Genomic DNA, 144,179 nt, shown 5'->3' with positions numbered 1-144,179 from the left:
ACTTGCATGTTTTGATCTTGTATTAGGATGCTTATTACAACAGACAAAAAACACTTAGCTTTTCATGAATGTGCTCAAAGCTCATTTGGAGTCATTATCTGTAATTAATTTGGGGAACAGTTTACATTGTCCAGAAATCACACTCAAATACCTCCCACTGCTTATTCAGAACCAAGGTGGGCCATTTTCTCTTTAAATGGAAAACAATGAATCCTCCCATGTGTTGTATTTTGGGGACCAAGGAAACAGTCCCTCCAAGATCTCTTCCAGGTGGAGTCTGAGCTGACACTGGCTTCTCTCTTTTCAGGAACACGGAATCTTAACATGTCCAGGTAACCCAGTTAATTCCACTCCTCAACTGGTCTTCAGCTCAGGGCCTCTCTACTGTAAGCTATTCCACATCTGTCCGCTGGAGAAGTATGCTCCTTACGTTGCACTGAGCTCCTCTTCTGTGAGTCCCATAACTGAATTCTACTGCATTACTTTCAATTTATCTGAAATATCAAATGGCTGGTTTGAGAGGACTGAACACTATCCCACAGTAGTGCCATGTCCGTGAGCTCATGTCTTCATGTTCACAAGCTCATTCCCATTGGTCAGTGTTTCTCAAAGAGTAGTCCACATATCAGAATCTCCTGGTGAGTTCATTAAAAATGCAGACCCGGGGCCTCCCTGGTGGCGCAAGTGGTTGAGAGTCCCCCTGCCGATGCAGGGGATACGGGTTCGTGCCCCGGTCTGGGAGGATCCCATATGCCGCGGAGCGGCTGGGCCCGTGAGCCATGGCTGCTGAGCCTGCGCGTCCGGAGCCTGCGCGTCCGGAGCCTGTGCTCCGCAACGGGGGAGGCCACAGCAGTGAGAGGCCCGCATACCGCAAAAAAAAAAAAAAAAAAAAAATGCAGACCCGGCTTCCCTGGTGGCGCAGTGGTTGAGAGGCCACCTGCCGATGCAAGGGACATGGGTTCGTGTCCCGGTCCGGGAAGATCCCACATGCAGCGGAGCGGCTGGGCCCGTGAGCCATGGCCGCTGAGCCTGCGCGTCCGGAGCCTGTGCTCCACAACGGGAGAGGCCACAACAGTGAGAGGCCCGTGTACCGCAAAAAAAAAAAATAAATGCAGACCTCCAGGCCCCACTTCTTAAAATCTTTCACTAGTAGGAATAAATCTAGGTGTGTATTTTGTTTTGTTTTGTTTTAATTTCCTAGGATGAATCCCAGTTTATCCGTTTACAGTGTGTCTTCAGGAAAGTTACCTAAACCCTCTCAGTCTCCCTGAGCCTTAGTCTTTTCAACTGCAAAATGGGAAGACTAAAAACTATCATTCAGGCCTATTTGGTGTAACCTTAGTAGGCAGTTCATGTTCAGTTCAATAAATGATAGATTTTTGCTTTTGTTTTTGTTTTTTTTGCTGGATTGCTATTGGGTTTGGGGGTTTCAGAGGGCTTCCTGGTGACTATGGGCAGTTCGTACTCAGCAGCCTTTGCTGCCTGGGAACGGAAATTAAAAGAATAAGGCCAACAGTTGTTCTAAATCCCTCTATGCACAATAAATTGTTTTAATTAAATTTAACTTATTTGGGGGCTTCCCTGGTGGCGCAGTGGTTGAGAATCTGCCTGCCAATGCAGGGGACATGGGTTCAAGCCCTGGTCTGGGAGGATCCCGCGTGCCGCGGAGCAACTGGCCCCGTGAGCCAAAATTACTGAGCCTGCGCGTCTGGAGCCTGTGCTCTGCAACAAGAGAGGCCGCGATAGTGAGAGGCCCACGCACCGCGATGAGGAGGGGCCCCCACTTGCCGCAACTGGAGAAAGCCCTCGCACAGAAACGAAGACCCAACACAGCCATAAATAAATAAATAAAAATTAAAAATAAATTTAACTTATTTGTTTTTTACTTATTTTTTTAAAAACCAAGAAGCACAGGGCTTCCCTGGTGGCACAGTGGTTAAGAATCCACCTGCCTCAATGGTGAAAAACTGAAACCATTTCCACTAAGATCAGGAACAAGACAAGGTTGCCCACTCTCACCACTCTTATTCAACATAGTTTTGGAAGTTTTAGCCACAGCAATCAGAGAAGAAAAGGAAATAAAAGGAATCCAAATTGGAAAAGAAGAAGTAAAGCTGTCACTCTTTGCAGATGACATGATACTTACATAGAGAATCCTAAAGATGCTACCAGAAAACTAATAGAGCTAATCAATGAATTTGGTAAAGTAGCAGGATACAAAATTAATGCACAGAAATCTCTGGCATTCCTATATACTAATGATGAAAAATCTGAAAGTGAAATCAAGAAAACACTCCCATTTACCATTGCAACAAAAAGAATAAAATATCTAGGAATAAACCTACCTAAGGAGACAAAAGACCTGTATGCAGAAAATTATAAGACACTGATGAAAGAAATTAAAGATGATACAAATAGATGGAGAGATGTACCATGTTCTTGGATTGGAGGAATCAACATTGTGAAAATGACTCTACTACCCAAAGCAATCTACAGATTCAATGCAATCCCTATCAAACTACCACTGGCATTTTTCACAGAACTAGAGCAAAAAATTTCACAATTTGTATGGAAACACAAAAGACCCCGAATAGCCAAAGCAATCTTGAGAACGAAAAACGGAGCTGGAGGAATCAGGCTCCCTGACTTCAGACTATACTACAAAGCTACAGTAATCAAGACAGTATGGTACTGGCACAAAAACAGAAAGATAGATCAATGGAACAGGATAGAAAGCCCAGAGATAAACCCACGGACATATGGTCACCTTATCTTTGATAAAGGAGGCAGGAATGTACAGTGGAGAAAGGACAGTCTCTTCAATAAGTGGTGCTGGGAAAACTGGACAGGGACATGTAAAAGTATGAGATTAGATCACTCCCTAACACCATACACAAAAATAAGCTCAAAATGGATTAAAGACCTAAATGTAAGGCCAGACACTATCAAACTCTTAGAGGAAAACATAGGCAGAACACTCTATGACATAAATCACAGCAAGATCCTTTTGGACCCACCTCCTAGAGAAATGGAAATAAAGACAAAAATAAACACATGGGACCTAATGAAACTTAAAAGCTTTTGCACAGCAAAGGAAACCATAAACAAGACCAAAAGACAACCCTCAGAATGGGAGAAAATATTTGTAAATGAAGCAACTGACAAAGGATTAATCTCCAAAATTTATAAGCAGCTCATGCAGCTCAATAACAAAAAAACAAACAACCCAATCCAAAGATGGGCAGAAGACCTAAATAGACATTTCTCCACAGAAGATATACAGACTGCCAACAAACACATGAAAGGATGCTCAACATCTTTGCTCATTAGAGAAATGCAAATCAAAACTACAATGAGATATCATCTCACACCAGTCAGAATGGCCATCATCAAAAAATCTAGAAACAATAAATTCTGGAGAGGGTGTGGAAAAAAAGGAACACTCTTGCACTGCTGGTGGGAATGTGAATTGGTACAGCCACTATGGAGAACGGTATGGAGGTTCCTTAAAAAACTACAAATAGAACTACCATATGACCCAGCAATCCCACTACTGGGCATATACCCTGAGAAAACCATAATTCAAAAAGAGACATGTACCAAAATGTTCATAGCAGCCCTATTTATAATAGCCCGGAGACGGAAACAACCTAAGTGTCCATCATCGGATGAATGGGTAAAGAAGATGTGGCACATATATACAATGGAATATTACTCAGCCATAAAAAGAAATGAAATTGAGCTATTTGTAATGAGGTGGATGGACCTAGAGTCTGTCATACAGAGTGAAGTAAGTCAGAAAGAGAAAGACAAATACTGTATGCTGACACATATATATGGAATTTGAGAAAAAAAATGTCATGAAGAACATAGGGGTAAGACAGGAATAAAGACACAGACCTACTAGAGAATGGACTTGAGGATATGGGGAGGGGGAAGGGTAAGCTGTGACAAAGTGAAAGAGCGGCATGGACATATATACACTACCAAACGTAAGGTAGATAGCTAGTGGGAAGTAGCCGCATAGCACAGGGATATCAGCTTGGTGCTTTGTGACCGCCTGGAGGGGTGGGAGAGGGAAGGTGGGAGGGAGATGCAAAAGGGAGGGGATATGGGAACATATGTATATGTATAACTGATTAAATTTGTTATAAAGAAAAAAAAACATGTTATAGGTAAAAAGCTCTGAAGGACCAGCTATGTATATGATAATTATGTTTCAGGCCTTCTAGGGTATTATATATAATAACTTGTCTTCTGGTCGTGGTCTTAAAGTCTTTATGGATTCAGCCTCAGTAGTAGAGAACTGCACTGCTACTTGGTTTGGAGTACAAATTAGACTTTAACCCTCCTGGAGGTTGAGTTTTTGGTATTGAAAACCATAGGAATGAAATTATTGTATTTCAACAAAGGATCGAGGGCTTGAGGCTTAAACAAGCCAACATATGTGTGGGAAGCAGTCAGCCTTGAGAGCAGGCTACGGACATGCCAGGCATGCTGCCGCTGCTCAAAGGGACTGTCCCTACTTGTTCCCCTCCTTGTTCCATTCCACAGGAGATAAATCACCAGGGCCCAGAAATCAGAAAGTATGTAAAATGAGACAAGCAAAGCTGTCTCCCCCCTGCACGTGCAGGTTATTTTGGATGATTCTGGGTTTATGGGTTTTCTCCCAGGGAAGTTAACCTTGAGTGGAGACAGTCATTAGATAATGTAAACCACCGTCTGGCAACCTTCCCTTTTCTAGTCTATATAATCTGCAACTGTAGCATAATAAAACTTGCCTTGCAACCATCAAAAAAAAAAAAAAAAAAAAGAATCCACCTGCCAATGCAGGGAACACGGGCTTGAGCCCTGGTCCGGAAAGATCCCACATGCCGCAGAGCAACTAAGCCTGTGCACCACAACTACTGAGCCTGCGCTGTAGAGCCCCTGAGCCACAACTACTGAGCCTGGGAGCCACAACCACTGAAGCTCGTGTGCCTAGAGCCTGTGCTCCGCCACAAGAGAAGCCACAGCAATGAGAAGCCCACGCACTTCAATGAAGAGTAGCCCCCACTTGCTGCAACTAGAGAAAGACTGCGTGCAGCAATGAAGACCCAACGCAGCCATAAATAAATGAATAAATAAATCTAAAAAAAAAAAAAACCAAGAAGCACAGCGGGTTGCTGATTTAAACTCCAAAATGAGCTAAATAAGAGTCACCAGTAAACAGCAAGTACTGGCCTACACAAAGGGGGTTGATTAAGATATTAGCTTTTAACTTTATGCATCAACTTAACTGGGCCACAGGGTGCCCAGATATTTGGTCAAACATTATTCTGGCTGTCTTGGGATGAGATTAACATTCAAATCAATGCACTTTGAGTAGACGCCCTCCACAACGTGAGTGGTCTCCTCCAACCATCAGAATACGACAAAAAGACCAGCGTCCTCTGAGCAAGAGAGAATTCTCCAGCACACTGCCTTCAGACTTCATCAGCAACGACAGCTCTTCCTACAGCATTCTACAGCAGAATGTGTTCAGATTCAAACTGGAACATCTGCTCTCCTGGGTCTCCAGACTGCCAGTCTTCCCACTGGAATTGCAGCAATGGCAGCCTGCTGGCCCACCCTGCAGGTTTTAGACTTGCCAGCTTCCATTAATATGTAAGCCAATTCCATGGAATAAATCATATATATATATATATATATATATATATATATATATATATATAATATATACAGTCATAATCATATACACACACATATCCTATTGGTTCTGTTTCTCTGGAAAATACTGACAAATACAGAGGCCTTAAATAACAGGCCAGGTCACAGAGCCTTTCTTCTGTAGGTGACAGGACGATTTCAAAGACTTCTGAGTCCAGGAGTGGCATGACCAGGGCCGAGCTAGACTGCAGGAGTCTGAGAGTGGAAAACGGGATCCTTTAGAAAGGAGAAACCAGAAGCAGGACGGTCAGTTAGGAAGTTACTATGAGAGTTTAGTGTGCTGGCATTAAGGAAAGAGGGAGATCGATGGAAATTTTTAGAAACAACAGAACTTGGTGACTAATTAGAGGTGACATCTGAGCAAGAGTGAGGGCACAGGTGTGAGGACAGGCATCCTGAGAAACGGTGATGTCCTTAACCTGAACAGAAGTGCCAAGAAAAAGAGTTGGTTTGTTGGGAAGCGTTTATGAGTTCAGGTTGGAAATATCGAATTTGATTTGCCAGTGAGACATCTAGGACATCTGGAAAATTGAGAGTAGTATTAAAAGAGAAACAATAGTAAACATTTATTAATGAATTGCTGTATGCTAGGCACAGGCACAACACTTTACAAGCCTAATCCATTGTAATCTTCCCAAGCAACGTGAGACGAAAAATCTCTACTGTACAAATATCTCCTTTGTACAATGGAAACAGAAGGAGCTTCAGGAGGTTAAGCTGCGTAGGAGACAGTCAGAGGAGCAGCAAGGCGGCCAGTGAAGCTGGAGAGCTGAGAGCAAGAGGTGACAGGGGTAGAAAACGAGACTGAAGACGTGCCGGGAGCCAGGTCAGGGAGGGCCTCTGCAAGGTATCTGCCTTGATTCTAAAGGAGACGAGAAGTCGCTGGAGGAGCAAAGGACTTAGGCTCTTTTATTTTATTTTTTTTGAATTTGGTTAACTTAAAATTTATTAACCAAATCATGTTACTTAAATTGTAAGGACTTAGGTTCTTAATGTAATTTAATGTTTCAGAAGAATCACTCTGGCTGCTGTGTGGGAACAGACTGTAGACAGCAAGAGAGGCAAAACGCCAAGGAAGAAGGCTCTTGGGGGAACCCAGGCCAGAGAAGAGGATGCTCTGGACCAGAGAGTAGGGGAGATAGGGTTGGGGTGGGGATACATTTTGAAATTAGAGCCCCCAGGCTTTATTCAGGAACTCAGAGTGGGGTAATAGAGAAAGAAAGAAATCAGGGATGATTCCAGGATCTCTTGACTCAGCAAGCTGGTGCCTGGCAGTACCATTTACCAATGGGGGGGGGGCAATAGGGAGGGGAAACCATGAGTTCTGTTTTAGACATGTGGAAGTTGTCAGTATAATTTAGTAAAAATAACAATATCCTACATTGTTACAGGGGCTGAGCATAGGCTGACAGGGTAGAATTTGAAATACTGAAAGGTGCTCTAGACGAATACTCTCTATTGTTACCCCTGAATGGTCATCACTTTGGGGGCTGAATCACTTTTATGTGTGTATCATAAACCTAACCTGACCCTCACTATCCCACAAACTGTAAACCAAACAGAACTGCCTAATATGTTATATTCAAGCCCTAAACAAAATCTTGGAGGCATGCAAATGATGGATGAGAGGCTAATCTTTCCCTCCTGGAGAGGGAGAAGCCAATGGAGGCTCTAGAATAACAGCATGGACCAATATTTAATGGGGACTTACTGTGCTAAATCTTTACCTGAAAGTTTCATTTAACCATACGGTAGTATTCTGGTCCTCACTCTGTGGCGAATTCAACCAAGCAACATACTGCAAAGATTTATTTGGTTGCAGTATGCTAAACAGAGTAAGGAAAGAAAGTTGAAACCAGGTAACCAGTTAGAAGTCTAGCTACAATAGCTCACATTTATTAATGAGGGATGGCAGTGATAGTGAAGAAAATGGAAACAGCATGGGAGAGATACTGATTAGAATGTAAGCCCCAGGAGGGCAGGAACCTCATCTGTCTTGATCACATCCGTCTTGTTGCACTCTGAGTGGGAACAATGACTGGAATACAGTAAACACCCAATAAATATGTGAGAAAGAATGAAAGGAAGACAGAGAAGAAGAAAGGGAGGGAAGGAAAGAAGGAGAAAGGTAAGGGGATAAAACTGTTCTTTTAATGTGTGTATTTCGGAAGAAATTACACACTGGGAATTTTTTTTTTTTTTTTTTTTTTGCTGTACGCGGGCCTCTCACTGCTGTGGCCTCTCCCGTTGCGGAGCACAGGCTCCGGACACACAGGCTCCGCGGCCATGGCTCGTGGGCCCAGCCGCTCCGCGGCATGTGGGATCTTCCGGGATCGGGGCACGAACCCGTGTCCCCTGCATCGGCAGGCGGACTCTCAACCACTGCGCCACCATGGAAGCCCCACACTGGGAATTTTTACTGCCCGATTTCTCAAATTTTCTGAACATCTGTCTCATTCTCCTTATGTAAGCTCCAGTTTCTCCATTTAAACTTGCCACCTAGTATCATGTTTATTTTTTCAGTATTACAATCAAATAGGTGTTGGCAATTCAATATAATTACCATTAGAAGTTCCCCAATTTCTTCCTCCTTCCTCAGAAGCGCCCTAAATGTCTGAAGGCTTAATGCAGAGGTAAAACACCCAAACCAATTTTCCCCACAATTGTAAAATTTTTATTGTTGCTCATATAATAGCTTTACTACAGCTCTCCATAGTTTTTCAAAAAGATTTATAATTATATACATGTTTGATAATAAATAGGAATTATGAATGAATAGAATCCTCTGCCTGGAGACCTAATATTTTTTATTCAACATGTTTACCATACAAATAATTTATTTTTTAAGGACATAGGTAACTACTTTTGCCCTAAGGACAAGTATCTGGATATGCAAATACATAACTTAAAATTAAAGGAGGTACTAATAGAAAAAATTCTCTGGGAATTCAAATATCTCAGTCAAAACTGTTCACAATATGCATTGAATTCAAGTGAGTTGTGTTAAAATAAATCTGACATATGTTGTTTTTCTACTCTGTCTTTTCAAGATCTCATTCTGTTGTTTCCATTTTTTTCTTTGTTTAAATTTTTCTCTTCTAACTGTCACTTATATGTGAGTTTAGGACTCACGATCTCAGTATCATCACTCTAGAGAATCCTTAGCACAGAGGAAAGTACTAATCTTCCTGGGATATTGTCTTCACTGATGGCGCCAACAATGGACAAACAGGTTGTCATAGATATTCTCACTTTAAATGAAAGAAAACAATGTTTCCAAAAAAATTGCCTTTGAGAACTTTGGGTATTCTACACTCTACAGAATATAAATTTCATTGTTAGCAAAAGTTAAGATCAGAGATGATGCGGTGTTTCGGCAGCAACATGGAATACTGGTTAATGCATAGAATACTGGCCCTGGAATTAGGCTGCCCAGGTTCATGTTCAGGCTCAACTACCTGTAATTCCTCTGTGCCTCAGTTTCCTCTCTATAAAGCAGGGGTACTGGTGGTAATGGTGGTGCCTAACTCCTAAGACTGTTGTGAGGATTAAACGGGCTAATTTATGTAAAGCATGGGGACACCTGAACTTACTATCATTTCTTCCAGAATTACACACTGCTGGCAGGCAAGCCACTTTCAAGAAATCAAAAAGGTAAGAATCTTTACTGATCTGGGATTTAACAGGCATGGAGATTCTCACCCAGAGAAGCTTTCTGCATTTTCTGACTAGGATGAGAATTGTTTGCTGCTATGATATATAAAGTTCCAGGAAAAAAATTAAAAATTTTAAAAATGAAAGATCATCTGGGTTTGTTTTGGCAAATTTTAGAAGGCTTAGCAAATAAGTTAGCCTTTATTTACTTTAATGTCATACTTTTTAAATAATATGCCCCAGCTATTTTCTTGTCCTGCCCCAATAAAACTTTTTTTAAAGTTTTCCTTTGCTAAGTGTCCTCTGATTGTTTCCTGTCCTCAACTGAACGAAAAGTTCACTGAGACCTGAAGTCGTCTTAGGCTCCTCTCATCTCTCCTCAAGAGCCAAGCAACATATTTCAGGCTCTCAAAAATCTATGTTGATTGACTGCTAACAAGGCCTTAAATTTGTATAGTGCTTCATAATTTACAAAGTACTCCAGCATACAGCATTTCATTTCATCCTCACACACGAAAAAAATAAGGATCATTTTCCAGTTTAGGAAACTGGGGTTGAGAAAAATTAAATAATTTGCCCAAAGTCATAAAAGCTAGTAAGTATGAAAAGCCGAACTTTGAGTTTTGGTCCTCAGAGCAAGTCCAGCGCTCTTCACTCTATGCATTTCCCCACAGCTGACTCCCCATCCTCAATCCCAGCAAGTGGGAACTCCCATGTACACCAAGACCCTCGGTTTCACATATTTCGGGGTAAAATGGCTCGCCCCAGACCAAGGTTTGGAATTCAGGGTCCTGACTCCCAGTCCAGTGCTCTTTCCAGAGATGAGAAAGTGCATTCGCTGGATATGGAAGGGAAAGGACAACCAATCGGGAAGTAAGTCAATGACGCCCTCCCCATTCACACCTAAAACTTGCCCAAAATGATTGCAAACCCCTAGAATTTAAAAGTATGTACATTCTGTATAAGAAACTCTGACTAGGGTTTTGGAACCCTGAGTTTTTATAGAAAAACAAACCCTATATATTTACTTACGCTTTTTCCTTCTCTTCTCCCTTAATACATGAAATTAATACAATTCCTGCTTTGGTCGGGGCTTACTCAAACATTTGCCTCTGGTGTGACAGATCAATGTTTTCCCCTCAAATCAATTAGCCATGAATTAATTCTAGTGTAGCAGATATGAATCTCAGTCCACAAGCTCAGGTGTTCAAGAAAGATTGCTGTTTTATTGCCTTTTAATCAACTTAATATGGCACCAAGCCTGCATTTCATCCCAGTCATGAAGAGCACCCCTTCCATTCCCAGGCTGCACCAGATCAATGGGGTCACTTGGAATACAGAGAAGGCAGGAAGAGCTTTGGGTGAACGTCCTCCAAGCCCGGAGTGGTCCTGCAAGGGCAGGAGCCTTGGCCTCCGTGCCATACGTGGGCACTGGGGATCTTTACCTGGACTGGCAACCCTCATGCTTATTGTCTCTTCTCCCTGAGGTGCCGTTTTTCTGGGTCTTCCCAACTCAGCTACTACCCCCTACTAAGCAATGCATTTATTCCCCCATGAGACCTCAAACCTCTTACTTACGAGTTTGGGGAGACTCTTCTGCCTTGATTTCTCCAAGCCCTTAAAGGCCTTATATATTTCCCTTTTCCTCATAGGACATTACCATTAGCTCTTTTTTCATTGAAATATAGTTGATTTACAATATTATATTAGTTTCAGGTGTACAACATAGTGATTCAATATTTTTATAGATTATATTCTATTTATCGTTATTACAAAATAATGGTTATATTTCCGTTCTGGCCATTAGCTAAGGAAGAAAGGAAGGAGGAAAGAAGGAAGGAAGGAAACATTGCTTCTCCCTTCTATCCAACAAAAATCTCTGAGCCAAAAAACAAAAACAACAACAACAAAAAACTAGACCAGGCTATATTCCTCAAATAGAGAAGAGGGGAAATAACAGGAGAAAATAATCAGCTAATATTTCAGTAAATTATCCCGTCACACTTTTTTGCTCCTAGGTCTTTGACGTAAGTAAGGCATTGATGCTAAACTATTTCACATGAAACAAGATTTAACAAGACTGGTTCCTCAAAACTATAACAGTGAGCATTGTTGAAAGCACTCATTAAGAAGCATTATGGAAATACAAACTTCCAACACGCCCTGCGGACGTGGTGCAAAGCTGTCAGAAAAACATGACCTCTTTTGGGAGGGACACAGGCCAGAGGCAATGTTGGCTGAGACCTTGCTTAACAAGAGTGCAAACCCCTGACACACCGACTGCCGCCTTCTCCCAGATCCTCTCACACCTTCAAGGATCCTCCCAGATCCTTTCACACCTTCAAATATACCCATCTTTTCTAGGGCTGTCCAAAAGGGAAACAGAAATAAACTTTGGAGAATAACACGTATCTTTCATTTTTCCAAAAATATTTTCTTTAGCTAAAGGAAGAGTTGGTGAATAACCATAAAATAATACTCTGGTTGGGGGGCGTGGTGTTGGATGGGGAGAGTAGGGGACGGAGAGAAAGAGGAGGAATGACACCGCCAAAGTCTACTCTGACACCAGAAAAACACAACTACTCCAGCCTCATTTTTCTAAGTGAAAGGAAAAAATAAAGACTCTAAAGGATCAGCCAAAACACTGTATTAAAGGATTGCGAACTTAAAAATCACTTAAACGTGAAAAAACTTCAAGTTTTTCAAAGTAGAAAGTTATTGGCGTTGTTTTTATAGTTTTTTGTTTGTTTGTTTGTTTGCGGTACGCGGGCCTCACTGCTGTGGCCCCTCCCGTTGCGGAGCACAGGCTCCGGACGCGCAGGCTCAGCGGCCATGGCTCACGGGCCCAGCTGCTCCGTGACATGTGGGATCTTCCCGGACCGGGGCACGAACTCGTGTCCCCTGCATCGGCAGGCGGACTCTCAACCACTGCGCCACCAGGGAAGCCCTACCTGTCCCATTTTTAAAAGCTCCCCTTAAAACCCCTGGATTGCAGAGATGAACTGAATCAACAGGGCAGAGCTGTAAATAGTGATTTTGGAAATTTTACAATTCCAAGTCAAATCTTAATCCCCCTGCTCTGAGTAGGAATTGTCCACAGTCCCCTGGCAGAGAAGCTTGTAGAGAAGAGGGGATGGGAGAGGGAGGGTGTGTTCAACCTTCATTTTCTCAGCCCCTCAGTGCACACTGGACCAGCCAAGCAGCTCTGAAAGAGGGATGCTTGGCAGAGGGGAATTCTAGTTCTACTCTCGCACTTGGGATTCCTGCTTTCCTGTGCACTTTCCCAAAGCCCACAGGCAATCTAAATCCTCCTGGTTAGAATCTCACCTCAGAAGACTGGAGTAGCAGGGCCTACCCCTTCCCCACTTCCCTCCTACATCTGCCTCATTACGATGTGTTCTCACTCTGATCTTGCCTGGTTCAGTCACCTTGTCTCCCACCCATCGTGCACCTATGTGTCACTTCACTTTGGATCCAGAGGATTTGGAATCTCAACTTTATCTCTAAGTCTACCCAGTTCTCAATGCTGCTCACTAATTGTTCTCCCTACCAGCCAAGTATAAGTGCTTTTAGAACCATTTAATATATATATATATGTATGTATGTATATGTATGATTGCACGGGGTCTTGTTTGCAGCTCGGGCTCCTTAGCTGGGGCATGCGAACTCTCAGTTGTGGCAGGCACAAGGGATCCAGTTCCCCAACCAGGGATGAAACCCCAGCCCACTGCATTGGGAGCATGGAGTCCCATCCCCTGCACCACCAGGGAAGTCCCAGAACCATTTTAAAATAAGTCACTAACTCAGAATTGAATCCTTCAGGAAATATCCCTATGAAAAGACAGAGAACAGATTTCCAACAGCAGCTGTGCACTAAAATCACCTATTAAATCCTGAGGCCCAGGCCGTGATCAGGACCAATTAACTTAGAAGCCCTGGGAGAGACACTCAGGCACCGACATTTCTAAATATTCCCTCAGTGGTCCCAGTCGATGGCCACCTTTGAGAACCACTGTGTGGAGACTCAGAACCTGCTGGTAGAAGCTAAGCAAGGTAGACATTCATTTCTACTTTGTTTCTGGAAAAAAAAAAAACCACCAATGAGGTGAAGCAAAAAGCCATTTTGGCTGCATTTGTAACACTCTTCTATAACATCTGGGGTTTTCCGCTCATGTCCCTTATGGGTAACTCTAGATAAAAAAAATCCCAGAATTTGGCAAAGGCATGGCTGCAGGTTGTCGTGTCTAAGGATAGTGCTGGAGAAGAGATCCAAGGGTGAGAACTACTTCTGTGGAAGGAGGAGTACCCAGAGTCCTTTAAAAGAATGAAGGTGTACTTAGGACCTCCCTCTCTCTCTCTCTTTCTTTCTCTATCTCTCTCTCTGAAAGAAGTCACACCTGAGAGCAAAGATTGTACCCAGACAATGTCTATTAGAGGACTGCATCCCTCCCAAATCCAAAGATTTTAATAGTTTGGTCTTTTCACAGTTTTCTTTTGTAATCATTCCCTCTGTGGCAGAGATTGCTAACTATTCCTCAATATTCATTCTCCTCTTTTCATAGTAATAGAACCTTTGAGTTTCAGCTGGCTATCTGGCCACCCAGAATACAGACAGCATTCCCCAGCCTCCCTTGAAGCTAGGCAGGACCACGTGACTAAGTTCTGGCCAACAGGATGGTTGTGAAAGTGATGTGTGCAACTTCCAGGCCATTCCTTAAAAAGACTATTAGGATATAGACATGATGATGCACCACACTGGACCTTACATGCAGCTGCCTTACGATGGCACGGCAACAAGGTAGAAGTCTGGGCCCCTGTCCCTGTCATGAAGGAGAGCAACCCTAACAGTTCAGACTTTCATACGGTAGAGAAACTCCCGCCATACTTAAGCCATTACTAATGGTGGGTCTCTGTTTCTATGATTAAACCTACATCCAAACTAAGAAAACCTCCAGTTTATTCCTTCAGTGATGTTTCGTGTTGGTGATATAGTAAAGAATTAAGTAACAGAGCAGGAAAAGATACTGTGTCCTTCTCCACACCACCATTCAGCTGAAGCCAGCACAATGGCAGCAGCGTCATATCATGAGGGCAATGGTTGTAGTGTCCAAACAGTGACCACCCCTGAAATAAGCAGAACCTCAGGGCCAAGATGAAAGAAGTGAGCAGGAACGTGTGCTACGGAGAAATAACTCAGGGGAAACATGAGATAAAACCACCTATCCCTATATATACTAAAGGAAGAGAAGTCTTCGAGAGAAATGGACACTTAGGTTATATTTCGTTTTGAACAAATTGGGATGGAAGCAGATGGGTTAGTGCACAGACTTTTGTGAGGGAGAGACTTGAGATCTGTTGCTGACAAGCTGTATGACTTGGGGCAAGTGACTTGACCTCCCTTACCTGAGTGTCCTCTCTGGATTTAGTAATAGCTATTTCATAGGGCAATAAGATGGATTAAGTTAAATGATGCACCTTAATACTTGACACAATGCCTGGCATGTAGTAAGTGCTCAATGAATAACCCTAAAAAAGAAAAAAAAAAAAACTCCAGCCAGGAAAAAATCATTACATTACCTCAAAAACAGATATTATTAATTCCTGCTTTGGGTCACAACACACCTCCACTTCTAAAGGAAACTCTTCTTCCCCTCCCTGCAATTCAAGTCCAAACAGAATCCTACCTTCCTCATCAGGCCTTAGCTGACCATCCTCTCCCTTCTCTGAAATATATGTAGATGTATCATCTTGTCTGTATCACTCACTGCCACTTAATCCCACACTGGTTTTCATTATAACTTAAGACTTTCATGTTCGGCAGGTCTGTCTTCCATTAGAGTCTAAATATCAGAGTCCTTTTCCTTTAGTTCACACGTTCTATTTAGCCCAACATGGTGTGCTCCTAAAATACTCATTAAAGGGATAAATGACACCCTTCAAACAAATGTGCATGTGCAGCTTACAGAGAGCCAAGTAGAATAAATGTCATTCTATTCATATACTGAGTAAACAAATGGCAGAATACCTTAAACTTTAAAACTCAAATTAATGGAATTTTGACATTTGCAATCATCCATGAAGCCAATACCATGTACTTTAAATTTTTCCTTGACAGGAATAGATGTTTTCCTTGACTTACCTCCCTAACAGCAGGTAAGTTCTAGCTGAAAACTCAGCTCCCCACACAGCTGTTTCCCCTGCCATTTCAAAGCCCATCATGATCCTATACTTTACTGGGCTCTAATGAAATAATATTCATTAATTTATTTCTCAAACATTTGTATGCCAAATAATAACTTGGGATATCAAAAACAAATAATCCTAGGAATTTCCAATCTAGTATAGTTTGCTACTCCCTTCTCGGTGAATTTTAATATTTGTGCCTTATATCCCAAGAGCAAACCCAGGAGAGGACAAGAGACACCTGCATCTATTGTTGGTCTAACTTCATGAGACGGTATAAAGTGTTACTCAGCACAGGAATTGACTGGAATTAATGTTTTGAGTGCCTAAGTCAATCTGTGTAAATCACTTTAAAAAATCCCTGGCAACATAGTAAGTACTTGACAAGTGTTAGCTACTATTAGTAGTAGTATTCATATTATTAGTGTTATTTACATTTAAAATCACAATATTCAATGTAATGTCAAAAATAATTCAATCCCAGCTATAAGTATTGACAATATTTGAAACCTAGAAAAATGTGGAGGTAAAAAGCAAGAGTGTGATGAGCCTGATGCAGTTGTCCATAACTGGGAACTTATCAATTCAACTTGCAGGATCCAAAATTCATTAGGAACACAAAAATTAAAGTGTAATGAATTTATTATGTAAAAATATTCCTTATATGTGTTTTCACTTCTATCAAAAAACAGCAAAAAGGAAACAAGAATGTTCCAGTAGGATATATTTAATGATTGATACATGGAGCTCTATACATTTATGAAACATCAGAAATATAAAAAGAAATAAATGTATTCAGATTATTTAGCTCAAAACCTTGGAGATTTTAAAAGGATAGACAAATGGTTAAGATGGTAAGTTGTATGCTATGCGTATTTTATGAGAAAAAAATTTTAAGTGTACGTAAAACAATGCAATGTTCTCAAAAAAAGGCAACAACCATGCTGATACCTATACATTTTTGTAACTTCTATATAAATAAAGTTTATGCAAAAGTGTTAGGAGTCCACCACAAGAGGAACTGATTTTTAAGCAAAATAGGATTAGGAAAATTGACCTGCTGACAAGCCTAAAAGGAGAGAAATGTACAGGTACACAATCAAGATTTCCTCGGCTTTAAAAGGAAGACCTACCCTAGATGTATAGTTAACTAGACTCTTCTGTTCAAGAAAAAGGGTACTGAGTGGAATTTGAAGAGATATGAAATATGATGTCATAATATGAAAATACCAGCTATTCCAAAGCAATGTCTGTTCACTAGTGAGACGAGTGGTGTGTACCTTAAGCACCACAGGAGTGTGGCCGGAGGGAGATGGCGCTGGAGGTCAGGGAGGCTTTTTGAAGAGGCAGGCTATGAGCCGTGTCTTTCGGGACCACAGAAGGCAGGAATAAGAGATGACACTGTACTTCAGGGAAAGGAGACGGAAGATGCAAGATTTTGAGGGACACTGAGCGCGCAGAGAATGAAGCGATTAAGGTCTCACAATGGAGCAGCTGAATTTATCCATCCCCTTTCCCTTCAATTTCCCTTTCCATTTCTGGTGGTTTTAGTCACGTCCATGCGGTCCTGGGAGAGATACCAGTGTCTCAAGATTTCCACCCTGGCTCAACCCCTCAACCGACCCAGAGAACAAGAGAGGCTGAGAGACAAAAGCAAGAGCACAAAGTGACTCTACACATGGGATACCTGCCAAGTCTTACAAACCCAAACGGCGCTCATTGCTTCAATCAGTACTTGATTTATATTACTATTAAAAGAATTAAAAATTGCATTACCGAAGTAACCACAGTAGAGTGATACACCTTAACAGCAAAGTGAGTCACTGAGGAAGACAAGAGGTGCTTTTTCGTATTTTGATTGCTGGTGACTAAGCTATGGCTCCAGAGTTACTGTCTCATGCCTGGTGATGGCTCCCAGCTCCTCCAGGCAGCCAGCTCCAGGAGTCCTCTCTGTTTCCCCTTCCATCACAGCCCTGCTGGACTCTAGGTACAAATCTCTTTACATTTCTGTCCCCCCAACTAGGCTAGGAGCTTAGGGCAGGGACCCTGGGAAGGCCCGGGTTCTGGAGCCAGAACGCCTAAGTTTGAATCCTGTCACTGCTATTCTCTAGCAGTGTAACTTCAGGTTAAATCACCTAATCTCTCTGGACCTCCCTTTCTAATTTATCAGGGGAGGCTGTGAGTCTATGAGTTAACTCATAGAAAACACTTTAAACAGTCAGTGTCTGTCCACAGTGAGCATTCAAAACGTTAGCTGTTTGATTCATCCAGAGCCTAGCACGGTATCTGGCATATAGTGTGTGCTCAGGAAATACTTGTGGAAGGAAGGAGGGAGGGAGAAAAAAATTTATTTACTGGGTGGAAAGACACTTGTATTCTTCTTTGCACCTCTCCCAGAACCTAGCAGTGATTCGTAGATCTGTATTCAAAGAAAGACTGCAGGCAAAGATTCTACCTAAAATGAGGAAACAAAGCCATTGGGTGGCATTCCAGATGCCCACAAGATTTTTTTTTTTTTTTTTTTTTTTTTGATCAGAGATCTTACCTTCAAGACGCTCTATTCAGGCTTTTTTTTTTTTTTTTTTTGGCTGCGTTGGGTCTTCATTGCTGCACACGGGCTTTCTCTAGTTGCAGCGGGCAGGGTTTACCCTTTGTTGCAGTGCATGGGCTTCTCATTGCGGTGGCTTCCCTTGTTGAGGAGCATGGGCTCTAGGTGCGTGGGTTTCAGTAGTTGTGGCACATGGGCTCAGTAGTTGTGGCTCACAGGCTCTAGAGCACAGGCTCACAGGCTTAGTTGCTCCGTGGCATGTGGGATCTTCCCGGGCCTGAGCTCGAACCCGTGTCCCCTGCATTGGCAGGCAGATTATTAACCACTGCGCCACCAGGGAAGCCTCACTGTTATTTTTTTAAAACCAAAACACTAGTTTTTTTTTTCCTTCACAGTAAATATTTGTAATTACATATGATTTGTTTACTTGTTTATTATTTATTTCTGCCACTAAACATGCATTCCATGAGGTCAGGGATTTTGTTCTTGTTGTCATATACTCAGCAGTACCTAGTAAAGTGCCTGGAGTATATTACATGCTCAATAAATATTTGTTTCATAAAAGAATGAATGGAAAACCAGTCATGTCATAAAGAACCAGCCTAAGTGAAGAGAAACTAATGAGATGGCTTAGAAGTAATGAGACTAAAAATGAATTAGTGAAGATTTTAGACTCAAATTCTTGGTTAGTGTTAGTCTGTATTTGTTGTTTATTCAGAGGTATAAGAAAGCAAACGTTTCACCATATATCCATTATTTTGTTCAATTCTTATAAAAACAACTTTTCCAAGTACATATTATCCTCATTTTACAGATACGTAAACTGAGGCTCAGGGAAGACACTGGCTCAGATGGTGAGTGACACAGGCTGTTGCGCTGTGTTGTGTTGTGTTTTGCCTTAACCACTTCCTCCCTGTAGGCTGATCATGAAGATTCCAGGAATAGTGGAGGAGAGAAAGAGGGAGGAGAGAGATCAAGGCACCAGAGTTCTTGCAGAGTAAGGAGATAAGAGCTGACAAAACACAGTAAAAATTCACCTCCCCAAAGATCCGAAAGCACTGAGGCAGGATCCTCATCGTCCCCTACATGATGAAACGCAGGCTTGCTCAGGCAAGTGATTTGTCCAAAGTACTTGCACTCTGGGTTTCTCTATAGGTCAGCAGTGATTCTCGAGTCCAGACAATACCCTCTCTCTCTAGCTCTCTTTCTCTGCTTTTTGTCTGGTCTTTTCGTTCTCGGTAAGAAAGCTGTTTAAAAGGCACAAAGACCAAGCAAGAAGAGACAGTGTCGCTGCACTGACAGAAACAGGATTTGGCCTTCAATACAGCCTGAGCTGGGTGCTTTACAATCAGGTTTTCGTGTGTATGTATTAAACCGCCCCCCCCCCCCCCCCCCCCCCCCCCCCCCCCCGCTTTGGAGAACTGACCTCTGGCCCAGAAGACTTCAGGAAGTCAATTTGTTGCAATTTTTTGCGGAAATCCACAGCCCTCCCCTTTGGTAAAACAGAAACTTCAGACTGAGGCAGTTTGCAAAAACTTCTCTAATGGTGTGCGAGCGCCATCTGACGCCCAGAGGCAGGGGTGGCTTCAATCTCTAGTTTCAGGCTTGACATCCTAATCACAAAATGTGGTTATCAAAATAAGCAGCCACGCACTCAGATTCCATGGATTTTCTTGTCAATAATGCATAGCCAGTAATAGCCATTATAACCACTAAAAACCTCAGCTGTAAATTTGGTATTCATATTTTTCTTTATATGAATTTCATTCTATATTTGTGACCTGAGTCTTATCAAGGCATAGCTCATATACTTCTATGTATATTATGTCACCTCCAATTTCACTGATTCAACTAATATTTGTTAAGCACCGACTGTGTGTGACACCCCATTCTTGGTACTTCAAAGGAAACAAAAATGAGTAGGGAGAAAAAAGTCTTGCCCCTAGGAATTTCCACTCCTGCAGTAGAGATAAAACATCTGTACAACTTAGGGGGGAGAAGTCAACATTACAAGTTGACTATAAGAGGGAATTGAAGGAAGCTGGGGGAATATTCAGATAACGATCCACTCTCTTATAGCTGAAAAGGCTAAGAGGATCTGGGAGGTCTTATGAAATGTGGATATGGGCTCGCTTGGGGCAACTGCTGCCCTGGGGTGGGGGACAGGGTGGGTGGGATGCCTCTCCTGAGACTGGTGAGCTCAGCAAGGGCAAGACTGGTGCAGGTACAGATCAGACTGCTATGCTGAAATCTGGGGGCTGGGGAAGGTAGGGGCACCTGATAACAGAGAGGAGGGTAAAGCAGAAGAATGCAACTCGGACACAATAAGAATTTCTTTCTTTTGTAACAGGATAAAACCCCAGGTGCTGATGATGGGCCCCCTCCCTCCCGACCCAAACATCTGTGGCTTCCAGCTCTGGGTTCCTCACCCAGCAAATCCATCCCCCCAAGTGGGGGCTGAACTGGGCTTTGAATTTAGGAGCACCTCCCGAGAAAGAATAAAGCCCCCAAGCCTCTGCACTGACCATGAGCTTAATCAGAAGTGGCTCCTTTCCATTACTCTCTGGCTAGTTCAGCAGTAGTGTTTTAACTGGGTACAAGTGTGTTAGGACATAGGAAGGTTTTCGCGGGACACGTGGGCATGGACATGATATCCTCAGTGTCCATGTCTTTTCCTAAAAGTGACTGCCCCACACAGGCTCTGATGGGGGGCAGGGTCACCTGCCACCTCCCCTTTCACAAGAAGTCTCCCTCCTCACAAAGGAAAGACTCAGCCTTCCCCCAGTCTGACTTTGGAGCATTGCCCCAGGTCGGAAAAACCTCCAGGTCACTAAACCCATGGACAGTTTGAGAAAGCATCTCCCTTGAGGGCAAAGCAGAGCAAGTAAGGTAGGAAATACTGGAGAAGGTAACGCTCATTTCACCTCGGTGACACACTGATGGCAGTCTCTAAGCCTCTGCCTTCTACTGCTGGGTGCAATGCTGGGTGCAATATTGCTCCCTCCCCTTTAGGACAAGAATTCAGAAGAGGAATGGCTGTCAAAGGAATGTATCTGAATGGAACTGAAAAAGATGAAGAACACCACTTTTTTTCAGAAAGATTTGGCTGTTCGGGTTGACAATGAGGAATCGTTTTGTGGATTAATTACACGGTGGGCATATTTCATGACTAGGTAACTCAAATCTACAGCTTCAAAAATATATTTGAAGCACACATGCAATCATCTGGTAACTGCACATTTATAACTACTTAAGCTTACGCTTAAAAATGTTTAAATATCAAGTATACATGTGAGAGGGGAGATAGAGGTTTTCAAATGATTTGGAAACAATTCAAGCAGAAAGAGAGAGTGAGAGAGAGAGAGAGAGAGAGAGAAGGGCTCTGGAGGGTGGGAGCAATTCAGAATCTCTCTCACCTCACCCCCATTTGGTCTTTATCGTTGATTTATAAACAACAATGGTGTGCATTGTTTCTTTCTTTGTCTTTGTTTCAACTTGTTGAATGTCCTTTAGTCAGAGACCAAACAGCCATACCTCACCCTGCCAGCTTTCCTCCTACTTCTTTTCCTTTGATGTTGCAGTATCCCAAACACGAAAGGTGTTCCTCCAGAAAGGATGCATGGCATAAATTTGGGGAATGCTGAATACTCTACCCTTCCTCCTAGAGATTCACAGTCTATGTTAGCATTGTCTCCCCTTCTAGACCACCAGGACCATGCCTGTGGTGTTCACTGTACCTAGTTCACCTGATACCTAGTAGGTGCTCAAGGAATATAACTTGAATGGATCAGGATACCAGAGACCCTGAATAAAAGAGTCTATATACGAAAACCTGTTCAATGTTCTTTAACTCACTTTCCCAGATTATTTCACCCTAGAACTCGTGTGTGTGCATGTCCTGCTAAAACACTTTCCATGCAGAGACAATCCCAGAGACAGTAGCAGATGGTTGACCTGCTAGGGCTCCTGTGGCCTATTTAGGAACAATTTCTTCACCTGGTAACCATGTTGCCTCAGGTACAGCCTAGCTCATAGGGGCACCAGGGATCACAGGAATACTCATCACCCACATTTTGCTGGCTCTTACACTTAACTACCACACAATACCCTAAACCCCTCAAGGCCCCCTTGTGTATTTTTGAGAATCCCCATGCCCTGTCTTATATGTACTCACAGGAAAGCCTAGTCAGGTATCAGGTGGAGCCCCCCAAGCCCCCATCTCCTCTGGTGACATAAGATACCACCACAGGGCTTCCCTGGTGGCTCAGTGGTTGAGAGTCCGCCTGCCGATGCAGGGGACACGGGTTCGTGACCCGGTCCAGGAAGATCCCACATGCCGCGGAGCGGCTGGGCCCGTGAGCCATGGCCGCTGAGCCTGCGCGTCCTGCGCGTCTGGAGCCTGTGCTCTGCAACGGGAGAGGCCACAGCAGTGAGAGGCCCGCGTACCGCAAAAAAAAAAAAAAAAAAAAAAAAGATACCACCACACGTTTGGAACCTGCCTGCTCTGGGAAGCACCTATGTCATCTCCTCCAGGTACCACTGCATCCTCCAGCCACTGCTGCTGTCACTGAACAGCATGGCCATGCCTGGAACCTGCTTCTTCTGCCAGGTACTGTCCCATTTGCCAAGCACTGCAGCCTGAGAAACACCTTGTCCACTGTACTAATGTTCTGGAACCACTGAGAAGCCAAAGGTACTCTGCATTCTCTGGAATGCTCGGTGTGTCAAAGCCACCTTGCATTCCATCTCCAAGTGGGGAGATCCTCGTTGGGGGTACACTCTGTTGACTGCCTGCCAAGGGAGTATCTCAGCCCTCAATAGAAATAGGCTTAGATGTGGTCACCCACAGAAGAGTTTCCCAGAGATATATGTGAACCCCAGCCATGGATATTGTGTGGCTTTGAGCTATGAACCACCCACCAAGCCAACAGATAGCACGGCGCTCATCTCTATCCTCCCTGCAGAGCTGCTTTCTCCTTTCTCACCTCCCACTTGCACTGCAGTCAGCCCTCCTCTCCCACCCTCCAGTGGTGGAGCTGCTCCTGAGAGGACACCAGAGACCTTCTAATAGCTAACATCAGTGCACTTTTCCATCCCCAGCTCACTGGACCACTCTGTGGCACCTGCCTCTCCTGATAACTCTCATCCTTGAGCTGTCTCCATTCTGGTGGCTTTCCATTTTCAGTTTAGCTTCATATGTATTTCCCCTCTCCTGCCACCCACTCACCCCACAAAAAATCCTCTTTATAGCGACCAGAGTGATTTTTCTGGGCCTTGAAACATTAAGGACCTAAGTAACATATTCATAAATCTCAATCTCTCCAAATTCCAGATCTGTATAATCAACTGCCCAACATACAACTCCATTTAGAGTTCCACAGACACTTTCAACTCAGCATGTCCAAATCTGAGCCTGTGTTCTCCCCCATCTACCATAGCTCTTCTTCCTGTATTTCCTGATTCTGTTCATTTACTCAGAAATTCTTCTAAATGCTCTTATACATGTATTGTCCAATCTTCCCAAGAAACTTGTAAGAGGGTTACGATTAATTTCCAGATTTTCAAGGGGATAAAACTGAAATTTAGAAAGGTGACATAAATTTTTCAAAGTCCCACAACAGGTAGGACACAAAGCCAAGGTTTGCCCCTGGTTCTCTCCAACTACAAAGTCCGTACAATATGAATGGACTTAAAAGTCCCTAAAGCTGGGGAACCTTATCTTAATCTTTGTACACCCAGTTCCTTCTCCAACTTCCAACACAAAGAAGATCTACAATAAGTGTTTGTCCCTTAAATTACTAAATATTTGCTTATTGCCAAATATAAGCAAGGCACTGTGCTAGGAATCAAGGGAGAAAGAATAAAAGAACAAGACATGGAGCCTGCTCTCAAGGAGTTATTATCTTGTTTAAAGGAAACAATACAGGCAAGATTCAGAAACGGATGACCTCATCACCACTATTCTTTAACATTATTCTGAAAGTGCTAACCAAAGCAATAAGATGCAATGACAAAATAAAGGGCAAAAACATAGGAAAGGAGAAAAAGTCATCATTTGCAATGCTATGATTTGCATAGCTAAAAAACCCAATTTTAAACATTTTTGTAGAAATAGAGAGTTTGGTAAGGGGGTCAGTTACAAAATTAATATATCAAGGTCGAGAGTTTTCCTAAAAATTTAAAATAATCAGCTATAAAATATAATGAAAAAATCCTACTTTTAATATAAAATACCCAAGCATCAATTTAATAAGAAATATGAGAAAGCTACATAAGGAAAACTATAAAATTCTTCTGAAATATATAAAATATGACAATAAATTATTCAAAAAATTGTATTTCTAGATAGCTCAATATTTTTAAAATGTCAATACTTTTCAAATTTTATGTTAATAACACCCACACAAAAGCCCAACATATATATTTTTGTGATATGAAAAAATAATACCAAGTTCATCTGGAAGAATAAAAATACAAGAATATCTAAGAATTGTAGGAGAAAAGAGTAATGAAGTGAGACCTATCCTTCCAGATATTGAAACATATCATTGAGCAAGGCTATTAAACAAAGGAGAAACAAATCAACAGAACATAATGGAGAACCCAGAGGCAGAACCAAGACAATATATTTGGAATAAAAGTGACATTTCAGGGCTTCCCTGGTGGCGCAGTGGTTGAGAATCTGCCTGCCAATGCAGGGGACACGGGTTCGAGCCCTGGTCTGGGAAGATCCCACATGCCGCAGAGCAAATGGGTCTGTGAGCCACAACTACTGAGCCTGCGCGTCTGGAGCCTGTGCTCTGCAACGAGAGAGTCCGCGATAGTGAGAGGCCCGCGCACCGTGATGAGGAGTGGCCCCCGTTCGCCACAACTAGAGAAAGCCCTCGCACAGAAACGAAGACCCAACACAGCCACAAATAAATAAATAAATAAATTTTTTTAAAAAAAGTGACATTTCAAATCAGTGGCCAGAAGATGAACTATTCAGTGATGATGTTAGACCATATGCTAACCCTTGGATAAATAAAATAGGATTCCCTACTTCATACATCAGTTACCTTTTGCTATATAACCAGGCAATCTCCAAACCTTAGGGACTTAAAAACCACCTCCATTTATTTAGTTCATTTTTCTGTGGGTCAGCAACTTGGGATGGACTCAGCAGAGCAGCTCTTCTTCAGGTCTTGGCTCTCATTCATGTGTCTGCTGCCCTCAGCTACTGCTCAGCTGATATCTTGGCTAGGGACCAACTGGTCTAAGATGACTTCACTCTGTAAGCTGACTTGATGTCAACTGGAGTGATCGAGAGCAACAAGGCCCCGTGCATCTCATCACCCAGCAGGCTTGTTCATGTGTGGCCCAGGAAGGTTCCCAGAGAGCAAGCAGAGGCACAAAGGGTTTCTTAAGGTCTAGCTTTAGATCTACGCATTGTCATTCCCATTCCATTCTATTGGTCAAATCAAGTCACAAGGCCAGACCTCAGAGGTAGGGGAACAGATTCCACCTCCTCACGGGCAGAGCTCAACGTGACATTGCAGAGAGGGGTGGTACTGAGAAGCATGGAGAACTGTAGCTATTTTTGCGACCTATCACACCTATTAAACCTGAATAAACTCCAGCATATATAATGATTTCTGTGAAATGATAAAACCACAGAAAACTTAGATGAAAATATGGATAAATATTCATATGAAGAGGAGGGAGAGATACTTTTTAAAGCAAAACAAAACTAGATCCCATAAAAGAAAAGGTGGAGAGAATTAACTCTCTAAACACTTAAAATTTTCACATGACCAGAAAAACACCATAAAAAAAGATAAAAAGGAAACCGGGTGCAACGTGAAATGCTAGGAAATGGTTAATGCATAAAGAGTTTTCATAATTTGCCAATTAAAAAAAAAACAATTCATAAAAGTAAAAATCACAAATTATCAATAAAGATGTTCGTCCTCAACAGTAACCAAAGATACCAAAACGGTAATAACATATAATTGTTGGCCTATAGGATTGGCAAAGAATGATTTTTTTTTAAAATAAGACAGTGTTATCAAGGGTTTGGAGAAAGAAATTAACACACTGTTGGTGAAAATGTGAACTAGAGGAATCTTTCTGGATGGTAGTTTGGCAATAGCTGGCAAAAATTTAAGGACATATACTTGAACCCAGCTATTCCTTCTTTTTCTTTTCTCTCTCTCTTTTTTTTTTTAATGAATGAGGCAATTTACTAACCCAGCATCACTTGCTGGAATGCTCCTTGTCGTCAGCCATCACCTTACCTGGCAATCCCATCCAGACGTCTCTGTTCCTGCGGTGTCAGTCTGTGGACCCCACCGGGCCTTTTCCACCATTTTCGGCGCCCCCGGAGCTGGCAGGACCACGGGCCACGCTCTTGGAGCCTGGGCTGAGGCAGGACGCCGCCTCCCTGCGGCCGCCCCCCTGCAACTCGGTCGCCGAGCCGCCCCAGCGCTGCCCTGGAGGGACAGGTGCCACGCGGTGTGCAGAACCAGTTCTCACGGTCGGGAGCAAGCGCTTTAGGCCTGGGCAGCTGCAGCGCCCACCCATTCAGGCACTTTCGGCCTCCTGGACCTTCAGGAAGGCTGCTAGGGCTCTGACGGACTCCCGCGGGCCTCTCAGAGTCACTAAGCATCGTGCTGCTTTCGCGCCGCGGGCCAGGGAACAGAGAGCAACAGGGACTTCCCGCGCACCGTTTGGGTTTCGGCTCTCGCGAGAGTTCCAAGCGCTCCTCCCGCAGGTCTCTCTCTGGAAATTCCGCTCGCTATGTATAGCCACAGGCAAGAATGCGTAGGGAGAGACATGTGTAGGTGGCAGGTATTTTTCCGCTTTAGCTAGGATGATTTTTTTCTTAAAAAAAAAGTTGTTGTTGTTTTTTTTTTTTTGCGGTACACAGGCCTCTCACTGCTCTGGCCTCTCCCGTTGCGGAGCACAGGCTCTGGACGCGCAGGCTCAGTGGCCATGGCTCACGGGCCCAGCCGCTCCACGGGATGTGGGATCTTCCCAGACCGGGGCACAAACCCGTGTCCCCTTCATTGGCAGGCGGACTCTCAACCACTGTGCCACCAGGGAAGCCCTATTATTTTTTAATTGTAGTTGCCGTAAAATATTATATATTACAGGGATACAATATAGTGAACCACAATTTTTAAAGGTTATACTCCATTTATAGTTATAAAATATTGGCTATATTCCTCCTGTTGTACAATATATCCTTGTAGCTTTTTTTTTTTTTTTCTTTTTTGCGGTACACGGGCCTCTCACTACTGGGGCCTCTCCCGTTGCAGAGCACAGGTCCCGGACGCGCAGGCTCAGCAGCCATGGCTCACGGGCCCAGCCGCTCCACGGAATGTGGGATCTTCCCGGACCGGGGAACGAACCCGCGTCCCCTGCATCGGCCGGCAGACTCTCAACCACTGCGCCACCAGGGAAGCCCTTGTAGCTTATTTTATACTCAAGAGTTTGTACCTCTTTTTCCCTTACCCCCATATGGCCCCTCCCCCTCCCCTCCCCCCACTGGTAACCACTAGTTCTCTGTATCTGTGAGTCTGCTGCTTTTTTGTTATATTCACTAATTAGTCATATTTTTTAGATTCCACATATAAGTGATATCGTACAGTATTTGTCTTTGTCTGACTTATTTCACTTAGCATAATGCCCTCCAAGTCCATCCATGTTGCTGCAAATGGCAAAATTTCATTCTTTTTTATGGCTGTGTAGTATTCTGTTATATATACACCACATCTTCTTTATCTACTCATCTGTTGTTGGACTCCTAGGTTGCTTCCATATTTTGGCAATTATAAATAATGCTGCTATGAACGTTGGAGTGCATGTATCTTTTTGAATTAGTGTTTTTGTTTTTCTTGGATGTATCACCAAGAGTGGAATTGCAGGGTCATATGGTACTTCTATTTTTAGTTTTTTGAGAAACCTCCATAGTGTTTTTCACAGTGGCTGCACCAATTTACATTCCCACGAACAGTGTAGAGGGTTCCCTTTTCTCCACACCTTCACCAATGTTTGTTATTTGTGTTCTTTTTGATGATAGCCATTCTGACAGGTAAGAGGTGATATCTCATTGTGGTTTTTATTTATATTTCCCTGATGATTTAGCTAGGATGATTATTGAGAAAGGGACACTGGAGCAAAGCCCTGAAGCTGTAAGGGAGTTAGAAATCAGGCTAGAGTGATCCATGCAGAGGAGGACCACTGGTTAAATGGCCTAATTCAGAAGCACACCAAGGGAGTTTGAGGCTCAGCTCAGAGGCTGGTGTGGCCGGAGTGGAGTGATGGGGAGGGTCAAGAGTAGTAGTAGCGATGAGGCCAGAGAAGTTATGGGGGTGAGGCATGGAGGGGGTGACCGTGGAAGAGGAAGGGCATGGAGGGACTTGGGGGTGGCTTGGAAGGGTGTGACTTGGATCAATGGGATATGGAAGAGGGTAGGGAATAAAGAAGGCAGATCTTTTAATTTCTGAGTGAAATGGGGAGTCATTGGAGTGTTCTGAAGAAAGGATGACATGATCTGACTTACTTATAAAAAGGACCTCTCTGACCACTTTGTTAGAATAGACTGAAAGTGAGATTCAGAGGCAGAAAGAAGCCAAGTTAAGAAGCTCCTGAAGCAAAACAGGAGAGGAGATGATAGTGGCCCAGCCTGAGGTGATAGCAGTGGAGGGAGTGAGAACTGGTCAGATCCAGTGGATGGAGGGTGTGAGACAGAGAGGAGGCAAGGATGACCCTGAGGGTCTTGGCCTGAGTAATCAGAAGGATAGAGTTGCCATTATCCAGGGTGAAAAATTCTGGGGTGGAGCTGGTTTGGGGAGAAGACCAGAAATTCACCTTTTGTCATGTTAAGTCTGAGGTGTTTATCAGACAGGCAAGTGGAAATGTCAAGTAGACAGTTGATAATAGTCTGGAGTTGGAGAGGGAGGGTCTAAAGGGGAGATGGATTTAGGCGGGGGGGCCAATAACAATAAGGGTCTCAAGCACTATCGCAAGTCAAGCTGCCATCCAGGAACTATGGGACATGGATTAGGCATGTTTATCATTTCATCATGGCCTTCTCTAAAGTGTGGGAAGGGAGGTTTGGACTAAGATAAGCCTTAGAAGCCACAGTCTTCACCATAGTTCCCTGTGTTTAGCCTCACATTGGCACGAGAAGCACTAGCTGAAAGTTGCTATTGAATTTTTTTCCTGAAACAGCACGTACAATTCTCCAAAGCTGTGTACCAGAAACCAAGAATCTAAAGAAGGTGGCAAGCACATCCTTAGAAAAGTTAAAATCTCTGAATGAAATCAAAGCTTTACAAAGTTAGTTTGCCCTTTATTTTTTTTTAACATCTTGGCGTATAATTGCTTTATAATGGTGTGTTAGTTTCTGCTTTATAACAAAGTGAATCAGTTATACGTATACATATATCCCCATATCTCTTCCCTCTTGCACCTCCCTCCCTCCCACCCTCCCTATCCCACCCCTCTAGGTGGTCACAAAGCACCGAGCTGATGTCCCTGTGCTATGCGGCTGCTTCCCACTAGATATCTATTTTACATTTGGTAGTGTATATATGTCCATGCCATTTTGTCACTTTGTCCCAGCTTACCCTTCCCCCTCCCCGTATCCTCAAGTCCATTCTCTAGTAGGTCTGTGTCTTTATTCCCGTGTAGCCCCTAGGTTCTTCATGACCTTTTTTTTCTTTTTCTTTTAGATTCCATATATATGTGCTAGCATATGGTATTTATTTTTCTCTTTCTGACTTACTTCACACTGTATGACAGACTCTAGGTCCATCCACCTCACTACAAATAACTCAATTTCATTTCTTTTTATGGCTGAGTAATATTCCATTGTATATATGTGCCACGTCTTCTTTATCCATTCATCTGTTGATGGACACTTAGGTTGCTTCCATGTCCTGGCTATTGTAAATAGAGCTGCAGTGAACATTGTGGTACATGACTCTTTTTGAATTATGGTTTTCTCAGGGTATATGCCCACCAGTGGAATTGCTGGGTCATATGGTAGTTCTATTTTTAGTTTTTTAAGGAACCTCCATACTGTTCTCCATAGTGGCTGTACCAATTCACATTCCCACCAATGGTGCAAGAGTGTTCCCTTTTCTCCACACCCTCTCAGCATTTATTGTTTCTAGATTTTTTGATGATGGCCATTCTGACTGGTGTGAGATGATATCTCATTGTAGTTTTGATTTTCATTTCTCTAATGATTAATGATGTTGAGCGTTCTTTCATGTGTTTGTTGGCAATCTGTATATCTTCTTTGGAGAAATATCTATTTAGGTCTTCTTCCCATTTTTGGATTGGGTTGTTTGTTTTTTGGATATTGAGCTGCATGAGCTGCTTGTAACTTTTGGAGATTAATCCTTTGTCAGTTGCTTCATTTGCAAATATTTTCTCCCATTCTGAGGGTTGTCTTTTTGTCTTGTTTATGGTTTCCTTTGTTGTGCAAAAGCTTTTAAGTTTCATTAGGTCCCATTTGTTTATTTTTGTTTTTATTTCCATTTCTCTAGGAGGTGGGTCAAAAAGGATCTTGCTGTGATTTATGTCATAGAGTGTTCTGCCTATGTTTTCCTCTAAGAGTTTGATAGTGTCTGGCCTTACATTTAAGTCTTTAATCCATTTTGAGTTTATTTTTGTGTATGGTGTTAGGGAGTGTTCTAATTTCCTTCTTTTACATGTAGCTGTCCAGTTTTCCCAGCATCACTTATTGAAGAGGCTGTCTTTTCTCCACTGTATATTCTTGCCTCCTTTATCAAAGAAAAGGTGATCATATGTCGTGGGTTTATCTCTGGGCTTTCTATCCTGTTCCATTGATCTATATTTTTGTTTTTGTGCCAGTATCATACTCTCTTGATTACTGTAGCTTTGTAGTAGAGTCAGAAGTCAGGTAGCCTGATTCCTCCAGCTCTGTTTTTCTTTCTCAAGATTGCTTTAGCTATTTGGGGTCTTTTGTGTTTCCATACAAATTGTGAATATTTTTGTTCTAGTTCTGTGAAAAATGCCAATGGTAGTTTGATAGGGATTGCATTGAATCTGTAGATTGCTTTGGGTAGTAGAGTCATTTTCACAATGTTGATTCGTCCAATACAAGAACATGGTATATCTCTCCATCTGTTTGTATCATCTTTAATTTCTTTCATCAGTGTCATAATTTTCTGCATACAGGTCTTTGTCTCCTTAGGTAGGTTTATTCCTAGATATTTTATTCTTTTTGTTGCAATGGTAAATGGGAGTGTTTTCTTAATTTCACTTTCAGATTTTTCATTATTAGTGTATAGGAATGCAAGAGATTTCTGTGCATTAATTTTGTATCCTGCAACTTTACCAAATTCATTGATTAGTTCTAGTAGTTTTCTGGTAGCATCTTTAGGATTCTCTATGTATAGTATCATGTCATTTGCAAGCAGTGTCAGCTTTACTTCTTCTTTTTTGGTTTGGATTCCTTTTATTTCTTCTTCTTCTCTGATTGCTGTGGCTAAAACTTCCAAAACTATGTTGAATAATAGTGGTGAGAGTGGGCAACCTTGTCTTGTTCCTGATCTTAGTCGAAATGGTTTCAGTTTTTCACCATTGAGGACGATGTTGGCTGTGGGTTGGTCATATATGGCCTTTATTATGTTGAGGTAAGTTCCCTCTATGCCTACTCTCTGGAGGATTTTTATCATAAATGGGTGTTGAATTTTGTGGAAAGCTTTCTCTGCATCTATTGAGACGATCATATGGTTTTTCTCCTTCAATTTGTTAATATGGTGTATCACACTGATTGATTTGCATATATTGAAGAATCCTTGCATTCCTAGGATAAACCCCACTTGATCATGGTGTATGATCCTTTTAATGTGCTGTTGGATTCTGTCTACTAGTATTTTGTTGAAGATTTTTGCATCTATGTTCATCGGTGATGTTGGCCTGTAGTTTTCTCTCTTTGTGACATCCTTGTCTGGTTTTGGTATCAAGGTGATGGTGGCCTCGTAGAATGAGTTTGGGAGTGTTCCTCCCTCTGCTGTATTTTGGAAGAGTTTGAGAAGGATCAGTGTTAGCTCTTCTCTAAATGTTTGATAGAATTCACCTGTGAAGCCATCTGGTCCTGGGCTTTTGTTTGTTGGAAGATTTTTAATCACAGTTTCAATTTCAGTGCTTTTAATTGGTCTGTTCATATTTTCTATTTCTTCCCAGTTCAGTCTCGGAAGGTTTACGTTGCCCTTTAACTCCCTCCTTCACATGTGAGGGCTGGACTTGCGGTTCCCAGAAATCCTCCATTTCTAGAGCAGTTTTGTCACTGCCACACTGATGTGCCTTGTATCTAGGAAGTCAACTCTTCAGATTCCAATTTCCTTACCTGGAAAGGAAAGTGAATAGACTATGTAACTCTGTTTCAAATCTTTTCCTGTTTTGTTTGAAGCAGGGCAGGGTGAAGGCTGGTAGGAGCATTGAGCACCCCTAGTTTGGCTCTCCTCAGCTCTAAGTCCCAACTCTGTGTAGGCTGCTTAGGGCACTGTAGGAGCACAGCTTGGAATTACTGGACTAGCTGGTCCCTTCCCAGCTCTGAAGGTCTCTTTTTCTCTTTACAGCCTTCGTGTATATGGCGGTAGGGTGAAGTCAAGCAATGGTGAGGATCAGGAAGGCAGAGAATACAGCAGCACATGGGGGCCTTTGACAAAGGAAGTATGGTTACCACAAGTAGGAGTTCTCCAAAACAAAGTAACAAGCTATGTGGCATTCCAGACAGTTATGGAGATGCCATAGCAGGTGACAGAGTAATCTGGCCTGTGACACTTAATGGATGGGGTTTTTCTCTCCTTTAAACAAAGGTACTTTGAGGAAAGCCTTCAAATACTAATTCAAGTTAATGTTAATTTCTTACATGCCTATTGTGGATGCATGACTGATGGTTGGAGCCTCAGCCCTACATCTGGTTCATCATTCAGATCACACTGCCCTTACCAGCGACTGTCCCAAAATACTTAATACAAAATAAGTTCAAATTTTCCATGCATATTTTGTACTGAGGCTTCAAAAGGTGAGTCTCCTATTCTCTTTGACCTTCACATTTTTTGGGTTTAGGGAATTTCAAGTGCCTACATATACAGAATTCTCAACATTTTATTTTGCAAAACGAAATGGTTCTCATGCCCCAAGCAGAGGAGTACGGAGGGGGCCTCTCCAAATGAGCTGTTGTCTCTAGATGACTTTCCCAATTAGGCAGCCAGTATCAAGGACTATAAGAAGGGACCTGCCAAAAGGATTCACCACCCCCTGTACCATATTCCACCACCCTGACACCGCTTCCTGCAGTCAGTGCAGAGTTACAGGAGGGTCTGTAACTCCCTTAGCATCTAAAACCACAGCAACCATTACACTGCTTCCTCCCACTTCCTCCTACATTTTTCCCAGTGCTGCAAACGGTGATCATAAATATGTAAAGAAACATCAGAAAAGAAACATCAGAAAAGAAATACACAATTCTCTTGTCTTCATTTTATCAATATAACCACTTTGGCTGTGACCTAAGAATCTAAGTTGACTTCATTCCAGTGAATATTCTCTGCCTTTGGGGTCAGAAGAATAAGTTGGAAGAGTGTTGAAACATCGTATTGATTTTCTTGATAATGCACTAGTATTTGAAGTTGACACATTCAGACAGCTATTGGCTTTACTTCTGCATAGTGCATGAAAATGAATGAATTGACAAGTACTTAGTAAAAAGATGACCTACAAAATTACAGAGCTACTATTATAAATTTCATACTGCAAAGAGATCTGGGGAAAAAAATCTTTATAAAATCAATTGCTCAAACTTGAATGGGTTGTTTCATCTACACTATATGCTTGTGAAGTTTAAATCTCTCTCTCTCTTAAAAAAGATGTTGCTAAATTTATTTTTGCATTTTATAGAGTATTAGCTCATTTCTCATGGGTAAGCACACCAGGAGAGGAAGGAAAAAATCATGAACAAATTATCAGCCAAACAAATCACCCCTTTATGAAAGCTGGTAATATGTTCCTAGATCACTTTCCTCTACTCCTGCTTCCCTAAATAGAGGAAAATGACTCCTGTTTGGGAAAGTGTCTCCATGGAATTGAACCTGGCTGGTGTAGCCAGCATCAACATTCCTCCCACCTGAGGGACTGGGGTGGAAGGGGTTGGAGTGAGGAAGAGTGTTAAGGGAAAAGAAGCTTCATGCAGAGAGCGCTGACCTTGTCATTTTCTCCTGTCTCTTCTTAGCTCTCAGTTCTTCCCAGATAACCATGCAGAGGAGAAAGAGCAGGGACAGCCCCAGCCATCAAGGCCACCAGGAGGACCTGACTTAGAGTCACTCTACTTATACACATGTCATGGCTGGCAACACTGAATCAAGGAGGTGACCCATAAAAGCCAAGTGTTTATCTGAAGAGAAAGAAAAAAGATTAAGAAGCATAAAAGTTAAGAGGAGGAGCAGCAACATGAGTGAGTTTCAAAAATATAATGTTGGGGAAAATAAATCAGGTACCAAGAAACACAGAGAGTAAGATTCCACTTACATAAAGTTCAAAAACAGGCACAAGTAAATTTTTCATATTGGCGGTGGTGATGGAAGCTGGACCCACAAGAGGACTTGCAGGCAATGTATTGTTTCTTGATCAAAGTGCTGGTTGCATGCGCATGTTCTGTCTGCAGAAATCACCAAGCTGTACACTTGTGCTTGGACACTTTTCTCCATGTATGCTATATTTCAGTGAGGAGCTAAAAGTTAAAAACCTAAGGGGTGGTAGCTAAAAACATGGGCTGAAGTAGATAGTGTCTGGTTAGAAAAGAATCCCATCCCAAAGCAAATATTTTAAGAGAAAATTGAAGATATCTCATGGGAAGGAAATTCAAGAGTTCTACTCCAGCCCTAAATCATGATATTTTAAAACAACAATTAATCATAGGTTTCCCTTGGGCCTCCCTGGTGGCGCAAGTGGTTGAGAGTCCGCCTGCCGATGCAGGGGATACGGGTTCGTGCCCCGGTCTGGGAGGATCCCATATGCCGCGGAGCGGCTGGGCCCGTGAGCCATGGCCGCTGAGCCTGCGCGTCCGGAGCCTGCGCGTCCGGAGCCTGTGCTCCGCAACGGGGGAGGCCACAACAGTGAGAGGCCCGCATACCGCAAAAAAAAAAAAAAAAAAAAAAAAAAAATCATAGGTTTCCCTTATCTTGTATGTGTTCCTGCTTCTCTCTGTTCTGTAGCTGTGTATTTAAGAATGCCTTCCCATACTATAAACTATAGTAGATATAGAACTATATATCTACTATATAAGTTTATAGAACTATAAACTTGTAAACCCATCTCCAATGGTTTACTTTACAACATTAGAGAAAGTACATTTTGAAGGACAATCCATCCTGGTTGATAGAAGTTTCTTCTTCTTGGTTCTACTATCTATAACTCCTTAACAAGAGAGACAAAATTGTCTCCCAGGACAATAATCATCTGAGCAGTGCTGATTCTAGAGGAAAAGTTATCAAGGCACAGGAGACATTTAAAGGCTCTGTGTGAATCACTTGAGACCAACTTTACTAGTAATTGCTCTATTTTTTATTTAATTTATTCTTGACACTCACTAACAGCTACAGCATACTGCATGCTTAACACCAAACAAAAACAAATTAAAAACTCTGCCTCTGAATTGTGCAATTTCCTGAAAAGACAAAAAAAAAAAAAAAAAAAAAAAGATGCTACTCTTTCCTTTGCAAATTTTTTTCTAGGTGATGGTTTTAAATTTCTTAAATATCTTCATTGACCCTACATCCAAAGTAGGCTTTTGGGATGTGTGCTAATGCCTTGGCTGACATTCCACGAGGCCAGGCCCCCACTCACTACAACGGGCCCACCTGGTACAATATCCATTTAGCCTGCACATCAAAGCTTGCTCCCTTTCAGCAAGAGCTACGCCACACTCTGAACCAAGGAAGAATCTGAATTCAACAGGCTAAGATACTAAAACAATAGATTTACTGCCAGTAGAATAAAGTTGGGCATTCCTGAACCAAGAGAAGAGATGTAAACAACACCTGCTGAGGCCACTGGGGTTTCTTGTTAATGTTTAAAAACAAAAAAACAAAAAAAACCCAGAACTCACTCTTGCCTGGATGTTTAAACTTCAAGGGCTAGAATGAGGTCCTGCCCTCAAAAAAAGTAGGGGAAAAGCGATTTTATGAGAGTTATGAAAAATCTGAGGACCAAGAACTGTTAGGACAGTGGAATGGGAACCACCAAAGGGATTGAGTGTTGCCTTCTCTGGAAATATGAACCCACAGTGTATACTCACCTCTGTAGCTCTTTTCATCTTGCTACTATGTACTCCTTAATATAGTCTGGATGAATAAATATTCTTTTGAATGTTCATGATAAGGGCTGGGTTCATACAGGGGTGGGGAGGGAAGAGAAATATAGAACTGAATAAGAAACATTTAAATTATATTTTTTGAGGCCACATCTTTTTTATGTCTCTTCTGTATCCTAGCACAATAATAAGCACACAGTAAAGGCATAATTTTTGAAAATGAGTAAAAAGTCATAAAAATAAGCATGGAGTAATAGTGTATGATTCCACTTATATGAGGTACCTAGAAGAGACAAATTCATAGACAGAAAATAAAATAAAGGTTACCAAGAGCTGTGGGGAGAGGGGACTGGGGAGTTATTGTTTAATAGGTATTGTGTTTCTGTTTGGAATGATGAAAAAGTTCTGGAAGTGGACAGTGGTGATGGCCGCATAACAATGTGAATATCCTTACTACCACTGAATTGTACACTTAAAGTGGTGAATTTTATGCTAGGTACATCTTGGCAGTGTAAAAAATTGTTAACAAAAATTTAAAATGAAAACGCAAGCAGAGAATACTTGGCTAGATAGGAACAGTGACCTGTGATGTCAGGAGGCTCCGATCACCTCTTTACAGAAGCAGCTGGGGCTGGGCATCTGGCACGTGGGAGGCTCAGAAAAGGAGAAGCAGTGCTGGCACTGGGGCTGCTGATGTGTGGGTGAACAGAAGCCGCCTCTCCCATTTCAATATGGTACATTTTCTTGTGTAGAGTTCTGCTTCAGGTGGAGGACTCGTTTATATACGTGAAGACAGTAATCACATAACTCTACACAGGAGGTGGGAAGCACCTCAGGAGATCTGGACTTTGGTCTCAAATACCTCACTTGCAATCTGGGTAGCTTACCCTTCTCAGGTCTCACTTTGTATTTCTGCAAATTAGAGCATCGAGACCACACGATACGTGGCCTCTACCAGCTCTACAACCTCATCGTTCTACATCATTCTTTCTTTTTTCCAAACAGTTCCAATTTAAGTTCAGTGCATAAAACACAGTTTTTCATCTCTTCAGCATTACTATTCTTTTCTGGACTCTCCAGTATCTTACTATTCTGTTCAAAGGAACAGTGTTCCAAAGTGAACATATGAGTTTCATGAAGCTATCGTGAGTGCAAAGCATGAAGAAACACCACTTGTAACTTCTAATTATAACATAAAATCACCGTGGCCTTTTTTTTTCTTTCTTTCTTTTCTTCGGTTTTTTTAAAAGTAATAATACTATACAGTTGAAAATCACTTTCAACCATTGATAAATTACGGTCATTAGGAATCGAGCTATGGAGAACAGTATGGAGGCTCCTTAAAAAACTAAAAGTAGAACTACCATACGACCCAGCAATCCCACTACTGGGCATATACCCTGAGAAAACCATAATTCGAAAAGAGTCATGTACCACAATGTTCACTGCAGCACTATTTACAATAAGCAGGACATGGAAGCAACCTAAGTGTCCATCGACAGATGAATGGATAAAGAAGATATGGCACATATATACAATGGAATATTACTCAGCCATAAAAAGAAACGAAACTGAGGTATTTGTTGTGAGGTGGATGGACCTAGAGTCTGTCATACAGAGTGAAGTAAGTCAGAAAGAGAAAAACAAATACTGTATGCTAACACATATATATGGAATCTAAAAGAAAAAAAAAGGTTCTGATGAACCTAAGGGCAGGACAGGAAAAAAGACACAGACGTAGAGAATGGACTTGAGGACACGGGTAGGAGCAAGGGTAAGCTGGGACGAAGTGAGAGAGTAGCATTGACATATATACACTACCAAATGTAAAATAGATAGCCAGTGGGAAGCAGTTGCATGGCACAGGGAGATCAGCTCGGTGCTTTGTGACCTCCTAGAGGGGTGGGATAGGGAGGGTGGGATAGGGAGGGTGGGAGGGAGACGCGAGAGGGAGGGGATATGGGGATATACGTATGCATATAGCTGATTCACTTTTATACAGCAGAAACTAACATAACACAGTAAAGCAATTATACTCTAATAAAGATGTTAAAAAAATAAAGTAATAACACTATACTGTTGAAAATCACTTTCAACCGCTGATAAATTATGGTCATTAGATATCGAGTTACATAGTAAAAGTAACTATTTTCCTTTTCCTAAATTGGTTGGACAATAAAAAGCAGCCTGATTACTCTTCATAGGAAAGGATGAGAATATGAACAAAGAAACTTTTTACACTACCTTGCACTATGTAGAAGCAATAAGGAACATTCGGTGGTGTTTACCTAACCTTGTAGTTCCTCTAGCCAAATTCATTCATTCCATTCAGTTATTCAAAGCTGCTGTTAAAAAGTTCTAAACATTTTTTTTGAGATTTAAGAACTTTTTATGTACAATTCATACCATTTCAAATGAATCAAATGTGGCTGCATTATAGACTGCATATAAAGTGGTTAAGGTAGGTTCAGTTTTAAAGGAGGTTTTCAGTTAAATGTCTGGGTTTTGCCTGAATGATGACAAATAATCAGTCTGATTGAGCAATTCACTCTTCAATCTATTGATTTGGTAATAAATAAAGTAGAAATACCAAAAAGCCTAAAAGCACTTGAGTATAATGGATGAAGTTACCCTAAAGAATAAAATGGTATGAAAACTAGAAATCAGCTTTCCAAGGAGGGAAAAAGACTGAAATTAGAGCAACCAAGTGAAAATTAAGAACATATCTATCTATTCCCCGTCCCAGGGAATTCCGTCGCAGTCCAGTGGTTAGGACTCGGTGCTTTCACTGCCGTGACCCTGGGTTCAATTCCTGGTCAGGGAAGTAATAAGATTCCACAAGCCGAGTGGTGCAGCCAAAAAAAAAAAAAAAAACCTTAAAATAACATACCAACAATATTCCAATTGACATGTCTTCATTAGATTATTTATCTTTAACATTTTTTCTTTTTTAAATACATAGTAGGCTGGAAACCTAAGTCAGGCTTCCAGTATATTATTATCAGGAAACCCAGAAAGTTCCAACACCATAACATATTTTCTTTAGATGATGATATATCATATTTCAAGGATGCATAGAGGGAATCCAATTATGCTTCAAATTCATAAAACCATAAAAACAGGTTTCACTTAAAATTAAATGAGAAGATAATATGCAAAGATACACAAAATCTTTATTAAATGACCACATAGTAATCTGATATAATACTTCCTGATACAAGAAAAGGAATTATGAACTAGTTCATAGTATATTAAAAATTTTCCAAAGTAAAACAAAATTTGAAAATAAAATATGTCTACACACATTGCCATTTCCTTTTATGACCAATTCCCCTCTATTTGGACATCCACCTTTCATATACCTATTGTCCTGTGCTATTCCCTGCATCATGTTCCTCCTCCTGGATGGTGACGCATCCCCTACAAGGTCTCTTCAAAACTATACCACCACCACAAAATTCCTTTTGCTGCCAAGCTCTGATCTCAGCTGGCTCTCCTGGAAAATGGCAATAAGGTAAATACACAGTAAGGTGGTTTCAAGGGATGACAGGCCTTTTATGACCTGATTATGTTCGTTATGTAGATGGCTACTTCTCCACACCAAAAGCGAGTCATTCCTAATTCTCATTGTCTTCTATATAGTCAATAGAGCTAGTTATCTAGAAGAGAGAGAAACACAGAGAAAGAGAGACAGAGAGAGAGAGAGAGAGATACAGATTTATTTTTAGGTTAAGAACAAACATCCTAAGATATCTAAAAATTCCATTATGTGTCAGGGAAATATAACTGAAAGAGGGTGGTGGTTCAAGGCATTAAAAAGTGTCTGTACTGACTGGGTTTTATATATACCAGAACTGATGGTGATACCCAAGCAAAATGCAGGGGTACCAAATACTATTCAAATAAGTTGTAAACAAAAATCAAGCACAGATTAGATCTGAACAAATTCTTCTCTACTTAAGACAATGACCCCCAACTTAGAGACCACTAGCCTCTACCAGTTTTCAAGTGATGACAAGTAGTCCTCAAATTCATATACACACCCAGCCAACAGACTAAATAAAACACATGCTTCTCAACCATAGGCATGACTATTCCTCATATGTAAATAGTTCATGATGTGATTAATAAAATCCAAATACATTCAAAGAAAGTATTGAATTCATAATTAGCTTGTCATTAAGTATTTTCTCAGCTAATAAATATTCAACTACTCGTATGAGTGAGTCCTTGAAATTTTGGGCTTTATAAAAAGTATCTTCATGTCCACAAAAGGGTTGAGAATGGCTAACCTAAGGTTCTATACTAAACTCTCCAGACAAAGTTAGATGTACCTGGGTTCCAGTGCCTCCATATGTACAACATACATAAGCTGATCTCCCTACTTCCTTCCACAGTGATGAATAACCAAAATACAAGCATGGCACTAAGTTTCAGTGATATGCAAAAAAAATGGATTTTCCTCTGGAGTAATAAATTTGAAATAACAAAAGGACAATAAACAAATACAAACATGTGACTAAAATCCATACAAAAATATATTAATTTATCAAATCCCCTCCATAGATAATCTGCACAGAGTACACTGAAATGTTCCCTTAGCATGAATTGACTATGATCTTATGAGCTAAATGAGCCCACAGGGCTGCTTCATACCTGCTTTCCCAATATCACTCTATAAAGAGCTCCAAGCTCATTAGCCAAGTGGACCTTCTTTAAAAACAGCAAGAATAACATATGAAGAGCAAAGAATAGATAAGAAATCATCAGCAAATCTAAGGCAGGTTGATTGCCTGGTCCTCCTTGAATTTGGGGATCTTCTTAAACTCACTTTGCTTGAAGAAAAGCTGGGCCAGGATGTGGTCTGCTATGGCCTGGAGATAATCGTCCATGTCAAGGGTTTGCAACTGACAGTGGAAACAAAAAGAAGATGTATCAGCACCAAATTACTCAGGTTCCTACAAAGATCTTACAGCCATCAAGGCATTTTCAAGACTGTAGGTACATAGCTGTGTAACATTAGGAGCTATGAAATCCTGCGAATGGTCCCCTTGTACACTTGTCTTCTCTTGCCATGGGGAGCTCACCATTTCGACTCTGGGAATAAGGAAAGTCTGACTGATAGCTAGAGATGCTGAGGCATCTGAAGCTTTCTTTATTTTTTTTATTATTATTATTTTTTGCGGTACACAGGCCTCTCCCGTTGCAGAGCACAGGCTCCGGACGCGCAGGCTCAGCGGCCATGGCTCACGGGCCCAGCCGCTCCGCGGCATGTGGGATCTTCCCAGACCGGGGCACGAACCTGTGACCCCTACATCGGCAGGCGGACCCTCAACCACTGCGCCACGAGGGAAGCCCTGAAGCTTTCTTTAGAAGGGACCTCCATCCCACTGGGAGGTAGTTCTCTTTAAAGAGGGAGCAAGACCTTTTGTCTACTTGTAAGCAGGGACTAGTGGCAAAAGGGCCTCTCAGAGCTCCATGCCCACAGGTACATGATGGAGGCTGACCTGGCTGCCAGATAAGTGGTCCTCCTCCTGCACAGCCAGAGACAGTCGTTCATCTCTGCCTAACTGGCCTGGCTGTCCAGTTGGTTGGCTCTGACTCTGTCTGTCTGTCCTTGTGCCCTCTCTCTATCACGATCTTATTGTCCTTTCTGCACCCCTCCCCCTTGACACTACCTCTCTTTTTCTCAGCCTCTCAATTTCTGCATGTATGTGGGTCTCTCTGTGTCTCTCACTGTGTTTCTGTCTCTCTCTGTGTCTGTGTCTCTGAGCTTATCTGTCTCTGAATCTCTCTCCTAACTCTTTGTGTGTGTGTCTCTAGGTATGTCTGCCTTTCCCTGCCCCTCTGTGTATAGGTCTGTCTGGGTCTGGGTATGTGTGTATCTGTGTGTCTCTCCTTCTTTGTCTCTGTCTCTTTATGGGTCTCTGTCCCTCTCTGTGTCTATGTCTGTATGTCTCCTTCTATTTGTGTACCTGTGTTGTTTCTCTCTTTTTCTCTGTGTTTGTGTCATTCTCTTTGTAGATCTCTGTCTCTCTGTCTCTATGTCTCTATCTCTGTGTGTCTCTGGGCATGTATGTCTCTCTCTGCGTCCCTATGTCTCATTCTGTGTTTCTCTCTAGGCATGTGTTTCTGTCTCTCAGCCTCTCTCTTATTCTTCCTCCTTCCTCTTTCCCTTCATACCCCTATGCAAAATAAATCCCCGTTAGAAACACCCCTAATACCCCTTCTAATGGGTTAGTCGGGGTTATGCTCCCTCAAGATGCATATCAGACATTCCTGGTGGTGGGGATAGTTGTAAAAAAAATTCTTCCTACCCAAAATTCTGATTCATTTTTTCCTTCCCTGTTGTGGATCACTCCCTTAAATTGCTTCTTTTCATTAAAAAAAAAAACAAAACAAAACACTCTACTTCTATTCTCTTTTCAAAAGATTTATATTCTTTAATTCTTGACTTGTATTTAATAATTTTCAATTGTTATTTTTATCCTTCTTTCATATTTTTAAGTTTTAAGTTGTTGCTATTAGCCTTTCACATCACATTAATCTTTAATTAATTTTTTTGTTTGTTTGTTTGTTTGTTTGTTTTTGCGGTACGCGGGCCTCTCACTGCTGTGGCCTCTCCCGTTGCGGAGCACAGGTTCCGGACGCGCAGGCTCAGCGGCCATGGCTCACGGGCCCAGCCGCTCCGCGGCACGTGGGATCCTCCCGGACCGGGGCGCGAACCCGTGTCCCCTGCATCGGCAGGCGGACTCTCAACCACTGCGCCACCAGGGAAGCCCTTTAATTAATTTTTAAAATTCCCTTTTCTTGATCTTAATTTTTTTAACTCTAACTTGCTGTTTTAATGAGATTTCCCTTCTTTTCCTATTTATATTTGATTTGATTTCATTTTGCTTCATCATTTTTTCTTATAACAGCTGTAGAGAATGATTACCAAGGGGGTGGCAGTAGCGGTGAGCCCCACACCAAAAGCAGGGGACACTGGAATCCTCTTCCCACCGAGAGTCTACAGCTAGCTTTCCATTGCATCTCCTCCTCACAGAGCTCTTCACAAACCTCATCCCAGGCACCCCCAGGAAGGTTTAGAGACCCAGAGAAGCAGATGCTGGAATTTTCCAGTGTCCCTCAAAGAAGGAAAGTGTCATCATGGGAAATAAGCATCACTGAGCAGGATGGCGTAGGTTCTGTAGATGATACTGCTGAATTCATGCTGTGCTCTCCCCTGGAGATCTTGTTGGGTCTCCATGTAGGAAGAACCATGGCCAAGAGAAATGTCTGTCTGTTCCTGGATTTGCCCCAGGAATACCCAGACTCTTATAATTCTCACCCAGTCTCAGCAGGGAACCTAGTCCTAAGGACTGTTCAAAAATCTAAATTCCACTATTTATTCTTGTTTTTCAAACACATTATTCATCTAATTAAGGAACACTGGGGTGAATTTTTAAAAGCAAACAACTATGTAATACAATAAACAATTCCTCTTAATGTATGTTTTATACTACAGATCATGATATATCAGATTTGCTTAAAACAAAGAATGATGGGAAGGAATGCTACTCCTTCTTGGTAGCACGGATCAATCATACTCAATGTTACTTTACGTCTCCTAAAGTTTCTTTTCATATGCAAGAGACTCTTCTTTTCCTCTCTCTGCCAAGTAAATTCCAGAAGAATAAACTAGCCATGCTCACTTCAGCTTCTCCCTCTCTGTCTGGGAACTGGCAAAGCTTCAAAAATCATACTCTGCTTCTCTATGATGTAAGGTAGTACAAGGGCCCACCTCAACGTCAGAAGGCCAGCCCATTTCTGGAGATAGATATTAGGAAACCCACTTGCCCACAGATATTAATCATAGTCTCTAATACCTGCTTTCTCTTCACACATTGGTTCAGCCAGTTCATTCATTCAATCATTTATTCGGCACACATACACTGAGGGCCCCCTATGATGCAGATACATTGCTTAGCAGAGTATTCTGCACATCACTGGCACTCAGCAATTTCTCTTAAACTGGCTTATTCTCACCTGGTCTCCAGTGCTGAAGGCAAGAACCAGAAGCAATTCCTTATCGCATGTACTTTTAATGTAATGCTGGGTTCCAGTGGGGAAAAATATCACATCTCCAATGTGAACGTTAAACTCTATCGTACACTGAGCATTGATAATGCCCACCTGAGGAGGGGAAAAAATTATGCTGAAGTTAAGCAAATAAAATCAAATATTCATTAAGGATAAGTATTCATAGTGAAGAACAGATGGATAAAAGCATATGGTTATAAAGGGACTTCTCAGAGAGGGTAAATAGCAGAAAAGAGGCAATCCTTCACATTAACTCTCCTGTTTCTGAGACAAAGTCCCACAAAAATTAAAAGATGCTCTATTTAAAGTAAATGTCGGGCCTCCCTGGTGGCGCAAGTGGTTAAGAGTCCGCCTGCCGATGCAGGGGATACGGGTTCGTGCCCCGGTCTGGGAGGATCCCATATGCCGCGGAGCGGCTGGGCCCGTGAGCCATGGCTGCTGGGCCTGCGCATCCGGAGCCTGTGCTCCGCAACGGGAGAGGCCACAACAGTGAGAGGCCCACATACCGCAAAAAGAAAAAAAAATAATAATAATAAAGTAAATGTCCCTCAAAATGCATTAGTGAATTCAATAGTGTAGAACATCATGCAAAAAGAGCATTAATCACCATGTTCTAATTGAGGGCTATCAATTACATTCCCTAATTAGGCAGAGGATTTAAATTGCAGTGTTTTACCACCTCTATGCCCTCCTTTCTACTTGCTTGGGAAAATTCAGCCTTCTGGGAGAGCAGCATCCTAATGGTCTTTTAAAAAAGAGTTAGAGACTAAATGTGCATACAAACGCACACAGATGAGCACAAAGCACACCAAAAATAAAATCTGATCCTTGAAATTAAATTTGTGGAAGATTACAATGCCCTTTTCCAATTTATTAAAGCTTTCACTTCTAAAAACATAAAACTTTTGCTATGGGTGACAAAAAAGGTGAATTTCAGTCTGGTCTGATTCTTTCTGTCAAGACTGATTCAGGTACAAGCTAGAGAAGCCCATTTTACCTGTAGATCTCCCCAGGAGCCCTGTAGTAACATGCTACTTCGTGTGGTTTTTCTGAAGAATCAAAGGGGGTGATATTAATAACTTCACCAAGATGACAAGTATGCGTCAGAAGGATCCTGGATAAATGGGGATATATGGCCACCCTGCTGGTGCTCCACACCTCACCCCCACCAACTCATCTTACACTGAGGGGCAAACAGCCAATTTCACGGTCCCCAAAGTGGAGCACATTAAATGCTTGCATTACCTGAGAATGCAAAACTCTGAACATGTAGGCAGGTATTCCAGCCCCTCACCATTAGTGATAAACCTCTTTATCAGTTCTGAAATGTTCTTAGCCCCTTCTCATGCTAAGAGCAAACTTGGAAGTTACCTAGCAGGACCTGCATGGTATCCTCTGTGGAAATGGCCCAGAAAGCCATTGGCACAGAGTCCTATTATGTTACCAACAACTGAACCAAAACAAAGAAGTACCTCCTGTTTGCTTCTTTCTTCACTGAAAAGGAAAGTTCAAAAAAAACCTGTTCACAGAGAAATTACCTTTGCACATCCACTTATTACATATCCCATTTCATTTGCATTAAAATGAAAATGTGGCTATCTTAATCCATTGTTATAAATCCTAAGTGTACTCAAAGTGAGGGCATTTTTGTGCTTGAGAAAGAAAAAGAAAAATGAAATCCAGTTATTTAGCCAACATTCAACTCAGCAACTTAACAATTCATATAATCATAATAATAACTAATATTTATGAAGCCCTCACTGAGAACATGCAATTTTTTATGTCCTTTACATTTATTATGTCACTTGTCCCTTATAATAATCTTATAAGGTTGCCACCAACCTTATGAGATGAAATTAAAATCTAGGTTGGTTGAGTATACTAGGGTCACCCAGTGGCAGAACTGGGATTTGAATCAGGGAATTTGATGCCACAGCTGTGCTCTTAGTCATTAAGCGATACAGCCAGTTGAGCATTTAAAACAAATGAAAATGAAAAGAGAAATGAACAGAGAAACCTCATGAGCATCCAGTCTCTTTGTTAATGTAACCACCCACGCCAAGAAGTTAAGCTCCCAAATTCACTAGGCCTCAATCAATAGTTTGCATCGATCAAACCAACCAGTGTTTGACTAGCTCTTTCCTTTTCCTTTGTCCAGAAAAATGATGAATCCAATCTAAATCTCATATTTCATCCATTTTAATAATAATTAAATAATAATAATTAAATAAATAATGTTTTAATAATTTCAAAACAGTTTTCTCAATTACCTGATTCAGGAATTCACTAAAAAAATTTTCATTGTTGCTTAGTTCACTTCTATTTTTCCAATATTGTGCCAATTGTATTATTCCCCCTGGAAATTGATATTCTTTTGAACTTATATCAGATGAAGTTTAAAAAACAAAATAAGATAAAACTACTTCAAAATAGTACTACAAGAGGAGAGTCAAATGCAGTTCCAGTAAGGTACAGAGCCCTTCTATAGTCACAGAAAGTTTATGTGGTAGGAATTGCCAATACCACATCCTATGTTCCCCCAAGGTATTGATCTGATACTGTCAGATACTATCCTAACTTCCCAAACTCTCCTGAAATTTCTAACATAGAGTGACCTCTTTAAGACAGACATTCAAGTCAGGGGACCTGGCTGGAAAACGTGAGAGTCATCCTAAATAACAATCCCTACCTCTCCCCTCAATAGGTCAACGAGGCCCTGTCAGTCCTGCATCTCTAAATTCTCTGTTTCTCAACAATTCTTCCCCTCTCACATAGTGCAGGCCACCATCATCCCCTACCTGAGGGACTGCGGGAGCCCCCTAATTCATCACCCTGCCTCTCACCTGGCCACTTCCAATTATTCTCCACAATCCAGCTGGATCGGTCATCGTTTCAAAAAACAAAACTAACACCAACTCAAAAAGATATATGCACCCCATGTTCATCGCAGCATCATTTACAATAGCCAAGATACGGAAACAACCTAAGTGCCCAAGCTCACAGATACAAAGAACAGAGTGGTAGCTGCCAGCGGCAGGGGTGGGGGTGGGTGAAATGGTTGAAGGAAGTCAAGAGACACAAACTTCCACTTACAAAATAAACACATCATGGGGATGTAATGTGGAGCAAGGTGGCTATAGTTAGTAACACTGTATTGCATACTTTAAAGTTGCTAAGATCTTGTAAGTTCTCGTGACAAGGAAAAAATCTGTAACTAACTATGTATAGTGATGGATGTTAACTAGACTTACTGTGGTGATCATTTCACAATATATACAAATATTGAATCACTGTGTTGTATACCTGAAACTAACATAGTGTTGTATGTCCATTATATCTCAATAAAATAAATAAATTAAAAACCTCATTGTGTCACTCTCCTATTTAAAGCCCCTTAATTGCTACATGATTGGCCTCTCGTCTCTCATAAGCCTCTTCTCCTACAGCATCCCCCAGCCCCAGCACACCCCCCTCACACTCTGAATTTTTTTTCCACATTCTCTTTTGTTTCCAGGCCTTTTCTCACATTTCCTACTCTGTTGAGAAATGTCTTTTCAAACTTCTCTTGGCTGTGACCCACTGTAAAAAACACATTACATCTCAATCCAATACGCCTATATAATCATATATATAAATACTTAACTAAAAAGGCTTCACAAAACAACATACTATACCTTTCAGGTCATACAATTATCTCCACGCAAGGCTATCTGGAGACTGTGAGTAATCAGCATTGACAACCAGTTCTGCCAAGTTGGGAGGAAGACTGACCCCCTCATCCTCTTTCTGCTTATGGAATGTTCTAATGAAACTAATTCCACCTTCAGGCTGAAACACATAAGAGACCCTATAAGGTATTTGTGAAACATTGTACAAATTTTAGCAATAGAAGGGGCGGTAGCTGAGGATTGGGCAGCACTGGCACCAGTGTGGTTTTCCGCGGCCCCATCAAAAGACCTCCATGAGCCTAAGACTTGTGATCTCTATGAAAACCTTCCACGTATTCAATGTATGGGCATTGGTATAAACTCCTGCAAAAACATACACTGGTTCCCATGCTTACCAACACTCTCACTAATGACTCATTTCTTCTACTTCTCACTATAACATTAGAGCAGGATCTGCTGCAAGATAAATCTCAAAATCGTACTGTTTAGATTCCTAAATTTACCACAAAACCCCTTCCAGGTGCCACTTACGGGCCATCACCAATTCCGATCACCCATTTGCACTGTCAGCATCCACATCTGACCCTCTAGACCCAGCATGATCAGCAATCCCTCTAGTGGTATATAACTACTGAAAGTGATCAGAGAGAGAAAAGCAGCCATTCCTCAGGAAAACTGGGGGAACCTCTGCATTAGATTAGGAAAACACAATTACATTATCTCTAGCAAAGCTAGCCCTGGATGAGCATATGGCTTTTCAGAAATGAAAATTATAGTAATTTGTATTAACTATATCATAACCTTTCTACCAATTCACTATACAGTAGCTTCCTATAGCAGTCCTTCGTAAGGGAAAATAAAGAGCAATTCAACTTCAATGCTCTTGAGCCCAGTACCCAAATGTCACTTTGTTGACTGCTACCTTAGAAACCCAAATATTCATGCCCTCTTTGTACCCTCATGGGATTTGTTCTCAGCAGTGGTACAGACCTCAAGTGACCTGGAAGCAATGTCCTCAGGTATAGAAAAAATTACATCATCAGCTTCCAGGGTTTGAAGTTCATGATGTGTAGAAAAGAAGAGCAAGAAAAGCAGTCTTCACTCCCCACATTCTCTGTCCAGTGTACTGTGCTTTTAGGGAAGAAGATCACTTGGCCAGCTGTAACACTGTACGTGGTAACGACAGCACCATCATCAACCGCCCCAATCCATGCTGTCCCCTGAAACATAAACGGAAGAGCTCATCCAACACTACTTTAGAGCAATGTTCCTCAACCTTTTTTCATTACCTCCTTTCTAAGGTACCACGTTAGACTTTTTTTTCTAATCACCACCCTATGAAATGCTAACACTACAGAGGTGCTGTAGATGTGTATACTGCATACACATACTGCTCATGTGCTACATGTACATCTATGCTTTATACATAAAAAGAGTAATATTTTTACCCTGCTAACAACCAGTTTTTGCCCCCTTTTGGGCAATACCACCCCCACTGAGCATTTAGAGCTCTAAGTTCATGCTAGTTTGATAGTCTGAAAAGACTGCAGGCACATGTGTACACACATGCATGTGTGTGTTTGCATGTGTTTGTGTGTGTATGCATACAGAGGCGTATGTATTTACCAGATAAGAAAAAGTCTGCATACAATTTTGATAATAATAATAGGAATAGGAATAACATAGTGCTTTACTGTGTGTCCAGGTATTCTTCTAAGAAGGGTATAATCTCATATAGATAAAGCTCTAATCTCTCTTCTTGCTGTAAATTCTAAAATCAAGTGAGTTGTCCAAGAATAAAAAAGGAGTTTTATTAACAACAACAGAAATATCTCACACACAAAAAACTGGCTGATCTATTAATAAGATCATCAGGGTAAGACCAAACTCTGAAAGTTCTATGAGAGCTTAGTCACTACAGCTTCCCCAGTGTCTGGAATACAGAAGCCATAAATACATTTCAGAATTAATGACTTATTTGAAATTCAAGTAAGTACACTAATTTCACTTCCAAAGAATTCTGAAAGGTCTAAACCACAAAAGGGCATCCAACTGGCTGATCTCAGAGACTCCAGGCTGCACTCAGCAAACTAGTTTATTATTACAGTCACTGCTTTATTCCTTAGAGGGAAGCTGTAGTTTCTTTGATCATTAGATCACAGCTACCAGTTTTAGCTTTGGCTCAAAGGATGGAACAGTGGGGATTTCCCTGGTGGCTCAGTGGTTAAAAATCCGCCTGCCAATGCAGGGGACACGGGTTCGATCCCTGGTCCAGGAAGATCCCACAGGCCACAGAGCAACTAAGCCCGTGCACCACTACTGAGCCTGCGCTCTAGAGCCCAAGAGCCACAACTACTAAAGCCCGTGTGCCTAGAGCCCGTGCTCCACAACAAGAGAAGCCACCGTTATGAGAAGCCCATGCACCGCAACGAAGAGTAGCCCCTGCTCGCCGCAACTAAAGAAAGCCCGCGCACAGCAACGAAGATCCAACACAGCCAAAAATAAATAAATTAATTAATTAATTAATTAAATAAAGTTATATATTAAAAAAAAAGATGGAACAGTGATCTTAGCTTAACAATGTATGAAAAATGATTTCATACTGAAGAGGAAGTTCAAAGTGATGCCAAGAATAATTAAAACAAATAGGTTAATGCTTCAAGGCACTGATAACTAATCTAATTGAGTACACAGCCAAAGCCTGGATGTTGTCTACCACTTATTTAAGTAGGTTTTGCAACAACCTAAATACTAGCCTGAGGACACACAGCACAAATGCTTAAGGGCAGAACGTGGGCAAACTGGTGATACCTGTACAAGATAGCCGTGTTCGGAGGCCACTGCTTTTTATTCTCAGGGTCCCCAGAGTCATCTGTGATCTCTGACTGTTCAGGCTGCTGCCAAAGGCGTCTTCTTCAATGCTGAGATAGTCTGTGGCATTGTTCCTGTACCAGGCCCACTGGATTGCAACACCGGGGAACTCAAACACCTGAGAAGCCATAAGCAAATCATCAGCATGGAGGCCATTTCCTGGAACGTGAGGCCACCATGGCCTACGGAGTAAGCGGGAAGCACAACGGAAAAGGCAAGGTGGTGTGGTGAGTACTGGAGCCCCTAAAAGGAAGTGAAAGAATAGGTCTGCGAGACTCCAGGAGACAACGTGGTACATGCAGTGCTGTCAGTCTCTGTTTGACCTAAAAAAGAACACCTAGGGCTTCCCTGGTGGCGCAGTGGTTGAGAGAGCCTGCCTGCCGATGCAGGGGACACGGGTTCATGCCCCGGTCCGGGAAGATCCCACATGCCGCAGAGCGGCTGGGCCCGTGAGCCATGGCCGCTGAGCCTGCGCGTCCGGAGCCTGTGCTCCGCGGCGGGAGAGGCCACAATGGTAAGAGGCCCGCGTACCAGAAAAAAAAAAAAAAAAGAACACCTATCTTGGCAAGAGAACAGGGCTGTCCTGCACTTCTCCCCTCCAGCCAAACATAGAACTATCTACTAAAGAAAAATTCTGCCTGGAGCCAATATCCACCCAACTTTCCCCCTTCTCTATCCCTCACTTCCCTTCCTCCAAACAGCCCGCAGCTGCTTCCTTCCAATGAAGAGAGAACAAAGCTTAGAAAACAAGCAATGGAAACTTTGTTTTGGAATCACCATTTATAATAGATGATTCTTTTTCCTAATATGTGTGATCCATACCTTGGATTTAGGTAAATGATTAAGAAACTTGAATTTGGAATCAACAGCCTTTTGCACCATGGGAATTGCTGTTTGCAGAGGCAGGGCTCCAGGTTCTGAATGGGGCTGAGAGTTGTTAACATAAACCAGGGAGAGAATCAGGACTCCAGATGCTGTGGTAACGATACAGGCCAAGAGACACACCAGGAAAACGCTCGTCAGTGACCACTGCCTCTTCCTTTCCTAGGAGAAATTATGAAGCCATTCTCTACTCTTTTTTTTTGCGGTACGCGGGCCTCTCACTGTTGTGGCCTCTCCCATTGCGGAGCACAGGCTCCGGACGCGCAGGCTCAGCGGCCACGGCTCACGGGGCACAAACCCGTGTCCCCTGCATCGGCAGACGGACTCTCAACCACTGCGCCACCAAGGAAGCCACACACCCTTATCTTAATATGGTAGAAGGACATCTGAATTCATAAACCGCCTATTATCCCTCCTAGTAAGTCAAGTTACTACATCCTCACCCATTACCTTGAATCATTTATAGAATTGTCCTTATTTTGCAAATTAGAAAATCAGAATAAAAGACCTGCTTATATTAAGATAACAGAATTGTAACTAAAACCCAGGTTTTCTTATTGCCATTACAGTGAACTTCCTATCTAGACCATACCTAAGTACCACTGGCAATATATTTCTTATCTTTTAACCCCTTCATCTTCTTCTAACCCACCCTTTCACCATTTAACATCATTTAAACCATGGTCACTTTAGTCTCCAAAATGGGCAGTGCTGGTGGGAAGGCAGGAGTCCTTAACATCTATGTAAGATATTCATCAGATATCCACCAAAAATATATTTTTTAATGAAAGAAACAGAAAATCACCATTAGATTATCATAATAATAATTGCTTCAAGCAAGATCCCTTGGTGGGTGCTAAAATTACTGGTTGAAAGGTTAAGCAGAAAACAACATATATCATATTGTTTCTGTTAGAAAACCTGAGCCAACTGGATTCTTCCTTTATGCCATGCTGGCATAGAAGAAAAGGCAGTGCTTCTTTGTTTCAATAAGAACATCTCCCCAGAGGCCCCCATCTCCAAGTTATCTGCCTTCTATGATTCAGGTGGAAAAAGCTGATAAGATAAAGTTGGCAATTATTTGATTACTTCCTTTGAAATGTCTACCAGTAACAAGATTGATCAATGCTCTTATTATGCAAATGTTTCTTATCTATTGCTAACTTTCAGATGACCAGACACTGGAGACAGTTACCAGTATCATAAAAGATATAGACTCTTGTCTCAAAGACAACAATGTAATGATTTGCACCAGTAACAAATATCACAAGGAAAATTAAACAAGACAAAAGCTATGTTTGGGCTTCCCTGGTGGCACAGTGGTTGAGAGTCCGCCTGCCGATGCAGGGGACACAGGTTCGTGTCCCGGTCCGGAAAGATCCCACATACCGTGGAGCAGCTGGGCCCGTGAGCCATGGCCGCTGAGCCTGTGTGTCTGGATCCTGTGCTCCACAACGGGAGAGGCCACAGCAGTGAGAGGCCCGCGTACTGCAAACAAACAACAACAACAAAAAACAACAACTATGTTTTATAGTACCCTGGTAACAAGATGAGGAAATCCCCTTACTGGTCCCACAGATAAAACTTAATTTATTTTAAATATTTTGTCACCTCAAAATCAATGCCATACATTTAATTTTCAGACATTTGTGGGAAAAGACTCAATACGTGTTCCCACTGCTCCCATAGTCTACCATTACCCACTGCAGAATGTTCTCAGGAAGAATTCTAACAGGTGTTATGTGGGTATGGGCTCCTAAAATAAGTGTCAGAGAAGGGAAAGAGCTGGGAAGGAGCTCTGAACTTGTGAAGAAAATGAAAATATTCTATTCACGCAGCTCTACATGACAATCTGATCTTGGACAAGTTCCTTAACCCTGCTAAGTCAGTTTTCCTCATGTGTATAAAATTAAGGCTAGATTAAATAACCCTTAGGACTGTCTAGCTCTACTCACTTGAATTAGAGATATAATTATTTGGGGAAATAACACTGCTGGATTCCCAACACTCCCATTTTTTTCAAGATTTCATTGACATAATAATTCAAGATATTCAACATTCCAGCTTTTGTTTGTTCCCCAATATGATTGCTTCATATGTAATTTTTAGTGCCAATCCAACAGCATTTTAGAACAGAAGGCTATTGAGCGGTGATATGAACAACAAAATCAGCTGAGTCCAACTCCAGAAAACTTCTGTTACAGCTCATGTGCATTCATTCAGCAAATATTGACTGTAATGGTTTATATCAGTGATATATCTGTTTAGAAGGGCATAGTTAACTTCTCCAAGAAGTAGACAACAGATAAATGAGCAGAGATCACAGTGATCTTAAGTTAGTTAAGTATGAGCAACACTCTATTGCTCCAATGCAAAAGAAACATAGAAACATTATACCTAGTGACTAATAACAATTGTAATAATATAATAGTAAACATTTATCGAGGCTTCCTTTATGATCTATTTTACTGTCCCATTAAATGCTCATGACAATCCTCTGATGTAGGTACTATCACTAGCCCCACTTTACAAATGAGAAAGGCAAAGTGTAGAGAAGTTAACTAAACCAGGGTCATATAGCTATCACGTGGTAGAGCCTCAACACAGACAGGTCTGACTCCAGAGTCCCCACTTAGCCCTTGGAAACAAACAAAGAAACACCCAACATTTCTCGTCACATACAACCGTTGTTTTCTGAAATATATGTAACTATGAAGATATCTTGGTCAGCATTTAAGAATGAAAACATACAATGTAACAGAGGCTGTCAACTTCTTTTTGTCTCCAGACACTGACACTTGCAATACATTATCCCTCACCACAACCCAGTGATCGAGTTGAGGAAGAAATACCACCCAGCTAATCCTGATATACCCACCTTGAGAATTCCACAGTATACATACTCATATCTTTATTCATAAGCAACACTACATATGGCTCCACCTAAATCTTGCTTGTGGCTCCAAAAGATTTTTAAATAAAATGTATATTCAAAGATTTTTGCCACATTTCTCTTATGCAAGACTTGTGTTAAAAAAATTTCATCATACTTCAATAACAGCTTATAATAAAGAAAACTGAATTAATTTAAAAAAATTTAAATGATATATCTGTTTATAAATTACAGGTATATTATTTCTACATAGATACTGCAGTAAACTAGGGAAGAGAACAATGAGTAAGAAGAGTAATCCAGGGAAAGCAGATACTGAACCCAAATCAGGAAGGACTGAGACATAGTCACATATAACTGGAAGGAAGAAGGTTCAACAATTAATCAAGCTAGCAGAAGAAGTATAACAGGGCTTCCCTGGTGGCGCTGTGGTTAAGAATCCGCCTACCAATGCAGGGCACATGGGTTCGAGCCCTGGTCCAGGAAGATCCCACGTGCCGCAGAGCAGCTAAGCCTGTGTGCCACAATTGCTGAGCCTGCGCTCCAGAGCCCGCGAGCTACAACTCCTGAAGCCCAGGCGCCTAGAGCCCGTGCTCTGCAACGAGAAGCCACCGCAATGAGGAGCCCGCACACCGCAATGAAGAGTAGCCCCTGCTCACCGCAACTAGAGAAAGCCTGCGTCCAGTAACAAAGACCCAATGCAGCCAAAAATAAATAAATAAAATAAACAAAATTTTTAAAAATGTTATAAAAAAAGTATAACAATAATCCTTGGAAAATATAGGATCTAATACAGAAATAATGAATTAAAGTCATGATGTTGATGTTTAGGTTTAACCATAATGCTAGAAATATTTTTTAAATCATTCTATTTATATATTTTCTATCTGTTATTTAAAGTGGCCCAAAGAATCAGATATACTATTTTGAATTGCAGTTTAAGTTACTTCAAGGAATTTAATTAGTCAATTTGCACTCATTATAATACTTGGAAAAGTTAGGTTTTAAAATTGCATATATTTACAAATTAAGCATTTATTATTGGTGGTGTTCCTATGTTAAGAAGTCTCTGGGACAAAGAATCTATCAATAAGAATTTAAAATATGTAGAAAGCTTCAGTTCTTACACTGCAATTGAATCCCCACAGGGCTATAGATATTCAATATATAGTTCTGCTGTATACTTAGGGAATTATTCCTCAATCTTATATTCCAAAAATATTCCTCTAGAGCTGGAGTCAACAAAATCTTCCTGAAAACAGCCAGATAGTAAGTATTTTAGTCCTTGAGATCTAAGAAGCAAAACCAAAGATATTACATCGGTACTTATATACCAAGAGAGAAAATAAATTTCCACAAATGTTTGATAAAATTCAAAATATAATAATGTCTACAATTTTTCATGATACAAGTCTAATGAGAAAAACTGAATTCTTTTTGGGGAGACAACATTTTGCTTAAATGGGATTCAAAGTTATTGCTCCTTATCAGCAAAACCAATTACAAATGTTCATTTGTTAATGCTGACCTATGTGAGATGTTACATATTTCATCTTTGAACATGGCTTTTCACACAGATAGTTACTGACAAATACTGATACCCGTCCACAAGCATATTATTTTAGTTGAGCATATTCATCACTTGGAAAGCATGTAGAGAATTCTATTAGATTCTTCTCTTGACGGTTGCCATTTTAAAATACATTAATCTGGGACTTCCCTGGTGGCAGTGGTTAAGAATCCGCTTGCCAATGCAGGGGACACGGGTTCGAGCCCTGGTCTGGGAAGATCCCACATGCCGTGGAGCAATGAAGCCCGTGCTCCACAACTACTGAGCCTGCGCTCTAGAGCTCATGAGCCACAACTACTGAGGCCGTGCGCCACAACTACTGAAGCCCGCGCGCCTAGAGCTCATGCTCTGCAACAAGAGAAGCCACCACAATGAGAAGCCCACACACCACAACAAAGAATAGCTCCCGCTCGCCGCAACTAGAGAAAGCCCGCGTACAGCAACAGACCCAACGCAGTCAAAAATAAATTTAAAAAGTTTTCAATTATATAAAAAAAGAATCAGTTAATCATCATTTATTAGCTTCTCTTCCAGGTAGGGTGCATCCTACTTTATTAAAAGGATGACTACTTCTACTAGACTGTTTATAAACTACTTCCTGTACAACCAGTGGTTGCTTTTTTTTAACATCTTTATTGGAGTATAATTGTTTTCCAATGGTGTGTTAGTTTCTGCTGCATAACAAAGTGAATCAGCTATACATATACATATATCCCCATATCTCCTCCCTCTTGCATCTCCCCCCAACGCTCCCTATCCCACCTCTCTGGGTGGTCACAAAGAACCAAGGTGATCTCCCTGTGTTATGCAGCTGCTTCCCACTAGCTAGCTATTTTACATTTGCTAGTATATATATGTCAATGCCACTCTTTCACTTCGTCCTAGCCTACCCTTCCCCCACCCCTTGTCCTCAGGTCCATTCTCTATGTCTGCGTCTTTATTCCTGTCCTACCCTGGTTGCTCACTTTTAAAGTCAGTAGTGAAATTAGTCATCTCTAATTTCACCCCTTATCTCAACTCTGCCAACATTAAAAGCATTCCTAACTTGCCCTCTTTTTATTCGAGGTCAGAAAATGTGGTTCTTTTTGTTTTATAATTTATTTATTTTTGGCTGCATTGGGTCTTCGTTTCTGCGTGCAGGCTTTCTCTAGTTGCGGTGAGAGGGGGCTTATTCTTTGTTGCAGTGCACGGGCTTCTCATTGCAGTGGCTTCTCTTCTTGCGGAGCACGGGCTCTAGGCGCACGGGCTCTAGGCGTACGGACTTCAGTAGTTGTGGCTTGCAGGCTCTAGAGCAGAGGCTCAGTAGTTGTGGCGCACAGGCTTCGTTGCTCCATGGCATGTGGGATCTTCCCAGACCAGGGCTCGAACCTGTGTCCCCTTCATCGGTAGGGGATTCTCAACCACTGTGCCACCAGGGAAGCCCAGAATATGTGATTCTTGGACAAGATACTGTTCAAAGTACTGAACCAAAGCCCTCATTTGTGTCATTCTTGCCAAGTGAGGCCTTCCAACAGCCAGAAAGTCCCCTGCTACACAGGTAATGCTAAGAGTTTGGACTTTTCCACTTGAACCTGAGACTATGGGTCATAGAGAATGCTATAAAAACTCCGTGCTATAAAATCTAGACATTCTAGATCCTAGAACTGGGATACAGAGACATCAGCTCCTAGTTTTACAATTCAGAACTCTACAAAGGGGAGTCCCCCTTCTATCCCTACTAGACAATAGAGGATTCCTAGGCTTCCAATCATCCTGGCAGATCCTCCCCTCTACTCCTCACCCCTTACCCCTATACCTTACTCATCCTTTCATATTTGGGGGCTCCTCTTTGTGACCATGGCTAAGTAGAGACCTGACATTGAAACTGAGCCCCTCAAATTCGACATTCTACTGTATACGGAAAACAAGTCACATGCAAACCAGGATACAGATGTTGTAACATCCCCTGTAAAGTTACTTTGTAGGCATGGTCACCAGCTAGGAATCTGAAACTTCTACTAATCCATGAAAAGACTAGCGAAACAGGGTCTGTTAGTTCAAAATAGTGATGCTATCAAAGTTCGTATTTTACCTCGTTGCCCCTGTTTTTACTCGTTCCCCACCTCACACCTTCTCTCTTCCCCGACTTGAAGTGAGAGTGTCGGGGAGGCTATGGCCACTGGCTTAGTCTACCAGCTAAACTTGCTTTAATCATAGGTACGGTGAAGAGGTCTAAAGGATACGTAACAAGTGTACTTCCCTTCAGCCTCCACTCCCAACTCATGATGCCAAGCCTATACCTTGCTGAAGACCCAAAGCGAAGTATTCTTTCAAGGGCCACCACTTTACAATGGCAAAAGCATTGCCTAGGCTCCAGCACCCTTCCATTATGTGAGTGTGGGGATGGTAACTAGGAGAGACAGAGCACAAAGGACATCAGTGGTCTAACAGGAACCCTGGGCTGAAGCATCCTGAAGAGGAAGAAGAGAACTGGGATCCTAATCATAATGCTTACAGTCTAAAGAATGTATCTGGTCTACAGAATGGAGAGAGATGTTTCTTTCTCTTCAAAACAAAATAGTTATACCTTGGTGTGGGAAGGGAGAGGGAGATAAGAGCATTTCTTAACATATTCCAGCACTTTCCAAGAGTTGTAACTGGTGAATGAATGCCAGGGGCTGAGCTCAAAGCCAGATTAATGGGTAGCAGGCCAATCACACAATTTATCTGGTTGCTGCCAAAATAGTGCCCTCTAGTGGGAAAAAATTTTAAACAGTCCTTACTAACACTGACCGGCATCTATTTCTACAAAATATCCACACACAGGCAGCTAAATGGCAACAATTATAACTAGCTGAAGCTCTGAAAACAAGTACTGACATAATTGCACTTATCAATAACAGCTACCACTGGACACTTTCTATGGTGAGGCACTGTGCTAAGCAAACACTTTACAGACGTTATCTCACTTAATCCTTACAAGTGTGTGAGGCAGCCCAATTAGTTCTGCTTTATAAATTGAATCTTACAGCTGTAACTCGCCCAAGGCACCCCAAGGGGGGAAAATCTGACACTTAAATTTTAAGCCCTCGTACGAAATCTGACTCAGAAAAACACAAAGAATGAGAACTACAGTGGAAAGTTGGGAAACGTTTGCTAAACTTTGTTCGTTTTTAATAGAATATTGATTCTGCTTTAACTGGGAATAATGAAATAAGTAAATCTCTTTCTGAATAAAATTTTTCATATTTCCCCCAGGTCCAAAAAAAAAAAACAAAAAACAAATGAAGACCGAAATGACTTGAGGTCTTTCCAGAGCTCCTGTCATCAGGGCTTCTGAATCCCACTCCAAGAGACTTCTTTGTGCTTGTTTCTGTTGTCTTCTTATACTCATGTCCAAAAGCCAACACTTATCATTCAGTAAATTAAATAACATTTAGTACTGCAAACTAAGACAAATAAATAGCTAAATATTATTATAAAAAACTAAAACCTATATTCTAGGGACTTATTTTACAATACCATAGGAACCTCAGTAAAACTGTATTTCTGAACAAAAACTAAATAAGGCCTACTTTCTAGCTTTATTTCCTAAAATTACTAACATAATGCATTTATGTCATGGTATCAGGTTTTAAAGACTAACTCCTGGAAAGAAGAAAAATTGTATTTGGAAAAAAGTTCAATTTGACTGCAGCCACAAATCAATGTAGGGACTAACAGCAACAGTAGCAAAAATTAATATTCACTTGAAGCTGCATCAAGAACACCGGCCCCATTCCTTTTGCCTACAGAATAAAATCCAAAGTTCTTGGGGGCCACCTGAGGATGGCCCCCCAAACCACTTTCTCAGCCTCATTCATTCAGAGAAGAACTATTTATGTAGCACTTTAATTACCCTTAGGTACTATTCTAGTTGTTGAGGGGTAAACAGTGAATAATGCAAAGCTCCTGCCCTCAACATTCAGTGAAGAAAAGGTAGGAGTAAAGGGGAAAAGCATACCAGCATGGGGCCTGGGCGGGGAGGGGTCAGGGTAGGCCTGCTTGGTAAAGTGCCATTTGAGCAGAGACCTGAATTGAGGGAGGGAATCATGGGCTGTTTGTGGAAAGTCTGACCAGATGGGAGGAAACACTGCAAAGGCCTGGAGGCAGAGGCATGTTTGTAGTTATTTGATAACAGCAAGACCAATGTGGCTGAATCAGAGCAAATGGGGTGACAGGAAAGGTCCCGGCCTTGCAGGGGTGAAGGGAGAGGTGTTGGCACACCTTACTGGGCTTTTTAGGCTAGGGAAGGAACTTCACAATTACTCTGAGATGGGAAGCCACTGGAAAGTTTGAAGAGGTACAACATCGTCAGACATGTTTTTCAAGGATAATTCTTGCTACAGTGCACAGAGTAGAATGGGGCACCACAACGGTAATTTCAGCCTTCTGTCTTATTCCTAGCGCCTCCCCCCACCTAGGTGTATTAACATTATTAGCAGCTAGTGTTTACTGAAATCACATGTGTGAGGCATTACCATTTAATTCTTGAAACAAAACTGCCAAGTACCTATTACAAATGGAAGGGAAAATTTAAATAAACCCTCAGGCAAGATCAAGGAACTTGTTTACAACAAAGAGCTAATAAATGGTGGAATCATAAAACAAATCTGCCCGATATTATAGCACTGGTTTCTTCCACTACAACACACAACATACCCTTCCAAGTCAGTAATTTTGTATCAGACCTTTTTAATGACTCAAGTCTTTGCACATCTTACTCTCTGCCTAGAGCAAACACCCTTCCAACCAATTTCTTTGATGGTAAATTTGTTCATTTTGGAAATCAGCTCAAGCATTCCCTCCTGAGCGAACTCATTCCTGATTCTTCCGGACACTTAGCTGCTCCATCGCCTGTGCCTTAATAGCAGTTGCTCCATCTTCATTTCTCTGAAACAATACTTACCTGGGGTAGTGTAACTGTATCCATTTATATATTTCCATCGAGTTCCTCACGACAGCCATACTTTGTCATCATCTCACCCACCCTTACACTCCTCTCTCCTCCTTCCACTGCCACGCAGAGCCAAATAAATGAATGCTGAATGGAATAATAAATTATCAAAGAACAATATGTAGATCCTTTATGATCTACTCTATGCATCTTGGACATCTGATGCCACATTTCTTAAAAAATGAAAACTCACAAAAAAAAGAGAGATAAATTTGAGGTGATGAATGTATTAACAAGATGGAGGAATCTTTGCACAATGTGTGTATATCAAATCATCATGATATACACTTTAAATATCTTACCATTTTGTCAATTATACCTCAACAAAGCTGGAAAAAAATTAGCTATGAGTGGCAATAAGAAAAAATACAGTGGATGGATGTTAACTAGATTTATATACAAATATCAAATATACAAATATCAAATCATTATGTTGTACACCTGAAACTAATATATGTCAATCATATATCACTACGAAAAATAAAGTGCGTACTCTAGAGTTTTGCTGTTAAGTAGGGCTCTGGATCATTTGTACAATGTAGACATTTAAACAACACAGGGAAAGCTAGACAGCATTCAAAAAGAAGTGAGACAATAATTAACATAAAATTTTGTCCAAAAAAATAATTTAGAAACTAGAAACAGCCTGAAAGATGGAAGTAGCATTATTTTTGTTGGTTCCAATATTAGGAAGAGCAAAATGTGAGACTGTCTTGAAAGGCAAAATTAAGAGTAATATGTGGAAGACACAGAAAAAATCAAGGCTTAATTGAAGCAATACAAAACAAATACTACAAAACAAAGCATTCCAATTGCAGGAAACGCTCAATTTCCAAAAACACTCAAAGTTATGTGGCACCTTGATGAAAAACAATTGAAGGAATGCAATCTACTCCCCTGATATTCTGATCTTCATCCATATAATTCCAGAATATTTATAATAGTCCCAGATTTCTAGTTCAGATCCGTTTTCTTTTACAAAATTATCAAATTCATTAGATTTTGAAAATATTAGCCCAAGGTTTCTTACTGGGCCTGTTTTCCAAATGACCTGACATTTTTGCTATTTAACCTTTATTCCAGGTTCTTGGTTTGGACAGGCTACACAGTATATTGCAAAACAGGGAGGTCAGAGTTGGACAGGTGAAGCATTTTTTATATTTCCCTTATGATGTTTTCTCCCACCAAAACCTTTCTAGAACCTGACAAGTTTCCATGCCAGTCATCAATTTATAGTCTCTCAGCTCCAAATTCACCCTGACGGGGCTCACCTGCTGCTTTCTGGCAGCTCCACCATCAGTAAACAAGGTGGGTATAAAGACACCAGGTAGTTCTCTGCCCCAGTCACAGTCCCAGAACGTATGGTTCTCCTTGGCGACCTCACAGACCTGGCCCAGGCTGGTGATCACCTTCCTTCAACTTTCCCAATACAAATCCCTTACGCTCCAGGTGTCCAGCCAGCACTGTCCAGCGTGCAGGAAGAATCCTCACTCCCTCTCCAGGCCCACACCCAGACACCACCTGCAGCTTCCCTGAACCTTGGAGAATGGCTTCCTGCTTGCCTAGTAACTGAAAACCGCCTCTGGTCTGGACAAACCAGTGAACTGTGCCATCAAGTGGACTGCAGGTACCCCTTCAACAAGCTCTGAACCCAAATCTTAGCTCCTTCTTACAAGGTTGTCCTTCCTTGAGTACTCTCCCTTACCTCTGGGGTACCATATAGAGCTCTCTTATATCTTATCTCTTTTGTCACAATTTAAAACTTTTTTTCCCCCTGTGGAACCCGGGAGAGAGGGAGGCAGCCAGGTCCAGGGAAACACCACTTCTTCAGCTGCTGCAAATGCTGAACTCCTGGGAGTCTGACCAGTTTAAAACTTTTTTTTATATTAAGCTTCTCTTGTTTACAATCACTGTGTGGTTTCTGTTTCTAGATTGGACCCAGACTAATAGTTTCTCATCAAGCCAGGCTCAGAGAAGCAACACAATGAAAACCAGCCACTGAAAGTTTCCCTAGACTTAGTCCTAGATCTGTAAAATAGTTCATGTACCTGATGAAATGCAGAATATATAAAAACTCAAAAATCTTAAAAGTTTTCAGGGCTCAAGAGGTTAGAAAGCTTATAGCCAAGTCATCCAAAATACAAAAATGTTAATCTTATTTGATAAACTGCAATATCAAAAAAGAAATCTCTTCCATAATAGGTTTAATTTACCTCATTTTAAAAAGGATTTGCAGGACATCACATAAATAAAAGACATGGTTTCTCCTATCTTGAGCTTACAACCTTATATAGGAAATCAGGCTTAGAGTTATCAATTAACACTTTAAATTTACATGTTTCTGGTTATACATCATTATGTAAGAGACACTATCAAGGAGACAAAACAAAATCAATCATCTAATACTTTTTGAGACATTTTCTCCCCTAGGGATACAAATTTGCTACAAGAGGAATATAAAAAACATAAACAAGAAATATAACAGCTAAATGAGCGATGGGGAAGGAAAATGGAGAGCCAACCTACCAGAGTTTGGAAGGTGAGGATGTTTGGAAAAGTAAGTATAAACTCTGTCAGAGCTTTAAAGAAATAGCAGAGTAAGCTTTAAATAACCAGAATGAAAGAAAACTGAGTACTTCAAGTATGGGAAATAATATGCATAAAGGTGAGAATATACATAGAAAGTTTGGGAGAATCTGAGTAAAGCAATTTAGCTGCAGCAAACTTGCTGAAATAAATCAGTAAGATTACAGTGGTGGTGTGTACAACAGTATCTTGTAAACACTAGTCAGGATGTCTTTGGATGTATGAACTGAAAATGAGGGGAAGAATGGTTAAGGGTGAAATAAATATTAGGAGGCAAATGGACTAGTCTCGGTTAATGTAACAAAGTTGCTACATTGTAAAAAAAAGTTGTTATGCAGACATGTCTGGTCTACCATAAGGACAATGTAGAATAAACTGGGAGGGTAAAAAACTAATATTTTTGTTCAAAAAAGGAAAATGATCTTAGCCACAGATGAATTTTGTTCCCTTTCATGCTATTTTGTTGAAATGAATTTTGTTCCCTTTCGCCTATTGTCAAATTTACTTCTTGAAAGCACTTCTAACAAAGAGGTTCTGAGACATAGTGAAAGGTGGGACAGGAAAAAAGGAAACAAATTCAAAGTTATGAGTGATTCCACATACTCAAAACACAGGGGGAAAAAAGAAATCTTGTCATGATTTATCTTCAGGCAACATTTTGGTATAACTGCATATGATTTAACAAGACATTATCCCAAACATTAAATACAAAATAATAACCCCCCAAATCCACATTTATAAATTTCAACAAGAAATAACATAACTAGAGAGACATATAACCCAAACAAACCCAAGAAGACAGGGTTCCTCAGTTTGGTCAGAAATCTCTATGAAGCTGAAATGAATTGTCCCAGAAAAAACTGAGAGTTCTTACTGATAACAAAGAAAATACAGTTGAGTTTCAAGTCTTCACATATGCATCACACTTTTATCCTTTGATCTCAAATAATTTTTGGAATTAGGTTAAATTTTTTCATGTTCAATTAAAAATCTGAAATGTCTTATTAAAATTTTATCACTTTTTTCTATTTAATATTTTTCAATATACCTAAAAGAGAGAAAAAGATTGATAAAACTTTATATTCACAATTCTATTTTTAAAATCTAATTGTTCTCATCTGCTTTAAATTCCCAACTCAGCAGTCTCAATACTGTTGTCTCCTTTTTTCCCTCTGGAAATCTCAAAATAAAAAATACTGAAATATTTAACAATTAACTAAATGAATTCCTTAAAGAATTTATTGAACATTTATCATTTACATTTTTTTCTTGTTTGAATCTCCTATATATATTTTTGAAAGGTTAGAATTAATCATTTAGATAAAGTTCTTTTTTGCTAAAAAACTTAAACTCCCATATTTAATACAAAAGGAAAAATACTCTGGGCTAAGTATAATCAAGTTTCTTAAAACACTAGTTATAACAAAATTTTAGAACAGGCTTATCTTACTTAGTACTGGATATATATGTTCTTGCAAATGGGAGCACTAACCAGATCAGTGCTACTCAGAGTTAACAAAGCATAATAATCCCTTTGGAGATGCTTTCTAGGTATACTAAACATATTATATCTGATCAACATATAATATGTAATTATCTGATATCTTTGTCTGCTCTGCCTTTGGAATTCGTGGAATACTGGATTTCACTGGAGCATGCTCTGCTCAGATCTATGTTCATCCACTTAAAATCTATCTGCTCTTTTAACGGCCAACCACATTTCAATCATCAAAGTAATGTCTTGTTTGATTGTATACAAACTATCTGCTGTGAAGCAGAAGACCATAATCAGAAATAGAATGTCTGCGGCAAAAACACCTCCACAGAGTAAACAAAACAAACTTATTAGCAAGTGACTCTCAAACTGGGCAAAAAGAATAGTACAGTGACTGACTCACTAGGCAAGGAAAAAAGACAGGATTCACTCCACAGTCTTTGACATGTAAGTTCTATAACAAAGGTCTTTAGATAGTGCTTTAAATTGGGGGGGAAAATTCTTTGACCCAATGTACTTAGGAATTCCTATTTGACAGTGAAGCTACTTATTAGCAAAAACGCTCCAATTTGGGTAGTGTTAATTTGTACTATTTGTATACATACCTATTCTTTAATTTCATCAGGCTTTTTTAATATGCTTCACCATGGCTTATGAATTATTTCTTCATTTTGTTGGTAAAGATGTTTCCTGCTTAATAGACGCTCACTTGGTATAAGTTGCAAAATTATAGAGCTCTGTTCAGTGCTAGTTAGTGACAAACCTTAAAGAAAGTTTGCTTTAAAGAAAGTTCAGCACTTTTCTAATTTTCCATATTCATTTAAGTTTAGTTATCAAATTTCATAAGGCAACTGGCCACTGATATAGTTTTTACTAGTTTGAGCTAACCTCAAAACTTAAATCTGGGAAATAATATCAAAATATTAAAATCTCAAATATCCCCCCAAAAGTATTTTATAAACTGTCAAGTACTGTCAAGATTATCTTACATAGAATCAAAGCATTAATTAAATGAGGTTTTCCTGGAATTCACAATATAAAACATCCTTTTAGCACTGTACCAATTAATGTTATTTGCAAATATAACATATTCTTAAATGTTTGCTTTATGAAACTTGAAAGTAACATACTTCCATATGGTTAAGATACACCATAACAATTTTGACATTCCTCAAGCTCCTTAAGTGGATACTAACTTTATAAAAGAGTCTATTTAAGAGATTTTGGATAGAAACCAGGAAAAGCTTCTTAATGATCCAGAATCAGATGATAAAATGATGAGGATGCTGAAGAAGGTTAAGTCCATGTAAGCTTCAAGAACGGAAGTCATCCATCTTTGAATATTAGACATTTGACAGCCTGAAGACCAAAGTCAGACTAGGACATATAGTATGGGTCCTTCTAGTTCACCTCCTGGTATTCTGGCACAAAATGAGGATAGGCCACAAAAATCTATGGACATTGTCAAGTCTGGTTTTTAAAAAATACATAATACTTGAACCAATCACAGAATAATATATGGCTTCTAATTACTTTGTCAGTTTAAGCAATAGGAAAAAAATACATTTTTGTTCTGTGGTGACTATTTATTGGTTAGACTTTTATTTTCCTCTTCATATTTTCGGTGACTGTTTCCCACTGGAATCATCAACCAGGTCTCTCAGGTGAGATAAATGGTGCAAAGCCCTTCATTAAAAAGTATAAAACACATTACAAACCAATATTAAGGAATGAATAGGTAATGCAAAAAGAAATGGTGATTACATTGTTTCTTAACTTCAAAATTAGTATGAGAGATAAGTTTATGGAATAGTTTTAGTATCAAAACTGAAAATTTTTCTTTACAAAACCTTGCAATCTGAATAACTGAGGGTTAAAATAATTCATCTAAAAATCTATAAACACTTACTTAAAAAAATTATATGTTTGACATTTAAGGTTTTTTTTTTTGTTGAAAGTGTGCCAAGTAGCCTAATAAGAAACAATAATAGGTATCATTTGTGTCACACTTAAAGCATCTTTTTCATGTACTTTGAAATGAAATGATACCTTCTGATATACTGTGTATATCATTTAAGAGGTAAAGGACATAATTCATTTTTAACATGTACATTCAAGGCAGCTAAATTTAAACAGCACTAAAGAATCAGTTACAATTGAGGAAAACTCATTTTTATTGAGCATGGGGGAAAACAAATGACAATTACATTGAATAATGTAGTATTATACCAACAACCTGGTTTTTCTCAATCATCCCTCAGACAAACCAAGAAGATAGGAGCCCTTAACTTTCCAGTCTTCCTCTAAAAGTATTCTTCCAGCTTTCCTTCTCCCTTACCCTTCAGATCCTTGAGGATCACTCAAAAATATGTTAATCAACCATATTTCAGATCTCTGATAAATAAGAGACCAAGAAAAACAGAAATAATATACCAGTAATCTCTAAGGTGAGAAATTAGTGAGAAGTTACTGAAAGGTGGTGACAACACCTTATTCTACAGTCTCCAACACAGGTTCAATTGATGTATATTAAATAAAATACATCTTCCACTTTATCAAGGATAAGGAGATGGAGGAAATTAGTAGTGTTAATTACTGCATTACGTCTATTTCCCTGTACTCTATTTCTTAGACACTTTTACTCAAATGTATTAAGAATCTGAATTCTGCCATCCTTTTGGCAGCTTCTGTTAATTTTTGAGACTGTCATCTTCATTAACTAAATGACAATAACTCACCCAGGGTTACTAAGCAATCACAGGTAAAATTAGACTTTATTATTTCTACATCCTACAGTAATCTCTCTCTACTTAAAGAATTATTTTCTTCCTACAGACATATTTATGAGGAAGAAGATAATCTGTAAATATACTTGGGGCTTATCTTCCTTTTTCTTTTCAGGCTGTTACTCAAGAGAAAGAAGATGACAAGTGGCTAGAATCTGATGTTACTGTTTACAAATCGGAGGGTCAACAGATCCTTTAGATTTAGAGGGTCTATGAAATTGGATGGGGAAAAAAATCATCTTTATTTTCACAAAATGCTATCTCTAAATTAGCATTTCCTTCCATTATGAATGTAAGCAACAGCCAAAATCTGTGACCTCATATGCCATAGAAATCAGAGGTATTTTCATATCACATTATAGTCATTGCAAGTATGTTTTATACTCATCACTACTTCAAAATTACAATAGTTATATAATAGTTACAAAATTACAACAGTTATTAAACCCACTGCTAAAACATACATCCTCTAAGTCTTTCTGTCTACAGTCCAAAAGTTCATATGACATAACTGGCCAACTATTAGACAACTTTAAGTCTAGTTTTCATCCATCAAATAGTGAAGTCTCACTGGTAACCCAGACATCAATGCCTTCCAATATTCCCTTTCTTTAATTGTTTGCTGATCAATATGTGAAAGGTAAGTAAAAGAGCACACCATGGTTTAATGCTTTTATTCAAGTTATGCAAAAGGCCTTCACACTAATACATGTTTTTACAAAATGAATTTTAACTTACCTGTATTTTAAATGTATTGTCTTATTTTAAATGCAATAAAGAGAAGCATATATTACTAATTAGAAATGTATTTTAATATTTTCATAGTTAATGCACTATAACTGGTTTCCTTTCTAATCCCACGTAGTATATTTTATGTCTTTAAAACAAAATGTCAGATAGAAAGGGAAGTGGGTAATAATGGGAAGGGATAAAAAAGCTAAGTAGAAGTGTGAAATCTTCAGTCTCTCTACCTCAGCTACGCAATCATTTGGCAGTTCCTTTCATCTAACCTCTATCTCCCGTTTTGAGAATAAAGCGATCTGTTTAGAGAAGAGTCTATCAAAAGTGATTGGTATTTCAAAGTTAAGTGTAGGGAGAAGGGAAGAATAAAATTGTAGAAGGAAATTATTCTTGATTTTCTGCTCTCAAAAAGTGAAAAAGCAGGCCAATGCGGAAAACATCAACCTAAGGGTTGTATTACAACAGTGAATAGTCATTCACCTTAAAAACTGAAATTAGGGCCTCTCTGGTGGCGCAAGTGGTTGAGAGTCCGCCTACCGATGCAGGGGATACGGGTTCGTGCCCCGGTCTGGGAGGATCCCATATGCCGCGGAGCGGCTGGGCCCGTGAGCCATGGCCGCTGAGCCTGCGCGTCCGGAGCCTGCGCGTCCGGAGCCTGTGCTCCGCAACGGGGGAGGCCACAACAGTGAGAGGCCCGCATACCGCAAAAAAAAAAAAAAAAAAAAAAAAAACTGAAATTAAAAAACTCATTTCTTATTGTGACAATGTATCTATTGATGATCATTCAAGTAAATACTAATCAACCCACAGAAACTCAGTAACACTGATTATGTGATGGCAATTTAGCTATATTACTCATTGACATCTTACATTTGTTTTTCTACTAGTACTACTGTACTGGCTGTTCTCTTAAATACTATGTTTACTGGCCTATATTCAGCCTAGTATCCAGCAAGAACTGAATGAAAGGCTTTTCAGAACAAACTGCCTACTATTTCCTAGATCTAAGTAAAATATGAGCACATTAGAATAAAGAAAAATATTTGCTTTAGGGTCAAGTTTTGCAAGTCTGAGAGCTAATCCTGTCTATCCCTAGTGTAGAATGAAGACCAGAAAATTGAGCAAGAAAAGAGATCTGAGAAATGAGACAATTTTCCAGCTATCATTAAGTTTGGTTTTCACAGCATGGCCTTTAGTATTGAGAATTACAAAATCTTACACATTCATCTCCAAATTACATGTAAAACAACACATTCTGAAGCCAAAAACAAATTATTTTTGGATGACTGATGATTCTACAATTGTCTACTACTGCTCACCTTTATAGTATGCGAGCAATATACAATTGCTCATTTTTTACAACCAGCCTAAGCTTACATGAAATAATAAAAGATTCTAGAAAAGGCCCTTGTTCAAACACTACAATTTTTTCACTTGCCTTAAGATAATAATTTTAGTATGTAAATGCATAAGACAAAGCTAAGTGTTACAGGGATACAAAACAATTACAACTTTGATTCCTACTAAAAGCAAAATCCCTCTGGGAAAAATAACATTTTAAGCTGCTACCAATCATTTTATACTTCAGATCCAATGAATCTTTCTCAGCTATTTCTAATGAGAGAACATAAGAAAACTGAGTTTCCAAGGGAATAAAAAGAACCCATACTAAGATCCTGGAGTTTCCTAAGGCTAATGAAAGATATTTTAAAACCGGTCAGCAATCCAAACAGTTAGAAAGAAAAGCAGTTATTTGAGGAATGGGGAGAAACATAATAAGAAAGCACCCAAGGTACAATCTGTAACTTCTGAAAAAGTTGGGTCTATTTATTTTAAAATATGAAAAGACCATAAATCTAAACAGAACATTTTGCAGTCTAGAAAGAGGAATTCTGAGACTGAATTAATTTTAAATTATCCTAAAAACAGTCAATCTAAAGACTGAAAATAATGGGGAAAAATGTACTAACATGCTTTTGTAAGTCTAAACTTACTTTCTAACAGTAAAAATGCCTTACTGATAATACTTTTGAAATGTAAAGTAAAAGCCAAATTAAGATTGCTTCAGCTACTCCAACAGAATCAAAAGCTAAAAGCCATCTAACAAAACATGAATCTCACTCTCTAAAAATGGCATTCTAGGGCCTCCCTGGTGGCGCAGGTGGTTGGGAGTCCGCCTGCCGATGCAGGGGATACGGGTTCGTGCCCCGGTCTGGGAGGATCCCATGTGCCGCGGAGCGGCTGGGCCCGTGAGCCATGGCCGCTGAGCCTGCGCGTCCGGAGCCTGTGCTCCGCAGCGGGGGAGGCCACAACGGTGAGAGGCCCGCATACTGCAAAAAAAAAAAAAAAAATGGCATTCTATATGTAGCAAACTACTGATTGCCTACGCTAGAAAGAAGTTACTACTATCAAAAAAAATTACAGAAAATGGTAAAAGCACCTATAATCAGTATCAATTTTTGTGGTTATTTAATTACTTATGGTTCAGGGTTCATTTTCACCGAGAAAAACATCTTCCAGGGTATGAACTTTAACTCGGGAAACACATTTAAGTCTATGACACAGGTTCAGTATCAAAGCTTGAGGTCGGGCTTCCCTGGTGGCGCAGTGGTTGAGAGTCCGCCTGCCGATGCAGGGGACACGGGTTCGTGCCCCGGTCCGGGAGGATCCCACGTGCCGCGGAGCGGCTGGGCCCGTGAGCCATGGCTGCTGAGCCTGCGCGTCCGGAGCCTGTGCTCCGCAACGGGAGAGGCCACAGCGGGCATGGGGTCTTTATCCTAGAGAATCAACTGAGGCACTGCACCTAGTCTAAAAGGATAATGTACCACTATCACTAATGAGAGGAGTGTTACGAACATAGGCTATAGAATCACACTGTCTGCTTTGAATCCCAGTGCTGTTTTACTAGCTATGTAACCTTGGGCAAGTTACTTTATTACTTGATTTTTATTACTTGATCTGTATTATGAAGATAATAATAGTACTTAACCTCATAGGGTTGTAAAATCACATGAATTACATACAAAAGCACGCAGAACACTGATACTTGGTAAATGTTCAATAAATGTTAGTTATTAGTATCATTATTCACTGAATCCTATTAAATATGAAACACTATATCCAAGACTATGCTACAAAGAAAGAGGCATTATTTCTACCCAGAATACTAGAAGTAGAGGGGGAAAAAATCACACATATATACATATTTTTTAAGAATGAAAACAAAAATGATACATATATATCATGACAATTAGAGTCATAAGTTTACATGTCTAGTGTTTCACTTTTCCACTGCTTCCTTAGGTAAGAGAATCCTAAGCAAATTCTGAAAGGACAAAAGGCAGACCGTATTTGGTTAGCCACACTTACTGTCAAGCAAAATGGTGTTTGTTACAAAGTAAAAAATCTTAAACTCAGTATTCCATCTTTTGAGGGCACTTCATATTCACACAATCAAATCTATAAAATAAATACTCGTCTCTTCTACCAAGATCATGACTGTAGGAAATTCTTCCCAACTTTTTAAGATATGTAACTAAGAAAATAAGTAGATTAACACCTTAGGGCATTTAGACCTATCTTTATATCCAGGACATCACATCCACTTAAATTTCTGTGGCGATATGTCACATAACGATATACTTACTTAGGATTATTTACCTCTTCTAGAGGGAATATATGACAACACATTGCACGTACAAGTTGTTCTTCCAGAAGATCCACACCAATACTATCTCAGATTGTTGGTATGACTCAGAAATGAAAAGAGAATTTCCCTAGGCCATTCACACCTATTAAATTTTAAGTGTCTACAGTTATCTCATTAGGTCCTAAGAACATTTTAAATAGAAAATAGCGCAAGTTTAAGAGAAAATCTCAGGATTAAACAATATGCTCCAAGAATCTTAAATATACCTAGCACACCTCCTCTTCCAGCGACTTTAATTCCATCCTGTAACCTTCTGATTTCAATCAGAGATGTTTGCATCCATAACATACTCAGAAATTAACAGAGAACACTTACTTTTGAAGTGACCTATTAATAGGAGCCATACTTTCCTTCAACTGTAATTTAGAGAAATCATCTTCTGAAACCTATTATTAAAAACACCAAATATAATAAAACAGTGAAAATATTATATAATTATAAACTTAAATGCTATTTAATATGTGTGATTAATAAGAACATTAAAAATATTGTCTGCATTCCCAAGGAAATAATTCTAAGCAAATAATTTTCAGTAAAGCATTAAATATATACATATATTTTTTATTCTAAAAATACTACAACTTTTTCGTCTTGCAACTGTCCTAAAGTATGCTTCTAATTGTTTGTTCATTAAATATCAAAACTTGGCTTGAAATTATGACTTTACTGAACAAGGCTTTATCTCAAGAATGTTTAAAAGGGGAAGGAAAAGAAGGATGGATTGCACTGTATGTTAGTGTTATGATCATTAGAATGTAAGGAGAAAAATTAAGAAATACAACTTAAGTGAGTAGCATGTGATAGTTCCTAAAATCTAGTACACTCACTTGTGATGAAAACTGAATTTTGTAAAGCTCTACTGAATAACAAAATAAACAATATCAATTAAAATGTACTAAGTATTTTCCAGGCATTAAGTTTTTACCAGGTGCCAAGCACTATAAATAAGTACTTTCTATAGTTTGTTTCAATTTGTCTTCTCAACAATCTCATTTTACAGAAGAGGAAACTGAAATTAAGGAGGTTAAGTGATCTGTACAAATACCGCACTTGCTAGTAAGTGGCAGAATTAGAATTCACAATCAGGCTTGGGAGAACATAAGCTAGGTTTGTAAACACTACACTACTGTGAGGAAAATTCGACCCCTATGAAATATCAGCCCAAAGCAGAAACAGATTTCCAAATTCCTAGGAAATACACAAAAACACAATTACTTTAAAATAAAACTTTACATAACCGTATTAAGAGTCAATAAACACATGGTAACAAAATTAAACTTCAGATGACAAAGGTTATGGGGAGAAGTCTAATGTTGAAAGGTTCTCTAGGCCACCTCAAATATAAACACAAGAAGTTGGACTAGACAGAATACTTTTGTCGGGCATTAAAAAACAACTCTTACAATCCTTTCATCTACAGTTTTAATAACATCATATCTAAATACGATGTTGTATTTATAACCATAAACTTAATAGGACAATCCATTCAGGGGTACACAACTGCAAAAATCTTACAGTATTAAATTTGAGTAAGTTACTTTCTAAAAAAAAGAATAACAACAGTACAACTCTACGACTTGTGTTAATATCATGCTTATTAACATAAAGTTAGAGGTCAAGCTAAGAAAGATCTAGGAGGAAATCTTATCCTTCACAGATCTCAATCCACATTCATAGATTTCAATTCATAAATTAAGTTTGTGCTTACTTGTTTAATTTCACCTTTTGGCTCTGTGGTTTTATTCTGATTAAAACTTTCTTGCACTGCTTGAAGATTAAATAACATTTGTTTCAGGGCTTCAACAGGACCATGATGTTTCCCTCCAGAAAGGGTACAGCTCTAAAAGTTAAAACAGATGAATGAACCATCCAAATTCAGAAGGAGAAAAGTTATATTTTGTATTATTTCCCCACAATATAAAATTAATGCAAAATCCAAACAATACATGTCAATAAATTGTTCCAACAAATGAAAACTGTAACTCATAAACCTCCCCTTACCCAGTCACTTGAAGACAATCACTATCAACAGCTTGGCACATCCTTCCTAGTCCTTGTTCTTTTAAAATGAATGGTACATGTTTACATTTGCAATGCATTCACTTAGTACACTTAAAATTATAGATTTTTAGAATTGAAAGGTCCTCAGAGGGCCTCCCTGGTGGCGCAAGTGGTTGAGAGTCCGCCTGCCGATGCAGGGGATACGGGTTCGTGCCCCGGTCTGGGAGGATCCCATATGCCGCGGAGCGGCTGGGCCCGTGAGCCATGGCCGCTGAGCCTGCGCGTCCGGAGCCTGTGCTCCGCAACGGGGGAGGCCACAACAGTGAGAGGCCCGCATACCGCAAAAAAAAAAAAAAAAAAAAAAAAAAAAAGAAAGGTCCTCAGAGAGCAGTAAGTCAATATGCTCTTTTCAAGTGTGTAGATGACGCTGGTTATCAGCTGAACAAGGACTAGAATTTCAAATATCATATTCTCTGCACACTTCCAAATACGTTTTCACACAGGGAATGCTGGTTTTTCACCTCTTTATGGACCACACATTCCTTGCTACCTTAAAAACACTCACACATCGATTACCACTGATCTTATCTGCATCCAAAGAAGGCAACAGCACTTAGACACATAAGGTGGTCAGTTAAGAGAACCTGTACAGGATATTTTCAAACTTCTTTTTAAAAGTCTTACCTTTATTTTTACATCTTTCAAATGAGTTGCTGTGTCCTGATAATCATCCACAAAGTGGAAAATAGGCCTCTTAAGATGTCTATAATTTAAAATATTTCAACATAGACAGTATAACATATATACGGAGTTAAGCATAGTGGCCAAAAAGATTTTAAAGGCACTCTCCACAGTTATATGAACAGGGTATAAGAAACAAGGTGTGGGAACGTAATAAAATGGTGCAGTTCCTTTGGAAAACAGTATGGTAATTCCTCAAAAAACTAAATACTGAATTACCACAATGATCCTGCAACTCTCCTTCTGAGTATATACCCAAAAGAAGTGAAAGCAGAGATTCAAGCAGATATCTGTACACCTATGTTCACAGCAGCATTATTCACAATAGTCAAAAGGCCGAAGCAACCTAAGTGTCCATCAACAGATAAATGGATCAACAAAACATGATACATACACACAATGGTGTATTATTCAATCTAAGAAAGGAAGGAAATTTTGACAGATGATACAACATGGATGAACCTTGAAGACATTATGCTAAGTGAAATAAGCCAGTAACAAAAGGAACGATATAGTATGAGTCTTCTTATACGATGCTATGGATTGAATTGTGTCCCCCTCCAGAATTCACGGTGAAGCCCTAACCTTGAATGTGGCTGTATTTAGAGATAAGGTTATAAGGGGGTAATCAAGGTTAAGTGAGGCTATAAGGGTGGGACCCTGAAACCACAGGATTAGTATCCTCATAAAGAGACACTTAAGAGCTCAAGGAAAGGCCATGTGAGGACAAAGTGGGAAGATGGCTTGTATGCAAGCCAGGGAGAAAGCCTTCACCAGTAACAGAATCAGTCAGCACCTTGATCTTAGATTCCCCCACCTCCAAAACTGTGAGAACCAAATATCTGTTGTTTAAGCCACCCAGCCTATGGTATTTTGTTATGGCAGCCTCAGCAGGCTAAAACATATACGGTTCCTAGAATAATCAAATTCATAGAGACAGAAAGTAGAATGGTGCTAGCAGAGGCTGGGGGTAAAGGAGCATGGGGAGTTAGTGTTTAGTGGGTAGAGTTTCAGTTGGTAAAGCTGAAAAAGTTCTAGAGATAGATAGTGGTGATGGTTGCACAACAATGTGAAGGTATGGTACTTATTGCACAGAACTATACACTTAAAAATGGTCAGGGCTTCCCTGGTGGTGCAGTGGTTGAGAGTCCGTCTGCAGAGGCAGGGGACACGGGTTTGTGCCCCGGTCTGGGAGGATCCCACACGCCGCGGAGCGCCTGGGCCTGTGAGCCATGGCCGCTGAGCCTGCGCATCCGGAGCCTGTGCTCCGCAATGGAAGAGTCCACAACAGTGAGAGGCCCACGTATTGCAAAAAAAAAAAAAAAAAAAAAAAAAAGGTCAAAATAGTAAATATTATATATACTTTACCAAAATTTTAAAAAAAAGAAAGAAAGCAAAAGAAACAGGGCATAAGGATCCAGTTCCGCTTATACTCCTACAACCTTGGAGACAGCACCTGAGGCATTATCTCTAAATGATCTGCATCCAGCCACTGGTTTAGAAGAAATTCAGGTTGCCTAATGCCAACCATAAAAGTTACAAAAGCTTGCCTCTGCAATTTGCTATGTCTGCCTTGAGTGAACTTTTCAGGCAAAATTGTGGTCAGAATACCAAAAAAGAAAACTACAAAACAGATTATATGAACTGTTCTGTGCCATTCACGAATCAATATTTAATAAACGTTGGCATGTTTGATAGAATTTGTTCTGAGACTTCTCGTTAAATCCTTGTAGTGAATGTCTCTGAGTACGTCTTTTTGTATAGTATAGCTGACTCTCAGAACTATAGTAATGTTTCATGTATTCAAAAAACAATTATTTAAACCACATAAAATGTGGGAATAACCCAGTTTACACAATAAAAAAATGAGCCACCTAACAGCATTACAAATGAACAACATGACCACACTGAAAGGAGCTGGGCAGAAAATGATTAACCACGGTAACTTTGGAAAAGAATATTTTGACTGGATATTGTAAGGCAAAAGACAAAAAGAACCATACACAAATAATATCATCTAATTAGTAAATGTGTTTCTTACAGCAGTATGGGTTAGCAATTCTGAAACTATGCATATGCTAAGACTGAAAAATTAAGTAAACCTATTATAGATAGTAAGAGTAAAGATTCTCACCAGATGAGAAAGAAGTTACAAATAAGGAACAGAGGGGCTAAAACAAACCCTGTGGTATTGGACTGGAATCAGTAGTATCAGTACGAACTCATGATTTTATACCTACATATAAAATATACATATGTAAATAGATATACAAATATATATGTGTGCATGCATGGCTTAGTAAACTTATGTTTCCTAAGTCTGCCTGCTGAGAAAGTCTAGAATAAATAAAAATCCAGCAGCAATAAGCACACCTAGTGCCTAGAGCTTAGTTTCTAAATACCATATTCCAATAAAAAGAACCATGGTTCCTCAGAGAAGTGCTCAAAAAAGCATAGGGACATGTCAAAAGGACACAGGAGCCAACCTGAAGCAACTCTTTATGGCCTAAACTAAAACAATTTAAGCAACAAAATAAGTAATAATATTGTATTGTATTAAACCTAGAATAAAATAAATATCTATGAGTCCTAATATAAATAGTTTAATAAATAAATGGGGGAGAAGGAATAGCTCTTCATTACACAAGAATTTCAATTAATAATGCAGACAAAAAGTCAATATCCACCAATGGATACTAAATTAGTAGATGAAAGTTTGAGACTACTTGCATAGTCTCACAGTATCTCCCCTACGATATTTATTAATCTCAAGGGGAAACCATGATTTTACTAAAGAGAAAACCAGTAGGCACCACGTGTTCAAGACTAACATCACAAGTATTAATATATTATAATTTTATATATTACATATTACTGTATTAACATATTGCTCTGGACTGAATGTTTGTGTCCCCCTACAATTCAAATGTTGAAGCCTAATCTCAATGTGACAGTATTTGGAGGAGGGGCTTCTGTGAGGTAACTAGGTCATAAAGGTGGAACTCTCATGAGTGGGATTAGTGCCCTTATAAGAAGAGAAACAGAGAGCTTTCACCCTCTCCGCTCTCTGCCATGTGAAGATACAAGGAGAAGATGACCATCTGCAAACTAGGAAGCAGGATCTCACCAGACACCTTCATCTGGACTTCTCAGCCTCCAGAACTGTGAAAAATAAATGTTTGTTGTTTAAGCCAACTGGTCTATGGCATATTTATTACAGCAGCCTGAACTAAGGGACATATCAATATTACCAATGATATCAATATATCATGAACCCTCTGATATGATGCACTGAGAAGGGCACAGCATGATTTCTGTCGCATTCTTGCCAAAAATTCATAATCTCATTCTAATCATGAGAAAACTTCAGATAAACCCAATTCAGGAACTATCTACAAAAAAACCAACTGACCAGTAACTCTTCAAAAGTGTCAAGGTCATGACAGACAAGGAAAGACTGAGGAACTGTCAGACTGAAGTAAATTAAGAAGACATGACAACTAAATGCAATGCTGGATCCTGCAACAAGACATTGGTAGAAAAACTGGTGAAATCAGGATAAGGTCTATAGTTCAGGTAACAGTATTGGGCCTAAGTGATCATTATGATAAAAGATGTTAACATTAGGGAAGCTGGGAGAAGGGTGACAGGAACGACCTGTATTATTTTTGCAACTTTCTGTACATCTAAAATTATTTAAAAATAAAAAAACACCGTGGTAGTGAGGTTGTGTGTGTAAAGGCATAAGAAAAGGGATTAGTTGGTTAGTATTTAACAGTCATCCATCTCAAACTTTGAAAAACTTATGCAAATTTGTGCCTCTACCAGCGCTCCTTACCCAAGTAAATTGCACCACCCAATCCTTTAGTTGCTTGGCTCAAACATCTTGGACCCATCCTTTGAATCCTCTCTATCTCCATCCTACAAGGTCACCTTCAAAACACATCCCAAGTCTAACTATTTCTGACCACCTCCAATGTACCCACCGTTCCCAAGCCTTTACAATCCCTATCCTGGAAGACTGCAAAAGCCTCCTAACTGGGTTCCCTGTCCTTCTCTAGCTCCTTTCAAGGTCTATGTTCCATACAGCTGCCTGTTTATGTTTTAAAATGTAGATCTGATAATTTCATTCCTCCAAAGTACTCCAGTGACTTCTCTCACTGAAATAAAACATAAAATCTTCATTCCATTGCTTACATACCTACATGATCTGACTCCTGGTTACCTCTCCATCTTCTCTCTTAACCATTCTTCCTTGTTCATTCTGATTGAACTACACTGACTGGACTTTGATATTCCTTGAACATGCCGAACACTTTTCTGACTTGGGGTTTCTGCACTTACTATTCCCTCTACATGTAAAGTTACTTCCCTGTGGGTACATACACAGCTTATTCACTCATTTTAGGTTTTGGCGCAAATATCACCTCACTAGAGAAGCGATTCCTACCTACTCTAGTTAAAATTTCTCTATCCCAAGTAATTTTTCTTCATAACATTTGTAGTATTCCCTTATATATTACATTTTGATATAGCTTATCTCTCCAACTTGGAGTAAAAAGTCCAAGATGCAAGGTTTCTTCTCTCTTATTTACTATTAGGAATACAGTTCCTAGAAAAGTGCTTGGTATCCAAATATTTGGCAAATAAATATTTGATAATTAAGCTTCACTTAATCAGCATCTCCTATAGTATCTTATACAGAGCTCTAAGGTCAGGGACTTCCCCGGTGGTCCAGTGGGTAAGACTCTGCACTCCCAATGCAGCGGGCCGGGGTTCAATCCCTGGTCGGGGAACTAGATCCCACATGCATGCCGTGACTAAGTCTGCAACCCTGCATCCCACAACTAAGACCAGGTACGGACAAAATAAATATTTAAAAAAAAAAAGAGAGCTCTAAGGTCAGACATATTCTGACAGCCTCTACTTTCTCTAGTAAATTTCACTGAAGGAAAAGATATATATTGTATTAAAATTTTTAGCTAATTTTTGCTTTGAGTGTTCAATCTCTCAAATCTTCCAGATGTTAAAATATCAAAAGTGTATTTCAATATTTAACAGCCATGGCTTATACTTCTAAATCATATTATGTATCATTCCTTATGTGTATATATACACATTTACACTTTATTTTAGGGTTACTTGCAAGATACACATATGCTGATTTTATAAAACTGGAAAATAAATTTCCCATTTTAAATCATAGGGATGTATAATTGCATCTTAGAAACATAACTCTCAATAAGTAACTGCCCTATGGGAAAATATAATTTACTCTGTAAGGTTCTGTTTTGTATGTTTTCCAGAAGAAAAAGAAAAGTCATTGTAATGACAATTTAGGTTCCCTGTAGAGTTCAATCCCAGGTCACTCTACTTTAGAATACTAAAATAAAATTATCAATAATTCTAGGAGTGATGGTTTTATGGATGTGTGTTGGGGAAGAAGGGATTTGAGTCATTTTTTGTTTTATACTATCTAAATAACTTAGAAATTAATATCTCTATATATTAGTCATAAATATTCTTTTAATAAGTTAAAAAGATTTAACATCACCCACCTGATTATCATTATTTAAAAAGTCTTCAAGGAACCCGTCAGCATACTTTGCCCTTGAAGTTTGTTGAAGACTATCATCAGAGTTAACCGGAACAGGAGATTTGCTAGGATTTAAGGATACGAGACAGCAAATAAGTTCCCAATTTACAAAAATTAGACAGTATATAACTGATGGTTATCATTTAAATTAAAGTGGTCACCACTAAATAACCATTAGGATTCATACTGATGCTGTTTAGTGATTCCTTCACCTTCTCCCTAAACTTCTTCCTTCATCCCGCCCTATCTCCTTGCTTCTCCTTTAAAGCTTTAAGGAAAAACTATAAAGAAACTGAAGACATTAGACTTCAACTAAACAAATAAGCCTTCAAATATAAGTATCCTCCAAAAGCTCATTTGTTTGAAATAAGCAGTGCATTTTTCCAATTAAACATTGTTAGTTACTCAATATTAATACACAAAACTGCCAGAAATTTATTAAGTTTCTACTGGGATGGCAGTTACATGCTGTTCTACGTCAAAGCAATAGGACAGACTTCTCCCCCAGAACTGGCACACAGATTAAAGTGGGAGAAGGATCAATTTTGAAATTAAAATTCCTGAGTTCAAATACCACTCCCACTCACTTATATGACTTCACAAAACTTTATCTTAACTTCAGTTTCTACATTTGTAGTCCCACTTATGTCACAGAAGTATTGCATAAATTAACTCTATATACCTGGTACACGGAACAGAGCTCAATAAATAATAGTTTCTATCTTGATGTTCAAGCAGAAGGAAAGGGCATCCCCAGCAAAAGTAAAAATTTTCCCCAAACCAAATTCTACTAGTTACAGAGAATAAAGAAACTCATTTTATCTTTTTCATTTATATATCAATATAAGATGTGGCTCTAACTCAAGTACTCAGATATCTAAGAATCTTCTTAAAACATTTAAATGTCATAATGCTAATTTTTTCTCAATAATTAGCAGCATTTCATTATTGACTCATTTGATTTGTAATTTACTAGGAACTTTTTCTCGCTTCCAAGTAGTCTTTTCTCCCATTCTTTACCAAAGAGTTTGTACACCCACCAACTATCAACAAAAAAGCATTTACCTGATTATAGAAGATGGGTGCTGGATACATAGGGAATCATTATACTATTCTTATACTTTTGTATTTGTTTGAAATTTTCCATTATAAAAAGTTAAACCAAAAAAAAAAATTGTCTGGTTGTAGTTACTCTCTCAGTACACTACCTTTGAGTATTTCCCAGTCAATTTTGTCTCTGAGGACAGATTGATAATAATTTGTCATTATCACACTGAAGTCAGGTCTATTCCTTCTTCTCACACCATCATTAATTTAATGTAAAACATATCCATCATAATATGAATTTAATCTTCCAAAAATCAACAACTGTACCATAAGGTACTAGGGCAAACCATTAATAATAATTATACAAGTCAGAAGTCATAGTATCTAATTATAAAATACATTTGATGCATTCAAAAATTTTACTCTTAATTTAAGCATCTCAGATATGATTTGCTCACCCATTTTGGTTCCATTTGAAAGCAAAGTATTGCAGCTATAGGATTTTACAAATACAGATACAAATACAGCAACTGATAAGAAAATAAGAAATTACTAGAGATGAAAGATAAGTTTAAGAATTAAGTGAGCTAATTATTAACCCAAGTTTTTTCTTTTTAAAGATATTAATGAACCAACAAGTGGGAATTGAAGCTAAACAAACAAAAAATACTCTGGATGATCATCGCCACTATTAATATTTTTAAGACAGCATCATAAATCAGAAACTGTCCTAAGTACCTTATATTTACTTATTTTTTAACATCTTTATTGGAGTATAATTGCTTTACAATGGTGTGTTAGTTCTGTTGTATAACAAAGTGAGTCAGCTATATGTATACATATATCCCCATATCCCCTCCCTCTTGGGTCTCCCTCCCACCCTCCCTATCCCACCCCTCTAGGTGTCCACAAAGCACTGAGCTAATCTCCCTGTGCTGTGCGGCTGCTTCCCATTAGCTATCTATTTTACATGTGGCAGTGTATATATGTCCATGGCACTCTCTCACTTCGTCCCAGCTTACCCTTCCCCCTCCCCGTATCCTCAAGTCCATTCTCTACGTCTTTATTTCTGTCCTGCCCCTAGGTTCCTCAGAACCTTTTTTGTTTGTTTTTTTTTAGATTCCATATATATGTGTTAGCATACGGTATTTGTTTTTCTCTTTCTGACTTACTTCACTCTGTATGACAGACTCTAGGTCCATCCACGTCACTACAAATAACTCAATTTCATTTCTTTTTATGGCTGAGTAATATTCCATTGTACATATGTGCCACATCTTCTTTATCCATTCATCTGTTGATGGACACTTAGGTTGCTTCCATGTCCTGGCTATCGTAAATAGTGCTGTATATTTATTTTCTAATCAACTGAATCCTCACAACCCCAAAGGAGAAGTAATTTGTACAGAGTCTCAGCAAGGAAGTGACAGAGCTAAGATTCCAAACTAGAATTAGTCAGTGTCCTCTTACAGAAAAATAAGATGTTCAACTGAGAAGGAATCAAGAAAAGGATTCAGGAATTAACAGACTCTGTCTGCAACAGAATGAAGGCTTAGACAACTGAAGATAATAAAGTATCAGAGCCTAAGGCAGGATACAGGATTACCAAGAATGCATTTCTGATGAATATACATGTAATAATATCACTAAAAGAAACTTTCCTACCTCAGCTCTCGATTCTTCCTCTATACTCACATTCACGGGTATCTAGGTAAACACTTTTTAAATTATTCTGAGAAACTATGGCATAGAAAGGTTAAGTACACAAAGGAAAACAATCTTAGAAACTGAAAACATTTACCATACAAGAAAATGTGCCATTATTTACAGAAAATAATGACTAAGAAAGTAAACTGTAAATGAAAAGAAATGAATAACTCTAATACATGGAGAGAATATAGAGGAAGAAAAAAATTAAAGTAAAAAAAGTAACAAGAATTTCATAGTCTTCTCCATTTGCAAAATAGTTGCTCTTGGTTCTAATTCCTCATATTTAATATATATCAAATTTTACAGTGCAACAAAAGACAAAAATTATATAATGTACCTAAGATTATGAAATATTACGCCATCTTGTGGTAACAAATGAAAAATGCAATTTAAAGCAAGCAACACTGAAAGCTATGCTCTACAGAATTACCATGTTATTACCACTGTCAATTATCATTGTTATTTAAAAGATAAATCAGATGTTCACATGACATTCTTCATTTGGAAAACTGAATAGTTTTTCTATTGTAACTTACTTACAAAGTAACAGGAATATTTTCCCATGATCTTTCTGCTTCAAGTTTATCTAATGAACAAGGACTGTCATCCTTTTTCATAGACTTCGGTAATTCTTCAGTACAATGCTCTAGACTTCTCTTGGCCTTCAGGATAAGCAATTCAATTCTGTCACCTAATTTAAAAGATCACATTAATTCTTTAAGATATAAATGCAAAGCACAGCAAAACCTCACAAAGGCAACAAGAATTCAGATAATTTGGAATATACACGTATCTGTAATAGCAAGCTATGTTAAAATGTGACATCTGGGGCTTCCCTGGTGGTGCAGTGGTTGAAAGTCCACCTGCCGATGCAGGGGACACGGGTTCGTGCCCCGGTCTGGGAAGATCCCACATGCCGCGGAGTGGCTGGGCCTGTGAGCCATGGCCGCTGAGCCTGCGCGTCTGGAGCCTGTGCTCCGCAATGGGAGAGGCCACACCAGTGAGAGGCCCACGTACCGCAAAAAAAAAAAAAAAAAAAAGTGACATCTGTTGTGACACAAAGAAAAAAGAAAAGACATTTTCCAGTCACAAAATGCTACATAAATGAAGACCACAAGAGTTCAAAACAGATATATCACTTGATGGTTACATCAAGAATATGACATAAAAACCCCTAGATGTGAGGTCAAATTTACAGCACTTTCTTTGGTTCTTAAAAACAACAACAAAACAAAACAATTACCACTGAATGGCTTTTTGGATCCTAGGAGAAGTGGATTGTCACACTGACATTGGCTACATTCAGAATCACATTTATATTCATTAACTAATCCTTTATCATCACTCAAGGAATGTGAATTGTTTGAAGGTTCAAAAGAATATTCAAAACAATCTAATTTATTCATTAGCTGACAAGTTCTTTGTGCCTGGTAACTATGCCTACGGGAACAGTGATCTTCTTTAAATATGTGATAAATCCTTTGACTATCTGTATCGGGCAGCAAGTCTTGATTGTAGAGCCAGACTGGGTATTTGAAATCCGGTATACTCGTTATCCCTGAAACATTAAGGTCAGACTTCTGGCTAGTGAGCCATCTTGGGTAATTCTTTTCAAGATTGTGTTCTGAACTGTCCCTAAAAGATGATTTCTTGTTAAAAGATAAAGATGGTACAGAAATACATTTATTAGCCTTATTCACAAGTTTTGGGTTTTTCAGCCTACCACACTGCTTTCCTTTTACATTTGTGTATACAACTGGGGTAACTAAGTTATCCTTGCCCAGGAGAGTGGCTGGTTCTTGAGAATTTTGATTCTTTTCATTGTTGGATGAACTCAGTCTTCCAGTATGTTTCTTGCTTTTCTTTCTAATTCCGTGACCTGCTCCAACATAAGTGAAAGAAAATGATCCATCTGCTGGAAGTTTTAATAGATCATCAGTTGTTAGGCTAATGGAGTCCATGTCATTAATAGTCTGTCCTCTACAGGATAAGGACAAATCTTTTTTGTCATCAAGATTTTCAAAAGCTGAAAAACAAAGCATAGTTCCGTTTATCTTCCTGTATCACATATAAAAATACTTTATAATATTCAACAGTAAATGAAAATTAAGAATTAAGAATCATGTTTGCCATTTTCCCTTCTGGAATATATTCTCCACTTCTAAGAGTAGAATGTAAACTTTTTCCACACTAGGGGCCATTCTGTAAGTGCTCAGTAAAGTGTTAACTGGATTATCAACAGATGCATTTTCCAAACTTGTATTCATGGAAACCTTACCAAGGAAAAACACTTAACATCTTGTGAATATTACTGTCCCACAGAATACAGATCAGGAAGACTAATATAGCCCTATCCCATCAATTGGAATTGATCAAGTATAAATTCTGAAAGGCTGAGATTTGTTTAAAGTCATTAAGCTAGTTAATGAAAGTTAGAACCATCAAGTCAGTGCTATTTCCGTTATGCTATAACAGAACGGCTTAAGGGTTTAGGATCAGCCATCTACTATTATTAGTTACATTTCATGAGCTTCTCCTCCAAGGTCAAAAGGCGATCTTACCTGAAAACCCCTGAGAACCAGAAAATTACAGTATCATTTAAGAAATATATCCAGATCTCAATATTACAAGTCATTTTTACCCCAAAGAAGCATTTAGTTTTCCAAGGCTACAATACATCTCTCAAAATGCTTTAAATCGGTGGGCAAAAAGAAAACAAAGAATAAAGCATACCATTCTTTGGTTTATAAACATAGTTGGAGAATTCTGACATATTAGCAGAACATCTATCGATGTTAATCTTTCCAGTGCTTGCACCAAGATACATATGGCTTAGATCAAAATCATCAATATAGGCCTGTAGAGCCTGAGATGCAGAACTGTACAGTCTATCCTTATACTGAAAAGAGCCATCAGAGTTAGAGGAATTACTACCACTCAGGTTGCAGCTTGCTAACAGAGAAGATACTGAAGATTCCCGAGAACAAACTCTGCACTTTGTATTTAATTTTGCCATGGCTTCCTCAAAATGGGTTATTTCTACTCATTTCTCTTAGAAACAACTGTAATACAAAAACAAAAGGTTAAAGTTCCAATTAAAAGGAATAATAGCTATACACAGAGAAATTACTAAATCTGTAAACATTTTATAACTTTCTTTAAAAAATAAAATCCATTATCTATAAATTATTTTTAGGTAATGCACATTATAGATTATCTGTTTTAATTATTGTGAATTCCTTCATCATCAATTTAGAAAACATTTATTGATCACCTATTATGTGCCTGGAATTATGTATACAAAAATCATCTAAGACTATGTATAGAAAGTACCAAGGGAAGAATACTCACTTTTTTTTTTAAAGTCCTAAAAACTACTGATGTACAGTCTTTTCTTATGCTGATATAGTCTATGACATCACAATACCTAACATTCCCCTATACAAAATATTTTTCAATTCTTAAGCCTACCACCACGCGCTGCACATAGTAGGTGCTTGATAAATTTTTAAAAGGCATCAAATGACGTAGCTGAAACAAGAAGGAACAATGGAGAATACACACCTTCAACATTTTAAATGCCAATGTGTAACTTTAGCCAACCCCTTCTCCCAAGACTTGAGAAAACAGAATAATTTACAATATTCATTTATAAAGAAATAAACTGCAAGTCTTACCATATAATGAGCTAGCAAAATGTTCTTTTCCTAAAATAACACTGTCAATAATCATTTTCTGACATTCATTTTTGATACTATCCTCACTATTTTCAATTCTTATGTGAAATGGATTCAGCCCACCTCTCTTTCAAAGGAGACTTAATAGTTTGGAAATTGCCTTAATGTATTCATCTGTTTTTCCATTATTAAAACTGCGAGAATTCCAGTCTACCTTAATATAGCAACGATAGGATCTATATTTGAAAACCTAAGAAATAACAGAGTGAACAGGCACTGCTTCAGTAAATAATGACGTTCTTTTAGAATTAAATCAATGGATTTTCTGAAGTAAAAATGAAAGCTTAATGTCTAGGACTTAACACATGCTATGATGTTATAAAATTAATGTTTAATTTTTGGCTATAATTTTTGGAATGTTTAAGTTTTAACAACTTTTAATGTAATCTTAATAACTGTCAAATTTGACTTTAAAATACTGAGAAAGTTTTCCGTTTACGAAGAAAAGAGTAAAAGGTCAGAGCTGACACTAGTCAGTGCAAGCAGCAGCAGAACATAAGATAATGGTTATTTAGCCTCTGATTTCCCTGAATGCTGTGATACTATGGTATACCTCTAAAGAATGGCTAGGCCAAGTCAGCTCTGCCCTTTCCTCACCCCTCTCACTAATGATTTTAACTTTTCTCAAGTAAATATTGCTTGGATAACAAACTTGACCAAACGTTTCCTCCCTTATTCCAACACAGGACAGGTTACCGATTTTATAATTTATTTTACAAAACCTTGAAAACGAAAACAAAACCCTAAAAGGGAAAGCTGTTGGATTACAGTTCTCAGTAAGTGGGTAATAACATTTATCTTAATTCACAGGAGGCAAAAAGAAAATCCACAACCGAATTTTTATTGTGCAAAGTTTCCAAAAGTACACCAAAGAAGAAAGAAAAGTTTAATCAACTCCTATGCACCCATCATCCTGCTTCAACTACCAACACAACGAAACTCTATCCACCCTCTTCTCCTCACTTCTGCCACAGAATTATTTGGAAGCAAATTCCCTGCATCTTACCATTTCTTCCGTTAACACTTCCGGGTGTATCTCCAAAAGGAAATCCATCATTCCGACGAATAGAACGTTAGCACGAGTGGCCAGAGATCTCTACTACCTTTCATTCAAAAACAGAACGTAGTGTTAAATTACCACACCAATGAGAACAGCTCACAGGAAATGAAGAACAACTCTTAGAAATAACAGCTATGATGTATGTTATGAAAATGAACATGTGTTTGTTCTGCAGCAAAAAGACAAGAATTAATGACCCTGGAAAGCGAAGATCGCTGGCGCCCCTGCAGCGGAGCATCTTCGGCTTCAAAGCTTCCGCCCTTAACTAGGAAACACCTCCCTTGGGGATTCCAGCACCCACCCACCCACCACAGTCCCAGACACAGGCTTCTCACAAACCATTCATCAGACAACAAGAGCGAGCAGACAGTTTTGCCGAGGTGACGGCCCCTAAAGCCCAAGACCCTGCCTCCCCACCCGCTTCAATCGCCGACAGCGCCTCGAGGTCCAGGTCAGGTCCTCTCCGTCCTGTTCCGCGACCCTCCCCCTAAAGTTGCCCGCTTTCCACCGGGACTCTCATCCCGCCCCCTCCCTCGGGAGACAGCCCACCCCTCCCCTCGGGCTGTCAAAGGATGGGACGCCCTTCGAAAATACACGCCCTTTTCCGGCCGAACTCACCGACGAAGGCCCGGAAAGAGAGAAAAGCGCACACGTCCTCAATTCTCCACCCAAAGCCCTGGCCTGCCACCCGACGGGAGACGCGACAACGCACCCAGACCCGGACGCCGCCCGGCCTCAGGTTCCGCTAGCTCGCAGGTTCCTCCGCCGTCACAGCCGAGCGCGGCGCCCGCGCTCCCTTTCAAACTGACCCAACATGGCGCTGGCTTGCGGTGCGCATGCGTGGCGCTCGGGCGCTGGGGCTAGCAGGGCTAGGGGCAGGGGGCGGGGCGGGGCGGTAGGTCGCTCTCCCTGCTGGGAAGTGTAGTTTCTCCCTCCTGGTCTTTCTTGGGCGGGGAGGTTCTCGACTACCTCCGCGTTGCTACCCCGCGTGCCCTCCCCACCTCGATAGCGGCTCTGCGCAGCCGGTCTGCGCACATGACAGGCTGAGCTTTCTTCGGCCAGTTTCCCGGGGCTTCGAGACGGGACGGGGCGGGGATGGGGACCTGGGGCCCTGGCGGCTGCCGTTTCGGTCGCTGAGAGCCAGCCCTACAGCCACAGTCCTTCCAACACGCTCGGCCTCCCCGCCTTCAGAGCACCCCCTCCCCGGATAAGACACCAACTCGGCCGGCGGGGGCAGATCCCCCGACCTCTTTTTTCCCTCCTCTTCAGGGCTTTCCCCTTCCCACCCCTGAGTCCAGCCTTCCTGGGTTTCCAGCCGGCCCCTCACCTTCAAAGCAGACGCGGGATTGGAGGAGGGAGTTTGGCCAGGGATGGGACTTAACAAACTCCTTGGGGACCTTGATTCCCAGGGAACAATGGCAGTGACCCAGCACGGACTGGGGACCCAGTCAGGCAGCCCAGAAACAGGGAGATTATACAAACAGATGTAAAGACCCACTTAACAACATGTGTGAACCTGTCTACAAGGCTGGGACGGGATATGAGGTGCGAAGAATCCAGTTTCAACCGAGTGGTGTATCGGAAAAAGATGCCATCTCAGTGTTGGTTTGTGTTTATTTTCCACTGACCCTATGGGTGAAGATATCCTTGACCATTACTCTGTCTGAATATGTTCCAGCTCATCCGATGTTACATCACCAGGTAATACAACTGTAGTCTTGCTGTTTGCTCTTTTCTTCTCTTCACCCTCTCTAGCCCACTAAACTTAACCTTCCCTTTTTTTCTTAGCAAATGAAAAAGTCCAGAAGCTACAAAATTTAGTTGAGTGCTTCAATTAAACACGTTTATTGTGGCAGTAAGTAGTGCTAGTGATTTGAAAATGAGTAAGACAAAGTCCCTGCAGGAAGTTTACATGCTAGTGGTATGTTCCCAAAATCTGCAATTTCTTGATCCTTCAGTATCAAGTATGTTGCTGGTAGGAAATAAAGAACCGTGTTATATATGCTGGGACAAGCCCAGGTCAGGGACCAGCCAGGATTGTTAATGGCGTGACCTTAAAAACTTCGACATTTTTATCCACATTCCAGCTAAGTATCTTTTTAACCTATTCTTTTTAAAGATAATTTCTTAAAGGTTCTTTTTCATAAACATTATCTTTAATGTTTCTCTTACTACCTTTTTCCTTCATTGAGGAAAGATATATCAAATGTTTCCAAATGAGTACATAAAGTATAAATAAAGGACACTGAGAAAATATTAAGGAAATTATCAAATATATTTACCTAATTCATGGATCAAAATAATTCTACTTCCACTTCATTCCTTCACAGGTTGAAAGTTGTGGAGATCTCCACAAGGATTTGGAGAAGAGTCCTAATAGTTATTAAAATTCTGGACTAGATCTACTAGGAAAGGTAAAGTAACCATGAGTCTCCTAGGAAGGAGGAATTATAATGGTTTACTAATGCTTTTCAAATATACATGTCAACTACGTGCTGTGCCTTGCCAGAGAACTAAACACGAGAAAGTAGATTTATGATCCCACCTAAAGGCCTTTAGGTAAAAGCTAAGGAAGACGTGTGCTGATAATTAAACTTTAAGAAGGTTTATTCAGGCAGCTCTTAGGAGAGTTTTTTTTAAGGTAGATTTAAATGTGTCCATTTAAAAAAAAAAACTAACTTTTTGATCACCAAGAAGGGGCCCGACACTGTTTCAATCACTTCTACGTATATTAACTCACTTAATCCTTACAATGACCCCATGAGATAGGTATTACTATTCCCAATCTATAGAAGTGAAAATTGAAGTTCAAAGTTTAAGCAGTTTACTCAGAATGGTAAAGCTGGTGGTGAGTGGCAAAACCGAGATTTGAATCCAGCTCTGTGTTGTCATATTCTTTCCACCACACCAGCCAGCTTCCCTTAATTGAAAACTGGGTGATGGGCCAAAGGACCAATGAGACTCCACCTTCCTGAGCTCATTCAAAGCAGAAACAGCATCTTACTCAACCTTTTTTGCCACATCTACCACAATATCTAACCCTTAGCAAGGATTCAGTAAATGTGTTTGAGTTGAATTGATGTGAATTTGATCCTCTCTGAAGAGGTAACATTTAAGCAAAGACACCAATGAAGAGGAGTCAGTCCTGTGAATATATTGGGGAAGGACATTACAAACAGAGGGAACAGCAAGTACAAAGACCCTGAGGTAGGAAGTTGCTTGGTTGTATTTGAGGAACAGCCAGGAGGTCAGTATGAGTAGAGCTAAGTGGGAAAGAAGGAGACAGGTAGGAATTGCCTTGGAGAGGAAGGCAGGGGTCAGATCATTTAGTGCCACTGCCACTCACTTTAAAAAGATGAATTCCCAGTAACACATGATCAACAGATTATGCTGCTTTACAAGAGAAAGGAAGCATGATTTAGCTGTTAGAAATAATTTATTGAATAACTATTATGTGCCAGGCAAAGGGGTAAGACATTTAAGTGCCTTATTTCATTTAATCCCCATATCAGTTCTACCAGGTTAGGTATTGTCCCAGCTTTACAACTTGAGAAAATGAGGAAAGAGAAATATGAAATAACATGGTTCACAATTAGTCTGTGGCAGAGACAGGATTTGACCCAGGTCTCTTTGACTCCAAAGCCAAAGCCTGCTCTTTTTACTGTATCACATTTTCTCACTTGAAAGACTATGAATAAAAAGGAAGAGATTCATGCATGCATGCATTCCAGAAGTAGTTATTGTTCATTGCTATGTGACAGACATAGAAATAGTATTAAAATGTAACACACCATTTTAAAAAAATGTTGTACGATTACATTCTCATCAGTCATTTGTTTTTAAAACTTTGCAGGTAGATGGACTATAAGGCACTTGCCCAACAAACTGCTCAAGAAATTTTAGGTTACTATCAAGATACATCAGGCTGGAAAGTGGTTAAGACTTCTGTAAGAAAAGAAGTTAAATATGTTTCAAGAGTTTGTTTTTTAATGAGAAACAATTCATTGCAAAGACATTTTAAAAAATATTTTCTTTTACAAGCCAAAAAAAAGTTTTTACTTTTGCTTTATTTTTTGTTTTTTGTTTTTCATTTTTTCTGTATCTGACAGCTAATTTATTTGTGGATTTTTATTCCCCTCTGAGAAAAAGATAACTGTTTCCAGCAAGGCTTCTAAGAAATTCCATGGAAATCTGTAAGTACAATCTCCTATTTACAATCATTGTTTTGAATTCAATGACATTGATGTATCTAGAGTTCAATGCTACTTCATTAGCTATAAAATGTTATTTGATAGTGAACAGGAAGTAGAAATTAATTATAAAGTCACTTGTTTGAAATGTAAAATTAATAAAATGAGCAATATGTACCATCTAATTTCCAAATCGGAAGACAATCAGAAAAGAAAATCACTTCTAGTGAATAATTCACTAAGATAGGAAATTTCCACTTCAAGAAATAATTACTATAAAAATAGATTGATATTTTCTTTCTAACAGTATTTCGTGGTCTTTTAAACACTTCACCTTTCCATTAAATGAACCACTTAAAGATAAAGTTTATTTTCCCAATATATTCCTCTTGCTAACATATATAATTTATTCTGTAAGCTGCTTTTAAGGATATTTTTGAGGATCCTGTTATTTCAGATACAAGTACTCTAAGGGAAATTGTGCTGATATTTTTAACCTTCTTTTTAAGAGTTGTTCCTTTGTTGCTCGTGATATCACATTAATGCCATCAGATCATCATATGCTACTGAGAAAACCAAATATTATTTAGTTTATTTTTGAGGGGTAGGGGTCCACTCCTTCTTTTCACTACTCTGTTTTGTGCTTATTGCTCTTTTTTTCATCTGACTATAATGATCTATCTTGTGTTTCATTTCAATTTTTTTACTGTAGGACAAAGCTGGTATACTTTCTCCTATTCATTTTAATAATTATCAGGAAGGTAATCCCTACCTTTGTTATCTAAATAATTAATGATTCTAATAGTGGCACTTGAAAAAATAGATTGAGCAGGGAGTGGGTAATGTCAAGCCCAGGCACACTATGGGAATAAACTTTTGGATGTTGTAGTTTTTTGGTGCCTTCCAGGTCAGACCAGTGTGGACAGCAACCTATGCATCAAAGAAACCTTGGAAGGTATTTATTCTACAAATACTTGCTGGGTACTTTTATACAAGGCGCTCTACAAATGCCTAGAGCCATTCAAAAAATAGCCTCAATAAGGCTGTTTTAAAGCTTTATTCAAGTTTTTCATCAATGATATTGTACTCTTACATGCCATACTACACAGACAAAAAAAATGAAACTTTCTGCACTTGCTTTAAGAGAAATTTATATGCACTGCATACTAGTTTATTTATTAACACACAGTAATATCTTATCCCAAATCTTAGTGAGTTAAAAGACACTGTCTCGTGGTTTATGTCATCAGGAATCCAGATGTAGCTTAGCTTGGTGCCTGTGCCCCAAGGATTCTCACAAGGCTGCAGTCACGGTGTGATCTGGGGCTTAGTTCGCACCTGAAGGCAGCTCTGCTTCCAAGCTCACTTACACAGTCACTGGCAGTCAGTTCTTCGTGGGCTTGTTAGACTGGGGACCTCATCTACTTGCCAGCTCTAGGCTGGAAGCCTTCCTCAATTCTTGACGTATGGGCCTCTCCATAGGGCTATTCACAACATGCCAGTTTGCCTCCCTCAGAGGGAGGGATTTAAGAGAGAGCCAAAGAGCAAACAAGATAGAAGCCAGAGTCTTTCTGTAACCTAATCTTGGAAGTGACCCCCCACCCCATCATTTTGGCAGTATTCAGTTTATTAGAAGTGAATCACTAGATCCAACCCTGACTCAGGGGAAGGGGATTACATAAGTGTGTCAATACCAGGAAGTGGAGATCACTGGGGGCCATTTTAGAGGCTGCCTATCACATGATGATTTTGGCAAACTCTCTTTTAATTCTTCTTTACAGTTGAACTACCATCCAATAAATATCAAGCACAGCTTCAAAATTAAGACTGCTAGAAGATACAGAAATCTCAATTTTGCATGCTTGTTTTGTCAAGCACGGCCCACTGATTCTTCTAAATTTAGCATGTTTATGTACAGCAGGAGAGTGTGACTGGAGCAGTTAATATTTTTCAAAATATCTATATTATTCTAAATCAGCTGGGGCAGATACTTAGGTTCTTCCAAAGGAAATCAATCTGAACATGTTGATCAGGTTGGTCCGCCTCAGTCGAAACGTTTACCTCCCCCAGCTTGGAATGAGAAGAAGGTGAGATTGCCGTCAAATAAATCAAGGGAAAAAGCTAGGGAAGCTTAAAATTTTCCAGTACTTCAAGCTTCACAGTTTTATTTATAGGGTTATAAATAATCAAAGCAAGAAACATATGCGTGTTAATTTAGACTGACAACCAAGTGTAAATATTGCACACTTTGGGGATATATAGCATGGTCTAATATGGTTTGCCAAGCTAGTGTCTGGGAGAAATTATCCTTCAAAATGCCCTGTGGGGAAAATAGGTTGCATTGTCAAGTTTCTCAAAACACTCTAGACTATTTTCTCTTCTCTAAGGTTCAGAGAAGTCCTAAAGTAAAGACATGTGTCAAACTGTAATTCAGACTCTTCCAGATGTTTTCAACCAAGAACATGCTTGCAAAACATTGACCTAGATAGATAATGGGTCACTCATCTCAGATTTGGATTCTAATAGAAGCTCTAATTGACTAGGTATGTACAGAGAGAAGTGCTTTATTTTTCATTATCTCCCTGCTATCATTCTCTCGCATCTCATGGATTATTTCAGTAACTTCCTAGTGGATTCCTCATATACCTTTACTCAACTACATCCTATTCTTCACACAATGGTTAAAGTAGACTTTTGAAATGTAATTCAGTGTTGCTCCCCTGCCTAAAATCTTCTAAAGGCTTTATTATGCTCTGCAAGGCACTCTCTGGCCCCCACCTACCTCTCTGACCTCTCCTACCACTGCATCCTTGCTCTCCTTAAGCTACAGCCACGTAGGACTACTGTTTGCACGAATGCACTGAACTTAAAGCCATCTCAGAGCCTTCGTAGTTGCTCTTTTCTTGCCTAGTGTGCTCTTCACCCAAATCTTTCTAAGGCTGATGTCATTTTTGTTTTCAAGATCTCAGCTTCATTGCTTCTCTGCAGAGTGACCTTCCTGGCCAATTGGTCAAAGTTCTCAAATACACCAAGCCACTGTTTACTACCCTATTCTGCTGTTACCTTCTTCATAGCATCTATCACTAGATGAAATTTATCTTCTTCATTTGTTGTCTTATTTATTACGTCTCTCTTATTAGAATATAAACTTGAGAATAGGAACTTGAACAAGAAGCAGACTAGAAATAAACTCTTGTTCATCGTAGTATCCCTAACACCAGAACAGTGTCTGTCACATAAACACTTAATAAGTATTTCCTGAATGAATTTATGGACTTTAGTTATGTTATATTGGCTGCCAAATAGAAAGCATTTAAACATATTTGTTTCCCTTATAACTACAGAACAACAACAACAAAACCTGAAGATATTTTCTCAGCACTTTCACCTTTTCTTATTAATTTCCCACCCAAAAAGCTCCTTTTGTGGTTAGCTTTGAGCACTTGCCTATATGTATGAGAAGGGGGCCAGTTCTTTGGTTGGAATTTTTTTCCTTTCTACCCTCAAGAGATGAAATACAGACCTACCAGCACACAGTTCAGCTGACACATTCCCCTATGTTCCCTATTAATTCCCCTATTAATCTACTGTATGTCACACACTAAGCTAAATAATTTCATTTTTAAATTTACCCATATATCCCACAAATAGTTTCTATTGCCTGTTGTTTTTCCAGTGTATAGATCACACTTTCCATGTTTCTCTGCATGCATGCCTCACAGTTTTCTTGAAAACTGGACATTTTAGGGAATTCCTTGGAGGTCCAGTGGTTAGGACTCTGCACTTGCACTGCCGAGGGCGCAGGTTCGATCCCTGGTAAGGGAGCTGAGATCCTGCATGCTGCATGGCTCGGCCAAAATCAATCAATTTTTTTTTAATCCTTAAAAAAAAAAAAAGAAAACTGAACATTTTAGGTAATATAGCAACTCTGGATACAGATTCCACTCACTCACCCAGGGCTTCTTGCTTGGGCGTTTATTTGTTTAGTGATTTGTCTGGACTAATTCCGTGAAATCTGTTCCCCACCCAGTCTGCAGCCTCAGATATACCTGCCCTGATTTTTGTCCTTGTTTTTATCTTTTAGCCTGGTGTCCTATAGGTCATCCCTAGGTTAACACAAGCCATTATTGGTCACAAGTTGTGCTTAGCACCCAAAGCCAGTACGATTTTTACCCTTTACTGTCAATTCTGTGTGTGGCTTGGAAACTATTTTCACAGTTCAGGGAGTTTTATGGTTTTGCCCTGCATGTAGCCAGGGGGCCGGTAGCTTGGAAGTTGTGTCACCAGTCATTCCCCAGAGGACATAGCCTTGAGGTACACACATTCTTCCAAACCACCAGCGATGAGTATGATTTTATTTTAAAGTGGTCAGAATAGCTTATTGCTCTGTCAGTGATGACTCAGATTATGCTTAAGTCTCTTGAGCCAGTAAGACTTCAGCCCTTCGCCACTTAATCTGTGTATGGCTTGGGGAATGCTTGCAAGTCGTTCAAGCCACATATTGGACTAATTGCTCCTAAGTAGGGGCAGCCTAGCATATCCAGCGTGATTTGTCTGAGTAAGGGCAGCCTAGTACAAAGCTCCCATTGCTTTTCGGTTAGGGACAGCCTGGTACATCACTCTGAATGTTCCTTAGGAGGGGCAGCCTAGTACACCCACTCTGATTTCTCCTGAGTGGGCAACCTCGTATATCTACTCTCATTACTCTGATTAAGGGCAGCCTAACATTCCCTCTGATGGCTCTGAGTAGGGACCTATGCACTAATACACTGAAGCCAAGTAACACTTCTATTCCATGAGCAAGTGGGTAGCATAGGGGAAGGATGGTACCATGACTTTCTCAGTTTGCTCCTGTTATTCGGGAGGTGAGGGGCAATTTAGGCCCCAGGATTCACAGCCTACTGTGCCTTGGCAAAGCCCTCACCCTACCAGTGAGATCAGGGTGTCAGGAAACCCTAGTCTTCTGAGCAGTGCATGTGGGGAATAGAGCTTCTACAACATGAGCTGAGAGTTTCGGTGATGAGAGATGTCAGTGTCCTGCTGATCCCAGGATGAAACCATAGCCCTAGCCTGGATCTCGTGGGGAGAGGGAACCCCTGTCTTCTAGTCTGCACCCAGCTGGAGCAGGGCTACCGTAGAGTGAGGGGGGTGGCTGGAAGGAGGTGGTGGCTCAAATGCTACAGACTCTGACTTTTCCTACCTAGATTTAGTAGGTTTTCTTGAATAAATGTTTCTTCATTTCCTGTGTGCTGTTAGGTCAATTTCTAGGGAATTTAAGTAGGTTTTAAAAGTAATGTTCGCCAGTTCAGTGGCTGTGGAAGAGGGTTTCCTTAGCTCCTCACATAACCACTCTGGAAGTCCCGCTCCCGACTCTAATTATCACATAGGAAATGCCAAAAATAAGATCACTAAAAAGCCTATCATCTTACAGGTGCTTCCCCAGGTTTATAATTTCTAGTATGCAAAAACAGGCACTTTCTACTGTTTTCTCCTCCCTTATCCTCCTAGTTTACTGTTCAGCAGTACTCATTCACAGAAGCCATAAAAGGCTATAAAATGATTTAGAGATGCATGTTCAAATAAGCATGTTGAAACAAATGCACATTTCCTAAAAGGTGTTCATTGCTTCATGAAATGATGATCTGTAAGAAACAATTTCATGTATCAATTATCCCACATACCAGCTAAAGCTTGTCAGAAACTGTGAGAGACAAGAGAGAATAATTAAAATATTTTTAATTTGACTTGGTCACTTTATTTATAATGAGCATGAAGCTTTATTATAGATCTTAGTAAAATATCCAAAGAACCATTCATTTTAATGATCAATAGATATAAAAATATAGTTCTTAGATTCAAATATGACAAAATTTATATCTCTGAAGAGTCTTGAACACAGTAGATACTGAATTGCTCATTCAGTGATAGATTCAAGTATTCAAGACATAGAGATGTTTTATGTTTTCAAAGAGGCATGATATTTACATATTTTTAAAAAGCCAGTAACTCCAATACACCTCTAACTAGTGAATTAAGATAAGGTACTTTTTTTTTGAAGATAGATTTAATTCATTTTTTAAAATTTGGTTTGTTTATTTTTGACTGCGTTGGGTCTTTGTTGCTGCCCAAGGGCTTTCTCTAGTTGCGGCGAGTGGGGGCTACTCTTTGTTGAGGTGCGCGGGCTTCTCATTTTGGTGGCTTCTCTTGTTGTGGAGCACGGGCTCTAGGTGCACGGGCTTCAGTAGTTGTGGCACGCAGACTCAGTAGTTGTGGCTCACGGGCTCTAGAGCACAGACTCAGAAGTTGTGGCGCACGGGCTTAGTTGCTCCACGGCATGTGGGATCTTCCTGGACCCGGGCTTGAACCTGTGTCCCCTGCATTGGCAGGCAGATTCTTAACCACTGTGCCACCAGGGAAGGCTAAGCTAAGGTACTTTTTAACTAGTAACCTACCCTCTACCCAAGATACAACTTTAATTATATTTCATAATCTTATAGGAAGCAAAATAAATAATTTCTGCCTTGCAGTCATATAATACCAATAACTCAAACTTTTCTCACCTTTACAAATGACTGGAAAATGAACAATTAGCCATTGAGTAGACAGTCTAAACCAGGAGTTGGCAAACTTTTTCAGTAGAGAAACAAAGAGTAAATATTTTAGGCTTTGCAGCTCCTGTGGCCTCTGTTCTAACTACTTAGCTCTGCCATGATAGCACAAAAGCACAATACGTAAGTAGACATAGACAATACATGAATGAATAAGTATGGCTGTGTCTCAAAAAAACTATTTACAAAAGCAGGAGGTAGGCTAGATTTGACCTATGGGACATAGTTTGCCAACCCCTATCCTAAACAGAGGATATGAAAAATCACAAATCCTCAAATGCTGATAAACTTATATGTATATTAGGGACTCTTCTTTCCTCCCATAACAATTTTCATATCCAAGTCATAGAAACACATATGTAAACTACCCCCCAATGTATTAGTATAATATAGTGAAAAGAGTATGGTATTGGGAGGCAGTCAGAGTTTCAATCATGCATTATTATGAACTCAAACACATTCTTTTTCCCTTCCATTATAGTTTATTAAAAGATATTGAATATAGTTCCCTGTGCTATAAACCTTTTTGTTTATCTATTTTATATATAGTAGTTTATATCTGCTTATCCCAAACTCCTAATTTATCCCTACCACTGCCCCCCTTTCCCCTTTGGTAACCATAAGTTTGTTTTCTATGTCTGTGAGTCTGTTTCTGTTTTGTAAATAAGTTCATTTGTATTATTTTTTAGATTCCACATATAAGTGATGTCAAATCACATTTGTCTTTCTCTGTCTGGCTTACTTCACTTAGTATGAAAGTCTCTAGGTCCATCCATGTTGCTGCAAATGGCATTAGTTCATTCTTTTTTATCGCCGAGTAATATTCCAAAAACTATTGTTAAGGGCTCAGTACTGCTAACTTTCATGTTGTTCAAGCGTCAACATAATAAATAGTAAATGTTTGATCACTCAATAAAATAAAATTTCAATAAAATAGTGCTATTAAAAGATTAAGGGTAGGGCCTCCCTGGTGGCGCAGTGGTTAAGAGTCCGCCTGCCGATGCAGGGGATACGGGTTCGTGCCCCGGTCTGGGAGGATCCCATATGCCGCGGAGCGGCTGGGCCCGTGAGCCATGGCCGCTGGGCCTGCGCATCCGGAGCCTGTGCTCCGCAACGGGAGAGGCCACAACAGTGAGAGGCCCGCATACCGCAAAAAAAAAAAAAAAAAGAAAAAAAAAAAAAAAGATTAAGGGTAGTCATTATCAGTAAATATATAGTAAGTGGATACCTAATTCGATGTTAGTTAGAAATACAAAAAGGTCAAAAACTCTTTATCCTCAAAATTTACAATATAATTAGAGAGAGAACAGATTAATTTAAAAAAGCAATCTAGGGAGGTATATACAAACCCCTTAACAATAGTTTTGTGCTTAAATTTTAACTGTTTTATATCTGCCTTCTTTTTCAAAGGACCTGATAATTATTCAGGTTGTTTTGTCACTGTCTTCTATAGAGTTTAATAATAAGCTCTTAAAAACTTTGTAGATCTGAAGGAAGGAAACCTTACATACTAAGAAAATTTTAGGATATCTCACAGAGAAAACTAGGGACCAGCTGAGCTTTTAAAGAGAGACTAACATAGAAAAAAAATAGTCTAATGACTTACTTGTTTACCAAATCATAAAAACAAGGTTCAGAGGAAGAACTCTTCATAAATATAACAACTATTTTCTGTAATTATAGCATTTAGTTTTTACCTCACTTCCTCCAAAAATTTTAACTTTTTAGAGGTTTAAAATTTTGATTTTACTTAAACCTATCTCCTTAGTTTAGAAAGAATGATTAACAGAGAGAGGAAGTATGGCCAATATTATTCAGATTTCATTTTCATTTAACAACCTACTGCTAAATAGTGGGTTTTAATCCAGTTTTCTCACATTGTCGTAACTTCATTGATTGTGATAGTCCAACCCAATTCTATTGATGAATTAACATAAAGGTTAGTTACTTCTCAAATCTTGACATGTGAAAAATAAATGAAATTCAGAAGTCAGTGTCCATAAATGGAGTTTAATTGTAACACAAGCGTGCCCATTATATATTGTCTATGGCTGCTTCACTGATACACTAGCAAAGTTGAATAGTTGCAACATAGAACATGAAGCTTGCAAAGCCTTAGTTATTTACCATCTGGCCCTTTACTGAAAAGTTTGCTGACCACTGCTTTAGACCATATTACATCCTTCAATTAAGAATTAAGGCCACGGGCTTCCCTGGTGGCGCAGTGGTTGAGAGTCCGCCTGCCGATGCAGGGGACACGGGTTCGTGCCCCGGTCCGGGAAGATCCCACATGCCGCGGAGCGGCTGGGCCCGTGAGCCATGGCTGCTGAGCCTGCGCATCCGGAGCCTGTGCTCCGTGATGGGAGAGGCCCCAACAGTGAGAGGCCCGCGAATTAAGGCCACAAGATATTGCACAACCACACAAACTTCTCATCAATTACTGTTGGCTTATGATAAATACAGTAGGTAAATGTTTGTGAGAAAGAGTTTAGAAAAATTCTAAATGAAAGTAGCCCCTTTAAAAAGAAACTATAGAAACATTATAAACAAAATTTGTAGAAAAATGAATTTTTAAATAATTTATATTAATTATTACAATGCATATTTATATAAACCTGGCTACTTCCAATTGAATATTACTATTTTAAATTGCTGATATTACCTTCAAGTTTTCTTTACATTATTTGCTAAATTAGTGTGCTTTATACTGTGATAGCATTATATTTTCAACTTAGACTAAACTTATTAAATTTTGAATTTTCTTTATTTTGTTAACTATAGATATCGTGTTGAAGGAATAATTCCAGAATCAACATCTAAACTATCTGATTTCCTCTACAAACCTGAAAACAGGGTCACATGGGACAAATCATTGAAACTGTACAGCATGGTACAAAAAATTGATTCGGTAATTTACTGTTTAATATTGGACTTTCACTGTATGAGTACACTTTTAGTTTTCTATCTTAGTGATTTGAGTTTATTAAATCTGTATTATGTGGATACTTTGTATTTTATAGGTTCAAATCAAGTTGAAATTTTTATAAAAAGCTTAAAACTTCCTCCTTTATTAGTCAAGAGTTCAATTCCAATTACCTTTATTCTGTTTTAAATGAATACCACACTCTGAACTTGGTCAGCTCTCCTGCAGATGTGTGCCTTCGGTTACTGAGGGGACTGAACTCGTGGATTCACCTCCTCCATTAGGTGGAATAAAAAGATTAAGCATGCCTTGTTGATGGGAAGTCAGTAGATTTATCTTAGTCATAATACACTAGATAACAGGAACACTGTAGACACTTACTGTAAGGACTTAGGAACAAACAGCATGTGACTTTTTTAAAGAGTAAGTGTGAAATAACATTATATTGTGGTTTTAGAAACACTTTCAAATACATTATCTCAGAAATGAAGAGGGAGAATAAAAACAGAGAAAAGAAAAATATAGGTAATGGAGTAGAAATTTAAAGTCATAGAGGTGAGAGAAAGAAAGACAGAATGCAAGAGGCAAATAGGGCTTAAAAGGGGAGAGAAGATCAGGGTGAGGTGAGGGTAGAGTGAAAGCTCAGGAGGAGAAAAACATGAATGAAATGAGAAAGACTGTTAGCTGGTAGAAAGAAGGAGGAACAGGAAGAAGACAGGAGTGGGGTGAGGGATTCTGAACTCTGGTACAGCACAGTATAGGCCTGACACTTACTAAGACTGCTAGACGTCACGTATGTAAATTATACCTCATAAGCGGCTTTTAAAAATTGAGTCCTACTGTTTGGCTAATAATAACTTTATTAGAAGGAGCTGGTAAATGTGAATGTTGGAGTAATGCAAACTTAAACAGCTGCATTTGTAAAATTCCACATCACTGAGTCTTTGGTTCTTAGAGTCTCCAAGCTGCATTTCACTCATCAAAACAAATGGCCCACATATCTGCCATCACCTTATCATTTATTTAGAACTCTGTAGGTTAACTTTACCTCCTTTTATTAAACTGATTTTGAAATCTGGGATGGGGGTGAGATTGTAGGAAAGCCCAGAAAGGTAAAGCAGTTTCATCTTGTAGAGAGGCCTTGAAGTTCTTATCCACAAAGAACACCTGTCCATGACCTTCTTGGGATTTGAACATGGCCCATAACAAATGAAAATCCAAACATTGGACTGTCTCATTCATGATTGTATGATACTAATAATACAGTTTCATTAGCATTTCAGATATTTCTGCTGTTGCTGCAAGTCAGCTGTAATAATGGAAAGTATACTAGATTTGGCATCAAAAAACTTGAAAACAGATTCAGAGGAATTTTGTGATATGCCCAAGGTCACCACCGCCAATGTATGGTATAACCAGGACTTATACCTGATCTCCTGATTCCAAATTTGATGCCTTTTCCAGTATACCACAGTGTCTCTGAATCACATTGTACTGTGAGAAGAATTAGTCTGCCTTCCAGTGAATGTTTGTAGCATTCACTTCCAGAGGTGCATTTTTTTTTTTTTTTTAAGAAGCGGTACGCGGGCCTCTCACTGCTGTGGCCTCTCCCGCTGCGGAGCACAGGCTCCAGATGTGCAGGCTCAGCGGCCATGGCTTACGGGCCCAGCCGATCCGCGGCATGTGGGATCCTCCCGGACCGGGGCACGAACCCGTGTCCCCTGCATCGGCAGGCGGACTCTCAACCACTGCGCCACCAGGGAAGCCCCAGGGGTACATTTTAATTGACTCATTCACCTCATTGGTGAGGAAGGGATTCCTGCTCTAGGGTTATGGTGGTGGTCAAACACATGACACCAGCACTAGACAAATGAGATCAACAGCACTTTGTTAATCCTTAATCACAGCCCAGGAAGGACTGTTAAGACTTTGTTAAATTAACATTTGTTAGTGGAGCGCAGGGTGCCAATAGCGAGCCAGGTTCTACAAATGACCACAAGAGAAATTGAAATAGAGAAGTTTATTACTCACGGGTCGAGGAGGAAGTGTACAGCACACCTCCAGGGCCCCATGTGGGGAGGTCAAGGCAGGCTGCAGACAGAGAGAGGCAGGACCCGAGGCACATGCCTTTATTAGTGTCTGTGGGTGGAGTGCTTTGGGGTTCCTGGGCTAAGGCCAGATTGATCAGTTGGAACCAAAAAGAGCAGGGTTTCCAGTAAGCTCCACAGGGGGCATCTTACCTAAGGTGCTCACAAGGGGAAGGCCCTGGGAAGTGGGAGAGACAGTTGAGCAGAAGTGCTGTTGGGGAAGTCCTATCAGGAACTTACATTGGCTTGGCTCTGAGGGCTGTTACCTGGGGGTGTCCTTACATGAGAGGACTAGTGTTAGTTTAAGGCCCCTGCAGGCTGCTCGGCCAAACAAAACGGATACTCAGGCAACAGCACCATGGAGTAGCTTAGCTCAGCTCTCAAGGATGCACCGAGTCATGCAGTACGCCATGGGAGTTGCACTCAGGAACAGAGTGAATCACTAGGGGTTGTGCAAGGCAGGCTTTGTAGTGTCAAGACGTTGAGGTGACCCCTGATTTCTGCAGGAGGATCTGATTGGTGGTTGGAATAATTCTGCAGGGTAGCCGGGAACTGAAATGCACTACTCAGGTATAAGTAGGCATCGTGTCTGATGCTGCTGATAAGGAGGGTTGTTGGACTAAGGGTTCTTATCTGTGGGAACAGAGTGGGGAGAGGAACTTGCAGTTCGGCCATTCACAACCCTCCCAGTTTTACCAGATGTCAAAGCAGCACATATATTGGCCTTTAATTTTAGGCCTTACACCACAGGCTGCTAAATCAATATATTTTTCAGAATATATTACCTAGTTAGTGTGGGGTAGTAGACACAATACTGTACTGGAAATCCAGGTTCTAGTTCTATACATATCTCTAGTTCTACATGTAATTTAATGTTAGGCTTCAATTTCTTCATCTAAAAGTTCAAAGGTTAGATAATATCAAGATTCCTTTCTGATTCTGTCACACTTATGATTACATTAACCCGTGTTAGATATATGATTTGCAAATATCTTCTCCCATTCTGTAGGTCACCTTTTCATTTTGTTGATAGTTTCCTTTTCTGTGCAGACGCATTTTAGTTTGATGTAGTCCCACTCGTTTATTTTTGCTTTTGTTGCCTTGCACTTATAATTATACATCTAATGTTTCTTTAACACTGAAAATGCAAGTTGACTTGGTGATAAATTCTTAAAACTTCAAAGCCCTGCTTTTTCCAAATACAGTCCAACCTTATGCAGTGAAATTCTTTGGGGAGCAGTACAAAGAACAATATTAAATAATTGTTGCAATCTTTATGATTTGATTTGTTTCAGGACACATTCATATGTCATACCATTACACAAAGTTTTGCCATGGGCTCAATATCCCCCTGAGACTTTATTGACTTAGTGTATTTGAAGCACTACGAAGGGAATATGGATATTATCAGTTGTAAGTTGAAACATTTTGCCCACACTTTGGAATTACTGCGAGTCATTAATAAATTTATTTATTTATTTATTTATTTTTTGCAGTACGCGGGCCTCGCACTGATGTGGCCTCTCCCGTTGCGGAGCACAGGCTCCGGATGCACAGGCCTAGCAGCCATGGCTCACGGGCCTATCTGCTCCGCAGCATGTGGGATCTTCCCGGACTGGGGCACGAACCCATGTCCCCTGCATCGGCAGGAGGACTCTCAACCACTGCGCCACCAGGGAAGCCCTAAATTTTTTTTACTTTTAACTCACAGTTTGAAAGAAACAATATTTTCAATTAATTATTTGTGTATTTACTTAGTGAGACCAATAAATGCATGTTAATATAGATAAGCCTGAAGTTTTACCTAATTCTAGAGGTGCCATTTATATCATAGTCAATGATTATGGCATCTCCTGGCCTTTTTGCAGCATATACCCTGCAGCACTCAGTATAGATAGATACTTGCACACTAAAACATCATAGCATACATTATAAAACTACTAAGAAACAAAATTGATCTTTGGATATATACTTTTGTATTTAAATTACATAGAATGGGTATATCTAGAAACTGAAAAAACTCATGAAGAAAATTTCAATAGATAGGTATTTTCATAAATGTGCTTATATTTCTTCTAAAAACTGGAGGTTTTGATATACCCTTATCCACCCTCTGCCAAAAAAAATGTGTCACTCTGTAAAATACAAATACATAACCACTTCCTAATTTGCGTTATTCATTTAAAACATACCAGTTCACACCCCAAAGATCTTTGGACTCCAAGAACTCAAGATAATTCATGGTGAAGGGACTTTGGTAGGACAATGGCCTAGAGCCCTTTTTTCCCCTATAATTCAATTTAATCTCACTATTCCTATGTGAATAGTTTCCCCTACTGTAAACTACTCGGGGAGGGACAGTTAGGTGTTGTTACTTATTATTACCCAACGAGGTTGCAGTTCCTTTGATATATCTGTAGGACTCTTGTGTTTCTGAGTCCAGGACTGAGTCATTGCTCTGCTGATAGCACTCATGCACACAGTTAGCTCTCTTGCCCATACCACTGGGGACTGATGTTCATCACTTTCACATAGTTGTCTCATAGAGTTTCATACAGTTGTCATTTAGTCGTCTCATTTTTTTTTTTTTTTTTTTTTTTTGTGGTATGCGGGCCTCTCACTGCTGTGGCCTCCCCCGCTGTGGAGCACAGGCTCCGGATGCGCAGGCCCAGCGGCCATGGCTCACGGGCCCAGCCGCTCCGCGGCATATGGGATCCTCCCAGACCGGGGCACGAACCCGTATCCCCTGCATCGGCAGGCGGACTCTCAACCACTGCGCCACCAGGGAGGCCCAAGTCGTCTCATTTTTAAATGAGGGCACATAAAAATTTATTCACTGCCTATAACACAAAATACTGTTCATTTGAATCATAGATCTGTTATTATCTATATTTTGAAAGCATTCAATTTGTATATCATTTTGAGTGGTCAGAGGGAAGGTAAAAAGTAAGTATGGAAGATAAAATCAATAAATAGTTATAATCAGTCTTTCAGTGATCACTACTGAATTTGCTTTAAGTGATTTTCTTTGAATGAATTTTTCATGATTACTGATAGTTTTCTTCTTAATGTTTTGGTTGTTGTCTAGCTTACTGTGTACCTTGCTTTGAGCTACATATTTTGCATGCATTTCCTCACCAATGAGGAAACCGAAGTTCACAGAAATCAAGTTACATAGCTAATAAGCAGCTCAAGTCTTTCTGATTTTCCAAAATCTGTACTAACTATCATACTATGTGCCTCACAAAAGACCCATACTTGTTTGTGGAATATAACAAATTTTTAAAAAATAAAGAAATATAATCTCCATATTTTAAACAGTGAAAAAATATGTTAATATCACTTCTGGCAGTACCATTTTGCCAACATAATTGGCTCTGTTAAGATGATGAAACAGGTAATGAAAATGGGAAATTGATTCCACCACATTTGTCTCCTAAGCTAGTCCTAAGCTAGTGCTTAACGTTATATTTCTACAGAAGTGTTTGCTTATGTTAAAATCATATAGGAAAATTCTCTGACAAGAGCAGGATTCAGTTGCACAGAATAAACAAATATATTCTGTTGCACAGAATAAACAGTTGCACAGAGTAAACAAATATATTTGGAAGAGTATATATAATTATCATAAACATAATCATAATCAGATCACCTCCCTTCTAACTTCACATACAATATGCAGTTATGCTGCATAATTCCCAAAACAAAATCTACTGATTTTTAATTATATATTGAAGTTAGCTACAGGGAATTGGCAGAAAGGGGCATTTAAACTACTTCTATTGACAGACCAAATAACTACATCAAATATTTTATTTTAAAAATTTATAAACCAAAATGTCTATAAACCCACTATCCTAATAGAATAGTCTCTTTGTGATTTCTGCTTCAAATCTCAGAAAGTAACTGAACAATACTTTTTTTTTTTTTTTTTGCTGTACGCGGGCCTCTCACTGCTGTGGCCTCTCCCGTTGCGGAGCACAGGCTCCGGACACACAGGCTCCGCGGCCATGGCTCACGGGCCCAGCCGCTCCACGGCATGTGGGATCTTCCGGGATCAGGGCACGAACCCGTGTCCCCTGCATCGGCAGGCGGACTCTCAACCACTGCGCCACCAGGGAAGCCCTGAACAATACTTTTAACAGTTTTTCCTGTATGTGAAAGATAACAGCATCTTTCAGAGTACTACATGAAAAAGTTTGAGAGGACAATAGTGATCATACTGATATTCTTTCATTTTTGGCCTGTGTACACATTCAAATGTGCAAACATACATACATATGTATAAAACTAATGTCACTGCTGATAATAACTAAGTTAAATCAAGTGCTATGTCATACATTTTTAAAAATATGCTACTGGAAACAGAATTTTTCATCTTTGTGGAATAAGTTTCATTTTAATTTTTTTTTTTTTTTTCTTTTTAGCGGTATGTGGGTCTCTCACTGTTGGGGCCTCTCCCGTTGCGGAGCACAGGCTCCGAACGCGCAGGCTCAGCGGCCATGGCTCACACGCCCAGCCGCTCCGCGGCATGTGGGATCCTCCCGGACCGGGGCACGAACCCGTGGCCCCTGCATCGGCAGGCGGACTCTCAACCACTGCGCCACCAGGGAAGCCCTCCCCTCATTTTAATTTTTTTTAATCACTTAGCTACTAGTGTGGATTTTCCAGCATATCCTCCATCTTCAAATTATATCCGTGGTTGTAACCATGCTTGTGGCTATGTATGTTCACCTCTGCAAAAGCGTTATTTCCATATATTTATTTTTTAACAGTTTTTTAGTTCAGTTTGTAATTTGTTAACTAACTCACCAGAAATATGTTCTGGTATATTCTGTTGGGAAAAAAATTGCCCCTAAATACAATTTTTAAAATAATTTTTTAAGTATTTTTGTCTTAAGTATAATCAGAATGGATAATTCCCTATAAAGTATGATTTGAGGTTTCTGGCACTAGTCACGTATATACAAACATCCTCACCCCCTCCTATTAACCTTAACCTGATGTTTTATGTTTCTCCATTAGAGTCACTTCTGTGAATTATTAAGGAATTTTTGCAAATTAAAAATAAATTCCCTAGAATTATAATGCAGTTACGTTTATCAGCAATGAGTGCTTTACCTTGAATAAATTCTTTCCAATGGACTACCTACTGAGAACAGATACCTGCAGAATGAGCCATCCAGTAGGTAAATTCAGAAAGGGAAGAGCTGGAGAAATTAGAGATGAGTCACTGCCCACAGTTGGCCAGCCTAGGGATAAGATGGTAGCATCCAATACACATAGTCTTTAAATGCATATATATTAATTCAATGTATATCATTCTACAAATTCGTTACGTTTTAATTTTTGGTAAATGATTTTATATTACATAAAAGATATTGACACATAAAACCAGGTGTAAAACTTTATAGTGGTCAGATATAAACCACTCAATATGAGAAAAATATTTTTGTGAAGGAAGTCAAAATAAAATTACATTTAGACCCGTACTCCTTAATATTTTCTCTACTGAATTAGAGAACTAAAAGATATTCACAAATATTTACGTTAATGGACAGGATCATTGATGCAGATGATTATGTTGATAACGATATGGCCTTTGTGCCCATCCATCAGTTTTATATCTATGGCCAGGACTTTATTCTCCACAGCAGGAAAGAACAAAACAGGGAAGGATTATTACTCCGAATCAGCTAGGTACATCAGCTGCTGGTGGGGACTCTAGTTGGGAAGCTACACAACCTAAAGTGTGCTTCACAGGCAAAGTCCCCTTCTTGCACCTTGTCACCATTCCCTTTCCACTGCAAAAAGCATAGGACAAAAGGTCTGATTTAGATATCCCACCTAGGGTGGAAACTCTGCCTAGCATCCTGCTGGAGAAGGGTACTGACAAAAAAGTAATTTTGTACCTTCTCTTTCCATGCAGCCCAAGTCCTGTAGTAAACTTATAAAACATATTATCTGTAGTAAAGGTACTCTACAGTAAATGTTGGAAAGGCTTTGTTAAGTGTGTAAAGCCCTAGTAAACGCAAATAGAGATTTAAGACCATACAAACTGCTAGTGAGTCCAGCCACTTGAGACAATGTAAAAATAGTCTAAACTCTGCATAGAGAGGGTGTAAGAATATAGACACTCACGGTTTGTTGGAGCAGTGGTCTTCAAACCCCCCAAGAGAATTTTGTAAAACTGTATACTGCCTTGTACATTTTTAAGTTGATATTAGAATTTTTCATAGCATTTTATTATGAGGGTGCAATTTCCAGCATACTCTAAATCCTGACATTTAAAAAAAATGGTTGTATCACCCTTCTAAGTGCATCCAGTGGAATCTAAATACCATAACAACTTGAAACCCACCATTACATTATCAATTTCAAAATACATACAACCTTTAACAGTCAGAAAGTTTATGTCATTTCTTTTCTCCTTGATCCCATATTTTTACTCTTTTTCCCTTGCATAATTTTATCCTAATAGAATATATTTTATGCTTTGGGTTCTTTAATTAATCACTATCTATCTTTTCTATCATACCTCAGTAAAAATAAGTACCTAATTTTTAAAATTTGTTTTATTTTCTATGACCCCAAGTATCTAAATGTTAAAATATATATATGATAAAGATAAATATGTGAGCCCCAAGATAAATATGTGAGCAAACCCGAACATTAACTATATAAAATACTAACAATATCCAATTTGGAGGCTATATAAAGAGGAATTTGGAGGAATTTGATTAAAATTAATATATTTTAACATCTTTGTGTTGTTTGGAAAGAGGGTACAGATATATACAATTTTTAGATGTTAAATATGTTAAATGTTTAAGGATAATCAAAAACTTAGAATGTTTAAATTTCAAATCAGTAGAAAGAAAATAGAAAATTCAACCAAGCCAAAAGGAAGACCAGGAAAGGGATAAGGATGGGAAAGAAGCATAGCATAGAAAAAGAAAAAAATAGAAAGCACAAAATAAGATGGAAAAAGTCAATCCAAACAGACTTGCACTTCTGCACTATGGTGGGACAGATACTCTTAAGTGTTCTCCCAATACAAAACACTAGATTCTGAAGAAAACAAACGATTTAATTCATTGCTGGGTTGTGCTATATAAGAGAAGTTTCCAGGTCCCATCCCTCTACACTCACACAAGGGGAAAAAAAAATTGAGCTGAAACAAAAGCAGGAAATGAGCAGGAAGTATCAGGCAAGAAGCAAACTTGTCTGAGTGCTGAAAATAAGACAAAGACAAACTGCATTCAGTCAGGAACCTTGCCAGGGCTACAGTGGTGCCAATGGGTTTGGAACGGCCTCACTGGAAGCAAATGCAAAATCACATCTGAAGGAAAGCATACACAATTTAGGTCCTTTGTTTTCCCCAAGATTTAGCTTAGCCACACACTAAAGAAAACAAGCCAAAGTAGTACACAACAGTATTTAGTACACAATGGTACACACAAAAAATTAGACTTACAAGACTTAAAATACCGAAATGATCAGAAATAGAATATGAAATATTTATGAAAATTTTAAAATTAGAAATGAACTTCCAAGAGACTATAATGAATAAACAGGAAGATTAGAAAAAGAATAAAATGAAGAATATAATTATTGACATTAAAACCATCATTAGTGTTTTTAAATCGATCAGACATTGCTGAAAAATGAATTACTAAATAAGACACAGAGCTGATGAAATTAACCAAAATGCAGCACAGATAAACAAGATGATGAAAAATATGAAAGATTAAAGGACATGATAGAGTAAGAAAGTCCATCATTTGTGCAGTCAGAGTCCTAGAAGAATAGAGGAGCAATATTTGAAGAGTGGCTAAAAATTTAACAGAACTAAAATGAATTGAAAGAATCAGAAAGCCAGCATACACCAAGAATAAATAAAAAGAAATTCACATCTCCAAACATTACAGTAAACCTGTAGAACACCAAAGAAAAAAGAGATTATTTTATTAAAAGTAGATAGAGATAAAAGATAATCTAAAAAGTCAGACGCTGAGGCACAAAGATGTTGAAATACCAACTTAAGGCCACAGAATAAATAAATAGCAGAGCGGGGATATACCCCTTGCATTCTCACTTAAGAAAGTGTACTTTTTACTACTTTATTTTCTCTTTTTAAACTGTCCCAAACTGTTTACTTTACTTTTCTTAACCTTTTTTTTTTCTAACTTTCCAGTTGTCCAATGATTTCTGGCTGAAACAATTACAAGGATTATTAGAAACTTTGTAAAAATGTATTATCTAAAAAAGTAATATACTCCTTCATATGAATTTTAACTACCTTACCAGAATACTGCATGTAGAAAATTCTATAGTCTTTGATCCTAAGCACTAAATATTTGCATGGTAAATAATTTCTGATATTCTTGCTCCAGGTTATTGTTTTTGATAACCCCAACTCCCTGTTAAAAATCCTTGATAGTTAGGGAATTTTCAGATGTCAAGAAATCTAAAACTAATTAAAAGTCCTCACCAGGAAGAAACTATTTTTAAACTTTTATTCATGTTTGTACACTTTATCATCCTTTCTTTCTTATATCTGGAAAGGATATAAACTTGAGAACAGACCTACTCCAATCCAGTGCTGACCCACACTTTGGTGTCTTCTAGAAACATCCTCTATGTCTTGCAAATTATAAAATGTCCACAAGCTTATAGCTGATTCTTAATCTGGAAGGCAAAAGGGGAACGCAACAACAATGGGAGAAATAGGATACCCATCACTTTAGTCACTGTGTATATTTGTTGTGGGTATGATATCCTTAATCTCATCTCCAAATCTTCATCTACAAAATTGTAGAGAAGATTAAAACACACCTAATCCATTGTTTTTAGACCCTACAGACTGGCCAGAGGAAATGGACTTCTTCCATTATCTGACATTCTTAAAGACCTATCACTTTGAATTTCTAGTGTCATCCTTCCCTTAATCAACTTGTATGGAGAGTTCCTTCTAGTTCTTTACAACAAATACACTCCCCAGCCCATTTCCCCGCTGGGCCTCTGCCACACAACTCATTCGTTCAATACTTAACTGAGCACCCTCTGTATGCCAGGCATTGTGGTAGGTTCTAGGTATACTAAGAATCATTAATTGAATATACACCGCTTTGGTATTTTTTTTAAATCAACTTATCGAATGGTACATAGTACTTCAGTCAAAGACATACATTTTTAGCAGGTTAGCTGGCAATAGAATTTCTTATAGCTATTTCCTAATGAGATGAACTTCTTGAGCAACTCCATAGTTCACAGAAAAAACCTGCTCTTTGGTACAGCATACCAATGATTTGGCCACTCTATTTTTTATGTACAGTCATAGATATCTTCCTCCCAATGTTTCCACAATGAATGGAAAATGTACTAATGCTGACCATAATATTCTTTTTATTGAAAAGCAATATAAAATAGCTTTAGAAATAAGAGGAAGGTAATATTTTACATTATTTCTGTTATGAATATTTTTATGCTTTGTGCCAGAATTTACTTCCCATAACTATATTTGCTTTATTTGGAACATTTTATATTGTGTTTCTACATTATTGAAAGTATTAGTGTTTAATTTAGAAGAGCTTAATAAACTGTTAATCTGAGAACAACCGTCTTTCCCTTTTTTCTGAGCATGCTTATTTATGTTCAGTGTGGAAATCTGATCCTGTTCTCTTCCAATCAGCCAACAGTTCTTTTTGTACCTCTTCTGGTAGTTCATAGAAAACTTCAGGATCAACGTCAGAAGGAAAAGTAATTTTCTCTTTGGTAGAATCTTGCTCTCTATTTTCTGTAAGTCCTTCATGAATAAAGACTGTTGCCATCGGTTGTTTATGGCTGTCTGTAGTGCAGTTTTTGGAGAAAAGTTGCTCACTCTGCACATTTGGAAATGAATGGAAAACAGATACAGCAGGGTCTGTTTTTGAAAAGTGGAATCCTTGAGACTCTTTAGGTCCTTGACTCATTAGTTCATCTTTTAAGTTACTGTCTATATAATGTGAATAATCCTTTTGGTTAGACACATAAGAGGAACTACTGCTATTTAAGCCTGATGTTCCTGGTTCACAGGGAGATACAGAGGATATCTGTTTGGTATTGGATAAATGATCCCTAGGATTTAAGGAACCAGCTTGCATTTGTTTTGTAGAAAAGAAAGATAATACTCCTCTAGAAGCATGTAATGGACAGCTCAAACTTCCTTTCCCTTGAACTTTTTCTCTAGATTTTCCAGAAAGGATTTCTTCTTGAATATCTACTGGAAGCTGCTTAAAGACCTCTTGGTCAATACCCTCAGGAAGTGAGGAGAGTGGAAATTCATTACTGTCTTTTTCTTTAGAAAAACCTGTAGTATCTGGTGGAGACTCCCCAGTTCTTTCAATTCTTCCAGTTGGTAGAAAATCCCAATTTGTTTCCTTGTCTTTAGAAAACTCCTCCATATGAGTGTCTTTCATTTTCTAGAATACAAGGATAACAGAAAAATTTAGATAACTGGTATCTTTTAAACATTCATGCTGCTGAAGTGTGATTGTAGCTATTATCCGACCAACATGTTTCTGTCCTACTCCATAACTTCAATCCTTTTGGCCAGTTCCAAACAACTAGAAATGATCAATCCACCACAATTAGTCGCACAACTCTGTGGATCTTTACTCACTATTCCAGGAAGACGGCTTCCTTCCTAGAAAGCACTGAGCTAGAAGGTAGTTATATACTGGAAACCTGAAAAGGACCTTAACAATCATGTATTCAAACTTCCAATTCTGTGAATAAAAAGACTGGTGGCCTATAAAAATAAAATGATTCACCAAGGTTATCTAAAATATATGTATATGCCCAGATAGCATCAAGGGCTGGTTTTCTAAAATTCCCTATTTTGAAGTGTAACATTTAACAGAAAAAAAAAATACTTCTATGGTAAAAACCCAGTATCATTATTAAGATGTAACACTATTCAATATTTACATGAAATAAAAATTTTAAAACACCTTCCATTTTAATTTGCCTAATTTTCCCTCTGCTTTCAAGCACCATAAAAATGTACAGATAGTCAAATACAATTCAGGAAACATCAACACATTAGTAACTTCCAAAAAGTAAAAGGAGAAGAGATTTGGGTCACTGTTTTTATTGAGCACAAACTGTGTGCCAGACATGTACAAGGTACTTTCACTTATGTTTACTCTCTAATACTACTGTGAATGAAAGACCTTTAATTCTCATTCTACAGACTGATTAAAAAGTAAAAAGTAAACATCTTTTTAAATGTCAGTTAATAAACAGAATAAAAAGGGTCACTGAAAAAAAGTAATTTGAAGAGGGCACTAATTCCGTATTTCCATAACACTATTCTGTTCTCATTATAAGCTTAAATGTAAATGAAAATATTACTAAAATTATAATGACTGATTAAACAATAAAAATAAAGAAAATAATAAAAACATTTAAAATTAAGAGTTGGACTTCCCTGCTGGCGCAGTGGTTAAGAATCTGCCTGCCAATGCAGGGGACATGAGTTCGATCCCTGGTCCAGGAAGATCCCACTGCAGCGGAGCAACTAAGCCCATGAGCCACAACTACTGAGCCCATGTGCCACAACTACTGAAGCCCACGCACCTAGAGCCCATGCTCTGCAACAAGAGGAGCCACTGCAATGAGAAGCCTGCGCACCGCAACGAAGAGCGGCCCCCGCTCGCTACAACTAGAGAAAGCCCGCATGGAACAACGAAGACCCAATGCAGCCAAAAATAAATAATAAATAAAATCTATAGATAAAAAAATAAAATAAAATTAAGAGTTAACTGTAGGCATAAACAATTTAGTAAAAGATGATTATATTTTAAAGCATTTGGTAAACAAAAGTTTGCATTTTCTTTTAGTCATGTGAAAATATGACTAGCCTCTGCCTCTCTATTGCCACACTCTTAATTTCTACAATTGTAAAATGAGGAGTCATATTCTATCAATATTGCTACCAGAATTTTATGTAATTTCAAAACATAGAAAATTTAAATATTTGAACAAAGACATCTGGGGGGGCTGTCACTGGTAGCTTATGTATAAATTGACAAGATTAGATTTCCAGTATTTGAAAATATTTTCATATGAGCTAATCATCATATTCCTATATACTGTTATAAATGTTTTAACAGTTCCAAAACAGAGAACTTCTATCTAGGTTTTCTCTTTTATCCAGCGATGTTTATGTTTTATTCTTAGATCACAGTACAATATACTTAAGGCTAGAAACCATAATATGAAAGGCACTATTATAAGTAAGTCATTAAAATATCACCCAAAAGAATCTCTAAATTATATCAGTTAAACACAAATTTATATCTCTAAATTTAACCATACAAATCTAGTAACAGTGTACTTACAAAACTGTGCTTGCCAGAGCGTGAAGTTGTTGATAATGATGGTGTTAAATAATAATCAATAGTCCCTTTCTTAGCAGTATTTAGGGCTTTAAGGTTGCAGAAGCACACACTTAAAAGGGTAAGATGAAATGGCATCTTCACATTCACCATATTTCGAAAAAGTTTCATAAGTACATCAACCATTGGGGTCATCACTTCATAATTTCCTAAATAAAATGTTTAAGAAGACAATATCTAAACACATTATATCATAATTGATATTAAGAGCTTAATCTAATTTATATTGCTTAGATTAAGAAGTTAAAATCCTAAATAGATATCATTGGGACATCTTGACATTATTTACTGAACTGGGACATCTCAACATTAACACCAACTGCCAAATGAGTTAAAGTTTTCAGAAGATTTGAAATATGGAACTTTTAGTTATGGGAGAATGATGAGGTCAGAAAATCTCCCCATAAAATTAAAATAAAACTGAACAAAATGGTCAAAAATAATCATTCTGAGATTCTGGAATGAACCAAAGGCAAATGAAGTGAGAAGCACTGATTTATGAAAAGCTGCTGGAACTTAGGTAATGAAGTGGGGACAGCAGCCTTATTGGTTGGAGTTGCTTGTATCCCCATTTACACAGTGCAGTTTGTATAGTAGTTTTACCAGGATGAGGCTGGCTGTGAAAGCCGGAAGCTTTGCTGCCAGAAAGGACTGACCTGATTTGAGGTAGAGGGCAAAAGCCCACACCCAGCAGTGTTGCCAGAAAAATGAACAAACTTGGTAGGAAACAAAGGAAATCACATAGCTCTTGAGCCTGAGGTTGCAACTGTGGTTGGGATGAGTGAAAGATCAGTGGACCAGCCATAAACTTAACCAGGAGATCTGAAAATGAGAGAACCGCAGAGGGACTAGATAAGCTCTCCTCACAACCCCAGCTGACTGAGAGCTGCACACACAGAGAGGAGCCAAGCTTTCCACACGTCTCTCACCAGAATGGCAGCAAGCATACCAGGGGAGATGCAAGAAGGACGAGCCGAAAATAAAGGCCAAGGCATATTTGAAAAAGGCCTAAATTTTGAAAGTGCTCTCCAACCCAAGCACTTGTCTGCTGACAGAAAATGAAAGCCTTCCAGGCTGTAGTATTTGAGCAAACCTTTGACCAATTATTGTCTAACCACCAAACTATGCAGACACAGGGTAATCTCCTAAGTAGACAAAATTAAAAATTTAAATTTAAATTAAAAAGAAAGGAAAAAAGTTAAGCAGAGAGATCAGGGGCAACACATCACAGGGGAGGTAGCTTAAGTCCAGACGGGTTACAAAGAAAGAAAAGGAAAAAAAAGCCCACAGGGAAAAAAAATCCAAATCCAGAGTTTCTAGAGTACGTTATCTAGTCCAATTTTCAACAAAACATTATAATACATACCAAAAAAAAAAACAGGAATGTGATTCATACTTAGGCAGAAAAAGCAGTCAATAGAAACTGACTTTAAGTTCAATTTAGCAAAGACTTCAAAGTTGCTCTTATAGATATTTTCAAAGAAAGAAGATCATTTTAAGGAATTAAAGTAAGATATAATAACCACTACCAGAAAAGAGGGAGTCTTAATAAAGAAACAGAATCAAACAAAACAAAACAAATGGTAATTCTAGAGTTATAGAGTATAGTAACCAAAACAACAACAACAAAATCACTAGATGTGTAACAACAGTTTTGAGGTGACAGATGAATCAGAGAACTTGAATACAGCTCAAAAGAAATTATCTAACCTGATAAAGAAGAAAAAAAGTCTGAAGGAAAATGAATAGAATTGCACACACCTATAGGACATTATTATCAAGCATACCATCTTATGTGCAATGAGAGTCCCAGAAGGAAAGGAAAGAAAAAGAAGAGAGAATATTTGAAGAAATAAGAGCCCCAAACTCGCCATATTTCATTTAAAAATTTAGTCTACAGAATTAAGAATCTCAATAAATCCCAACTAGGATAAACACACACACACACACACACACACACACACAAAACCACTTAGATATATACCATAGTCAAACTGCTGAAAAAGACAAAGAGGTAAATAACTCATCACATAAAGGAGAACAACAATACAACTGTGCCTGGTAACAATTTATTGCCTCTCAGCTACAAATCACCCTTCAGTAACTGCTGTGTGATAATGCGTTGGACTCTAAAATTTTTTTTACATTGAACTCAACTGTTAAGTTTTGTCAGTAGGGAGAACTGGAGGACCATTAAAGGAGAAAGGGTGTTTCTCCTCCTGGTTCCGAGGTACTGTCATTTACCTTTTCTTGCTCCCATAACATGGTCTGTGTGCAGTACATATGTGTGGAAATATCCAATAGTGCTGTGCCATACCACATGTTTGTGGAACGCTCAGTCCCTCAGCAACCTCCAGCCCCAGTCCAAGCCTAGTGACCATGTTACCATGGCACTAGCAACTCAAACACTGCACATACCAGGCCTGTGCCATAAACAGCACCCTGACTATTCCTGCATACCCACCTAATAGGCTTGACTTGCATATGCCACAGAAAGTTGTTTCCTCCAGCTCTTCCTATGCAGACACCATACCCTCCACCTTTGCACTAGCAGAAGAATGAAGATTCCTTCAGCATAAACACCTACCAGTCTCAGCTTGCCCACATCCTGGAGGATTGTTAACAGAAGCCCTCCCAACATGGACACCTGCATACCCCAGCTCGTGCGCTGCCCTGCCGGTGAGCAAACTCCCAACGTCCCAACACCTCCTGTGCACCCACCAATCAGCCTCAGCTCATCTGTAGATCAGAGGGTGGTATTCTCTTTGCCCAATAACTATGGACCAGCTCTGGGCCAGGTAACTCAAAGGATTTCTCTACCATTTAGTGTTCTGCAACCACACCTTCTCCTTGAGGGGTAAGAGGACTCTCTTTTCCAAGTTTGCCCTTCCTTGGATACTTTTCCTTAGCCCTCAGGTACCTCTTAGAGTAGCTTTATATCTTTATAGTCACTCCCCTATCATAATTTAGTAATTCTTTGAAACTTTCCCTGTTCAGATTTCTGTGTGGTTATTCTCTCTTGATTGGAACTATTAACAGGAATCTCTCCTGATTAAGCTATTAACAGCTGCCTCCTCATCAAAAATAATGAAAAGCAGAAGGCAATGGAATACTGTATTCAAAGTATAGAAAGAAGCCAGTAAAGGGTTATATATCCAGACAAACTATCATTCAAAAATGCTATTTTGGAGAAGTAGTCCATAAATTTTAGTTAAGTAGAATGGTGTTGCTCAACTCTTCTTTTCAATTGCAAATGGAACATTCTCCAGGGTAGACCATATGCTAGGCAACAAAATAAGGCACAATATATGTAAAAGGATTGAAGTTACTTTAAGTATGTTCTCTGATCAACTAAAATCAAAATGAAAATCAGCAACAAAAAGAAATTTGAAAAATAATCAAATATTTGGAAATTAAACAGCAAATTTCTAAATAAGTTTAAGGGTCAAGGAGGAAATCACAATGGATATTAGAAACTACTTTAGCGTTGATGAAAAAGAAACACAACAAAATTTATGGAATGCAGCTAAAGCACTGCTTAGAAGGAAATGTATAACTTTAAACTTGAATTATTAGAAAAGAAGGTAAGTATAAAATAAATAATGTAAGCTTCCATCTTAAGAAACCAGGAGTGGAAAGGCAAATTAAACCTAAAGCAAGCAGAAAGAAGGAAATAACAAAGATCAGAGCAGAAATAAATGAAATAGAAAGTAGAAAGACAATTGAGAAATCAATGACACCAAAAGTTGAATCTTGGAAAAGATTAACAAACTGATAAACCTTTGCTAGAATGACCAAGGGAAAAAAAAAAAAAGAATACACAAACTACCAAAATCAAGAATGAAAGAGAGGACATCACTATAGACCCTACAAAAATTAGGATTATAAGGGAATATTAACAACTTCATGACAACAAATTAGACAACTTGGATGAAATGCATACATTCCTAGAAGATACAAATGACCAAAACTGACTCAAAATGAATAGAAAATCAGAATAAACTTATAACAAATAAAGAAATCAAATTCTTATTCATAAAAGAACAAAGCTAGAGAACTTACACTACCTAATTTCAAAACTTACAACAAAGTATCAAGGCAGGATAGAACTGGTATAAGGATAAACATATAGATCAATGGAATAAGAAGGTCAAAAATAAACCCTTACATTTACAGTCAATTAGTTTTTGACAATGGTGCTATGGCTATTCAAAGAGGAGAGAACATTCTTTTCAACAAATTCTGTGGAACAACTGGATACCCACATGGAAAACAACTGGATACCCAAAACTCCCTGTGAAGACTACCCATCTTTGGATCATATTTCTAACTCAAAGTTTGTTTTTTTAAGAGTTCGACCTGCCAATTAAATTATCAGAAAATTAGTCCATTACCTGTCCCTAACTTCTGAATTATGTGGGATGGAATTGGGCACTGACGACTCTCACGGCTATAGTGCTTCTCAGATGAATACCGACGGATTATTAATCTTACTGTATGTGGCTTCCTTCCATCTTGGCAGACTCTAAAAATCAAGAGAAAGAGGAAACAAGGAATTAGAAAAGGTATTATCTAAAGTTTTTTTAATGGTCCAATATACCTCATTTACCTAAAGGTGCCAGATTTAGTAACTGTAACAATTTTAAATACAGTTGATAATTAGGCAGTAGGCAATAAAGGTCCCTGAATAGTCCAAGCAAACTTCACAAAGTCTACATAATAAAGATCTGAAACTTAAATAAGGCTCTCAGGCCTCATGCAGAATTGATTGCTATCAGAAAAAGAACAGAGATAAGATATAATAATAAGACATTTTACAATCTAAATCCAAAACGTAACTAAAAGCAACATATTAAAATCAGCAGGAAATTTAAGAAACAGAGAATCATTTACTGACAGAAGCAAATATACAAAAAGTGACAATTTTTTACACATGTAAAAAAAATAAGATTACAAAAAGAAAAAAAAATTTAATGAGATTATTTCTGTCAAAAAGCACTCCTCACGGGCCTCCCTGGTGGCGCAAGTGGTTGAGAGTCCGCCTGCCGATGCAGGGGATACGGGTTCGTGCCCCGGTCTGGGAGGATCCCATATGCCGCGGAGCGGCTGGGCCCGTGAGCCATGGCCGATGAGCCTGCGCGTCCGGAGCCTGCGCGTCCGGAGCCTGTGCTCCGCAACGGGGGAGGCCACAACAGTGAGAGGCCCGCATACCGCAAAAAAAAAAAAAAAAGCACTCCTCAAATAGATCCAAGGGAGTCAGTAATATCACCATTATATGGCTTTAGAGAAATAATGTGAAAGATTAATTATACACTATATTTAGGAAGGTAAGTACTTGTCCATGCATCTTAAAAAGTGTTCCATCCAAATAATCTTGGTTTTAGTGTTGAAAACAAAACTTTTAATGACATGGAAAATCCACTTATAAAGTAGAAAATCTAATTACTAGAGAAAACAAATGTCATCAAAGAATAACATTTTCCTTTCTATATGTGTCACAAACATAAAATACAAGTATTATTAAATATACTCAAACTGATTTTGAATTAGAAAATTTAGATTTTTGTAGTAAACAATTTTTTTCTTATTGCTTTATCACAAAACTTCTTGACCGCTGCTTTATTAAGATAATATCTTAAATGGTTCCTGTAAACATGTTACTAGTTTAAATATCTTCCAGTTCTATTAAGTTAATATGCAACTCAAAGAGTGTAATTTGGTTCCTATAACTAATTAAGACATACTAGAAAAAGGTTATACTCTAAGCAATCTTAAGACCAGTGCCTAGAGACTGGATTAATGGACCAGTGCCTAGATGTATGATTTTATACCTCTTACATATCTATAGTATTAATCATTATATGCTTGAGAACATTCACACACATGCACAATTTTTTTTTTTGCCAGTTACTTAGATGGCATTATACAACTCAGTCACTGATATAAGGGGCCATTATGTAGAAAAGGGAATGCCAAGCAGAGATAAGGAGAAATGGTTAATAGTTATTTCACAGGTTTAGAGCATCTAGATTCATTTCTGGGTTGATGCTTCAAATAAGAGAACCTATAAAATGTATACTTCTTGTGGTTTCTCTATGTGCACAACTTTTTCCAGTGACCAGGCATTTCACAGTAGTCTTATATTTAGCTGAAACAAAGCAGATAACCCAGTTTCACTAGCATAGTCACAGGCTCAGCCTGAGTCATATCACTGAAGCTGGGTCATATAGCCAGACAGTTGCATGCAGTAAATGATGAGCTGCGCAGCCATGCTCAAGACATGGGATTGCAATGCATGTTGCATGACTGAAAAGTTGAAGGAAATTTCACTCTATCAGTTTTCTGAGAGTTACAGTCATCCAAAAACCATCTTCTCTAGTCACATTAGCCATCCTAGCATCATTACAGAAGCACACCTACCCAGAACTGTTAGACCCCTGACACCTCACTTTGAGAAATCAAAGAAATGGGAGGAAAAGAAATGGAGTACTGAGAAATAGATATATGATGGCAAAGGAGCATCAGAAAACTCAATGTCTTGTTCAGTTTATGCAATGCTATTTGTATACTCATAATCCCAATTGACACTCTTTATGTATTTATAGGCCAGTAACCCTGCACATACCCACAATCACTCTCACTGCTCACACATAATCGCATTAAGCTATTCCTTCATCTGATTCCATTTTCTTTCACATGGTCTGAGGCACAGGAGATAAAAGGGTTCTTCTGCTTTCTCCATCAGTTTCCTATCCTCAATCATCACAAAGTTTATAGGTGCCGTGATTCTAGAGATACCCATACAACTCCCTTAGGTTAATGATCAGCAGCTTAAGATCCACAGTAAACCACAATGTTACTAAAATTAAGACCAATGGAAGTAGATGAATTAAATTGAGTTAAAAACATCTGTTACTTTATAATGATCTGTCTTTGCATGTTTAGTCTCCAGTTAATCGGTAAGTTCCAAGATAGAACATCAAGTATTCTTTCCATGTACTATACACAGAATCTATAAGATGATATGGCAAAATGGAAAAATCACCTGTTCAAAAGACTAGCAAGTAGTTCTTCAATCTTATTTTTAGCTTCAACTTCTGATGAACATTTTTTGAATGAATCTTCCTCACTAAAGGACTACCAAAGAAGCACAAATAAGGATTAATAAAAACCCAAATAAACATATCCAATTATCAGTGTATATGTCAAATAAATGTTCAACACATTCTTTACTAACTTACCTCATGTACTTAGTTTGAGCCATTTAGTTCACTTTTATATTAAATCTTTTTATCTGCAAGTTATTGTACTCCACTAGAAAGTGCACTGGAAGTCAAGAAAATTACAAAGCTCTAGTACCAATGCCATGCTTTCTTGTACGATTACAGTGAGGCTCTTAATCTCCTAGGACTTGAATCTGAGTTTAACCTTGGGCAAGTTATTTAACCTTTCTAAAGTACAGTATCTTCATCTTAAAAAAATAATGGGAGGAAGAGGGAGTAAGGGAGGGGGGAAAAGGTATGAACAAACTATAGTACTACCTACCTGGAAGATTCACTGTGAAGATTAAATGAGATAATGTATATATTATTATCCCTCAGGAAAAAAATTAATCAATGTTATCTGGGTGATTATACCTTTCTCCATTTCCTAAACCATTAGACTACTCTGAAAACAAGATTTTTAAAAATTAAAATATTTTGCCTCCTGTATACAATATAGGCTATTAAAATTAAGTAGTGTTCAATCACAGTGGCTAACTTGAGACTTAAATACTAATTCTTAGATTCAATTTAAGAATATTTATTAATCTACTATAATAAATAGCCTTCTCATAGGAAAGGGATCATGTACTAACCTAAAAAGCAAATTAGAATAGTAAGAACACAGTAGTAAAACTAGAAATCTTTACCTCAAATAATGTGACAACCAGTATTCAATTAAAATGAACGGGCCTCCCTGGTGGCGCAAGTGGTTGAGAGTCCGCCTGCCGATGCAGGGGATATGGGTTCGTGCCCCGGTCTGGGAGGATCCCATATGCCGCGGAGCAGCTGGGCCCGTGAGCCATGGCCGCTGGGCCTGCGCATCCGGAGCCTGTGCTCCGCAACGGGAGAGGCCACAACAGTGAGAGGCCCACATTCCGCAAAAAAGAAAAAAAGAAAAAAAAAAAAAATGAACATCATCACCACATACCTGAGGAGGTCCTGAGGGTGTCACAGGAGAGTTATCCTCTCCAAAACTGAGCTTCTGGATACGCTGAGCAACTGAAATTCCTAATTCCCTTTCTAATATTTTGGATGAAAAGGTTTGAAGATCACGCACACTACTGATACCCAGTGCTTCCAGACGTTTAGTAGTTTTATAGCCAATACCTAAGCAAAAAGAGATGCATACGGTGTTACAATAGTTTTTCTCTTTAAAATTAGCCAATTAAAATATTATAAAGATATCAACCACGTCTTTTGATACCATAATTGGTATTTTGCTAAGATCAAACTTTATTAAAAATTAGGTTGTTGTTCTGCTCAAGGCCTCTGAGTTATGAACCACCTTGAAAACCTAACAACCGTTGTATAATATAATGAATAAGGAGACAACCAATAAATGCTGTCTTGATATTGATAAAATGAAAATTTTACCACCTGTTACATAACAATGTGGAAGTATTGAAGAATCATAGTTATTATTCATGTAAAGAAAGACTGTCACTAGAGCAATTAAAATTCATTATCATTTGCTAATTATTAGCTAACTTGACTGATTTCTATACACAATACCACACATTTACATCTGGAGGTAGTAACCATCCCAAATACAACTTCGATCCAGAAAGCAAACAAACAAATCTTCTCATTAGCGAAACTCCTATGACAAAGTTCTTACACTAAAACTCAGTCATACTTTATCACAGGAAAAAAATTAATGCTGTGATAAAGGACCATACGCTTCCAGGTTATAACTTTCATGATCATATTCAAACTATACAAAAGTAGGTAAAACTAGGAAAATACTTTCATATATATAGATTCCTAATATAGATTCCCTCCAGAAAACGTCAGGTTTTTTTGGTTTTCACCAAGAGCCAAGTACACAGGCTCTAAGAATTAATTACACGTAGCTGTAATTTTTAAACTTAAAGAAATACAATAAAACCAATATATATTTTTCAAATATACTTGTCTTACCAGGCATTTCCTTTATGTGGTTCAAACTATGAATGAGATCTTGAGAACTTTCAGGTAGTAAGAGTGTTTGCTGATTTGGTTTAAAGATGCCAGACACTAATTTTGCCAATAATTTATTAGAAGCCACTCCGGCACAGCCTGTGAGACCCAACTGGTTATACATGGCTTCCCGCATCTCAGCTGCAATCTGAGATCCAATAAGTAGTCTGATGTGCAAGATGTCATGCAGGTTTATAGCTATAAAAACAGCCAATGTTGTTAAAAGTCACCATCACAAATTTTAATTTTCTTTTTAACAAATGAGTTTTAAAAAGATAAAGGGCTTAATCTATATCCAACCCCCCTTCCCTACCACCATACTGCTACACACTTAACTAATCTCTCTTGTCCTTCACAGGAATTCTGTAAAGTAACTACCACAAGTGAATTCCAAGGCCTGTGATAGCAAATGCATACTGGGAATGCTGAATGATTAACAGATTACGAAAATTGATCTCATAAAAAATTCCGACAGACGTTAGTAGAACTTTTACTCATGTTTATCTGGAAGTAAGCATAAAAGTAAAAGTGTTACATTAATGATAAAGCTAACATTACAGCTTTAAAGATCTGAATCTAAACTTTACACACTAGTGGTATGTGCTATTAAAAACAATTTTCGATTTGTATATAGTTTAAGAGACCTTTTATTAAAAGTATAGGGAAATTATATAGAAACAAATTTCCTTAGGTGTGAAAATGACACTAGAGTTATATGAGACAGTCTTTATCCTCAGAAGTATTTACATTTCAAGTGTTATGATGTCTGTAATAGTGGCTCACAATCTATCAACCAGTCAATAAACAGCAAGATAAAGCAAATGTGGCAAAATGATAACAACAGGAGTATCTACAAGGAAGGGCATACTGACTGTTCTCATTGTACCATTCTGTCAACTTTTCTGTAGGTTTAAAAAATTTTTTTAACACAATCTTATGTGGAGGAGAAAGAAGAATTCAGGAAGAATTAGATATTTTAGGATATAAGACCTAGCTCTCTGTAATATGTTCTAACAAATAGAATCTAAGTTTGCTTTAAAAATTATACAGAAACACATTTGGAACCTTCTTGCTACCCAGACCTCGTAAGTGACAAAAGAGCACAGGTACAAAAGACACATGAAAGCTTCATATCTTCTTCTAAGACAGAATGGTAGCTCTACTTCTTTTCTTCTTTAATATCAGGGAGGTGGATAATGCCTGAAGATTGGTCCACCAGCACTCAAAAAAGGGGAATAAGAGAAAGCACATGCTGGCTGAGACCTATGAGCAAGTATGTCAGGACAAGTCTTAGCGAAAAGCAGCGTAGCTTGCCTTCTACGTGGTATGATTTGGAAGTCACCAGCAGTCACAAGATGTTTGAAAGCCTAATTAGATATTCAGTAGAGTTGATTGCAGCTTATCTTCAAATGCAAATACCCCTGGAAATACCATCAGTCATTCATACTTTAATACGCGAAGGAGAGGAACCATTCTGTTTTCTTGCTAAGAGTTGGCAAAGATTATTTGAACTGATTAAAGATGAGCTTGCAAAAGATGGCAGGTAGGCCTGGACAAGCTTCCACAAGGGCTATCTTGGGAGGGTCTTGATGCCTTTGGAGAATAGAAGTGAACAAGCAAAGAGGCAGCAAAGGCAAATTTAGTCTACCTAAAATTTTGCTTAAAAATGGTTTTAAGAAAATCAAAAATTACTCTAAAAAGCCAACTCCTGTAACTTAAGGATGACCTAAAGAGTCATCCTCTTTAAAAACGATAACACAGGGACTTCCCTAGTGGCGCAGTGGTTAAGAATGCGCCTGCCAATGCAGGGAACATGGGTTCGATCCCCAGTCCAGGAAGATCCCACAGACCACAGAGCAACTAAGCCCGTGCACCACAACTACTGAGCCTGCACTCTAGAGCCCGCAAGCCACAACTACTGAGCCCGCGTGCCACAACTACTGAAGCCTATGCACCTAGAGCCCGTGCTCCGCAACAAGAGAAGCCACCGCAATGAGAAGTCCGTGCACCGCAACAAAGAGTAGCCCCACTCACAACTAGAGAAAGCCTGCACACAGCAACAAAGATGCAATGCAGCCAAAAAATAAAATAAAAACCGTAATACAGGACTGTGTCAGAGAAATGAAAAGTGCGCAAAGCACTGAGCTAAATGTCATCAAAATACAATTTTCTGCCTATTTAATATGGAATAGCAATACCTGATTCTAATCATCTTAGACTGCTGAAATATGGCTAATATATCCAACAAAAGCCAGAATACTTTCAGAAAGACATAATCGACTCTCTGAACTGACTGAACATTAAGAAATGTAGATACTTTTAGTTACTAAATAGAATGAATAAGAACCCACTTACACTGATTACCGTATACATGACCCGACACAGTCAGTGCTGAGGGTTCATCACTTTGAAGCTGCTCTAGTCTCTTCTCAACCATTTCTGTTAGATCCACAAAATTTTCATCAAATCCGAGTCTCTCAACAACTGGACTAAATTCTTCCAACAACTCTAAATTAAAATAACATTGGAGCACAGATGTAACTGAAGTTGTAACTAGAATAGATTTACCTCTTTTATACTTAAAAAATAACAAAGTATGTTGTTAAAGGTTTTACATATATTCACAGTCCCATAATATCTTTAATAAAGTCCTCAGTTAACTGGGATTTTTTTTTTCTGTACCACATTCTGAGTAAAGGCAGTATTTTCCAACAAAATAAGTCCAAAAGTAACATTTCCTGGGCAGATACTCATAGCAATAAATTTCTCAATCTCCTATACCTATAATTTCTCTATCTGTACTACATTAAACATCAATGCTTATAGTTAATTATGATCTTGAAGCAGTAGGTCAAAGAATAAATTATAGTCTGCTTAGAAAAATAAAAACAAGTAATAATATATTCTAGCTATGTTTTTCATAAGAATTTTAAAAAGGCAAAACAAAATAAAATTTTAAATTTCCAGTTAATACTAATCCAAAGAGAAAAGTTACTTAATTTTCAAAATATACTACAATGCAATACTTTTTGATTAGTCACCCTCTAGCACATTCCTAAGGGCAGAGATGGACCATGACTTACATGTATTTGAATGCCCAGCCTCTAACAGAATGCCTAGTCCGTAACTCAAATGTTTACTAAATCGAGCTGAACCAAGATTTGAAATAAGTTCAAAAAGACTTACCAATTCTCATTTTTAGGATTAAAACTAATAATTTGAAATCATTAAGAAGAATTTTCACTTCTCTCTAAATCACCTATAATACCAGCTGGATGGCAGAAAACAAATTATTAGCCTCTTATTATATAAAAATGCATAGGTTCTTAAAGTCCTATAATATGAAAGCTCCGTTTTATTGATGCCAACACTGATAACAGCAGGAGAAAACAATTAATAAAGACAACAGTGTGATCTGGTGACCACCAAAAATCACTTTCAACCTACCTAGAGAAAACTATATATCTACTCTGAGGAAAAACTGACAAGGTGTCTGACCATATAAAAGGATTCTTTTAAATTTCCCTCATCAATTTCTGCTTTTCTTCCCCAAAAGTAGATACCTGATGTCCAGCAGTAACAGGTAGAAAATAAAAGTTTATCAAAACAATACTATATAAAAAACAAAGAACAAGTTAAGTGGTAAGGAGAAAAGCAAGTTAAGTACAAAATCATGCACAAAGCTGGTGGATCGCTGAATATTGATTGATTATATTGGTTCTATTACTAGGTCATAGGAATAAATCACTTATCCATTCCTGAAGTTAACCTCTTTTTTGCTGTCAACTTGTCAACTCCATAAACAAGAGGCATTTATTAAACATATGATTACACAAGGCCAAAGAGAGGAGTTATAATTAGAGAAAAAACTATCTAGACAAAAATGTAATACTGTAGAATAAAAATATGAAGTAAACAATAAGGTTATACATCATAAATTGGTCTGAAATAAATTCAGTATAGGACTGTTAGGCTATGTTCCTATTTCAACTCAGAAAATACCATGAAAAAAATTAACAAAATAACATTTTATCGATGCATAAATCATACTTAGAATATTTATTGTTATTATATTAGTGCATTTTTAATTCTTTCAAGATACTACTTTATAAGTTAAGACTCAGCATAAAAACTGAGATTTACTCATTGAATTTCCAGTAGATATTTTCACTGTGAAGAGTTGCAGTGGCACAGAAATCATAAGAGAAAGACTGATAAGTCTGACACCATAATGTCAGACAAAACACAAATTGGAAAAGTAAAAAAGATGAAACACAAATTGGAAATATATTTATAACACATGGCCATCAAAGGGCTAATTTCCTTAACTTCCCCAAACAATGACACAAACCAATCAGAAAAGAGAGGAGCAATCTAAATAAAAACGGGCCCAAGTGAAACGGCCATTCACAGAAAACATATATAAATGACCAAAAATACATGAAAAAATGCTCACACTTACTTATAGAGAAATGCAAATCAAAACAATGATTTACTATTTTTTCTACCTATAGGCAAAATCTTTATGAATATCTAATACTGTCATACATACTAGCAATATGTTGGGACAACCTCAAGTGCAACATATAGCAGTATTTCTAATACAAATTATCTTTGATCTAGCAATTAAACTTTAGGAACTTACTTTAAGGATATCTTCATGAAAGTATGTGAAAATTCCTGTATGAAAATGTCTACTGAAGCATATATTTGTAAGAGCAAAAAGTTGGTAACAGAGAGATAATCCCTCACTACCAGGGAAACCACATAATTTACAAGATATCTTTTGAATAAAAGGAGGTGCTATTAATAATTACGTAGGGACAATGGGCATAAAGTGGGACATACTGTCTTCATATCAGTAAAGGAATGGTTAAATAAGTTTGGGACAAAATACAACAGAATACTGTGCAGGCACTAAAAAGAATGAGGAAGAGCTATATGAATGAGATGAAAGATCACCAAGAACAAAGGCAAGATGCACACTGTCTGTATTATATCATCTCTTCTATGTACAGTAAAAATTAACTTCTGAATATTCAGATACACACACATAATTGTGCACATTGTCTATTCACACACAGACATACACGTATGTGGCGGAAGGGGTTTGGGTCATTGTTTTACACATATGGAAAAACCTGATACTGGTTTTTGCATCTTGCCTTTTACTCACTCAACAAGGCAATCTCTATGAGTCAAACAGTACAGCACCAATGCATTCTTTTTAATGGCCATATAATATTCTATCATAGAGAAGTCTTAGGTTATTTAGCCATTCTCATCCTGGTGAGCAATTGTTTTCATTCTATAGTTTTAGCAATTATGAACCATGCTACAAGAAACATTTTTGTACATATACATTATTTTAGTTCTATTAGATAAATCCCCAGCAGTGGTATTATTGGGTTAAAGAATATAATAGGTATCTTTAATTTCAAAACATGTTTCTAGATTGCTTTCTTGAAAAGGCTGTAATACTTTGTTTCTACTTTTTCTCACATTCTTATTTTTGGTACTAATGAATTTGAGCATTCTTTTTCCACATTGTTGAATTTGTTCTTTTTGTTAATTGCCTATTCATATCCTTTGTCCATTTTTCTTAAGTTTCTTTTTCTTGTTAATTCCTAAGAGCTCTTGGATATTATATTTAATGCTTTCATCTGAAAACTGCTACAAATAACCAAAGAACAAGTAAACAAAAACAATAGCAGGGCTTCCCTGGCGGCGCAGTGGTTGAGAGTCCACCTGCCGATGCAGGGGACACAGGTTCGTGCCCCAGTCTGGGAAGATCCCACATGCCGTGGAGCGGCTGAGCCCGTGAGCCATGGCTGCTGAGCCTGCACGTCCAGAGCCTGTGCTCCGCAACGGGAGAGGCCACAACAGTGAGAGGCCCGCGTACCGCAAAAAAAAAAAAAAAAAAAAAAAAAAAAGGAATTTACTAAAACAATAACAAACAAGATAAATAAAAAGCTGATCCTTATACATTTTAAAACTGTATATATTTGCCATATGCCAGTACAACACATGGTTTCATTTTTCCTGTAATTTATTAAAACACTAAGATTCAAACCCAAACCTTAGTAAGGGGGAGTTTATCTACACTGAAATATTTAATATATACATAAAATCTAAGAAAAAATATACTCCTTATCTTTGCTAATACTTCCTAACAAATTGGTTTTTAATTATGTTAATCAAACATTACAGAAGCCTCTCTCAACTACCATTAGTGCATTAGAGTACAGCATATTTCTTCATAGTTTATTTAAACTTGGCATTTAAACTTATAATTTAAAGTATCTGGTTCTTTTTGGTTTATCTTCTCCCATTTTCTCACTTAAAAATTATTTTACATTTTCTCATATTTATGTAAACATCAGTGTGACAGAGTTCAAATTCCTTCCAACTATACATTTTTGTCACCATTACTCATAATATATTAAGTCATTCTCATATAAATTTGTTTTAAATGGGAAAGCCCCCAAATAAAAGGAAACTGACTTATGCATTTTACATTTATTAAAAGATTCATGTAGTTAACAGGCATCCTATATAAAAATTAATGCTGAAAGTGTATTGCCCATAATCTGTACCTGTAACGTACCTGTAACCTTATATGACATCTCTCTGTAACGAGTCAAATCTTCTCCATTAACTAATACTAGCTGTGGACACTTTTCTTTTGCATCTCTGACATTCATAAGTTTCTTAACTCCAAGTTTCCTAGCTTCATAGTTGCAGGTAACCACCAAACATTTCTGCTGAACCCCTATAAGAAATAAATATTTTATGAGAAAAATAAATATTTTATGAGCAGGATTAAAAATTAAAATATAATTTACTTATTCCATATTATAATTGTAAGTTGTAATATCATCTGTTTTGATAAGAATAAAAAGCTCTCAGTTAAAAAATACAGCCTCCATTCATCAAAGCTCTATGAAGTACAATTTAACAAAAATTACCACAAACAAGCAATTCTATGAAGTCTTCTGCAAAAAGATACAAATAAAATCCTTCGAGGATTTTTTTCAAACAATACAAAACCAAATTAAGTTACATTGAATTAACTCTATAACTTTATATATAACTCTAGGCCATGTTTTACCAAAAAATAAAGCAGATGAAAATAACTGAGTACAATTAACTACCGGTTGCTGCTAGAAAACCTAACTTGTCTCCTGAGTAACTTTCCAATGAATATAAAGCAATGTTCTGTTACAAGTGCCAACCTACAGCAATTACTAGGGATCTCCCCCAATCAGTGTTCTAATTATTGAACTGTTCTTCATAGTAATCTTCAGAAAAGATTATAGACAGTGAGGTGGCATTATGAGCCCCCTCCTTATCAAAATGATTAAGTTATGATCATCTACAGACTTTAAAAATTTTAGTTTTCCGGTAGCTTAAAATTGCTAAAATTATTTGCTTTTCTCTTTACACAAGTTGACTACTTGTTTACCATTATTAAAGTAACGTTCATCTAAAATATGTAAAACACAAATATGTAGATGGGAAAAAAAGGTTATGTCCATTCCCCTAATGTAAGACATTTTGTTTCTAAAATGTTGATACTATAAACAAGGCAAAGAAACATTATTTCATACATTTTTGATATATCAGATTATGCTCAAAAATAGAAGCACTGAGTCAAAAGTAATAATTTACGATTCACCAGTGAACTATGTAAAAAATCAGATTAGTAACTTCCTTAACTAAAAAAGCAGTCTTTTAATGCAGGATTAATGGACTCACCATTATGTCACCAGCCCAAGTTAAGTAGTCATATATCTGCTGAGTATAAACGGAAGACTATGCTGCTTTCTCCTAGAAACTTTCAGCATTATATCCCTCACTTCCTGGTAATCATTCATTCCTGCATCTTAATTACACAATACCTTTTTACTAATCATTACTTACAGAACATCTTGTTACCATGCTACTAGTTAGAAATGCCTTCAGAAGAAAATTGAGGTCCCCTAATCCTAACTCCTTGACAGCCTTAATTTTAAAGATCCTAGACTGACCTTGGCATACCAAAAACTAGTCATCAGTCATCCCTCTGTTCCTTAGTAAATCAACTAGGCTGAGCTGAACTGGGGACTTATCAAAACCAAAATAGACACCAGAGGGAAGCAGCAGGTGAACCAAAATTGCTCTTTATGCTTTTACTAAAAGATAAATCCTTACTACATGCATAAAAGAAATTTTTAGAAATTTAAATTACTTTCCCAATTTAAGATATAATAAAAAAAAGAAAGTTTTTTTTAAAAAGCCAACATAATAGTAAGTAAATCCCCAATGTAAAATTTCTCTTTGCCTTTTATTTTAAAAGATACTTATTATTTTATGGAAAGCTTGTACTGTATGCCTTAACATTTTGGGTTCTGTTCAAAATCCAACTATTTTGTCAAATATTACACAATTCAAGAGTTAATTTCAAAGTGGGAGAACAGATGACAACTTCCATTAAAATTAATAAGAGATTGTTCTTGAGATAAGACGGTTGTAAAATTCCAAACATTGAGAAAAAGACTAAAAGTTTATCATGGACTCTGTTCATCCGTTTGGTTAACTATACTACTTGTGTCACGTTCACCATTTATTAAACGATTATAAAGTTTACACCTGTAGTGAAGCAAAGATTACTGTCTATAAAGCATCATAGAACTGCTTCCAACATTTATTAATATGGTTAATAAATCATAATATAATAAACATAATAAATAACGAATCCTATTACACAAAGAAAATAGTATCAAACTCCAGAATTACCTAAAGGTTTGCCCTTTAGTTCTGGATTTGAGATCATTTCTACTTGTGCGTAAAAGCAATCCAGATCCACGTGTACTATGACTCTAGATGAAGAACTTCCTGCTGGCACCACTTGATCATGGACTGCGGCACAATATGCAAAGAAATATAAAAATACATTCAGGCTGTTTATCTCCTCTGAGCAACTGCCAGCCCCTTAAAACATGGCAACTGAGAAAGAAGAATGCAGAGTGATTTTTAAAGTTTTTTTCCTGGATTTATCACGTGTCAAAGCATCTAAAAATTACAGACATGAGAGAAACTCCACCCACAGTAGAGTCTTCAGTCCTGTTTACTTACTATTTCTTTGTATACTATATTTTTCTCAGGATAGTAATAAATTTAAGGAAAAACTTTTATCAATAATGGAAGATTGGGCCTCCCTGGTGGCGCAAGTGGTTGAGAGTCCGCCTGCCGATGCAGGGGATACGGGTTCGTGCCCCGGTCTGGGAGGATCCCATATGCCGCGGAGCGGCTGGGCCCGTGAGCCATGGCCGCTGAGCCTGCGCGTCCGGAGCCTGCGCGTCCGGAGCCTGTGCTCCGCAACGGGGGAGGCCACAACAGTGAGAGGCCAGCATACCGCAAAAAAAAAAAAAAAATAATAATGGAAGATTGCAAGAGGTAATCTTAGGACTTGGAAGTTTATGGGAACATTTAGAGTAAGTTGCAAGGGGCAGAAAAGTTTAAACACTGATCTTTCAACCAACTTAAAAGGTATTCTAAGTGGCATGTCCTTAAATTAAAAAAATAATCTGAAATACAAAGCAGCACAAGACGGAACCTATGGGTCCCAATGGACTACATTTAGCTCCCATATGAGATCAAGATTAGCTGGTTCAATGCTGAATGCCCAATACTTAAAACAGAGCCTGGCATATAATAGACTACCAATAAATACTTGCTACATTGAAAGACAGAGTAAATATTTCCTGGATTTTAAAAAGTGGTTCACGTCTTGAGGCAAGGGGCAGAGGGATAAGACAGAGGAGATTCCAGCTCTTAACACCAGTTAAAAACAAGGCAGGGGGCTCCCCTGGTGGCGCAGTGGTTGAGAGTCCGCCTGCCGACGCAGGGGACACGGGTTCGTGTCCCAGTCCGGGAAGATCCCACATGCCGCGGAGTGGCTAGGCCCGTGAGCCATGGCCGCTGAGCCTGCGCGTCCGGAGCCTGTGCTCCGCAACGGGAGAGGCCACAGCAGTGAGAGGCCCGCGTACCGCAAAAAAAAAAAAAGGCAGGTTAAATGCAATGTGGTTTTCTGGTTTGGAGCCCGGACAGAAAAAAATTAAGTGGAAAAAAACTGGTAAAATCTGAATAAAGCTTGTCTTTTCATTAATAGTATGCCAATGTTACTTTCTTAGTTTTGACAAATGTATCATGGTGATGTAAGATATTAAAGTTACGAAAAGCTATCTGTGCATCTCTCTGTAAATCTAAAATTATTACAAAATTTAAGTTTTTAAAAAAGGGGGCGGGGGTCTAGGAGGCAGGGAAGGAGAGCCTTGGCCCCAGGCCCGGGGGTTGGCGCGCTGCAAAGTAGGGTCCAGAGGTTGGAAGTGGGTCACCGGAGAGGCGGCCACTGCAGACGTGCCTCGTCCCCGGTTCCGAGCGGAGCCGTCCCTTCCCGTCTGGGCTGAGCCCGGGCCCCAACCTTTGCCAAACGGGCGACAAGTTCCCCCGCTTCTGCAACCTTTAGGCGGCCGGGGACTCTTCCGCTTTCACTGGGCTGTTTGAGGGATTACAAATGCAACCTCGATTAACCAACTGACGCGCCCACCCTACTCCTACTGGTCAAAAAAATCCCTCTCGGGATCTTGGCCTCAAAACACCGGGCAGCGAAGGGCAGCTCTCTCAGCGGAGCCGGGAAGACGAAAGGACCCGAGCCGGGCGGGACGGTCGCACCCCAACGGCCGCCGCCACTGCCCCGGGAGTCCTCCCGCCCCGCGCTGCTCATTTACACCAAGGGAGGCCGCCGGGCTCCTCAGGCCCCAGCGCACCCGGAGAGCTGCCGGCTGCCCTCGCCTCAGCACGCTCCATGGCCCGAGCCGCGTCCTCTTCCTCGTCGCGGTCGCCTTCTTCCTCGGGCTCCACCCCCTGCTTCTGCGTCCCGCCCCAACGGCCAACCGCAGGGCAGCTTCCGACCGCTTCCGCCCGGTCTCCAGGGAAGCCGCTCCGCGCTGGCGCCTGCGCGGTCTGCGCCGACCCGCGGTCTGCTCCGAAGGACTAGCCGGCTGGGAATCCTCCGGACCAGCGTGCGGGGGTTCCCGCCCGCCCGGCAGTGAATGAGAGATTGCCGTACCAAACAGCTCATTTTTTTCTTAAGGTCTTCGGATTGAGTCCCACACCACAAATTTTAACTGTTTATCTTTACTTAGAAGCCAGCCTGTTCTCCTGATCAACTGTTAGCAGAATTGCTAACCCTTAGACGCTGAATGATTTATGCTGATGGAGTTGGGGGAAAGGATGGAAATTATGGTGACAGCAAGGCGACCATGTAAACTAATATGATTAGCAAGTATGTTAAAGTTTGCGTTTTGTTTGTTTGGTGTTTGATTCAAAGATACTGTGACAGATTGGACCCCTGAATTTTTAATCATTTAAACTGAATAAGATTTTGATACATGAGCTTTGGAGTCGGGTAAAATTCTCAATCCAGACCCTCCAACTTGCTAACTGTGACTTTGGGCAGGTTAAATAACTGCTCTGAACCTGTTTCAACACTGTTTAAAAAAAAAAAAAAAAGGTCTTGTGTGTATTGGGATTAAATGTACGAATGAAAACTAACGTACGCTTTAATATTCCAATGAATATAAAACACCTGGGACATGGAAGGTTAGAAGGTGCTCAATAAATGTTCATTCTCTTTGCTTTCTGTTAAGATGACTTTTGTGCCTGTGTGTGTGTGTTTCTTCCAACAGAGAAAATTTGGAAATTTCTGTGCGTGTGTGTGTGAATGAATATATATATATATATATATATATATATATATATATATATATATATATATATACACACACACACAAAAGTATTTTGATTTTTTACAGGACTTTTTCATAAATAGGTTGTGAAAACTTTGAGAAACCCATTAAAGGACATGCTGACGCATCCATAAAGAAGGAATAACAGGCAGAGCTGGGGCTCTGTGGTTTGGAGACCAGGTCTTCCTCTTTGGGTATTTTACTCTTAGACATCTGGACCAGTTCCTTCAAACTCTCCAGTATGGGATCTAAGACACCAATTTAAAGCTATCCTGCTTTCTTTGCGATTGCTATTTGATAAGTCTAGATAAAGTACTTTTGAATTAAGTGCCTCTTTGGCTATCATCAAGGGTCCAATTACTTGTAGACAACTAAGGTATTTTGTTTCAATTCCTCCACGTTGAAAATGATACAAACCAGGGAAAAACTATGGCAGATTAAAACAGTTCCTTTATAAGAGCCCTAGGGTCACTAACACTCAACAGCTTGACTAAAAGTGAACCAGCATTGAAAAACAGCACACAAAAGCCCTCGTTAGTTGAATTTATTTCCCTGTCAATTGTCAAACTGAAGAGTGACTTTAAATTTAGTAGAAGAACAGACAAATGGGGCTTCCCTGGTGGTGCAGTGGTTGAGAGTCCGCCTGCCGATGCAGGGGACACGGGTTCGTGCCCCGGTCTGGGAAGATCCCACATGCCGCGGAGTGGCTGGGCCCGTGAGCCATGGCCGCTGAGCCTGCGCGTCCGGAGCCTGTGCTCTGCAACGGGAGAGAGCACAACAGTGAGAGGCCTGCATACCGCAAAAAAAAAAAAAAGAAAAAAAGAATAGACAAATGGAAACTTGCAACCTTAGGGGAGCGAGCCAGGCTGGCTTTGTGAGTGTACAACCTATGAAATAACACAGAGCTCTGCACTTAGAAGGACCCCTCACTTGATTTAATGTTCTCCTGTTGCTGTCTTGAAATCCTTAATAATTTTTGAACAAGGGAGCCCTCATTTCCATGTTGCACTGGACCTCACAAATTATTAGCCAGTGCTGGGAACAGAGGAGGGAAGTGGCATAGAAAGGAACACTTACAAAATACCTGTATGTCAGGCACAGCCCTAAGAGCTTAAAACAGATTATGTCATTCAATATGCCTTAGAGGGTATGTATCATCATTCTTATTTTACCAAAGATGAAACAGGCTAGCAGAGACTAAGATGCTTACCCAAGATTATGAATCTAGTAATGGTAAATCTACTTTCCAGAGTTTTCCATAGGGGAGAATTCATTAAGAATGTTTCTTCCACAAGAAAAGGGAACCCTCCTACACTGTTGGTAGGAATGTAAATTGATACAGCCACTATGGAGAACAATATGGAGGTTCCTTAAAAAACTAAAAATAGAACTACCATACGACCCAGCAATCCCACTACTGGGCATATACCCTGAGAAAACCATAATTCAAAAAGAGACATGTACCAGAATGTTCATTGCAGCACTATTTACAATAGCCAGGACATGGAAACAACCTAAGTGTCCATCAAAAGATGAATGGATAAAGAAGATGTGGTACATATATACAATGGAATATTACTCAGCTATAAAAAGAAACAAAATTAAATTATTTGTAGTGAGGTGGATGGACCTAGAATCTATCATACAGAGTGAAGTAAGTCAGAAATAGAAAAACAAATACCGTATGCTAACACATATATATATGGAATCTAAAAAAAAAAAAACGGTTCTGAAGAACCTAGGGGCAGGACAGGAATAAAGACAGAGACATAGAGAATGGACTTAAGGACACGGGGAGGGGGAAGGGTAAGCTGGGAGGAAGTGAGAGAGTGGAATTGACATATATACACTATCAAATGTAAAGTAGATAGCTAGTGGGAAGCAGCCGCATTGCACAGGGAGATCAGCTCGGTGCTTTATGACCACCTAGAGGGGTGGGATGGGGTGGGATAGGGAGGGCGGGAGGGAGACGCAAGACGGAGAGGATATGGGGATATAAGTATACATATAGCTGATTCACTTTGTTATACAGCAATTAAAAGCGATTATACTCCAATAAAGATGTTTAAAAAAAAAAAAGAATGTTTCTTCCACAGAGGAAACCACTCCCTCTGCCCATTTTCCTTGGTGCTTCCTTGCCCCGTTTGTATTATCTCTCTTCCAAGCCTACCCAACTTTCCATCTTCAGGTAGACATTGTAGTTTGCATTTTCTAGAATTTCATATAAAGGGAATCCTACAGTTACTCTTGTATGGCTGTTTCCACTAAGTGTGTAAATATATTTTTAGTGTTATTCATGTATGTGCAAAAGTGGCATCAAGTAAGAATAAGCAAGGCCCTGTTATGTATTAGAGCTGCGTTGTTTACAAGCAAAGGGGCTTTTTATGTACTGACAATCACTGAGAAAGAGTTGTTTAAAGTGAGAAGTGAAGTTGCAACTAAGTAAATTCAAATTCAGTTTCATATCAATTCATTATCAGTAAAAGAATTTTGAATCATCTGCCTGATTTAAAAAAAACATGACAACTTGGATATATTCGGAGGCATAAAAATAAAATTTATTTGTGCAAATATGTGTTGCTTTGTAGTGGGATGAATTAGGGAAAGTGTTTTTTTTTTTTTTTTTTTTTTTTTCTTTTTGCGGTATGTGGGCCTCTCACTGTTGTGGCCTCTCCCGTTGCGGAGCACAGGCTCCGGATGCGCAGGCCCAGCGGCCATGGCTCACGGGCCCAGCCGCTCCGCGGCATATGGGATCCTCCCAGACCAGGGCACGAACCCGTATCCCCTGCATCGGCAGGCGGACTCTTAACCACTGCACCACCAGGGAGGCCCAAAAGTGTTTTTTTAAATCTATAAATCCCATCCCTCAGTTTTAATTAATTGGCTCCAAATCTAGGATAATTAAAGGAAATAAATATTTTGAGCCTGGATCATAATTGCGTATTTAAGTGCCAAATGAGAAGAACAATTGCAAGGCAGAATAAACATTTAATGAAAGGAAATTATGGTTGAAACAATATTCATGGGGGAGCATGGGTTTGCAGTGTGGGTAATGGATAAAGAAACTGGGGGCATTCATGAGCTTCAGAAGTCAAGACATTATGAACTTACATACCTGAAAAGTGACAAACAGGACTTCCCTGGTGGTGCAGTGGTTAAGAATCCACCTGCCAATGCAGGGGACATGGGTTCGAGCCCTGGTCGGGGAAGATCCCACATGCCGCGGAGCAACTAAGCCCGTGTGCCACAACTACTGAGCCTGTGTGCCACAACTACCGAAGCCCGCGTGCCTAGAGCCTGTGCTCGCCAACAAGAGAAGCCACCGCGATGAGAAGCCCGCACACTGCAACTAAGAGTAGCTCCTGCTCACCACAGCTAGAGAAAGCCCGCCCGCAGCAACGAAGACCCAACACAGCCAAAAATAAATAAATTAAAAAAAAAAAAGTGACAAGCATGACCGGCCATGTCAGGGAAGGCTGGGAAAGTTACCAGCGTCTGCTTATCTCCTCCTAGATAAATTGGCCACGTATTATTCAGCAGAAGAACTCTAGATGGTGTTCTTCAAGGGCTTTGAGATGAAGAGTGTGAGGGCGTTTATGAGTATCTGTATTTTATGTTGGTGGTGGCTAGGTAAATAGAGGTTGGCCATGGGGTCAAAGGAACAATTTGTATTGGTGAGAACAGAGGGCCTGTTACAGTCTTTCTGTAGTCTTTGATCTAGTACAGTGGTTCTCAATTGCGGACAACGATTTTGTCCCCTAGAAGATATTTGGCAATGTTTTGGAGGCACTGTTGGTGTTCACATCTGGGGAGTTGCAGCTCTGATTACTGGCATCTATTGGGTAGAGGCCAGGGATATTGTTGAACATGCTACAATACACAGGACAGCCCTTTACAATAAAGAATTATCAGTCTAAAGTGTCAGTTAGGCCAAGCTTGGGGAGCTCTGGCCTAGTAGTGTTTGTATCATCCTGCTGCCAACTCCCTCCTCAGCTTATGGTCCCCAGCTGTAAACTAATAATGTAGAATTGGTTTTTGGTTATGTGCTTTTAATTATAAATAGGACAGTTTTAGAGAAAGGAAGATATAAGAGAGGGAGACACATATTATTTAGTCGCTTTTCACCATGGGGATTTACATTCGGAGGCTAAAAAGCAAATGAATGCATTGGCTGGAAAAGAGATTTCAGAAAAATATTCACACTTTTATGAAGCTTGTGAGTTGCCCCCAGGGTGAAAGGCTAATGAGTCAGAAGTAATTTACACGGCTTAGAAGCTGAAACCAGAAAGCACAAGAAAGGCTTCAGGTGGTTGAAAGCTAGAATTATTTTACACAGTTGTACAATGTGCATGTCGTGCAGTATTTACTAAATAATGCTCATCCAAGGATCTCACACCCTTTGCATAAAATTTTCAATTGTCATGAAAAAACCCTCTTCTCTCTCTTTTTTTTTTTTTTTTTTTTTTGCACATTGCACACAAAAGCTGCAGTTTCAAGCTTTCTCAGTGTAACCTAAAAATATTTGCTGCATACCATGTGATTGTGGCTAAGAGAAGGTGTAAGAGGCTGGAGTTTTTCTAACAGTCAGCTTCTCTTTGCTTTGACCTTTCTTTGTGGTTCTGTAGAATTCGATGAAAGGCCTGCATAGTCATTTTAGTAATGACCTTTAAAAAGTTGCTTGTCAAGGTGTGCTCAATAGATATTGCCTTGTCATTTTGGATAGAGAGAAGTAGGGACCAATGTGATCACGATAAAAGTCATTTGGTCCCAGTTTGTAAATAAGGTCTGCAAACTTCCGTCTTTGAGAAAAAGAGAACTACTTGATGCCATATAGAAAGTGCAAGCAGATTGACCTTGATCAGATACACTGTTACATTTATAGACACCTAACTTTAATGAAACAATTTTTTTAATTGCAAAAGTGATTTATGATTATTATGGAGAATTTGGAAAATATAGAAAGGAGGTAAAAAGAAAATGGTAGTCATCCATAATAATCCATAATCTGGTGCTCAGAGATAACAAAGCATTAATAGTCTTTTCATAAAGCACAATTTAAAAAGAAAGCTTTCGTTTTATTTCACAAATAAACTTCTGTTTCTCTTTCTTTACTAAACCACAAAAACCATTGCCTAAATAAATGACATACGAAAATCTTTGTACACTTATTTATTTTTGATGTTACTTGAAGGAAATGAATAACTATGTTTTCAACATCATTTTGGAAATATTAATAATTTCAACTTAATTAATAATATTCTCCATTTTCCTGGTTTGAGTATAATCCATACTCTTTATAAAGGAAAATTATATTTATAGGACTTATTTCTTAAAGTTGATTCAAAGACTTCATTAAAGTACCTATTAATCCTAAAAGTACTGCTTGTATCTCTGGTTTAAAAAAATTTTTTCCCCTTTCCCCTCCAAGAGCGTCTGCATCAGAGATGTAACTTGGTCAGAAGGAAGAGGAAAAACTGAGTTTCTAAACAACCGCCTCTCCTGGGTTATTGAAATGGCTGCAGAGCAGACACAGGATGATGTTGAACCTTTGGTCTCATTTGTGAAAACTTGTGCAATTTTTTTTTTTCTGTGCTACACTACATACAAATCACCAAATTACAAATTAACCCTTTGTGATCCTTGGTGTAATGAGCAGTTTCTTTGGGGCTTTTTCTTTCTTTCCAGGAAGTGGGAGGGAAAGGAGCAAGGTATTACCTTGTTCTTCATTTGTATTTCGGTCCCAAAATGTAAATACAATTTTCTATGTTACTTTTTTGTGGTAACTACCAAGATGAATATTTTAATTAGATAAGTTATATGGAAAGGAAGGAAAACTCCATGTCTAAATAAAAAAATTTTTTTTTCTCATCCATTTTTTAAGATATTCTAGTAAGACAGAAAGGTATAAGGTATAATGTAAAAATCCCTCATAATCTCCACTGCACCGTGACATGACCACTGTCAACAGAGTTAACCACTGTTAACATATATTGATACACTTCATCAGACTTTTTCTTATAATATTTAATATAGAGTAGACATAGTGATAATCACTTCTAATTCACATCAGGGGGATTGTATTATGCAGACTCTTCTGTACCATGCTTTTTCACTTAGTATCTCTTGGACATCATTTCTTTTCCATGCACAAAAATCTACTTTTTTTTTTTTTTTTTTTTTTTTTGCGGTACGCGGGCCTCTCCCGTTGCGGAGCACAGGCTCCGGACGCGCAGGCTCAGCAGCCATGGCTCACGGGCCCACCCACTCCGTGGCATGTGGGATCTTCCCGGACCAGGGCACGAACCCGTGTCCCCTGCATCGGCAGGCGGAC

The 144,179-nt window shown here is 39.1% G+C and overlaps 3 protein-coding genes and 1 pseudogene across 11 annotated transcripts; 1 reads left to right on the top strand and 3 right to left on the bottom strand.

The window, feature by feature from the left end:
* Positions 1 to 41,206: 41,206 nt before the first annotated feature.
* LOC132502509 (uncharacterized) lies at positions 41,207 to 60,469 on the bottom strand (annotated as a pseudogene).
* Positions 60,470 to 63,559: 3,090 nt separating this feature from the next.
* Positions 63,560 to 89,415, bottom strand: C15H18orf54 (chromosome 15 C18orf54 homolog). 5 transcript variants are annotated; one of them, XM_060118793.1, is made up of 9 exons: positions 89,200 to 89,415; positions 88,528 to 88,624; positions 86,518 to 86,846; positions 85,028 to 85,810; positions 84,325 to 84,475; positions 80,990 to 81,092; positions 74,398 to 74,529; positions 73,005 to 73,075; positions 63,560 to 67,139 (listed from the first exon to the last, which is right to left on the bottom strand). In XM_060118793.1, exons 3-9 carry the CDS (start codon positions 86,798 to 86,800, stop codon positions 67,067 to 67,069), a joined length of 1,596 nt encoding a protein of 531 aa, XP_059974776.1. In that variant the 5' UTR covers positions 86,801 to 86,846; positions 88,528 to 88,624; positions 89,200 to 89,415; the 3' UTR covers positions 63,560 to 67,066. The 5 variants fall into 5 exon arrangements, with proteins under 5 accessions (XP_059974776.1, XP_059974775.1, XP_059974779.1 ...); XM_060118792.1 differs by having other exon boundaries at positions 89,294 to 89,415; XM_060118796.1 differs by having other exon boundaries at positions 85,565 to 85,810; positions 89,294 to 89,415.
* Positions 89,416 to 89,659: 244 nt separating this feature from the next.
* Positions 89,660 to 109,161, top strand: STARD6 (StAR related lipid transfer domain containing 6). The gene is given in 7 exon segments (XM_060118370.1): positions 89,660 to 90,282; positions 90,912 to 90,995; positions 92,435 to 92,528; positions 92,725 to 92,774; positions 102,161 to 102,287; positions 105,685 to 105,802; positions 109,040 to 109,161. Coding segments are annotated over 5 exon segments (507 nt in total). The 5' UTR covers positions 89,660 to 90,282; positions 90,912 to 90,995; positions 92,435 to 92,438.
* Positions 109,162 to 113,676: 4,515 nt separating this feature from the next.
* Positions 113,677 to 136,967, bottom strand: POLI (DNA polymerase iota). Of its 5 annotated transcripts, none has more exons than XM_060119351.1 (10): positions 136,868 to 136,967; positions 134,835 to 134,957; positions 132,664 to 132,828; positions 128,412 to 128,564; positions 126,018 to 126,254; positions 125,026 to 125,204; positions 123,878 to 123,969; positions 121,227 to 121,357; positions 116,776 to 116,981; positions 113,677 to 114,852 (listed from the first exon to the last, which is right to left on the bottom strand). In XM_060119351.1, exons 1-10 carry the CDS (start codon positions 136,905 to 136,907, stop codon positions 114,037 to 114,039), a joined length of 2,142 nt encoding a protein of 713 aa, XP_059975334.1. In that variant the 5' UTR covers positions 136,908 to 136,967; the 3' UTR covers positions 113,677 to 114,036. The 5 variants fall into 5 exon arrangements, with proteins under 5 accessions (XP_059975334.1, XP_059975333.1, XP_059975331.1 ...); XM_060119350.1 differs by having other exon boundaries at positions 136,829 to 136,960; XM_060119348.1 differs by lacking the exon at positions 136,868 to 136,967 and adding an exon at positions 136,773 to 136,838.
* Between the last annotated feature and the right edge of the window lie 7,212 nt (positions 136,968 to 144,179).

This window comes from Mesoplodon densirostris, chromosome 15, assembly GCF_025265405.1.
Source record: "Mesoplodon densirostris isolate mMesDen1 chromosome 15, mMesDen1 primary haplotype, whole genome shotgun sequence".
Taxonomy (NCBI): domain Eukaryota; kingdom Metazoa; phylum Chordata; class Mammalia; order Artiodactyla; family Ziphiidae; genus Mesoplodon; species Mesoplodon densirostris.
This window is presented reverse-complemented; position numbering and strand designations above follow the sequence as displayed.

What these genes read in the sequence shown, in the direction of transcription:
- C15H18orf54 (XM_060118793.1), bottom strand. Translation starts at nt 86,800, where the DNA reads ATGGCAAAATTAAATACAAAGTGCAGAGTTTGTTCTCGGGAATCTTCA. An exon ending in TGTTTATAAACCAAAGAATG is followed by an intron (nt 85,811 to 86,517) that starts GTATGCTTTATT and finishes TTTGTTTTTCAG; the next exon opens with CTTTTGAAAATCTTGATGAC. An exon ending in ATCCAAAAAGCCATTCAGTG is followed by an intron (nt 84,476 to 85,027) that starts GTAATTGTTTTG and finishes CTTTTAAATTAG; the next exon opens with GTGACAGAATTGAATTGCTT.
- POLI (XM_060119350.1), bottom strand. Translation starts at nt 136,907, where the DNA reads ATGGAGCGTGCTGAGGCGAGGGCAGCCGGCAGCTCTCCGGGTGCGCTG. An exon ending in ACTAAAGGGCAAACCTTTAG is followed by an intron (nt 132,829 to 134,834) that starts GTAATTCTGGAG and finishes TATTTCTTATAG; the next exon opens with GGGTTCAGCAGAAATGTTTG. An exon ending in GCTCTGGCAAGCACAGTTTT is followed by an intron (nt 114,853 to 116,775) that starts GTAAGTACACTG and finishes CTTGTATTCTAG; the next exon opens with AAAATGAAAGACACTCATAT.